Genomic DNA, 144,179 nt, shown 5'->3' on the forward strand with positions numbered 1-144,179 from the left:
GAAAGGTGAGACTTTGTTACACAGTCATGAGACAGCTCAGCGCTGCTCGGTCCAGACATTGCCAAAAGGGGATCACCTCTACCCCTAGGCCATGCTGTGCGATAGAAGAACCCCATTCCCTCAGATCTGTCTCGCCATGACCAGCCCTGCCCCATCAGCACAAGGAGCGAAGGCCCAGGCCTCGGCCGCCCTCCCAAGATGGCGGACAGCGCCCTCGCCTCAGCGCGGCCGCGCGCCCGCCGCCCCTGCCTCAGAGCGCGAGACCCGCGCGCGCACGGGGCACGGCCGAGCGCTCGCAGCGCCCCGGCGGGGGAGGGGAGGGAGCGCGCACGTGAGCGCCCAGACCGCCCGGTGGCTCCCGGCAGTCGCTGTATCCCGCCGTCCCATTGGCCGCCTCGCGAACCTTTCACCTTTTACCCGGCCCCGGCAGCCAATCGCCTGCCTCCTCTCATAGCGTGGTGGATGCGGAGCGTGCGGACTGCGCAGGGCGGCATTCTCGGAGCGGGGTTGCGCCGCGGGCGCTGGGCGGCCCCCGTTGGTACGGGCGGGAGGGGCGGGGGCGGCGCTCCGTTTGCGTAGCGCCGGCCGTAGCGCTGGGGCAAGGGAGGGAGGGGGAGGCCGTCCCGGGCCCAGGTGAATGGAGGGACCTGACAGCTGCGGGGACTGAGGCGGCGGCGGCGGGGAAATGGCGGCGGCGGCGGCGGGAGCACAATGAGACGCGGCCTGTAGTGGGGGGAAGCGCCGGGCTGGGTCCGGTCCGAGCAGGTAGGAGATGGCGCCCCGGGAGCTGCATGGCGGCCGAGCGCGGGTGTGTCGCGCCCGCCGGCCGCAGCTCCCGCGGCTCCGGCGCCGCCGCCAGCGGGCTGGGATGGCGGCAGTCCCTCCCTCCCTCCCTCCCCGGGCCCGGGCAGCGCTGCCCCGCCTCCGGCCCAGCGGCCGCCAGCACGGACTCCCGGGCCCCGGGCTCGGCCTGGGCAGCTCCCCGGCGCCGGCGGGGCCCGTACGGCTGGGCCGCGCTGCGGCCCCGCTCGGCTTTGTCTGTGAGCGGCGCCCCCGGGCAGCCGCGCCGGAGCTCTCGGGGGCTCTGGGCCCTCCCGCCGTGTCCTCACGGGCCCGGGGAAAGCCGTGCGGGGTAGGAAAGGAGTTTCCACTCGGCAGTGCTGATGTTAAAGGCCGTATAAGATTATCTTGGCTCTGCTCTTTGCTTCCTTTCCATCCTGTTCCAGGGTAGATGACGGCAGTGTGATTAAGGCAGACCTTGTGCTGCGTAAACGGGCGTTGAAAAGTGAAAGGTTAAAAAGACATGTTTTGTTGCTGTGCTAGGTAGTGTAGAAAAAGCCCGAACGACTAGAAAATGGGAGGGGGGGGTGTGATACTGATATCTGAAAAAAAATAGGGTAGTTTTTGTGTTTATTATGCTTAATCAAAAATTAGTGTTTTAAAAAAGTGTTTCTCATAGTGAATAGTGAATCTCAGTTAACTGCTAACAGTCCGGAGGACGTTTGGCACTTCAGATCAGTTTTGAGTATTTTTGATGTTAATATTTTGGTCTTCAAATTATGTGGTGGGCTCAAGTGGTGGAAGTGTATAGGTTGGAAAATTGTTTTCCGTTTTCTTTCTCTAAACGTGGCAGTCAAAACAGTTAACTTTGCCGACATCCAGTTTGCCGTGTTTTACGTGTTTTCTTCAAATACGCCACTCTGGGTGCTCTGTTGAAATGCTGGCTGCATGTGTATGTTCAGTAGGTTGGGTGGTGCTTGTTTTAGCAAGTTCATACAGACACTAACTGAAATTAGTTTCATAATTATTCTCCTGAGTTCCTTTCTTAAGAGAATCTTTCCTATTGTCTATTTCCACGTCGTGGTATGTGAGCTTTGAAGATGGTACTAGAAGTTTTCAGCTGGAAGGTGCTTTGTTTATATGTTTAATAATTGGATTGTTACTTTTCAAATCCGTAGGATTAAAAAATATGTATATATTTATTCAGAACTGTTGGCCCTGAATTAGCTGCTGCTGTTCTTCAAAGCATCCTGATGATACAGTTCTGTGGAAGTGGTAGCTCAGTACTTGGCAGCCACTGAGTGATTAATACAAGAATTAACAAAAAATTGAGAAGGAAATGTCATCAATATGCCATTGTATAAATCTGTTCTTTGTCCATAGGTTTGATACTAAATGCAGTTTGGGTATTTTCCCTTTATCTCTCTTCTACATTAGAAAGGTTGTGTTAGGCTAAGAGAAAGGTAGATTGAAGATTAACTGGGGCTTTTCACGTGAGGATGGACATACCAGTGAAGGGATAACAGGCATCACAAAAAGAGTCATGAAGAAAGTAGAACAGGGAAGTGTTGATTGTTCGCTTGTTTCCCTTGTTCTTGAAAGATTGCTGTGTCCTACAGACTCAAAACAAATGTCATACTCCTTTACACTGTAGGTAACTGAAAGACATGGTGCATCAACCTATTGGGAATGCCAGAAGTGTACAACAAAGTTGAAACAATTAATTGTTAGTGAAAATCATCCAAGGCTATAAAAACAAGAGTATCTTTTCAGTCTTGGCAAACATCAAGGTGGCTGGTCCATGGAAGGTACTCTTGCCTGCCCTATGATTATACAGATCCATACATGTTTTCCACTGGTTACCAGTAGCAGGAAGCCAACCAAGCTATTTCATCTCATATATTACACTAATGTTTTTCTAGAAGTCACACTTTTTTTTTTTTCTAGAAATACCTTGATCATCTCTAGTATACAGGAAGGAAAAAACCAAAATCTTCAATTCAAAAAACCAGTGTATTGTCATGGGGTCTTTTGTGTAGTCCATAGATGTTTCTCATTTCCCACTTCAGAAGTGTGTAAAGTACTTTGCCACTTTTTCAGAAAAGTGTATGAGTTTGCTTCAGCACAGCTGCCCGGAGTCCCAGAATCACTGCTTGACCCATGTTGTGCATTGATCTGTACTGAATGCAAATTACTGGCAAAACCAAACGCAAACATGTGCATTCTTAAAAGATCAAGGAGTTATTTAGTAAAATGGATAAGGGAGCTGAAATAATCTGATTTCTCTTTAGATAAGCCCTAGAATATAAGTGAGAGCCAGAGTTCATGAAGATTTTGAAAAGGATTCTAGGGCTTTAGGGATGATGGGTGTTATACTAAGTGCTAAGGCTACGGATAGGATTTTTTATTTTGAGGCATTGGTTAGTCTATCAGGCAGCAGGTAGAACATCAGAGTGTTCTGAGATGCGTTGTTCTGTTGTTCCATAAATTCCTTGTGACTTTTTCCCCCTCTCATGTAGGGAATACAAACTAGGGAGTGTACTGAGCCTGATAGATTATTGGCAGAATAGCAAGATGGTTACACAGGCGTTAGGACTGTGTAACCAGTGGCCCTCTGTATGCCATCACCTTCATGTGTTTCACAGTAGTTTCTTCCATCTGATAGCAGAAGTTTGATTTTATTTATGTATTTTTTTTTTTAGGAAGTGCTACCTTTAAAGAAAGTATAAGTATAATTGTAGCATTATGTAGAACAGGAGCTTCTGTATAAATGTGTGCAATGTGATTTTAGAACACTATATCCTGAAGGCTGAGGATAGTTGGAATAGATCAGAAAGCATGATTGTTCTTTGCATCTTCTGGACTTCTTTTCCTCATCCTTTAGCCTTTTGGGACTACCATATGTATTGTGATAAACTAGAAGAGAGGAAACCTGATATATAGTAAAAAACTAGAAGTTAACTTTTTAGCTGAAGTTACAGTCTTTGTTGGCATTTCAAGTTTTGGTGTTCAAACTGTTGATTGATTGGGGTATGGTGGATTTAGGACTGTTATTAAAAGAAACATTCTAGAAGACTTAATCTAGAGAGCAAAGCAGTGCCCACTTTAATGCATACCATGATACAATATTAGGTGAACTCTTGGTTTTGATAGTTCTTGGATGCCTTATCTAGTAACATGATAATTTTTCAAGTTTGCATGCTGAGCAGTGTATCTGGAACTCCCTTGTTATGTCTGCTCTGTGTAAGAGACTGCATTACGTAAATCAGCTTTCTGTTACATTTGTTGCCTTCAAAATCACACAGTCAAGAAGGAGGGAACTGAAACTCATATCAAGGAATTGACTTGCATTGTTGCACAGCTGCCGGTGTTGAAATGCCCTTCTCTGGTGGGAAAGAGAAGAAAGAGCAATATTGTCTGCCTTCGCCTATCATAAATACTCTTGGATCCAAGAGACTTCAGTACTGCTTGTTGTGGCTCTTCCCTTAAGTGCAATACATTTGTGACTCTATGATCCGTGTTTTGGTTGGCAGAGGTGTTACTACTGAGTCCCTTCTTACCGAGGTGAAAAATCAAAAGTGTTCTCTCTTGGTCTTTGTTAATGATAGTAGAAAGTCTTGGTTTGCTGTACTTTGCTCTCTTTATGTCACTCAGGGCCTCGGAACTTCTGTGATGTAAGCTGGCATGATCAGTTTCTGTGTATGTTTTAAATATTTGGTTACTGTTCATAAAAGCCCAGTTCCTTTGGGTTAATTGAATAAGCGTGAGTGATCTGAGATGCAGCAGGGTGGCTACTGACTTGAAGGATTGGTTGCTGGAAACAGAGGTGGTCAGTTTGGGACTGTTTTATCTAGCCTTGGGATTTTTTTTTTGATATCAATATCCTTGTGTGTTTTCATTTGTACAAATGCACACATGAACACACAAAGCCCCCCTGACCTCAACCACTTTATTGTTGGAACCAACTCCTTATTGTTATTAAAACCTGATTTCTAGTGCCGGTGTCCTCTTTTGGAATCTGATTCTTGATAATTTGTCAAGCCATGTAGCAGCCTTTTCCTCAGCTGAGATCCTAATAAGTAGCTGGGTAGTAGTAAAAAAATTGGTCTTGAAAATAGGAATTTAGGTGGGTTTTTTTAATCTTTTATTTTTGAAAATTGAATTGGAGTTTTAGACCTGCTCACCTACTGATTGCATAAATCTCCTTTCCGTAGGAAATGAGGTAAATACATCTTGCTTTTAAAGTTAATTTGTTTGACTCCATTGAGATGATCTGGCTATGCAAGCATGTCTGGGCTGGCTACCTTTGCAATTCATGTTTCTCTTTTGTTTGCAAAGTCTGCTTTGTTTGTGATTGAGATCAAATTTCTTACAGCTTTCTTTGAACTTACTGGCCTTTTATGCTATTTTTGCTCTATGTTTTTTTGTTCAAGTAGAAATGAAAAAGGCTTACCTATGTAAAGGTGAAGTTGCCTTGTTTGTAGTAAAAACGTCTAGAGGTGATCTGAATTCTAGACAGCATTGAAACCATGGAAGAACTAGCTTCTATCACTGAGTTTTGGCAAGTTAATTCAGATAGTTTTGTTTTCACCCTCTCTTTTGAGTTTAACTTTCAAGTGCATGAATAAAAGACATTTTTCAGATGTTTATATTCTGCCTACATGAAAACATTTAAATGTTTTTAATCTGACTTACTAACGGGAATTCATAATATTCATTGATAGTATTTGTTTTTTTTATTCAGGATATTAGTGTCTGTGATCAATCTCAAGAAAGACTTTCAATTCCTCACTTAAGCTATGTGTTTCTGGGCAGGCAAACCTGTCTGCTTTGCTGTACCTTCATGATCAATGGCTACTGGGCTTTTGTTTTTTGAGGAAAACATAAAATGAGAGTACTTACAGTACAACTAAAAGCTCTGGTTAGTCAGTTTTTTTTCAGTGACCCACAACCTTTGGCCATCTTTCAACTAAAGTTAAATGCCTGTATTGTCAACTTGCTATATGAAGTTGTTAAGAAATGATACAAGCTTGGTTAAAATTTTTTTGGGGAAAAAAAATCAGTGCTCCTCCTTTCCCCTGCCAGCTACTGAAGATGATTTTAAATGGTTCTTGCTGTCTAACATAGTGCTATCCAAGACTGTAGAAACCAAATAACTATTGGAGATGGATCATGGGCATAAAAAAATACACTGCTTCTTGAAACAAAAAAACCCCAAACAAACCCACATTTAAACCTCTGTTTCTGCTGCATGTTCTTTGAGTCCCCAAGAAGATGTGTGTGTTTTTGTCATCTATTCTTCTTGTTACTTATGCTTTCTTGTTTCTGTGAGACAAAATAAGGGAAAATCGGAATATGAATATTTTCTACCAGTGTAATGAACAGAGTCAGAATGAATAGCAGAGACTCTAAGGGGGAAGTGACTGAAGCATGTTACCGAGAGCCATGGGATTATCCTTGTTTCTTTTTCATTATTTCTGCAGTTACTGTCAGCAAGGTCTCATGGACTGCCTTACAATTTCTTACAACTTGTAAAAAAAGCATGTGGGGAAAGTTTTTCTGTTCTCCATTATTCCTAAAGAATATTGAACTCTGTCAGCATTGGCCTCATGAGTTCACTGACACTGAAGAAAGATAGCAAACTGTAAGTGATAGGGCAACAAGGAACTGTTTGTACACTTTCAAGGATTATAAATCAGAAACTAAAGAAATGTATGCCCAGGTATTCCCAGAAATGTATACCCAGTATATCCATAGGTTTATCTGCTGAATAGATCAGTTGATTTGTTTACTGTGTGATCACAAAGGCTATGAGTTAATGAAATCTTCCGCTACAGAAGTGTGGCTATACCACCTGCTGAGCAATTTGAGAGCAGTGAGTGTGAAGCATGATGGGTCATTGATGAAGCTCTGGAGGAGGAAGTGTGTAGGTTTTAAGAAGGTAATGCATTTTCATCTTTGAGTATTTAATTGAAAAAAAGATTGGCGGAATGCCAAAAAGATTTATGAGCTCTCTAGGTCTTTGAAAGACATATGATCAACTTCCAGGAGATGAGCAATTTTCCCTATTGTAATCCTTGCATAGTTAATGCTTTGCTATGCTGAAATTGAGAAGTTAAACCTGCCTTGATTAATAGTAAGTTGTCTGGAAAATGGTCTTCTAAAGACTATGTGTTCCCTAAGCTGAATACAGGATGAGTTTTTAGTGACAAAATTAATGATTTGTTGAAACTGTCTACTGACCAGTTATTATCTCAGCTGATGAGGGTCTCCAAGGAATTATGGGATGATTTTAGGGCATGTGGTGAGTGGCACAATGATGAGGGATGTGCTGATTTCTGGAAAGCATTTTGAGTAGTATGCCACTAATGCTACTAAATGCATACATTGCCAGCTATTAAGAGGTGTTAAAACCTTTCATCGGTTCATCCAGGTACTGCTGTCTGTTGCTTCTAGGTGTTTCCTCTGGTGCCATTCAAATAGTTTTGGAGTACACAGCAAGAAGTTTTGGGTTTGCAGTTTCTAGATTTATTGTTCTTAGTGTAACACAGTTCAGCAGCAGTTGGCAATAGTGATGCTGGTGTCTGATTTTAAATGTCACAGTCAAAAACCTGTTGAATCCGATTTCCTTGTTTTCTGTAATGAAGGTATTCAAGTGGCTGTCAGAATGGATGACAACCATCTCCTCATGTCAGCTCTAATACTCCTCTGATCCATATCAACTATTTAATTCTGCTTGCTGAACCAGTAGAAAACTTGCCCAGGTCAAGGAAAAAAATGTCACTTGGTTATATTGTCATGAACTATTTTTCTCTCAGAGAGCCAGACAAGTTAAGAGAAGGGAAGGAGCAGTGACAATAGGGTTGCTTCACTGGATGCTAGGTTGTCATCAGATTGGATCTACAGTCTCATGAAAACTTACCCCAAAATACTACTTCTCACTTATTAATTGAAATAATTGCATCATGTTTTTCTCAATTTCCTACTTTCTTGCTTATTGTTAATAGCTGCTGTTATAAACAGGTGTGTTATGACAGTAGTTCTGTTGGTTTGTGTATAAAAATCAGCTGTGGTAAATCCAGAATATGAACCAAAGTGAGGGAAAAATTATGCTACAAAAATTGAATAAAAATGCAATTGGATTTAACAACTTCTTTAGTGAGTATTATTCTGAGATAAGAACAACTTTTTAATAAAAGTAACTCCAATCAGTGCAGTAATCAAGATGGAACACTTAGGCTAGCTATTAGCTTGGCAAATTCAGATCTGAAGTTATAAACTATTCATCCTAGTTTAAAACCTCTAATTTTTGTCTAGTGGTAATTTGTAGTTGTGACTCCATAATTAGGAATGTGTACAAGAAACTGCATAAAATTTTAGGACTTATTTTCCACTTTGCCTCAAATGTAGTGATTATATGTTCCAAGACACTAATATAATCAGATACAAATTAATGACTTAATGACTTTGTTATTAAATTTTATTATAAATGAATGTTTTCCTCTATCCAGTTTTCCATTCTCTTGAAAGTGATGGGGTGAGGTTTTTTTAATGATATGTTCAAGTTCTCAAGTATAATTTGATTACCTTCAAAAGCTCTTCAGAGCTCAATGTTTTCATATTAGTGAGGGAAGGGGAAATCATTGAAGTCATTGTCATGATTTAAATAAACAAACCCCCTAAAACCAGCCACCATTGCCCCCAAACAAAACCAACCAACTCTCTAGTTTGTTTGCCATCAACCTGGTAGAGATTTGTAATCACTCATTTGAAATCAGAGCTTTAGGAATTCTCGTTATCCAGATTAGAATTCGCTTTATAATTATGTAGGCAGTTCAAAAGTAACAAGTTGGAGTAGCTCAGAGAGATAGGTCACCTTTGTAAATCAGGAAAACTTTCAGCTTTGTATAGCTTTAGGCTATACAAACTTTCCAAACCATGGTCTTGGTGGTTTTTTGTTTGTTTGTTTTCCACAGGCTAAACTCAATTTTATGGTGAAAATTTACTTCAGTTTTTGTTAAAACATTTTGTCGAGTGGAGATATCATGCAACTGTGGTAGGTGTATCACAGATGGAGATTGGATATTTAAATAAGAATATCCAAAATGTAACAATGTGCTTTTCAATGTTATAAGTTGAGCAGTTTGAGTGTGGGCTAAACTCATGTATCCTGTTGGATTTATAGAGTAAATAATGTTTACAAGTTTCAGTTTACAGGTATACTTTTGAGTGTATTGTTTGATTGTATGTGAAATTTTCATATGAAGTAGTAGCCAATAGTTAAGACAGGAGTATTTTCAATTGATACTATGATAGTGTCAAGAGGGTTAATTAAAAAGACAAAATCAGAAAACTTTAGATTCTTTAAAATTTTGCATTCTGATTAGGGGGTACATGATCACAGAGGTGCTACTCAAAACAGTAATTTTTTTTTTCCTGTTAGGCACCTGAGGAGCATAGGGTGTATCTTGGGCTGTTGTTTGACATGCATTTTAGATGGCATTTCTGCCTAGGAAAAAAAAAATTACTGTTTTCCCCCAGTTCCTGGTATTTGTTGTTAATCTTCGTTGAAGCAAGTATTTCTGAAGTTCTATGGTGAAGTGAATTAATGAGACTAATTAATCTAAAAAACAATTTATGATGAGTGATTTCTTTCATTCTGTTATGGTCTGGCTCTAGATGTGGTCGCAGATTACCTGGAAGCAGTTGTGGAGGCAGCAGGTAGATTGAAGAGTGACTAAGAGTGATCTTCTTGAGTGTATACCCATGCTGTATTAAATGCATGGTAAACTATGATCTGGAAGCCTTTGTTGTACAGCATTTTGTCTTGCTGCTGAGTGAAAATTCAAGAAAAATGATAAAATTAAAATAATCTTTTCTGTGTTTTGTTTACATCAGGAATATATTTCTCTCTGATTGTTTTAGAAAAAAATGACTGTACAATCAGCAACAGATTTTTATAAGAATATTTGAGAAAGCTAAAGTGAAATACTGATCTAGTAAAATGATGGGATGTAAAACCTCTGCATATGCCATGTGCTTAATCCTGCTAGAAGAGGAGTAACAAGGTCACTCTTCTCAGTGACAGCTTGCTCATAAGGGTTTAACACACTTTTCCTTTTGAATGAACTTCATTGCTTTAGGTGACTAGTCTCCTAATGTCTTGTCTGTGCAACAAGGTCAAACTTATATAATTTTTAAGTTAATAATTTATACCTTTGAAATTTCATTTAAAAATAACTTTTCTATTGCAAGTCTTAGAGGGAGGCCTAGGGTTTTTTGGGGGGGAGGTCGCTTTTTTTATTTTTGGGGTATTTTTGGTTTGTTGTTGTTTTTGTTTTGGTTTTTTTAAATTGTTCTTTTAATTGTTCTTTCCCCCCCCCTCACCAGTTTTAGTATGTGTTTGAAGTAGCTTGAATTGCAAATTAGGAAATCATGAAAACAGTAATTTCTTAAAATCATTAGCTGAAGAGAAGTGAGAGATTTCATGTTCAGGGTTGAGAAAGCAGTGCTGAGGAAGAAGAGGGAAATCTCCATTGAAAGTTAGGCATGTAATCTGCTTAAGTCATTCTGGAAGTCATCAATTATCTGACTCTTTAGGCATCTTGATGCATCTGTGTATGCCTACTCAAATAAGCTGCTCATTAGCTGATGAAAGCAAATGATTAGTTAATGAAATTGAAAGTCACTTGTATTAAATATTTAAATAAATATTTAATTCTGAATAATTTAAAGTTTTATTCGTTATAAATGTAATATGTGTTTGCATTAATGAAGTTGTACATTCCTTCCAAATACACCGTAGGATGCAGGGGGAAAGTTATTCTACATAATTCAGTATAACAATAGGTAAATGGTGTGATTATTTGAATTTTAATGGCTGTACTGCTATTCTCCAAATTAGTCAGATGTCTGTGTTGTGAATCAACCTAAATGGTATCACTATGGATGCACTTGTTTCTAAGGAAAACTATAAAAACAATATAAATTCCTAACTAATAGGGTAGTTATGTAAGAACCTTAGATATGAGATTTCCCAATATAACTCTGGTATGTTTACCAGTATAAATCAAAATTAGGGATGCTAATGCTTCTGATTTAATTGGACTTTCTGCATTGGCATGTATTCCCACATTCAGAATGGAGGAGATGTGTTCCAGTGCTTATCTCGTTCTCCTGTCATTTCCAAGCCATTCCTTGTCAGTCACTGGCAATGTACCTGCCAGGCCCTTACTATTTTCCTTTGGTAGGTCTTGATGTATCCAGAGTAGAAGCTGAGCACAGAAGCAGCAGAAAGGGGAGGTAGTCCAGGCTCTGCTGATGCAGCTGCCAGTCAGCTTCACAGAATTTAGCTGTGTTTTTTTTCTGAAAATTGAGAATTATTTTATTAAGAAAACACCTCAGAGTTTTTGCTCATAGTTGCTTGATGTTGGCTAGTTAATACTGCAGCAATCAAGCTATTATACTTATGGTAATTAGATGATTCTAGGCATAATAATTGGTGGTTTGGCAACATCGATGCAAACTACAGCTAACGTGGCAAGAACAGGACAGAATTCTTTCTTTTGCTTTGTATTTTCTATTTTTTGATAACCAGGGTTTGTGGAGCTGGTAATCCCAGATAAAGCAAAATCTGCTATGGTTTTTTTAGACAAGAGTCTCTACTCTAACTTGAGCATTTGTGTTCTGCCCTGAAATGCAGTTCACAACTGACTGAATTACAGGACTGTGTTTTAATATTACAGAAGAAAGAAACTCTTCAACTGATGGCTGTGGACTGGGGTCCTGTACATATGTGTGTCTGTTTTGATGCAATATTGTGTCAGTAATACAAATAGGAATTGAAACAAGTATAGGAATATATTAGTTCTGAGTTGTACTTAGCAGAAGAGTTAATTTACAGGCGTAGGTATATTAACTTAGTTACATTGTTTCCAGAACCCAACACAGTGTCAGAAACCCTCAGCTGCACCATTTACAGGCATTTAACTCCTTTCAAATATTATTTCTCAGGCCTGAGCAGTTTGAGATAATATAAAAAAAGTGGAATTGTTTAACAATAATTTCATTTCTCTTTCCTTCTAACTTGCCTCTATTGTCATTAAATGAGTATTCAGCAAATACTGTATTCAGTTAACCACAACTGCTTTGATGTCTGGAACAATCCTGTCATTTGCATTCCTGGGAATGCTTTTGCATAGATGCAGGAATAGCTCTCACTCCAAACTGAAAAATAAAGGGTAAAAAGTTATCTCCCCCTTCATGCCTCCCCCCTCTTTTTTAATGATGATTGTAGCAAAACAGCTTATTTCAGTTTTTGAAGCTTTTGCTGTCATTCAACAAGGAGGAACAGCTTGGATACTTTTTTTTTTAACCAGCATAGTTAAGAGTATCCATCTCTGTATATGTTATGAGCATATCTAATGTGGAAAATTGGACTAATGCTGCAGTGGATTGAAGGGGTTCTTAACTGTAATCTACATGGTGTTAGGGAAAGATACCTATTAATATACATTTAGAGTACTTTCTCAAGGGTACCTGTTTTATCTCAATTTATTCTTTTTCATCTTGCATTTGTTCTGCTACTGTGGAAGAGTGATAGATGGATCAGGAGTGGGTCTGTTTTCTCATTTCACTACAAGGTTTGGTAGTGCTTAGTTGCAATGGTATTTGAGCTAAGGGACCTGTATGAACCATTTGCTTCACTGCTAACACAGGATGTTTGACCTTGTTCCAGCTTTGATGGTTGATCATAATGTGTGAAGCTTCCAGAGGAGGGAAGAAAACGTAAAGCTTCTCAGTCAGTATTCAGACACTGATGACCCCATATATTGGGGAAAGAATGGCGTCCCCATTGCATTTTGTGGATCTTGAATATTTTTATTTTTCAACTTCAGTCATGATTCCATATTTACTCCTAAACCTAAGAATTCCATTTAAGGCATCTATTAAAAAATAAGCTTTCATTGAAGAGAAAAACCTTTAAGATTATTTGGCACACAAGGAAGTCCTCAAATCCTTGCAAACCACTCAGGTTTTCCTGCCGATAGTTCAGGACTGACAGTATACCAAACAAGCAAGCATGTGTCATCTTGTAGTTATTTTTTACCACTTTACCTTAGGTAAGGACTTCAGCTCTTCCATCACTACCTTTTTACCAAGTGAATTCTTGAACGTGTCTGATCCAGTTTCAGTATTGTGTCAGTTATGTCAGCTGTGTTACAGATAAACTGTGATATGAAAATACTGCATGAAGCTTTATACTGTTAAAATAGAATATTTATAGCTTCTCACCACTTTTGAACCCCAGACTGTGTGCAAATATTTGCTTCATTGGACAATATTAATAATGAAGATTGATGCATTAAAAAAAAATTGTTAATTGATATGACTTGCTGAAGTCTTATATTAGTTTTAACTTTGAAGAAAGTAAAGGAATGCTCATGTTCTAGTCTGAGTGCATGTATTTACATAGAAGGAAATAACTATATCTTTTCCACTTTGGAATTAATTCAGATAATTTTACAACCATGCACATTTTTTCTGCTTTTCATCTTGTGTGAGAGCCCTTGCAACACTTTTGGTATGCCACAGAGCATTTTAATAGAATTGGAGAATTCTATATGTTTTAGGGAAAAGACCCCTAAAATCCAGCTATCAGTGTAAGACTGCCTAGTCCACCCAAAACGATATCCCTAAGTGCCATATGCACACATTTTGTTAAGTACCTCCAGGGGTGTTGACTCAACCTGAGCAGCATCTTCATCCTGAAATATTCTTACATTTTCCAAAAGTAAAGCAAAGACAAACCCAACAGCAAGCAAACAAAAAATCGTACCATAAAAGAACAATCCAGTGGGCCTTTGGAAATGTCTTGGAAGTTATTCACATGTTTTCCTTGAATAAAATTAAATAAACAAGCATGCTTTTTGTTTGTTGCGGATTTTTTTCCTCCCCTCTGGTGTTCTCTCTCTGGAGATTGAATTCTGTGGCAGCTGGGAAGCTTTGAATGGCTTCTGAATTTGTGAGAAAAAAGTTTCTTTGTACTACATATTTTTATGAACTTAATACTGACTTCTTCCCAGCTTCACATAAAAGAAAATTCCAGTAGTGTGCCCACAAGTTCGTTGCAGGGAAAGACCATGTGAAGACAAGTAGTGTAACTTGTGAGAAGTCTTTCTTTTTTAGGGTGATATTAAAAACTACGAAGCATAAAATGTGGAGTAAAATACTTACACATTTTAAGGTTGCACTAGGAAGAGTTGGTTTGATGCACTATTAATGATGAATGCTTTCTGTTTGTTTTGTTTTGTTTGGGGTTTTTTTTGGAACTAAGAGTAGATTTTGTACACTGGTTCTTGGTTGGTACATAACTTGATATGGCCAAATGCAGCAGACTTGAACTCATTTTAGAATTGGTAGAAGTTTTAAGCTTGATTTACAATCCAAATGTCTGCTGGCCCTGCATCATACAATTACTGACTTCAGAGAAAGCCTTTTGTAATGTAGGGCACTTAGTAATTTTGAATGTTGTGGCACAGAGATAACAGAGAACTGTTGAGTACCCATGTTTTGAGGAGCTTGACTTTTTGCCACGTGAAGAGAAAGGGCTTATGTTTATGCAAATAATGGGATTGAAGTCTCCACATGGGGTTATATTCAAGGGGCAGCTGCTGCTTTTACTTATCCAAAGCAAGAATAATTAATGCTTTGGAACTGTACTTGCCTCACAGCTTGCTCCCAAATTGGGCAAGAGAGAAATCCCTGCTCTAATGTCTGCTTAATTGCCTTCCTGTAGGAGACATAAATGCCTGAAAAGCTTGAATATAACCTTTAAATTAACTAAATCATCACAAGTAAAGAATTTGGTACCCAAGTAAATGACTAAATGATAAATAAATTCACAGATACAGTCAGTTGTCCCTACTTGTGATACTGATATGATAGTATAGTTACCCCAAAATTAGAAGCATTGAGCTGTGATTTTTCTGTGCAGCAGCTTGAAAAAAAACTCAGCTATGTGGCATAACTTAATTCTAATTGCAGATAAAACTAATAAATGTGTTTCAGAGTGTTTGTATAGCTCAGATTTGTTTTTATTTAGGGAGGTGTGTGTCCTTAGTGTAATTTTTTTTCCTGACTTCAGTGAAGCAGACCTTGATCCTCGGATGTCAGAGTTTTTAGGTTTAGAATTAATCTGAGGCAGTAGGGAGTTTGTACTGTGGCTTCTGACGTAACTTTGTTTGTATCGTAACAAACCAAAGAAAAATAATTGAAATAGTTGTTGGAATAACAAATGGAAGAGAAGGGGAAGTCCTGTTTTATAGTCACCCCTTCCCCCCTGCCCATAGCATCTGCAACAGCTGTAATTGTGGAGAGACAGGATGCCAGCCCAGATGTACTTTTTCTTCCCAGTCATAATGGCAGTTTTTACCTTACTCCCCCCCACCAAAAGATCATGCACGACTTTGGTTCATGCTGGAATTAAGTTGTATTTGCATAAAGGTTATTCGCTTCATCATAGCTCTCATATGAGTTTGAGTCAAACTGCATAGAACTTCTTGCAAGATCTTTGCAACTTCATTCCCAAGTTGTCAACAGTTTGAATAATGATTTAATTGCTGGAGGGACTTATTGTTTAATTTCAACCTTCGAAGATGTTGAAGAGCAAGAACGTTAATAGTCTTTCAGATTTAGCCTGTTGCTTATAGTGTGAACAGCAGGTCTGTAAATTTCAGTCGTCCTTTTTCTGATGATCCTTTTTTAATAGCAAGTTAGGTATGATAGGAATGTAATTATTTTCAAGGACTGAATTACAAACCCACGAAATTAAAAAAAACCTGTTACAGTCTACATTCTCTGATATATTTGGATACTTGGTTTTTGCGTTAGTAGTGTTTTAGTTGCAAATAGCCAAGATACTTGAAGATCTTGGCTGAGATTTGCAGAAGTAACTCGTGGTTGCTTGCAGTTTTCTAGAGTACTGGAGATTTGCAGAAGTGCCTGCTGTGTCACTTCTTGGATGCTACTCTTTATGTCTTTATAGGAACTGTTTCTCTTTTTTCACGTTGCTGCTCTGAGTATTGTGTTTGTGGTGTGTTTTGGAGTTAGACACTCCAAGTGTCTGATTATCTTAGAACTCTTGCCTTCTACCTTTTGATAAAGTAGGTGAGTGTTGAGCTCTTAAAGGAAAAAGTAACATTAAAGAAAAAGTGGAGCCTTGTTTGATAGAAGACATTGACATTCCTCAAAATCAGGTTTCTAAAATGTCGCTAATTTTTCCTTTTGGTCTCTGTTGCTTGTTTTTAACACGATCCTCAGACATTGTAGAGCAAAATCATTATTATTATTATTATTATTATTATTATTATTTTAATATGTTAGAAAATATTTTGCCAGCTGTGGCTCCAGCGTGGGGAGCGTTCAGCGCTGGGCAGCCCCGGGCAGTGCCGCTGTTCCTGGCTGCAGCAGCAGGTGCCCTGGCCGCAGGGGAAGGATCACACCAGGCTTTGTCTGACTGGGTGCCCCAACGCCATTTAAATGCTAATGCCATATACGCCGCTGTTTTGTACTAGACCTTGACTGCATCGCAGGAATGCAGCCTGTCTGGTTTTAGGTTGGCATTCAAAGGGCCTACTGTAATTCCTGCCTGCCGTCGATTGATTAAAGCTGCGCTCTTCTGGCTTCGATGTGCCGAAGGAAGCGGTTGTGCTGGTGGAGAATTAGAATTACAAACTTTCTCGGCTCTCCAGATCTTACCTGCTGGTCTCTGTGCTTTGTGTTTGCCACCTGCAATTAGGCTGTAAAGTAAATTTGCTCTGTTAAACCACACATGGCATTTGCTTTATTGACAAGGGTTGTACCTTTCTTTCTGTTCATGTTTGTGTTATGCTGTGGTATCCAAATGCTGCATTGTTCCCTTCGTATTTTTTTGCAAATATATATGAAGTATATGTCTGTATTTTTAATGTAGATGTGACAGTTTTCTGTTAGGTTATTTTCTGGTTCAATGGAATATATGTTCTGGTTCATGTTCAGAGGCAGTGAATAAATGAATAACCTAGATACAACAGGAACATGCTATAATAAATCTAAGTTCTACTTACTGCATCTTAGGAGCAATTTGCTGTATTTTGTGCTGGAAACAAAAGATGTATTTATGTATGCTGCAAACACATTTAAAGTGTAGTCCTGGGAATAAATTTTGTGTCGTTCGATTTTGTACGTGAATGCAGTATTATTAATCAGATTTTCTGTGCTGCATTCCTTTTGTATTCTTGTAAAATAAAGCAATAACTGTTTACTGTGTTTTCTGGAAAAATAGACATTCTTTCAGCTCTCTCTCTTAAATGTGTTGAATAATAATTGTCTTCCATATTTCCTTACTGTGTTAGGTGAAACATGCATGGAGAGAGCACAGGGGAGAAAGGCTGTAAATCTAGTTAGCCTCAGCTAGCAATTATTTTCGCAGATAAAACAAAACATGCAAATATATCCTGAGCACTAGAGGCTGATCTTTCAGACACTGACTGTCTGTATCCCTAGCCAAAAAGGGGCATATGATAATTAGGTTTTGAAGGACCATGGGCTCTTGCTACAGAGCTAAATATTAAAATGCAGGAAAGCAGACTACCACATGGCACAGTTGATTTTTATGGCAGTTCATGTTAAAATGCCCTCTCTTTATGTTGCCTTTTAGGTTACCTAGGGTGAAACAAAATTGCAGGCTTGGAGACTCTGGAAAAGCTCAGCATCAGCGTTTGAGGTAAAAATGAACATACTGAACTAATCTTGGGAGTGTCCTCTTTGTTAACTTTATGGAACTGATTGGAGGAGAAATTTTCATCAAGATTCATTTTGTGTTTAAGTTTTCAGTATTGATTTAAAAAAATTGGACTTCACAATCTCTTTTTAGGTCTGGCAAGGCTCACACTTTTAGGCATATATATTCTGCAAATTTTTTCTTTTATAGCTTTAAGAACAGTCTAGATCTGCTTAAATATGGTATTTTTGCCGTAAGTTGTAGTTTTATAATACGTTCAGTGTAAATATGTAATACATATATTTGACTGATATATCTAGAAATTCACTGTCATTAATTACTTCTAAATTTTACTTTTATGGTTAAATCACCATCTTAAGAGTACAGTATTTTTTCTTCTACTAAAAAGACTCGTGTTAATGTACTACGAGAGAAATGGTTGTTGCTTTTTCGTGAGTTGACTGCATTACTTGCAGCTTCAAATTGAAATAGTCTAAAGAAGTTTGAATTCTGATTTTTTTTTTAATGTTTAACTCAAGTGAAATGAAAATACATGTGCATGGAAAAAGCAATGCAGTTCTACAAACCATAATAAAATTATATCAAACATTCTACGCCTGTATTTCTCACATGAACCAATAATTAATGATAGTAACCTGGAAATAGGACTGGGGAAGTATGTGCACATTTAAACTAATTTATCTTCTAAATCACTCTTTTGAATTTTTGTTCCTAATAGTAAACTAAAATAATTAATATTCAGTGAGCTTAAATAGTTTGTTTGTGTCAGCAAATTGCAGTGTGGGCTCTACTCACAAATGTTTATAAGCAACTAAATTACCACAATTAATCTTGCTATTGTAGTTTCCTTTTCAAGTAATTTTTACAGTTTACAGGTTTTTGTTCTTGTTTTTTTTAAGAGCCAAGGCTTGCAAATTATGTGATTAATCTACAAGCTGATATCATGATGTCAAAATGCAGTTTGGGAAGCATAAACACAGAGACTGCGGAAATTAAAACGGTAAGACTTTGCTTTGTAGTATGGGAGAAGCAGGTTTTGGTGTATCACTGCACTGTGTTCCCTTATTTTGTATTTAAAGCTACTTCAGAACCATAGAGTAAAGTAACTTCCACATGTGAGTTTATAGAAATTGACTGTGAATTTCTTTGTAATGAAAAATAAAAGTGGCTACTTCATTTTATTCATAGAAATTTAGATATAGCAAGAGCATAGATAAAGACGTTTGTCGTGAAACACATGCCCTGATATTTCTTATGAAGCTGAATATAATTAGAAATATATTCAGTTTTTTTAAAGGCTATGTGTGTGTGTTTTTCTTGGGGATTTTATATTCAAATGTGGTTGTGTTTTGGTGAAATATGATCAGTTAAAAAAAAATTGAGAGAGTTGACACAGGGGATTAGAATTAGAATTGAATTCATATGTTGTTCCCGATAGGAGATATAAAGTAAATGGTAAGGAAAATAAATGACAGGTAAATTGTTAAAGGTCTTAGTTTCAATAGTGTGCTTCAGTTTGAAATACAAGTTCAGCAGAAATAGGGAAAAAGGCTATCTGATTAAAACTACATAGCAGAAGAATGTAGTTTGATAACATGGGCAAGACAGAAATGTATTCAGTTCTGCTATTCCTCAACTTGCCTTGCATCTTAGATCCATATACTTCATGCTTTATCTTTTGTCCTCTGTGTTGAGGAGGTGAAAGGAGTCTGCATAGCACCAGTTCTACATAGTTAGGGTTGTTGCACAGACCTTATACACAACATTTTAGAAAATGAAAGTTTGTTCCAGAATCTGGCTGTGTGTCTGTATTCTTTAAAGGAGAAACATCCCATTTCTGAACGTTTATTCTGAATGCCTCATGCACTGGTGTCACTGGAGGTGCACTACAAAACTGATCTTTGTTTTCACATTGTGTTGCTTTACTTGTAAATGCCCTACAGCCTATGTGTGTTACGCTGATAAATAGGGACATCATTCTTTTGCATTAGACTGTTACAGTGTGCAGCAGCACAACTCTTGTGTGAGCAGTGTCTTGCTGGCTGTGTTGATCTGTTGATTGCAACAAAAAGTGTTCATTAGGCTCTTTCCCAAGTCCAGGTTTGCTCATATTGAGCATTAGATGAAGGACTTAAGGGGTTTTCTGAGTCTGCCAAGTGTCATGTTGTACTTCATTTCTTTCCTACAAACAGACGTTTAGGAGGATTCTGCCAGGAATTTCAGCTGTTAACTGTTGTACTGCTTGTGGAAGTGCTTCAGAATCAGCTCGTCCAAATGTAACTCAATTTAACTTTCATTTCATAAGCTCTTTAATGAAACTTTTCCTGAACAACAGAAGGCAGCCTTTGTTGTTCTGGTATGTTGTTCTGGTAGGCTATTAAAGACCAATGTTCTGCTTGTGCTGTTAGACTGGTTCTGTATCAGAAAAATAGAACAAAAAAAATTATTGTAGTTCAAAATGAACATTCACAATAAATATTGATGATTGTGCTAGGGAAACCAGGGAAGATGGTCCTCATCGGAATGCTTATATTTGAGTTTTGTAAGCGTCTATGGGTTCCTGTCTTGAAAGGGAACACATCTGAAATCCATTTTTCTTTTTCCTTTAAGAATATTGTAAGACCAAATATAAAAATTGCTGTTAGACAATGCATGTGATAAAGATCTTTGAAGGATGAGAAAGGAAGAATGTCTTGTAAGCTGTGTTCTGTGTTAAAGAAAGCACAATATAAAAGAGGTTTCTGATTCATCTTACTCAATTATATTGTTTGACAGCTGTTTGATGTTTGGGTTTTGGGCTTTTTTTTTTTTTTTGAGATAAGACTGGGGGTGTTTGGTTTGGGATTTTAAAGTTCTCTTAAGAGAACTGAAGTTGCAGGAGTAATATTAACAAATACACTTCTTTATCTGGAAGAAATAGTGTATTCTTTTGGACTATCACAGAAAAAGTCAAATCCTTTGAAAAAGTACACTTCTTTTAAAAGGAGGTTTGGAAACCAGACAACGTAGAAATCTTGCAAGTTCACTGTCACGTGGGCAAAACCAATTCTTGCCACTGAATGCTCACGGTGTAAGTTGGTATGGAACATTCTCAGTGACATTTTACATTTGTATATTTACATTTACATTAATTTTCTACCCAGTATTTCATATTCTTAGTATTTTACATTTTTCTTTTTATTTGTTCCTCCTTTACCCAAGTAAGAATTTTCTATGTTAGATCATTCACCAAGTTAAGGTTTCATGTAGCACTTGAACATAAATTGCTATAAAGAAACTGCATTCCGACTCTTTAAGTGTTCATGTAAGAGAATATTCAAGCAGCCAGGTTCTGTTCATATTTTTTTATAGATTGTGGTTTATTTCCTTTAGAGTAAGTAGATTATTTTTACTTCTTAGGCTAACTTGCTTTGGCTGATGCTGAGAGTGTTCTTAGAGGATAAACCAGACATTCCTGGACAAAGATGAAAACCTAGAGCATTAGAAATAATTTATTATTTCTAATGTACAAATAAGTATAGAAAGCATATAAATGTACAAATCAGTATAGAAAGCAAATTAAATACATTGCATATGGCAGTAAGAACTTTGTGTTGTTAAGAGGAGATGGTTAATAGTTTTGTATTAACTTGTTAATATAACACAAACTATGCTCACAAATGGTGGTAAAAAATTGAAAGATGCTTCCCCATGACTCCAGTCTCTTCTCTGTGTACCTCAGTGCTATTCCATAAATGTTTTAAACTGTCCTCCAAGTAGGACTGCATCCAGGATGTCTTGTTCCAGGTGGATGCTCTGGTTGGTTTGGCTTGTATTCCTTAGCGTAGTAAACCTTGAATTTTTCTGTGTCCCAAGGGATGGCTTCAGATTGGATAGTCATGTGACTGAAAAACCTACACCACCGTTCCAGAATTATTGTAGACTGGAAAAACTTCTATTAAATGTTGTTGACTGTTAATTTCTAACATTGTATATTTTTATGAAAAACAGTTCTTTAAATGATAGAATAAGGGATTAATTTTAGCTTTGCAGTTCACTGTTCACATAATTGTGCATTAAAGTAAGGATACCAGGATGTGAATTCTGCTCTTGAAACTGTCCAGATAGATGGCTGTGAAACTGGACTTTTCACTATTATTTTAGTAGAACAGATAAGCTTGAGCACTATGTTACCTTACCAAGCTTCTGTAACTAGTCCAAAGTCACAGGAAGCAGGAATTGTTTCAGGTGTTTCTTGCTCCAAATTCAGTTTCAACAAGTTCTTACAGTTTCTTATGCTATCAGTTTTCAAAATAAGGCAGTGGACAAAGATGGAACATCTTAACAAGTATCTTTGTTAATCAACACTGGCTGAGCAGGACTAGTTTGGCTTTTTTTCTCTGCTTCACTGTTAGCTAGTTTCAGTTAGCTCATGTTCAGTTTTCTGTCCACAGATTTTGAACATATGTGCTTACATCTCAAATGTTTTCAATTTAAAATCTGTTCTTCAAGTAGATGTGTTCTTTCGCTTTTCATTTCTAGATGATCTTGTACTGCTTTTCTTATTATTGAAGAACTTGATATTTTTCCTTGGTATTGAAATAGAGACTCTAGAATGATACAATTACTGAATTATTCTGGCTTACTCTCATAATAATGTTGACAATTGATCTTGTCGTATCTTACATACTTCCAATACAGATGATAGAAATGAAGGCCAGGACTAGGAAACTTTAGTAAAGCAGAAAGTAACATTGATTAGGGAGGATAACTTTTTACCTGACTTAGCTTAAATTCCCTCCCCCTATATGTTCTGTCAAATTTGTTGTGTCTCATGCAAGCTCAACCCTGGTATGGTTACAGTGGTGCACAGTACTCTTTTGGCTGTGTGTACTTTTCAAGTTACAAATGTGCATGTACTTCTTTCTTTGCACTTCAGAGGTTTTTTGAGAATGCTTTTTGGTCTCAGTGATGTAATTGTGCTTAAGAGCAGGTCTTGCACAAAGGTAAACAGAAACCAGAGCTGTAGTTTAGAGTAAATGTAGTTTCACAGCCTTTCCAGATGAAGCTGGAACCATATATAAGTGTAAATCTCCTTGCTTCTTGTAGCAGAGTAGCTAGACTGGTATCACTGTCGTTAGGTGCATAGCAAAAGAGATGAATTATTTGTAATGTTAGATCCTATGCTTGTTTTCTATTAGCAGCCTTTAAAATAAGGTTGGTTTTCTCTCCTTAATTCCCTCTGGGTGATGCAGTATGGCTATTTTATATGTTCCTAAAGTTGTATTTATCATTTGAAAAAGAAACAAAACACAGATGGAACAGTAAACAAAGAGGAGGTGTTGCTCATCTAAACTGATACAAAACTGAAGTGGCTGGGCTTATGTACAAGAATGACTGAGGAATCAGCTGCAGCTTTTACTATGGAAAATGCCTGGGGTTTTTTTCCCTGGTCCCTTCTAGCAATTATGACAATGAGGTCTCATGTTAAACAAAGTGGACATTAGTTGTTCTTTCACCAGTTGCTATATGTAAGTAGAGAAACTTGACTGAGACCATTTCCATGAAATACTGTAGTCATGAGAAAGACCTTTGTGTTCTTCAAACACAATGGGGTTTGTATTATACAATCTTTAAGATCCATTCCAACCCAAACTATTCTATGATTTCAAGGATTTTTTTGGTATGTGTTACCAACTAGTACTGCACTCACTGGAATACAAAAAGAGACGCTAGATAGATTAGAGGAGAATTTAATCTATAAGTTTGGAGAAGGGGGTGCTGGGGATGACACCTTTCCCTACTTTTTCTCCCTTCTTCCCTGTTCTCCTCCACCTAAGCTGTTGGTTCATACAAAAGCTTCACTAAAGTTAGTAGTGCCCAGAATTTTTCGATGCTTTCTACTGGTGGCTGGGGAAGATAGTGTTATGCTACTGTCCTTGTGATGTGACTGATCTAATCTATCAGTCACATATTGATAAACATCAAGTACATTTGATGTGCGAATGCTTAGTAGATCAGAATGTCAAGGTTGATCAGATTGCTACATGCAGCTGTATAACACATAAATCATTCTATGATTGTGGCTAGCACAGTTTTTCCCATGAGAAGTTTTCTTGTGTTTTGTAAATAAAGATAAAGTTTGGATGTTTTTAGAACAGTGTCCCAGAACTTGGGCAGTGCAGGCCTGGCCAATCAGGCCTGGGGGAAGGCTTCTGACTGACCAATCTGGGTGACTTTTGAGAACTTTATATATGTGATGAAATCAAAATAATAAAGGTCATTCCTTCTTGCTACTGAGAACCGATGCATTCATTACTCTGCTAGCTGCTCAACAGCAACATCTGATGACGTATCTTTCCTGCCAGCTGCCTCCTAGGACCTAAAGCTCTGGAGTCCTAGTGGAGGAACTAGTTCCAAGGAGGGAATGAACCAAAACATCTTCAGTTGTGCCAGATTAGAGCACTGTATAAAGTTACTATAGTTGTGTTGTTAGAACAGAGCCTGCATGTGCTTGTAGACATTCTTTGAAATTTATAGAAATAATTTAGAAATCTACAGGAGTCTTTTTTTGTATTACAGCTGAAATGAATAATGATGTAGTACTGATTTTATGATGTGTGTAGACTGTTCTTTATTTACAGCTAAATAAAGCAATATCAATCCATTTTATCTGTTTAGGTAATCTGAAATACTCAGACTCAAATGGTACCTTACATTACAGGAGTGTCAAGTAAATGAGAAGATTTGCATGAGTTTGGAGATTGTTCTAAAGCAACTAAAAAACCATAAAATGTCAAGAGTGTTCTTTACTATGTCCTGTGAAAATGGACATTCATTCCTTTCAGGTTTTTTAAAGATTTTAATGCATCTTTTCTTTCTGGAGTCTTCTCACTGTGATGGGTTTTGTGAAGCTCAAATAAAAAGACAATATTCCAAGAGTATCAACTCAGTTCTCTTATTAAAGAACTTTTTTGATGGAGGGGGAAGTACATTTATTTCTGAGCCTAAACCCAAGAAGTTACATTAGTCATTCAATAAGTAGCATTTACTACTGAATGTTTGTCTAGAAAAGATAAATAGTTCGTTACAGTGGAACCTCATGTGTAATGTTACTTCAACGTAACTGTGCTGTGCTTCAGGGCTTCCCCTGTCACTTTAAAATGAATTCAGACAAAGCTTTATCTGACCACTTACTGTAAAATGAAATTACTTCTGACTGTGCAAGAGGAGTGATCGTGTAGTTCAGTCTGTTGCCTTCTCTTTATTTTACAATATATACCTCACACAGGAAATGAGAGAATTGGTTTCATCTCTTTTCTTAGAGCTTCCTATAATTATTTAAAAGTAGTGTAATGTCAGTGTTTAGACATGGTCTGGATTATAATATTTAATTTAAAAATGTTAATATATAACAAAGAGCAACAGTGTAATTAGTTATTAGTTGGAGACTATGGAACAAATCTAAATGAATACTTTTTTAAATTACAGAATCACATAATTACTAGGGTTGGAGGAGACTTCTGGAAATCGTCAGTCCCCCATTTTTGATGATTTAATTGTACTGCTTTATTTTTAATCTCTCTGATTATTTCTCATAACCATTACTGGTTTTCTCTTAAATGCTTAAATTTCTCTTAAATGGTTTTCTCTTATATTTTTCTCATTTTTTTTTATTCCTTACTGCACATTTGCAAAATTTAAGCAACTTCCCTGTTATATAGAAAAGCAAGAACATTTCAATGCAATAAAATGATAATTAGATTTTTGTCATGTCTTTTTAATGAATGTTTAAATATGAATGCATCAGCAATTTTATGCATTTGTCATCTTAGATTGATCCTAAAATTAATATAGAGCTTGTAGGAATTTTGAGGAAAACGAATTTTTGAAAGTATTGTCTTTTGAACAGCATGTATATCCAGTTTAAAGAGGGGAGTATTCAAAATTTCTTAGATTTCATGTTGTGTTTCTTTATACTTCAGCAATATTTTTCTATATCATCAGGCCATAATCACTTTCCCAGGCTAAAGGTTTTTTGTGAGGGGTTTATTTTTATTTTTTTTTAGCTGGTAGGTTGTTTTGTTTGATGTGTATTTTTAGCTTGGTCATTCCTCACAAATAGCAAGTGTTTTTAAACACACACATACACAGACACACATGCACACAGAGGAGGTGATGAGGCTTCATAGCCTCAGTAAGAAAGTGCTCTCCAGTGCATAGTTGTCATGAAGTTCTGAAGGCTTTGTTTTGAATTACAGTGTCTTTATGGAAATTGGTGGTTAACCTGATATGGATCCATTCTCCATTAGTCCTTATCAAAGTCATCAGCAATTATCTATAATGCTTCTGCCAGTTCCTTAAAAAGATAATCTTATGAGAATCTTTTGATGTGAAAATACTGAAGTTCTTGTCTAGTTTCTGCTGTTTTCCTGGCGATTAGAATAAAATTCCTGTTTGTGTGTATTTAAAGATATAATTGGTCAAAGGCCTTTTTGGTTGGAAAGAAAAATGGAAAATCTGATACTTATGCCTATGCTGTAGAAAATCTGTGTTTTTCTTTCCTGAAGTAAAGCTAAGACAGCTTTACTTTTTAAAGTTTTTTATAAAGATATTTAAACTGAGATTCTGCCAGACCATACATGGAACTTCATATTATGATATATGTAAATCCAAATACCTAAAATGAGCATTGTCCTGTAAAGTACAGCTCCTTTTGAATTTCTGCAGTACTTTGATAAGCACACATCAAGTGGAGAAGTGCCTGTAAATTTAAAATTAACATTTTCTGCTGAAAATAGTATGAGAACAAGCATTTCTGTAAGATCAAGTAATGTCCTTTTCTTGATATAAATTTTCTCTTCTTGCTTGAGATTGCAATTATATCTAATACTGTTTCATTTTCTTCTCACAGTAGGCTGTGCTGGAACAAAAATGCAATGAAAGAAACACTGGATGAATGAATGAAAAGCCCTGCTTTGCAATCCCTCAGCATGGCGGGACTGCAGCTCATGACCCCTGCTTCCTCCCCAATGGGTCCATTTTTTGGACTACCATGGCAACAAGAAGCAATTCATGATAACATTTACACGCCAAGAAAATATCAGGTACTAGTGATAGTACTAATACAGTAACATAAAAAAAGTACAATTAAATCTATTAATTAATGGAAAAAGAACAAGAGCAGGTGGAGAATGTGCAGTGATGCACACTGTCAGGACATGTGTCTCTCAGCTGCAACTGTTAGGAGTTAATTCTTCAGTTTGTCTTTGTTTTACATTTGGTGTATCCCCCATTCCTCCTCAGTTTGCTCTAACAAGCAGAACAGCTTTTAAGATGACTGTTCTTCTGCTTTTCTCTGCAGAATGCTGCTAGGGACAAATAAACTATGTTTATCTCATATTGTATGCATACATCAATGTCTCCTTCCGCCTCTCACTTTGTCTTCTACATGGTATACTAATTTCGATTTTTGGTTCACAGACTGGTCAAAGCAGCCCTCTAACATCAGAAACCCCGTCAGGGTACTCAGATTTTTCACTTTAAGGAAAACTGTTTGTGAATTCTAGACTATCAGTTCTCTTTGCACTGCAGAGGTGCCCAGAAGCATTTTGATAGTATTATTGAGAAACTTGGATCACCTTGATCTACTTGCTTATTTAGCTGAATTGTCGTGGCAATTCGATGTAAAAGCTGTAGTTTCTTTCTGCACACCATGTATCTAGCAAGAGAATCATCTCTAAAAAAGATATGTTTAGAAAGTTACCTGAGAGAAAATTGTGGTACTAAATGATTTTAGATTTAAAAGATGGACTATATATAGCGTATTAATATTTTTGAAAGATTGTGAGAATACATTGTTGTGTAAGAGACAATTGCATGTTAATTATATAGCACTGGAAAGATCTCAGGCGATACTATTGACTTGTCTAGTTTATTTATCACTTGTGTTATTTTTTGTCAGCTTTTTCACTGCATTGCTGCAATAAGGACATGATTATTTTTTAAACCTAGGTTGAACTGCTTGAAGCAGCTTTGGATCATAATACAATAGTCTGCTTAAACACTGGCTCAGGGAAGACTTTTATTGCAGTACTACTCACTAAAGAGCTGTCCTATCAGATCAGGGGAGATTTCAACAAAAATGGAAAAAGAACTCTGTTTTTGGTCAACTCAGGTAAGAGGAAACTTAAATACACTGCTAATATTTTCATAGATTATTCTGTAACAGAAGTTCTGTGAAAGCAGAGTTGGGAAGAACTTTTGCATAAAGTCTTCAACAGCAAGGATGTGATATCTTTCATCTTCCGTTTCATCATCTGTTTGATATAACCTGTTTATATATATAACATCCTGTTTCCTAGTTTAAAGTTAAGACATTGAATTTAAAGTGCAGTTTAGTTACCAATCTGTTTTCTTGATGTGGTTTTGCATAGAGACATTTGCCATGTACACCTGGTTTAACATTAGTCCAAGCTAAAGATCACATTATAAAATGTAGTGCTAGGTAATATGACACACATAAATTAAAGTACCAGAAAACCTTTATGTAATGAGATTTTCTTGTTTTTTTCTGAAGCAAATCAAGTTGCTCAACAAGTGTCAGCTGTCAGGACACATTCAGACCTTAAAGTGGGAGAGTATTCAAGTTTAGAGATAACTGAATCATGGACAAAAGAGAAGTGGAGTCAGGAATTCTCTAAGCATCAGGTAATGTATTAAGTATAAACTATAAGCAAAACATGCAGTGAGTTAGGTTGGATCAGAAGTGATTTCCAATTACACATTCAGGTTTTTTTCTGAAAGAAATCCAGCATATTGGTAGTATTTGTATGTAAATTTTGGGGCAAATATATATGTATATATATATATAAGCATTTTCAGGTTGTTTTTAAAAAGCCATCCTCTTAGTTCTTTGTTTTCAATCTCCCTGACTTGTTCATGATGTTGATGGCAGAAGAAATTTTGGGTGTGCATACTGTACTTTAAATGCCATTAAAATTTCATTAAATGTTGGGTTTTTGGGATTTTCTTTCCGGTGATTATTATGGTCTATGGAATATGTCTAAGGAACTCTGTCAGGAGAAGGTGTGACTATAGCGAAGTTCAAAGTGTAAAAATAGTACATCATTTTATCAACAAACTCAATTTTTATGTGTCAGTGTATGACAAGTTTTTCTTTAAAAAGAATTCTGATAACACCCTGCTTATGTTACAGCTGCAAGTAGTTAAGAGCTTATGGAGAACTACCTTTCTTGCCAGAGACATGGTGATGAGACACATAAAGGACACTAACTTAACTTATTACGATTTAATGATACTTGTTCTGTGTAGTCTGATTGGTGTTGAGATTGTCGCATTCATTTTTTAAGTAGGCATGTGACTGGAGACATACAGACATTTATATATATACACACATACACCCCTCCAGACAAATGGCTTTCTCCAGTAGTGAATGTTTTATTCTCTTTTGTCCTTACCTGGTGTAGGTAGATGAATGGGAGTTGGTATTTGCTAATGCTGTCTCACAAGACCTGCATAAGGCTTTTCCTCCCTCCCCTTGACCTCAGCCAGCTTGTACTTTTCATGTACTGACATTTGTTTTTTTCCTTTCAATCTAGGTTCTGGTTATGACATGTCATGTTGCTTTGACTGTTCTGAGAAATGAGTATTTATCCCTGTCAAATATTAATCTTCTGGTGTTTGATGAGTGCCATCTTGCAATCCAGGATCATCCATACCGTGAAATTATGAAGGTGCATTCATTGTGTGAATGTTTAATATACTTGGTTGAGGAGGTGAAGTCACTGGGAGGGCTGGAGGATTGGGAACCATTTAAAGCAACTTTTGCTACCAAGGAAAAATATTAGTGGAACCAATATTAGCATGTTTTGGGACTGTGAAATTACTATATTAAGACTTCTGTGATACTATGAGGTCAAAAAATAAATGTATTTACTGTATTTTACAGTGGGAATTCAAGAAAAATCTGTCATTAACAGAGATGCTAAATTTATTGAATTAGGGGAATTTTTAAAATTCGTTAATATAATATTTGTGTTTGGGAACCACTAATCAGTTTTTATTATTTTTAAAATACTGATTTCTAAAGATGTTTCCTGGGCTCTTTCCAGAGTATAAATGGCTCCATGTCATATTTGGCTTACAAGTGAGAGATACCTGCATAATAAATAACTTCCCAAATCTCTTTTCAAGTGCATGTATCTTTTTATATGGCATGGAAATATTATGATATGTATTGTAAGTGTGACAAGAATATTCTGTTTAATGCCAACTGTTTCTGTTTTTCCACGTTGTAAATATTTACCTTTAAATATGATGTCTGTTGAATGTTACTCAATTTTTAGTTTAACTTCCCGTCAGTAGAACAGAAAATATTAAAATAATCATTAATTAATTGGTTACTTTTGCAACACTTGTTATTGAAGTACAAGTTTCCAGCCTAAGCATCATAAGTTTGCAGGTGGATTAACAGGATATCTGTTGCAAAGAATTTAATTTGATTTTATTTCACAGATCTGTGAGGATTATCCATCATGTCCTCGAATTTTGGGATTAACAGCTTCCATTTTAAATGGGAAATGTGATCCTGCTGAGTTAGAGGAGAAGATCCAGAAACTGGAGAAAATTTTAAAGAGTAATGCTGAAACTGCAACTGATTTGGTGGTCTTAGACAGGTGTGTTTTATAATTATTGTCATTAAATTGATGCCTGCATTTCTGTTTTGGATAGAGGAATAAACCAGTAGCAATATTTAGTTTTTTAAATTTTAGAAAAGTTTGTGTGTATGTGATGCTGCCATTCCATTTAGGGTGGGGATGGAATGTTAAGAGGTTTTTGAGTACAAAGGCTGATTGGCCTTGGTATGGAGAGATTTTCTATAGTTAAAAAACAAAACAAAAAAGACACAACAAAACAGAAGAATCCTCAAAAAAAACCAACCCAAAACAACCAAACAAAAAACCTCAACACACCACCAAGCTAAAAAACTGTTTTTTCACAAAATATTTCTGAACATTTAAAATGCACTCTTTTGTTCAGAGTGTAACATTTGTGTCCATTGTATGCCATAATGTCACTATTTAGGAAAAAGCTGCAACATCCACAGTACAATGAGTTCTTAATGCCAGAGAAGTTGCATTTTTTCCCCCAATGTGTAGCCTGGGTTTTAAAGGCTAATGAAAGATAGAGGAGGTAGTAAATATTTAAATAGCAGAGCAAGTGAGTTACAGAGTCTAGAATCCTGTGAATGCTGTTTAAAATAAAGGTGGTGATAATGCAATGACTTCTTGTAGGGGAAAATTACGGTGAAATGATTGCCATGTGGCATATTTTCTTCAACCACCTGTACTGTATTGTTGGGTTTCAGACAAAGGTGTTTTTTCATGTTATGGAACAGGTGTTTATTAGTCTGTGTATAAATGTCTTAAATGCTTTTTTTAAACTTGTCTGAGCCATTTCCTTTTATGAATTTCTCACTGCCATTCAAGTAGAGTAATTATTTACTTGTGTAAAAGGGGTATAAAAGACATAAATTTACATTATGTGGATTGTTTTTCTTTTGTATATCAAGAGAGTACATTATGGACAATCAAGTGAGGATGTTGGTGAAGTAAATTGAATTTGCTTAAATTTTCCAGTATTTTAAATGAAGATAGCAGTATTAACCTCCTTTTTTGGAGTGTTTTAGAACAGTATTTAGAATGAAGTAGTTCAGTGTTTGGAGTGGTGGAGGTTTTTCTAAAGTGTTTAACTGTATAACTTAATTTGTGGTGGGGAAAGCAACATTTTTGAATACACATCATATTGCTGTTGAGTTTGTTGTATAACCTTAAGAGCTGAAATAGCACTTGGCTTTCAGAAGCTGTGTTTAACTTGATCTTTGCCCTCATTAAGATATACTTCTCAGCCGTGTGAGATTGTTGTAGACTGTGGACCATATACTGACAAAAGTGGGTTGTATGGAAGATTATTAAAGGAATTGGATGAAGCACTTGCTTTTCTAAATGACTGCAACATATCTGTACATTCAAAAGAAAGAGATTCTACCTTAATTTCTAAGCAGGTAAGGATATCAAGAAATGTGAGAAACGTGGGGAATAGAAATCTTACTGCTGTTTTTCTCTGCCGTGTATGTTATGTGACTGAAACCGCCTAAGCTAGCCATTCTTGACTATCTGAAACAAAAAGACTTCTGATTTTTGTAATCATTAACATGCAGTTGTTTTCATAAATGAGTGGGGCTTCAATGTCAGCCATTGATTAGAATTTCATTTTGTTTGAGATTCAAATTCGCTTGAAGCGCAGAAACAGTTCTGCACCCTGATGTTGTAGGTCCTTATCTCTGAAGTCAAGAATTTGACATTTTCATAATCTCCTATGACCTTTGAATAATTCAGTACAGGAGAAGAAACAATTCTTCAGGAAGAATTTGGACTGTACCCAGTTGTATTAAAAGTTGATAAAGGAAGAATATAGACAAAAAATCCAGCCAGAGGTGTAGTGTCTGCAGTTTTTCTTAGACAGACTGGTGGACTAGTGCCACACCTTGCTGAATGGAATTTGAATCTTAAGTTTGCCCCTGATTTTCTCTGTGTTTGGCCCTGTGTTGTCATGCCCAATAGCAGAGGATGGTGTTGAAGTGTGGAGTGTTTAGCAGGGACCTCTCACACAGGGTCCAGGCACCTTTTTTAACCCACTTGGGCTTCCTGGTTTGGAATTGCCTCCTAAGTTAAAACTATGTAGGTATGTAAGTCTTTGAACAAGAGGTCAGTAGTGAGTCACATTCCTGTAATAGTCCATGAGAAATTTGGAGAATGTATTTCTTTCTTCAGCCCAAAATATTCCAGTTTCCTTTAGCATTCTCAGAAACTGAGGACTCTGACACCGTCCATAAAATACTGTTTGGGCCAGAGGGAAAGATGACATACAGCAGCTGGTCACAGTGCATGGGTATAGGAAGTCCTGGTTACTTCTGTTCTAAACCCAAACCATACTAGGCTAAAATATATAAGGAATGCTTGCTGGAGGCACTCTTCATGATTTGCAGAGTCCAGAAGAGTGGATTAACTGTTACACATCTAAAGCTTGTAACCCTCTGTGCTTGTTTTGATCCAGTAGCTCTCCAAGAAGATGGGGGCACCCATATTAAGAAAATACATGAATTTCAGCCTGAGGTGCTTTTTGTCTTGGCAATGGAGAGTATCAAGCCTCTATATGCAGTTACAATTAGTGTAGATAATTCTGCCCTTAAGTCTTATAGCTAATAGACTTCCCAGAGGGTAGTGTCAAGAGGATTACAGCCTGTTCTTTATTTCCTCACAGAAGGGAAGAAGGAAGAGAAATTAAAACAGCAGTTGAAAACTAGCATCCTGACTGTTACAGCCCAGTTGTAATTCTTCTGGTACAATGTAGTGCATCCAAATGATAACTGTTTTTAATAGTGTTATGGGTGTACCCCATTTCTGAATTTCTAGTTTATTGTCTGATGACTTTACTCCTCAGGAGGAAACAACCCATCAAATAAGATGATGGGTCTGCTTTCTCTGAATAGAATATAGTTCTCTTTTTACTGTTCCACCCACACATACAAACCACTGTATTCTGTTTTGCCCTTGAAAGGATAGACTTCCTAAGGCTACCTTAAGGCCGCTGTGCAACTTTCTGGTTATATACTTTTAAAACCCTGCAAGCTATCAGTAATAAATAAAGTAAAAATTCTCAGTGAAGTGTTTATTCTATTAGTTCTATGTTATATATTAAATATAAGAATTCTTGCTTTGTTTATCTAGCTGCCTCAAAAAGTATTCTCATTTTTAGTACAAATTTTAAATTACAATTCTACAAAACGGCAAAATTTTGATTAGGCTTGGGTTTTTTCAGAGATTCAGAAATGTGCAGTTTGAAGTTGATTGGTAGTAATTTAAGGGGGAGGGGGGAACTTGCTCCATTAGAAACACCAAATTTACCAAGGTCATCTGAGTAACAAAAGCAGATTTCTGCATATTTTTCAAAATACAAAAAATTGTCATAACCCTTACAAAGACTGTGCTATAAGAGAAAAAAGCCCCTAGTCTTAAATGAATAGTTCATGAATGTACTCTTTGAACTGATACTTGAATTCATCTGTTGTAGATATTGTCAGACTGTCGAGCTGTGTTGGTTGTTCTGGGACCGTGGTGTGCAGATAAGGTAGCTGGGATGATGGTGAGAGAGCTGCAGAAGTATATCAAACATGAACAAGAGGAGCTGCACAGAAAATTTTTATTGTTTACAGACACTTTCCTAAGGAAAATACATGCACTCTGTGAAGAGCACTTCTCGCCTGCCTCACTTGACCTGAAATTTGTGACCCCAAAAGTAATAAAGCTGCTTGAAATCTTGCGCAAATACAAACCATATGAACGGCAGCAGTTTGAAAGTGTTGAATGGTATAACAATAGAAATCAGGATAATTACGTATCTTGGAGTGATTCTGAAGATGATGATGAGGATGAAGAAATTGAGGAGAAAGAGAAGCCAGAGACTAATTTCCCATCTCCCTTTACTAATATTTTATGTGGAATTATTTTTGTGGAAAGAAGATACACAGCAGTTGTTCTAAATAGGTAAAGCTTTTTATTTGAAAAAAAATATTTTGAAGAAAAAAGGCAGACTCAGCTGCCAGAATGTTAGTATCATGAATATATAGGGGATTGCCTTGTATTTTCAGAACTCTATTTATAAAGCTGATTTAGATCATACAGAATATTTTTAAAGCATATAGGAAGAGCATATGTCTTTGAAAGTTGTACTCAAGGACTTGTTCTGACCTGAGTTTTTAATTTGATTCTTTCAGAAGGGAAAATGTGAAATACTGTACTGAACGGGTGAAATAAGCATATACTGATATATTTGCAATGGATGTTGGAAACGTCTTTAGCCTACTGAGTGCAATACTTCTGGAAATCTTAACCATTACCCAGCTAAATCACAGTATTATATGATCCAAGTGTAGAAAAAATCAAATTTACCCTTGCACAAATTTCTCTCAAGGTTTATCAGGACTACTTTCGCAGTTGGTATTCATAAAATACCTATTTAGTCAAACGCTAAATGCTTTCTTAAAGTCTCCACCAAGAAAAATATGAACCTGGGAGTATTTGCCAACTGGCAATATTCTAGTTCCAAATCAGTTCATATTTTTGAATGTGATCCATGTTAGTTATTATAGCACTCAATTGTTAAAAGCTATTTGCCACAACCTGTGAATGATATGATTGGTTTACTTATCCTGGTTTTGGTTTTTTGATAGGTTTCTCTGATAGTGTAGCAGATGTCCTGTGCAAGGTGTTCATTGTGTTCTGGATATCTCTAAATCAGACCCCTCTGTTGGTACATTTTTGCTCAAGTCAATAAGCACATAACATATCCTTTGATATGCAGACTTGCCTATGTGTTTTTTGTCAACTTCTATCTTTTCTCCTTCTTTTCATTTTAAATATGTTCACATAAATGTGCAGTATGAGGCAAACCAAGCTGTTCAGTGAAATGAACATATTTTGTTAATAACTCGTGAAGAAATAACATTAACAGAATCTTTTGCTGAGCTGAAAAGAGTATTTCATTACCCTCCAGGGAATGAACAGAATTGTGAAATTTTTTTTCTTTTATGTTCAGTTACAACTGTGATTTAAATCCATACTGGTTTTCTTGTATTCTGTGATTTATACACTATACAGTGTCCTAACTGCTGTTGAACCTGACAGAATATGGTCTCTAGATGAAATAGTTGATAAAATTCTGCCATCTTTGAGCTTTAGGCACTTTGAATAGAGGTTATTTGTGGCAAAATACAGAACTATATGTAACTTTTCATCCCCTTCTGAAAGCTAGCTACCAGACTCTCAAAATGCTCCTTTACCTCATGTAGCACCTGATTTCAGAATACCTGGTTGACCATCAGACTTGAGCTGTTGGAATTGAGACTGGAAGCCTTTAGTGAAGAAGCTCACTGTAGGCCCCTTCATTGGAGTTGATTTAGTTCAAGGGCCTCAGCTGAGGATAGCTATGCTGTATATATAGGGGAAAGACTCTATCCTCAATGAGAAAGTCATGAGTGTTTGAATTAGTATATCACAGCTACTTGAGCTTCCAGCAATCCAGTATGGATCATTAAATGGAACTTAATTAAAACAGAAGTATAATATTTCTTAAACTATATTTATTACAATAGTATTTAGAATACCATTTTATGAAATCCAGGATGACTGAAGAAGGACAAAACTCATGGCATGACCTGTACTTTCTGGGTTTTTAATTATTATTGCACTCAATTGATGGAGTGACTTGCTCGCTGTTTACTTTGGTGTATACGGTTGAGTTCTGGTGCCTGTAAGCTCTCTTTTAGAATAAGCCCAGTTTCCTTCCATTTGCATTGCAGTGCCTCTCAGCTCCCTTAAGAGAAGGGTTTGAAAGCAGAAGTTCTTGTATGTGTTTGAAAAACACCACCTGTTACCTACCACAAATACTTTTTTTAAGTCACAAGGTTGAAGTCCTGAATGTTTCTCGGGAACTTGCCAATGATTTGCACAATGAAGTGTTTATTCAGATGCTTTTAATTGTCAATTTCTATAACAAGTGAGCTAAAGTAAAAATGTTTGAGATGTTTAGTAGGTACTCAGTCTATATGACCTCATAGAAATGCCATCTGGAAAAAAAAATACTAAAAAAAATTAGATTTCTGTCCAGTTACTACTGGACAGACTTTCTTAGCGTGTCTGTCGCAAGAGCCTAGACTGCATACAGAAATGTAACTCCATTTGGCCTTGAACTAACAAACCACATTGGCATTTTAGCACAGGAGGATCCTTCTAGTCTATTTACATAAGCAAGCTGTATGGCTCTTTACCATCCTCTTGCCTATCTCCCTGTTCATTCCAGTTTTAACATATTGCAAAGGAGGAAAGCCTTCAAGGTGTTTTATGTTCCCAAAAATTTTGTTTAAAACGGGGACCAGGAAAGGGAGCAAGGCTTCAGTAGTTTTCCAGTGGTAGAAAGGGCAGGGAGAGCTTTGCCATTTTCCATCTGGTTTGGCAGCAGCTCACTGGGCAGATGGTAGGCTTGTGGCTGGGGACTGGCACAGCACCCATCTACTTATATGTGAGGCAAAAGTGCTAGAGATTTATTTGGGGAAGGCTGGAGTTACTGCTGGAGGTGTGGAGAGGCAGGCTGTTCTTTGGCTGTGAGGAGCACCTGGTAGTGGACATGATGGATATGCTTTGAGCAGAGAAGCACTAGGATGGCTATGGTGACACATGAAAGGGGTTATTTGTTTTATATAAACCCTTTATTTCTATTGGCTCTGCTGCTCAAGAGCCTGTTACAGTTGAGAAATTCCAAATTGTGTTCATCCTGAAAACTGGTCAACTAATGATGCTCCAGCATACTTATTTTAATGGGACACTGTAATTGTGGTTTTAAATCCATAAATGCCCCATTCTAGATTTAGTGCATTATTTGGGTGAGCAGTCTTCTGCCTTATCTGTGAAATCACAGCACTGCAGAAACCAGCCTTTTCTGCTTCTGCAACAACTGAGTGGAAATAAAGTGAGAGCATGGATGCTCTTCACATCCCTGTTAAGTATTCCTTTTGAAGGATTGCATTATATCCTCTATTTGGGTTAATTTCACAAGCAGTGAGCATCTCACTGGATGGGCTGAGCATCACTCTTTATAAAAACAGGTCAACATTTTGTCACCAGTATACTTGAACAGAATGTATTTTCTAATATTCAGTAGAATAACAATCTTTCATTTTAACCTAAAAGTTAACATTTTATACTGAGGAAACATACTTTTGTTGAGGAAGCAGTTACAGGTCTTTCTTCTAAAATCAGCTATAGCTTACAGAAAAAGAGATAAAGTAATTGTGAGTAGAGTTCTTTAACAGCAGGGAGCCTTAGAGTAATAGATTGCTTTAAAAATATCTAGTTTTACCATGATAGGTCTGAAATATGTGTGATGTATGAGCACTCCTTCTGCTTGTGTATGCAGTCTGTCTTGTGGCAACCTTACAGAGGTTTTCAAGAAGGCTGCAGTCAGTTTATGTGTTAGCATGACTTAATTGTCTCATGCTTCCACTTTTTCTTCTTATATAGCTCTTACAAACAAAAGATCTTCTTACATTTTGTGGGTTGTGTAACTTCTAAAAACACGTGTAATATTTTTAGGTTGATAAAGGAAGCTGGCAAGCAAGATCCAGAACTGGCTTACATCAGTAGCAATTTTATAACTGGACATGGCATTGGCAAGAACCAGCCTCGTAACAAGCAGATGGAAGTAGAATTTAGAAAACAGGAAGAGGTAACTTCAAGAAAAAAAATGCAAACGGGCAGTATCTTCAGAACCTTTTTTTTTTTTTTTTGTGTGTGCGTGCGTGTGTGTCTTTGACAACAAAACAAACCAACAGGCAAAGTCTGCAGCACCATCATTGGAAGTTCAGGGAATACCTATATTTTTACAAATATGCATACTTACTGGTGATATAGGTGTTGTTTGTAAAACAATAAAAGCATGTTTGGAGACATTGCTATGTCACATTACACAAATAGAAATTAAAACTTCATGTAAAATCATATTTATATCTAGTCAGATAATCTAATTTTTCTGCATTGTGTTAGTGGTAATGTAATACTGTGAAGAATATCAAACGTGCTGGCATTTTCAGTAGTTAAGCCGATTTTAATATTTATCTTTTCTAAATGTGAATTTGGTTAATCATTAAATGTTATAAGTGTTAAAAAAAACCAGCCCTGATTTTGCATCATTTTTAAAGCTCATCCTGGCTGGGTTGTGCTCCTGACACACCACCTTTCCTTAGTATTGATTCTTATATAGTATGAATATGAGAAGTGCCAGCTCTAGAATGTATTTTACTACATGAGGAGGCTTCAACCTCAGAAATGTTTGGGAAAAGCTGGTGTCCTGAAAGCATCATTTGTTTTTTTCATTAATACCACAACTGAAAACTTGTAAGTAAATAGGGGGGATCCGCTCCCTTGGTAGGGGCTACAGTAGCTTCTTAGCCTCATGCGATTCCACATATCAGATTTTATTCGTAGAAATCTGCTTATGTTTCTGGAAAGATTTTTTGTAATAGTTTTGTATTTTTATGTTTAGACATGTTGTGAGGGTGTCTGAGCCACTCATCTTGGTTTTACTGTCTTTTGTTAAATCTTGTGATGGAAACAGATCTTGGACTAATATGTCAAATTTCTCTTTATTACTTTTGCAGGTTCTTAGAAAATTTCGAGCACATGAGACCAATCTACTTATTGCTACTAGTATTGTAGAGGAGGGTGTTGACATACCAAAATGCAACTTGGTGGTGCGTTTTGATTTGCCCACGGAGTACCGTTCCTATGTTCAGTCAAAAGGAAGAGCTAGAGCACCAATTTCCAATTACATTATGTTAGCAGATACAGACAAAATCAAAAGTTTTGAAGAAGATCTAAAGACATACAAAGCAATTGAGAAGGTATGAGGTCAAAGGAATGGTCCTGCTTTTTTTTTAAATGTATCATAGTATTTTTTCAGGGAAAAATCTCTCATCATGTTCTGTTCTTGAAATGTTAAGATCCTCAGAAACAAATGCTCAAAATCTGTTGATGCCAGTGAAACTGAAACTGAACCCATTGTTGATGATGACGATATATTTCCACCGTATGTGTTGAGGCCAGATGAGGGCAGTCCAAGGGTTACTATTAACACTGCTATTGGACACATAAATAGGTAAGAGGCATATTCACTTCCTACTTCATGTCATTGAGTAAAAAGTTTCTTAGTCCTTCTGGAAACATGGAAGCATCAGCTAGGGCATTTTACACATTTCCTCTTAGGCATCATGACAAAATCTTCTAAAGAAAGTGGTCACAGAGGTTTGAAGGGATTATTCGCTTTCTTTATCTTTATCCTATCAGAGGTTCTAGCTCTGATAATAAATGTAATGATGTTGATTCCTGTTTCATTAAAAGCTTCCCTGAAAACATTCAGCTTCAAAAGTTTGCATTTTTGCTCATCAAGCTGGTTTAAAAAAATAAATAAAAGAACTGTCAAAACTCTAGTTAAGTCTTCCAGTTCTAATATTCACATTTGTAATAATGATCTGTTGTCATCTTTCAAAGTAAACCCACAGTAGTTGAAGTCCACAAGACAGGATGGTATGCTTCCAATGGAGCTAGTAAAATATCAGCTCTGTAAGGTCATGTCAATTAGAGAAGGTTCGCAGTGATAGAAGCAAGAAAGAAGATCCAGGGTGCTATGGACCAGTCAATTTAACTATAGTCATATGGAATCTTATGGACAAGTCCTCACAGCACCAGTTTTTAGGCCCATAAAGAAAAGGGGGTTGGCAGAAACCAACGTTTTACAAGCTTTACTGAGGTCAGTTTATCTCTGGTGTCATGAAGTGGTTGACCCTATGAAAAGCAGTCATTTACTTAAGCAGAGCTTTTGATGCAATTGCCAAAGTACCTTATAGCTAAATTTTTGAGATGCAGATCATTTTGATGGACTGCCTGGTAAATAAGGCCTCTCAAAACAGTGATATTTGAAGGATGAGTGGCAGGTGGTAAATGTTTCAAAGGCTGTCTGGCAGCTGGTTATATGTGGCATTACTCCTGGACTGTTAATAGGTCCAGTAAAGTTTAACATCAGCACATTTGCATTTAATACCAAGCTTGGAGAGAGGGAAGTCAGTGCAAGGGAGGAAAGGCAGGAGAGGGAAGCCATGATAAACAGGAGGAATAAGACCGCAGTAGACTCAGGAGACACAATGCAAACCCTGAGACCTGACAGGAAATAGTCCTGTGCATCATTACAACCCTGGAGTGACCTTGCTGGAGACCAGGTTTGTAATAAAGGACTTGGAGGTCTTCTGCTCAGAAGTTAGTTGAATATGAGTCAGCAGTGTACCTTTACAGTGCTCAGAATGCCTGAAATCATCCTCTCTAGCATTCATCCCAGTAAGGCAGGGTTCCACTGAAATGGAAATGGCTTAGGTTTCAATTTGCAGGTTTTGATGGTGTGTACAATGTTTTGTCAACGTAGGTACTGCGCTAGATTACCAAGTGATCCATTTACACACCTGGCTCCCAAGTGTAAAACCCGGGAACTACCTGACCATACCTTTTACTCTACTCTCTACCTGCCAATCAACTCACCTCTTCGAGCTTCAATTGTTGTAGGTATTTGGGGAAGGAAAAGTGTGGAAATATGTGAATGTGTTGGGCTAAGAATTCGTCTGTGCCATTTCTAGAACTAGTTTCATTGTTAACGAAAATTAGTTTTTTCTGTATTGTACTCTCTGTTTTTTGATCACTGTTTCTGTTATAATCTATTTTCCGTCAGTTACCATTTATGCCAAAGGCAAAAATACTTAGATATTCTTCCCTACACGTTGTTGTTTCGTGCACTTGTCCTTTATTGGTTTTGATCAATAGTATACTTGAGTTCCTGTAATTTTGGTTTCCATGGAAACCAAATCAAGCCTGAATATGTTCACAAAACAGTCATCAATGTGTTTTTTACAAGAGCTTTGCTTGCCTCAAATGCTTGTGTTAAAGTAAACATGTATACTAAGTAACTTGCTAATTAACCAAAGTTTTTACGAAGTATTTAAATGTTTATAGGGCCCTCCAATGAGTTGTGCAAGACTGGCTGAGAGAGTTGTAGCTCTTATTTGCTGTGAAAAACTGCACAAAATTGGTAAGAACTGGAAAACAACCTATTTGTTAAAGTATGTTTTATAGTTGAGAAATTGCGTATGGTATGGATGTTACATATGTACATGCCCTTCTGCTATAGGCATCTATTGCAACTTTCATTCACTTGCCTTGTTTGTGATGCAATCGTGTACTTACTGATTTAGCTTGCACCTTGTAAGCTAAAGTTAAATTTTTCAGGGAAATGTCATTATTTAACATATTTTTTCCGAAACAGCAAAAGCAACAGTAGTACAAGAGACAAAGATTTTGATATTGAATATACTTAATGGGGGAGAAGAGTCTTGTTCTCTAGAAGATACTGGTTATAGGTCCGGGACTACATCCTACAGCCAAAAGAGCCTGTTTTTTAAAGTGAATTGAGACAAATTGAAATATGTAATCCACAACCCTAAATTTATTGCATTTTGTACTGTATGAGAAGTTATGTTCCAAAAATAGGACATTGCAATACTGCTTCAGCTCTTGTTTCTAGTAACTATAATGGAGCATGTTCTTCACTGTGGAACATTTTAAAGGTAATTCCATATTACAGGTTTTTTCATGAAGTACCGAAGTATTTATGTCTTTTTAAAACAAAAAAAAACATTATAGGTCTGGGGTTTGTGTCTTTTTTTCTGAGTTAAACCTTTTGAATACTGAATTGATACCAACAAATGTATCCAAGAATGTCACCCTGATGGTGGCGCAACCCAGTGTTGAAAGTGCACATTCAACAGCAGTAATTTGTTTTATAGAATGATAGAGAAATAGAAATGTTCCCTCTTCTTTGGTATAATTCCATGTGAGCGATTTTGAAATAATTGTTTCAGTCAAAGATTTTTTTTTATGGACAAAAAGACTTCTTGGTTTTTTTGTTATAGAATTCAATTTCTTAATTAAAGAGGGTTTTTACTACAAATAAGCATTTTTCCCAAAATTCAGTCTTTATCACTCTTTCCCCAAGGCTGCACTTTTGGAGCCTTGCAGTAGTCCATGTATTTTAAAAACTTAGATGTGATGTGTTTTCACGAGCAATCTCATCTACTGTATAGGATATGAGGGAACCAAGATTTGATTGTTCATAATGTTATTTCTTTGTACTCTTTCATAATATTCAGGTGAACTGGATGATCATTTGATGCCAGTTGGTAAAGAAACGGTTAAATATGAGGAGGAACTTGATTTACATGACGAAGAAGAAACCAGTGTTCCAGGAAGGCCAGGCTCTACAAAACGAAGACAGTGCTATCCTAAAGCTGTTAGTATCACTTACTGCTGTCCAGATCTCTGATCAAATGCTTTATGTACTGATACAGCAAAATTGCCAGCTCTTAATCTCAGCTGATAAGAATTTTTTAGAAGTCTTGTATTTACAGTGGAAATACTTTGCAGTTCTAGTTCTGTGGAAGCCTGCTGTGTTACTGGAGTTTATGGTAGCACATGCTTTGGAACTGTGCTTGTAAGCTCAAAAACATGCACTTTCTGTAGGGTGTTTTGGCTATATTTGCCTAGTATGAAAATAACAGTGAGGAAAATTGTCCTGCATTCATAATCTGTAAAATCTTTCCCTTATTACCGGTTCTCTGGACAAATAATTGAACACTAAAGGATGTGCCCCAGGCTAAACACAGAAATATATTGGTTGGGAGGTTTTTTTTTGAGATGTTTGGTTTAGTTTGGCATGTTTACTGGTTGGACACAGAATTTCATTATTCCTGGTTTAAATTTTAGAGTATTGAATAAGTGTACTTTAATTTTTTTTTTTGCTTTTAAAGTAGTTTGAAATATTATACTCAATACTATACTTGATACATTAAAAGAGTCACATGAGATACTTACTACAGCTCTATGTTAACATGTATTCACAGTCTGTTACAACAGGTTTCAACCACATCAGCTTGTAAAATTGGACTTCTTAAATGGTATTTGTGGGGGAATTGCAAACACTTTAAGAGAAAATGGAGAAAAGAAGCCTTGTGTCAGAGTATTTTGCAGCTACTCTCGAACCTTCCTTTTTCCTCTGCAGTTGTTACAGGTTCTGTCTAAGGTCCTTTGAATAGGACAGGTAACTCATTCAGCATCTGATGAACTTTGCATTTCACAGAGAAACTGATAGCATTTGGTCACATATAGGAATGTCAGCATGTACACTCACAGTGGTAGGCTATACTGCTCTTGTTCTACATTCATGTGCAGCCTCAGTTATGGTGGTAGCCTGTCAAAAATTCTACTCTTGCCATCCTCCATGTGCCTCAATTTTATTAGTATTTCAAAATATTGGTTATTGGGAAAGTCTTGGGAATACCATGGCATCACAGAGGGAATGACAGATGGGAAAACCTTTTTTTTGCAAGACTTCTCAAACAGTTTGCATCTTTGCACCGTGTTTCTTGATGCCTGTTACAAGTGCTTTTCTTTGTCCTTTTACCTCACTAGTAATTGTTGGAATAGGGATGACTCATAAAATGCAAGATTATGGTATCTCATTCAGAGGAGTTGATTTGTCAAGCGATGCATTATTGTTTCTCATTTTTTTTTTTTAAATAGGGAATCTAAGAATACTTTCCCTTGCCTTTGTCCCAACTTTTCACATCTGGAAAAGAAGCTTTGGCAAATGTTTAAGGTCTGCAAATCCTCTTGGGTTTAATGTAGTTATTAAATTTATGAGTAATTTTCCATTAAGCCAAGGCCATAGTTTTACTACAGTGTAACTTTAAAATCCAGGACTACATGTATTGCAATTTAGTTTTAGATAAACAGGAGGATCATTTTTGAGACCTGCAAAATAATGAACTTCTACCAAACATAAAGCATGGTTTCTTAATGTGTATGACAAATACGAGTAGCAGAATTAAAAGTGCTTGTGACTGTTGTGAGTATTCATGTCTGCAAGCTAGAATTGTAATGAGAAAATTCATATAGTGTAGTGTCTGGGCAAAGGGATAGTATATTGAATTTTGTTTGTGTGTTTGTCCCAAGTGTATAAAGATTTTTTGATACATTTAAACAGTTCTGTTGGAAAAAGAATCAGTGTTAATGAAGCTGTAAGTTCAGCTTTTTTTTTTTTTTCTGAGTACCCACACTTTCCTTTTTACCTTTTTTCCCCCTGTTGTACTGTTAAGTTCCAAAGAGCTTGGACATAAAATGTGCTCTGGAGTTACTGGTTGAATGCAGACATTTGCATCAAAGCTTGTTTCGATCCCCTTAAAGTGAGGAGAGGCATGTTTTGCCTCCATCCACTAGAGCATAAAAGGAAGGTTCTAAGCATACTCGAAAGCAAGGTTAAACCACAAACAAGGTTAAGTGTTGAGATCCCAAGCGATAATACAACTTCATGTTTTATAAAAGAGGAAGGAAAGAAAGAAAATAGGAGCATAGGAAAATGCCCAAAATAATTACAAGCAGCACAGTAGAGGGGCTACCACACCATGTGTCTAATGCTGGCTTATAGTGTGATGGGGGAGATCTGCATTGGGTGTGATGGATCATTCTCCAGTGAAGTCCCTCCCAGAGCAGTCAAGCTGCCAGTGAGGGAGCAGAGCCATGGCAGCAGGACCAGCATGGGGACAGGAGAGGGCATGAGCAGCCTTGCAGGACAGTGTAGGACAGTGCAGACAGCAAAGATTCCAGCACTACGTAGATTTGGCTGCACCTGTGGCAGGTTGGACACTTGCTTAATAGAGGGTTTTGAGAGTGGCAATGGCTTGTCCACCTCATTGAGTTCACTGGCTGGCTCTCATGATATAGCAGAAGTCTGCTGCTTGCTTGCTTGCTTGCTTGCTTGCTTGCTTGATGTATTTACTACAAGCTCTTAATAATTTTCAAACAGTGGGCCTCATTTTCTAAAACAAAGCAGTTTCTAAAGCTTTTCTTAGAGGCAATATAAAACTTGAATTTTCAAACTGTAATCTTTGAAGAGGCAATGGAGAAACATTCCTTACTTTTTACTCATTCACTACATTCCACCCCGTGGTTCTACATTACCTTGAGGAACATCAATGTAGTTTTCTTCCATGGTGGTGATACAAATATAGCAAACGGGGGGAAAGCAAGATGAATAAGTGTGTTACTTTGCACTTAACTAGGCTAATGCCAACAATTAAAAATATAAACCCGGTGACAATTGCAACTCTTAATTTGTGCTAACCATCTTCCCCATCCTGTAATCTCTAAAGACTTTAGGAAGGTAATAACCCATGACCTAGGTTCTACTCCATCAAACCAATATCGTGATTGCATAGATTGAAATAGTCCTCCTTGTTCACTTACTTCCTTTCATCTTGGCTCATGCCTCCTCAGTGGAGGATGAGGAATTATGGGAGGTAATGCAATGCACAGTTTCAGATAAATTCAACATTCGGCATAGCCCTTTTTCTTTCAACAATAACATGTCTAGAGCTGATCTATTTCATAAAGCCATTTTGGAAGCCTGCTGGACTTGTGTCCAATTACTCAATAAATTAAATTGCCAAGTGATATTTTCCAATACAAACTGATACTTTTTTAAGGTAACATAAGGGGTAAAGATATTTTCAAGCATCAATGATATTGTTTGTCTGGTGCTATAATAATGTGGAACTTCAATCTCACTAATTTGCCATTGCGGTCTTTGTGTTGCTTTGGAGATGAGGATGCTATGCTATTGGTGTCTTTTGGACATTTTAGTAACACTGAAGATGGGCTTGGGGCAAAGGGAAGGGATTCTGACTCCACGCCTTAGTTCAGCATGCTGTTCCAGTGACAGGTGTGATTAAAACTTCCTGTTGGAGCAGCCTCAGGCCATTCCTAGGGGGCCTAAATGCTTGGTGTTTTTACAATTGGTTTTGTCTCTAAAATCAAGAGTGGTGATTTTTGGCTTAGTATCAAATGGGAAACCATGGATTGGGAAATGGGTAATGGGATCCCACATCAGTTAGCAAGGCATGAGCTACTAGTATTACAGTGCTCATCTTGGTTTTTCCAGCCTTTTGAGAGATACCCCTCACAAATATGTAAGTCCCTTAAAGCTTCAGGAGTAAAATCCAATGGGCTGGGGAAGATCATCTGACCCTTGCTGTCAGTAATGTATGGACATTCCTGAAATGGCAAATCCCCACTCAGTTTGTAGGGAATCAGTAGATCCTAGTGACTGATGGGTGTTGGCTTCAAAAATTTAGAGTTGTAAGGCCTCATCGTGAAGGGAAGTCCAATTCCACTTCACTCTTTTACGTAGAGGATCATACAGAGGTCTTGCAATTATTGAGCCAGGGATTCTACGTGTTCAGTAATGGCTTTTTGTGTCATTTTTATTGGTTCAGTTTCATTTTCTGCCAGCAGTATATTGTCAATATGTTTATATACTTTTACATACTATGTATTTATCTACTATTTATATACCCCTGGTGCAGAAGGAGTAAATGACAGTTCTTGTGCCAAAGTGTGGTGTGCCATCATGGGGGGGGGATGTTTGAATCCTTGTGGGAGACAGGTATACTGTGGGAGACAGTATACTGCTGGCTTTCCCATGTAAATGCAAAATGCTTCTGGTCTGATTCCTGTAGGGGAACCATGAAAAACATATCTTTGGTAACAGGGGTGGCCATAATTTTGTGTGCATGTTCTTGTGTGGTGGCTGTTAGTTCAGCTGTGTTTGGGACTGCGTCACCCAGGGATGCTCTATTTGCAATAAGGCCTTGGTAGTCCACAGTCAGACTCCAGTTGCCATTTGGTTGGTGAACTGGCTACACTGGGGCATTATAGGGAGAATGTGCTGGAATCACCACCCCTTGGTTTTTCAGATAGTTGGGAACTGGGGTGATTTGTACTTTTACCCAAGAGTAAGGGGTAAGGCTTGACATTGGGTTACAAGGGAGGGAGGAAGAGTTGGGGCAGTGCCTAGTGGCATAGATGGTGAGTTTCTTTCCTAAAAGCCTATATTTTACCTTCTCCATCAGTCCATGACTTTCCCTTTAGGAAGTCCAGTCCTAATAAATTTCTAGGGAAGTGTCCCAAATTAGTTTCCATCGCTTTCTCCTTCCCTAGCACCCAGCACCTTACCTTAGCAATTTTTGAGGCTGGGCATATCCAGAAGCACCCACCACAAATATGCCTTTATTTGAGGGAATGATTCCACATGAAGAGGCATCTTCAACTTTGAGGGCAGACATTTGAGCTCCAGTATCTACTAGTAAAGTTACAGAAATTTTATGGGGGGCACCGAAAGGACAGATTATTAGTAAGTCTCCTTTAGAATTTTGGTAAGTCTTAAGAAAAGCCACTCTCTGTCTCCTGACTTACCTACTCTGAGGACAAAGGAAATCTCATGGCTGCCACGCCAGCCACCTGCTGGCCAAACATTTTTGCTTAAGAAAGAAAACACTGCTTCAGCCCAGATTAGGTTTTTTTTTGGTTCCTTATTTTTAGCAATATGTTTCCAAATAAACATAAGAGGATTTTTTCAAAGAATAGTAATGAGTTGAACTTTGCTGGTGTTTATCATGTTAATGTTTTTTTCTTTTTTTGATTTTTTTTTTTTCAGATTCCAGAGTGTTTGAGGAATAGTTATCCCAAACCTGATCAGCCCTGTTACTTGTATGTAATAGGAATGGTGTTAACAACTCCTCTACCTGATGAGCTCAATTTCAGGAGACGAAAGCTGTATCCTCCTGAGGATACAACAAGATGTTTTGGCATATTGACAGCCAAACCTATACCTCAAGTAAGGAATCTTATTTCCTTTCCTTATTCTGCATGCCTTACAATCTGTTTTATTTTCTGCTTACTCCCCACCCCCAGACTAAAGAGTTAGAAATGACCATAAATGACCTTCAGAAAATAGGCAACAGTGTCTGTCCAGTCAAGTCACCACTTCATTTTCTGTCTTTAGGGATGGAACAATCTGTTCTATTTTTGCTGGACTTTTGGTTTAGAAATTTTTTTCTTAGTGTTTTGCACTGGCAAATTCAAGATGTCCCTACCTTTTTGTATGAGTTATGATAAGAGTTGACATATCAGCTACAGAGGTGGCCTACTCTTTTCTGACTTGTTCTATACAAAAGCTATGGTAACAAGTCCTGTCAGCATTCCAAGTCTGCAGCAGCAGCAGCAAAAGTAGGCCACATTAATGGAAATTCGCACCTCTTGCTTTGGGATATTTTTAATAGGCATTTTTGATTGGTGAGACTCAGCTGAGGAAGATTTTTTCAAGTTGTATTTTCTGTTGTCCACATAAGAAAACATTTCAGGAGCAGAGCTGGTTTTCACATTTCTCCCTTCATAATAGAAAATACTTCCTTTTCTACTTAGCTTTTATAAAGAGAAGAGCTGTAAAACAGAAGAACTATTAAAAAACCAAATCAGTCATTCTTTAACTTTCAAAGTCTCATCTGTAATTGAAGGTCATCACAGTTCAAAATTCTGATCCTATTTGATCCAATTTGCTGTAGGGTCAAGCAATCATTACCTCAGAATCTGAACTAAACAGCCAGTACTCTGTAGAGGAATCCCACTTTGGATTTTCTTCTGTGATTTCTTTTGGTTTTGTTCTTGTTTAGATTCCTCACTTTCCTGTGTATACTCGCTCTGGAGAGGTTACAATATCCATTGAGCTTAAGAAATCTGGTTTTACTCTGTCTCTGCAAATGCTTGAGCTGATAACACGACTCCACCAGTACATTTTTTCACATATTCTTCGTCTTGAGAAACCTGCACTAGAGTTCAAACCCACAGAAGCTGATTCAGCCTATTGTGTTCTACCTCTTAACGTTGGTAAGAACAAAAATTTTGTCATTTGCAACTTCTCAGAAAAGTTCAGCCGAGAAAACTGAGTTATGCATTTTCCTTTTTAAGTTGATGACTCCAGCACTTTGGACATTGACTTTAAGTTCATGGAAGACATTGAGAAATCTGAGGCACGTACAGGCATTCCCAGTACACAGTATACAAAAGAAATGCCTTTTATTTTCAAGTTAGAAGATTACCAGGATGCAGTTATCATTCCACGGTGAGTACTCTGCATAGTTTAGGTGTGTACCTATTGTATTTATACAAACACTTGTAATAAGGGCATGTTAGTATCTGCAACAGAATTGCTTTTTAAGAACTGTATGCTATGAGTCTGAAGGTATCTGGTTGTGTTTCAAATAATTCAAAGATATTTTTAACCAATAGTTAGTCTTACATTAGTAGGGTTTGAGTGTTTACACATCCTGGGATTCATTACCTTTTAATTAGGAATAGTAGACCTCACCACAAAACTTATGTAGTATTCTGATAAAACACTGCAACTTGATCAAGCAGTGGCCCACTGAAACCAGTTTTAGTTTGGAAGATATTCCAAACTAAAGGAACGTATTCCTGTTCTCTGGTTACTGCTTATGCACACCATAGGCCTGCTAAAGGAAGGTGTCATGTTGGTAGATGAAAAAGTTACAAGTGACAAAGATCATTTAATAGAATCTTTATATTGAGTGATATTCATTTGATATACTGGATATGCAAAGGTTCTCCAGAATTGGTCAGCTAATTATTTCCTGTGGACTATCTGTCTTGTGTTATACATAGTATATTGTAAACAGTGGCACTTGCTGAATATATAGAGGGGATAAGTGTAAGTTTAAACAGGTTTTTTTGCCTAATCTGTCTCACATTCTTTAAAAAAAAAACTGAAAAAGTCTCATTAATAGAGTGTAAATTTTGTTTAGAGATACTGTTTATTTAGAGTTTCTATTTAGATATTTCAGTAGAACTTAAAATGATAGATGCAGCAGGTCAAAGTATGAAATAACTTTATATGCAAATCTAATTGTTGAATGTTGAGTTAATTATTTTTTTATAATTATTATTATTATTTTTTGGGCATGTTTATCACCATAGTTTTCACTGAGCCTGAGTAGCCACAATAAAGATGTTGCAGCAGTCTGGCTTTAATTTTCATATTCTGCCAGTAATACAAGAACTTTGCTGTCCTTGAAAGTCTTGCGAATTTACCTTGCTGTGTATTTGAGGTTTTGTATTTTAACTTTATTTGGAGGATGACTTGGTTAAAATGCCAGTTTAGACATGAGACAGTACAGTATTTGTATGCAGAGGAACTCAGTTTCTACTGATGTGGGAGACATAATACCACAGAGGAGACTCAGATGTTAAAAAGCTAAATTATCAAACTTAATTGTTAGGTGTTTTGATATAAGAAATTATCATTTGTAGCATTACTGTTGTCCAGAGCTTGATTTTGTGTTACATATTGAAGACCTAAATCCTCCATTTAATTTAAATATTTATCTGTAGAGGGAATTTCACAGATTATAGACTGTCTTTATTCATCCTTGTCTTAAAGCACATTTCTCATTTGGCATTTGAGTTAGCTAGATAAATGATTACTACAACAAAAAAAAACATCATCAACCACAAATCTCAAGTGCAGTGTTTAACTGTTTATCTTCTGACCATGTAAGAACTGAACAAAAGCTTTACTGTAATGCCAAAATATTATTTCTTTTTAGATATCGAAATTTTGATCAGCCTCATCGATTCTACGTAGCTGATGTATACACTGATCTTACTCCACTCAGTAAATTCCCTTCCCCTGAATATGAAACTTTTGCTGAATACTACAAAACAAAGTATAATCTTGACCTTACCAATCTTAACCAGCCACTGCTGGATGTGGACCACACATCTTCAAGGTAACAACAGTCATATTTGTGTCTGATGTTTGTAGATTGACAGGAAAGTGATTTTCTTTTTCTAAGTATGGGGTAAAGCTGAGGTCTTGTGTCTTCCAAAATAATTACTATTTTTTTTCTCTTGAGAGGTATTTGTGTAACAAGAACTATAAAGTGAGTCCATTTTTTCCCAGAGGTAGTTGTGCTGTCACTTCTTAGTGCATTGAAGTTGAATACATAGAAACTTTAAAAAGTTTAGGCTAGTAAGTTCAATTCATTAATTATGTACTTACATCACAGTATTTTCCCATGGTTTTTAGACTTAATCTTTTGACTCCTCGTCATTTGAATCAGAAGGGAAAAGCACTTCCACTAAGCAGTGCTGAGAAGAGGAAAGCAAAGTGGGAAAGTTTGCAGAATAAACAGGTAAAAAACAGAAACTTCTAATTCAAGTGGACTCTCTATACTGATCTTGTGGTTACCTTTACAAGAAAAATTCTTTTCTTCTGCCCTCTTCTCCCAGATACTGGTTCCTGAGCTCTGTGCTATACATCCTATTCCAGCATCATTGTGGAGAAAAGCAGTTTGCCTCCCCAGCATACTTTACCGCCTTCACTGCCTTTTGACAGCAGAGGAACTCAGAGCTCAGACAGCCACTGATGCTGGTGTAGGGGTTAAATCACTTCCTGCAGATTTCAGGCATGTGTTTTTTCAATTGGTATTTTTTAATATGATTTTAATATAATATGACTTAAAAGGTGGAAATTTAAATATTGCTGCATGAATTATAAAACTGTTGACTCTTGTTTAACTCATGTCACTTCTCAGTGAAACAAAGTTTGAAAATACTTGTTTGTGAGTGGTGAAGTTACATGTTGTAGTCGCTGTTCTTTTCAGAAGGCTGTGGGTCTTTTTAAACATATATGTGTATGTAGGGTCTTCTTGTCTTGTTCTAATATTTTTTGTTAACAAACCTCATGTGTACCTTTACAGATATCCTAACTTGGACTTTGGATGGAAAAAGTCTATTGACAGCAAGTCCTTCATCTCTCTTCCTAACTCCTCTGTAGTAGAGAATGAAAATTACTGTAAGCACAGCACAATTGTAGTCCCTGAAAATGCTGCACATCAAGGTGCTAATAGAACCTCTTCTGTAGAAAACCATGACCAAATGTCTGTGAGTTACAGAACATTGCTCAATGAGTCACCCAGTAAACTCCAAATTGATGTCTCGGTAGAACTTGCAGCAATTAATGGTGTTTCTTACAATAAAAATCTTGCCAATGGCAATTGTGATTTAGTTAACAGAGACTTTTGCCAAGGAAATCAGCTGAATTACTGCAGGCAGGAAATACCTGTACAACCAACTACCTCATATCCCATTCAGAATTTATACAACAGTGAGAACCAGCCCAAGCCCAGCAATGAATGTACTCTACCGAGTAATAAATACCTTGATGGAAATGCTAACAGATCTACCTCAGATGGATGCCCCAAAATGGCAGTGACCACCAGTACTTCAAAAGCTATTAATCTTTCAAAAGACGGAGCAGATTCTGAAAAGAGCCCTTGCAGTGGATACTCCTCAAAAACTCTCGGTCCTAATCCTGGTCTCATTCTTCAAGCTTTGACTCTTTCAAATGCTAGTGATGGATTTAACCTGGAGCGGCTAGAAATGCTTGGTGATTCATTTTTAAAGCATGCCATCACTACATACTTGTTTTGCACTTACCCTGATGCTCACGAGGGACGGCTGTCATATATGAGAAGCAAAAAAGTGAGTAGTAACAATCCAGTCATCCTATGTAAAAGGCATGCTGTAACAAGCCATATATATGAAATTTTTGCCAGTAGGTTGAATGGGAGCAGGTTGATTTAATTCCACAGCTTTGTTCATTCTACGTTGAGTATCGTGCATATTAGAAATAAAAATACAGGGCTGGGGGCTTAACAGTGCCTTAACTGTGACAGATTGAAACTGTTTTCTGCAGTTCAATTTGAAATCTAAACCAGGTGATTATGCACCTAAGAAAGGACAGGATTGAATAGAACTAAAAGTTCTGGGTTAGTGAGAACATTTGGTGCACTGAACACTGGAGCTGTATTGAGTAGAAGCTCTTTGAGTTAGCAGCACAGAGCCTTAGGTTGCACCTTTACTTGACCATTCCTTTGTTTTCTCAAGAAGATATTTCCCTTGAAATTTTTAGCATCTTACTTAAAAGGAAAACAACAAAAAATCTTATAGAACTGTTGCAACAAAACTTGTGAAAATATGTTAGAGTAGATGTAAACAGTAGGGAGCAGAGTCTTCAGTTCTGCTGCTGCTAGAATAATCAATCATGTGAAAACTTCTGGTTTTGTTTTTTCTTCCACATGATGTGGTAACTTCACTTCAGTGCCAAGGCACTGATTGTCTACCTCTCATAAAATGCATCACTCTGAAAATGAAATGATTGTATAGTTTAATCTTGGAAAATGGGGAAGGCTATATAAATTGCACTGTTGAAATAAAATAAGTAATTGAATATTCAAGTTCAGATTTCAAGACTTTAAAACTTGTGAAGTGCATTTAAAAAGAAAAAAAAAGATCAGTAGTTGATAATTTAAAAGGAAAAGGAAGTACATTTGTATCTGAGAATGCTTTTTTCCCTTTCCTTTAAAATACTTTAAATCATTTTAGAGTCTATCAAAATAACATCTGGATTATGACTTAATAAGTGTTATACGGAACTGTTTTAACACTTTCTACTGCCAAGGTTTAGGTCAGCCTACCTATAAATAAGAATTTTTCATTCCAAATGTAGTCTGAACGATGATTATTTATACTGGTAATAAATGACACTTGCACAGGTTCAATTTACTATTATTTTAAAAGTAGCAATCAGTTTGTTTTGTGAGGAGAATGTAATATATTAGATTTCATTAACTGAAACAGTCACATCTAATATGCTTGGCCTCAAAAAAAAAGGGAAGATGTGTATCTTGCTTTGAGTTGGTTCTACGGTATTATGAAAGCTGAACTCGCTTTGGAGAACTAGAGAAAATGCATAATAGTACAAGATCCAGCTTGACATGTACCATTTTTTTGCTCCTTTTGCATTTTAGCCTATTTTTATGTAAATGTATGTCCAGAGGTTTATCAGAATGTTCTTCTTAAAGGTCAGCAACTGTAACTTGTATCGCCTTGGAAAGAAGAAAGGACTGCCAAGTCGCATGGTGGTGTCGATTTTTGATCCCCCAGTCAATTGGCTTCCTCCTGGTTACATAGTAAATCAGGACAAGAGCAACACTGACAAGTGGGAGAAAGATGAAATGGTATGAATTTATTTCACTGTGTTGACGAGTAGTTATTTGTGTGTCTGTATTCTTTCACCCCTACCTCATCTCACCACCCCCAGTTACTTTGCTGTTTTCAGCAAATAAAAGGTAAATCTGTATCTTCCTTTCCTTTCTAAAACTTCGCTGTAAGAAAATGAGAGGAAAACTGAATCTAACCAGAACTGGAAGGAAATTTATTGCACATCACCCAGTAATGAGTGTAGATATTAATGGAGAAGCAGAGAAGAAAAACTTTTCTGCTTGTAGTTAGCCTACTCCCTGGAGTTTTCAGAAGTTTCTGTTGGAAATTTTAAATGGTATTATTATCACTGCTTTAGCTGTAATATGATCCAGCAAAACACTGTCTACTTTTTAATAAATAATGAGTTCACCTTTATAAAATATATGAGAAGGAGTGGGTGTTTTTCATAGTGCTGAGGCAAATTGAAGAGCAGAACTGGCTTGAGAAAATGTTCGATATTAATGGCTGTTAGCTCCACTGTGGGTATGACTGAGAGCTGCTTCTCATGTAAAATACAGTGTTGGCTTAGGCGCTCTCCCTGTCTGACACCCTCACTGTCTTACCACTAAACGCTTCACAATGACAAATCTTGATGAAGAAAGGTTCACACTATTTACTGGCATGCTGGGAGTAGAAGGGCATGTTCAGAAATACCAGCAAACACAGCAGTCAATAACATGACCTTGAAGTGTTTGAGACTCGTTTGGAGTTCTGGGGAAAGAGGTGGAGTGGCATCTTCCTTTCCCCCCATTCTGAAGACCACACTCAGACTGTAGAACCACCAGAGGGCACATGAGAGGACTGTTAGGTGGACGTACTGTGCAAATAAATGTTTATTGCAGAATAAAACAACCTGATTATTGTGGTTCTGTACTGTGCCAAGATTTCATTTCAGAGAGACTTCCTGCTATACCTTTCTGGCAAATGAGATAGTACGTTTGGGACTGGAGCTAATTGTTGGTTTTTAAAAGGTTTCAGTTTACCACAACTTTTCAGTGGCCTCTTCCTCTGTGACAGTCACTATTTATTTGCAAATAAAACACATGGTTTCAGACCAAAATGCAGAGTGATGCAACTAAATAGTGGGGGTATTTTGTGCCAAATAGTAGATATTTTGCTTTCTTGGGTGTAAATTTAATTCTCCAACCATGGGCTGATGGCCTGTAACTGAAAATAAAGATCTCATTATGCCAAATCACTAAAGCATCATAGTCAAATGTTAGTATTTACTAAGCTTTATTAAGGGGAAAGATCTTTCTTCCTTCATTTTGTCAAATGGCTTATTTCCAAAAGAAAATGAACAAAGTACTTAACGTGCATTTTTCTTCACCTTTTAATTGGCAATAACTTCTTTAAAATTAGTCAGGTATTATTTAAGAAAACGTTCTTTCTTTTGGGGTTCACTGTTGATTTATTTTTTAAATGCTAATGACAGAAAAATCAACTATCAGTATGGCTTTCTGTCTTCCTTTAGCCACTGCTCATCCTCATCAATTGATCCTCATCAATCCTTGTAGACTTTTTTTCATATATACAAGAAGTAATGAACAGACAATGTTAGAAAAGCTCATGTAGCTGTCCTGCTAATTACAATTTTATTTTAAGAAACTTGTGAATGAAATTACAGTAAAAATTTAAATTTATAATTTGTTACATCTTTGCATAAACAGATGCCAAAGTCTGTTTTGGAGCATTCTCATAGATATGTCTTATTCAGAGAGTTTTTTTTATTTCGGTAGTAAATGTGATGGGTGGTGTGTAACAAGAAAAAAGGAACACTTGCCCGTGTTGGGACTGGTTAAATTATTCTTATTTTAAGTATTATATTACTACAAGTATCCAAAATAACTATCTTAAATCCAGTTTTGGTATCTCTTTCTGATCAGTTTAAATTACAGGAGTCCCTTCTGTGTGTATGTGAGATGGATAATTACAGCAGCAGAAACTTTCAGCAGAATGTCTTAAACTGAGAACTTCCATAGCCACTTTTTTTTTTCCCCCTCCTCTCATTACTAAACTTGACTGAGCCTGATTCTTCCCAGTGAAGAACACTGTGACCTGTTTGATCCTTAGACAGTTTTAAGTGCTGCCTGGTGCCCTGCACAGCTGCCACCCGTCCACACCTCGGGATGGTGTGCATTTTACCCAAAGGGAAGCATTCCCCGTGGTAGCATCTGGTTCACAGATTTGCAGGATTCAGTGACTGAGTCCTACAATATGACATGCATAGGTTCAGGGCAGATAAAGGCTGTTTCACTTCATTCAAAATGTTGTTGGCATTCAGGACCCAGTACAGGAAAGTGCTTTGAATCTGATCTTGCTCCTATCAAATTCAGTGGCAGAATTCCTGCTGACATCAGTGGTTGCTGTGTTGAGCCTGTTAATAGTCCTTTTGATGTTAGGAAGACTAGCAGTGCATTTAGCTAATATGTTTAAATACTTTTCTGGATAGGGGCCATGGCAAATTGTAAAGCATTATATAGTTGGGAATATTTGTGTTCAGTTTGTAATTTACGTGAGTCCATACGATTTTGTTCAATATGGGCAGGGAAAAGACATGAGACGTCATTAATTTTGCTGTTGCGGGTGTGTATGTATTAGAAAATGGGTGACAATTTTGCTTTCTCTTTTATTAGTTAGGGCTAGAAGTATAGCTTGCAAAAAAAAAAAACAACCCCAAACTGATAAAACCACCACTGAATTAGTTTTCCATGTAGAAAGAATCTTCAAAATTGCATCAATTCAACATTTGTAATAGCCTTACTTAGCAGCTTAGAGAGAAGGATGCACCCAGAGCTTTCTTATAATTCTCTAAAGTTTGTTAATTTAGAATTTTCTTTTGTTTACTTTGGTGTGCAAGTATATAATGTTTAGTGGTTATAAAGTTCATTGTGTGTGCATCACATTCAAGTACAAGCACAGGTTCTGTGAAATACAGCAGGTGTTATGTGTAGAACACACATTATTGTAGGTTAGTAACAAAAAGTTTGTGTTCCAGGACAATTATTCTAGTCTTGGAATGCTAGTGTAAGTTGAGATTGTATTGTGCATCTGATCAATGTAATTAGGAATATAAAAAAAATCAGTCTTATTATTAGCAGACACTTCTCAAATCCTGCCTTTCTGATCTTTCTGAAGTAAAAGTGTCTCATACCCCTCTTCAGCACCATTTTTTTTTTGTGTTCTTTCATAGACAAAGGAAAATATGTTGGCTAATGGTAAACTTGATGATTATAATGATGATGAAGAGAATGAAGACCTAATGTGGAGGTTGCCCAAGGAAGAAACAGACTTTGAAGATGATTTTTTGGAGTATGATCAGGAGCATATCAAATTCATTGATAATATGTTAATGGGATCAGGGGCTTTTGTGAAGAAAATTTCACTCTCACACTTTGCAACCACTGATTCAAACTATGAATGGAAAGCACCCAAAAAGTCATCCATGGGTAATGTTCAGTGTTCATCAGATTTTGATGATTTTGACTATAGCTCTTGGGATGCTATGTGCTATCTGGATCCTAGCAAGGCTGTTGAAGAGGATGATTTTGTGGTGGGCTTCTGGAATCCATCGGAAGAAAACTGTGGTGTTGATGCAGGAAAACAGTCAATCTCATATGACTTGCATACGGAGCAGTGTATTGCTGACAAGAGCATTGCAGACTGTGTGGAAGCCCTGCTGGGCTGCTATCTGACCAGCTGTGGTGAAAGAGCTGCTCAGCTTTTCCTGTGTTCATTGGGGCTGAAGGTGCTCCCTGTAATTAAAAAGACTGATTGGGAAGGCACTCTTTGTGTTACTGGAGAGAACTGTAACAGTGAGCAGAAAAATCTTTCACCAAACTCTGTTTCTGCTTCTGTAGCTAATTCAGAGCCTTCTCTGTGTAAAGACCTGGAGTATGGCTGTTTGAAGATTCCACCAAGGTGTATGTTTGATCACCCAGATGCTGAAAAAACCCTAAATCACCTTATTTCTGGTTTTGAAAACTTTGAGAAGAAAATCAATTACAGTTTTAAGAACAAGGCTTATCTTCTTCAGGCATTTACTCATGCCTCGTACCATTATAATACCATTACTGGTAAGTTGTTTTCAAAAAGCTCCATCGTTTTTTCCCCATATTTTAAAAGCAAGAGAAGTAGTACTTTGTGTTCTCATATTTAGTGTTTTTTTAGTCATCGCATGTTACAATTGTCTTGGAATACAATACCTTAAAAAATAGTATTTTGCTCAGTATTTAGAGGGGGATCACTTGCTCAATTTGTGTCTCAGTGATTATTCATATTTTGAATTGATGCAGATAGAATATATTTACTGAGGCCTCCCCAAGTTTTGAGAAACATCATCGGTGATAAATGCTCTATCACTAGTTGTGTATGACTGACATTAGATCCTCATTTAATGGAAATAAGTTCTTGTAGAACTCTGGAAAATTGCCATGTACTTCAGGAAATAGCAGTCATATTTTGCAAATACATTTAGCAAATTTGTTCTGTAATTGAATCCCAAGAATGTTATGCTTTGTACTTCTCAAGATGAGCTGTAGACTACAGCTTTTATTAGCTGAATAATCTACAGGATTGCAGAATGTGGAGACTTCCCTTTGAAGCTGTGAATTCAAAGTCTTAATTTAAGTCTAGGCATTTTATTGAGTAAATATCTAAAGTCAAAGTTTGAAGTAATTGACTAAATCAGACTAAATACTAGTTTCAGATTAATGTTTAATGTTTCTGTACATGATTTCATAACAGATTTTACAGCGGTAGAAATTTGTATTTCTGTGATCTTTAATTGCTCTTGCTTATACTAATTAATGTAATATTTGTTCATTCTAAAACTTGGCATATTTTCCTACAATAATATGCAATCAAAAGCAAACCATGGAAAAATTCCAGCCCTGTTTGTAGTGACTGGCAAATCTCTGCAGTCAGCAGTCTGAATTCTTCCCCATAGTGAATTGGTCCCTTATTCCAAAGGGTGAGAAATCTCTGCTTTCATTAAAGAATAATTTTGAAATGCTACTACATTGACAAACAGTTCTGACAAAACACAGAAGCACTCCTTTGGTTTTTCATTGTAGGTGATATTACGCTATATTCCATATGTATTTACTTTTTACAAATATTTAACAAAGCATATTGAAGGTAGATGACTCCTTTATTTTTGTACATACATATACACTACCAGAATATATATACACTACCACATATATATACACATATACACTACCAGAAACCTTGGAGCATAGTGTCTAGTTGAAATTACATTGTTGAAACTGTAGGAAAACTTCTTATTTCATTTCTATTTACTAAGTAAGACAAGTGTGAATAGCTGTTACATATAACTTTTCCTCTTTAAGGAGTAGCTAGCAGTTGAGATCTGACAGTGTCTTAGATTCAGCTGATATAAAAGCAACTTAATGTGAGTCATTTCACTCTCATGGTAACTTCTGTAGTAGTTTGTCTTCCTTCTCAACATACCTACCCCTGTTTGCATTCAAGACGGTTTTTGCTTTTGTTTGCATTCTAAAAATAGATATTCTTAGCTCTCTGTTCCCATGGCCTCTGTCGAAAAAGCAAAGGTTTGACAATTTTAATTTCCAGTTTAAAAGACATATTCTAAATAGGGATCTTTGTTGAGGGTGTCTAACGTGTGGCAAATCAGACAAAAAACTCAGATTTTGTGTTCCCCTGCTCTTAATACATTGATTTTTGCATTAATTGTTTTTACTTTTTAATTTTTTTTTTTTGTGGTTTTAACTGTTACAGTTTTCAGATCAGCCTGCTGGCAGAATCTCGTAATTTTACTTTTTGATGTTTCTCGGCACAATGTGAAGATCTGGGCCAAAAAGATTAATTGATTATAAACACGGCTGTTTTTCTAGCCTGGCAAATCAAAATTCTGTTGAAAATTGGCTTTATTATTTGATACAGCTCCTGATTTTTCTGATTTCTGTTTTTTTAGTGAGTCATTAGCAATTAACTCAAAGATACTTCTGAAAAACAGATTGTCTTCTCTGAGCATTGGTTAGTTTGTGGAATTTACATGGCAGTGTACCAAACTTCTTATCCAGAAAGCCTGGAAAGAATGTGTGTGTTAAACTTAATTGTGGTGTTGTACATTCTTTTATTTCCAATGCTTTAAGATTGTTACCAGCGCTTAGAATTCCTGGGAGATGCAATTTTGGACTACCTCATAACCAAGCACCTTTATGAAGACCCACGGCAACACTCTCCAGGAGTTCTTACTGACCTACGATCTGCTCTAGTCAATAATACCATTTTTGCATCATTAGCTGTAAAGTATGACTACCACAAGTACTTCAAAGCTGTCTCTCCTGAACTGTTTCATGTTATTGATGACTTTGTGCAGTTTCAAATGGAAAAGAATGAAATGCAAGGAATGGATTCTGAGGTTAGTGGAAGTAGAAGAAATATGTTCAGTATCTGATTTGAAGCATGTCACTGGATTTCTTAGCAGTTTTGTAATGTTTTATGCACACAGCAGCCAAAGAAGCAGGCTCCCAGTAACAGAGGATGCAATATGCAAAGTAAAATACAGCCTTCAGAGAGTAGAAAATCAATTAGAACTTTCAGAAGTTAAATAATTTGAAAGCCATTTGCCTCTAGGTTTTTCTGTGGTGCTTGATTTTAGTCATTGTTTGCTCTTGTGTTAGAACAGTGTGGGACACACACACACACACTTAGCTTGCTGCTTTCACCAGCTGATTGGAAGGACTGCTACAGCATAAAATTGTGATGAGTTGCCAAGTCACATAGCACTGATTCAGGTAGGGTATCCCTTCAACACCATGGGCAATGCTACCTTGGCACAACACTGGGATTATTAAATGTAGTATACTGACAAGAGATTTCTGCTTTTTTTCTTACTACTTCTGCTGGAGGAGGTGTTACTGCACTATACTCAAGTATGTCTGACATACTCTTAGAGGCTTTCTGTCTTCTATCCAGGGAAACATTATATGTATCTTTCAAGTAAGTCACTGGAAGGATAGTTTCACTGAAGACCTGCAAACACAGGTCATATCTTGTTCTGTGCAGGAAAACTGATGACAATGAACCTCTGTTTTCTTGAGAACGTAGTAAAAGTAATTCATTTACATAAGCTGTTTAGGAAATTTATGAGGGCAAGGGCTGTGTGAGTCAAATTCTAATCAGGATCTGGAAGAGATGGACTTCTCATTATCCTTCTTTAAAAATGTTACCCAAAAGATATCCATAATAGTTTGTCTTCTGAAAAACTGACCAGTCTCTTAAAAAATACTCTGTCTGACAATATGTCAGCACCAAATAAGTGTATTATTTTTGTATTTAGAAATTGTTTTTCTGCTAGGCAATTTAAAACTTTAGGAATCAAATACTTTAGTCACGTATATGTGTTCACAGCCCTTGCACTCTGTTGCAGAGTGAAAACCATGTTTTATGGGAAAGATTCATTAAACATTGAATAAGAATTTGTCACTGAACTTTAGGTAATATAAATTACTTTACATTAGAAGATCAAACTATTATCTCTCTTGTTTTCTTCACAATATGAGTGAAAAGGCTAGGAACTTACTTTAAGACCATTTAGTAGTGAATTTTGCTTTGTTCAGTTTTTGCTAGTATGCAAAAAGAAACTTTCACCAAAGTTGCAACCAAATTGTGTGATAGCTGTTTCAAATAAAATCCTTGTTTCACTCTCCCTACGCCTGCTCCCTATCTTGGTCTGGCACTGAATTACTGAAACTCTTATTTCATCACTTAATGTAAGAGTCTTTGTTTCTGCAGTTCATGCCAGCTAGACTGGTTTCCATGTGTGTCTCCACATCATCTGCTTTTCTGTTTTTTCAAATCTCACTTGTGAAACATCTGTCCCTTGCCTTATAGCTCTTAGTTTCTCTCTTCTTCTGTTATTTCAGTATAATGCTAAAGTGCTTTAGTTAACACTTGGTATGAAGTGCACTACTCAAAACAGTTGAACTTGGATTTTAACATCAAAATTCCTATTTGGATTGCTGTATATGTCAGTTCTGACTCACTTGTTTGATTTATTTTAGGTAGAAATACTGGGTGGAACATGTTGATGAGGTATTTTGGTCACTCTTAAGAGGACTGAATCGGATTTTAAATCCCAAATGGAGTGAGAGGCTGGTAGAGAAGACTGACAGAAATTTCCTTCTCTTTAGGCAGAGTAGCATAATGGTCAAAAACTTTGTTTTCAAGTTACTTTGTTTGGAGTTAGGCAAGTGTATATTACATATGTTCGAGCTATTTTAGAAAAGGATTAGATTAGCTCAAGACCTTTAAGGTGTACACTGAAAGTTTATTTTTCGTGATGAGAATTGTCTGTTGTCTTAAATTGGTAGCACAGAAGAAAGCACTGCCTGCTACATTTAAATATCTATGTGTGCCTGTTAGCTCAGTCTGATGGTGTTGTTTTTCAGTTATTAATGGCTTACTTTACTAGTGCTTGTTTCATGCTTGTCTTCAGGGGTAAATAAGGTAAGGAAAGGTATATGCAACTTTCCTCCAGAGACTGGACTTGGAGATTTTAAAAGTCTCTTTCTAGGAGATATATAATGTGTGAACTCTTCCTTTGTTATGGGTAGTTTTCTGGTATTAACTGATAGAGAAGAGTGTGGTTCTAATTGGAAGAAACAGACCCATGGTGAAATCCTACAGAATTATCACAGAAGGAATTCACAAAGCATAAAACTTCGCTATATGCAGTTGTGTTTGGGGTTTTTTTTTTTCACATTTGAAAAATGATATAACCAGCAGTTTGGTTTCACTGGGGAATAAAGGAACAATTTTGCTGTGGAAAGTTGTCAATTAAAAGCTTAAAGGGAGCAGTACAGAGTATAGGATGTAAGAGATTACATTTCTGAAGATCTTTGTTTAAGTGAAGCAAACATTTCTCTCTTTTCCCCTCCCCTTCTCTCTCCCTCCCACTCTTTGTCTTTTTTTAATTGCAAACAGCTCAGAAGATCTGAAGAAGATGAAGAAAAAGAGGAAGACATTGAAGTACCAAAGGCCATGGGGGATATATTTGAGTCCCTTGCTGGTGCCATTTATATGGATAGTGGAATGTCTTTGGAAATGGTTTGGCAAGTGTACTATCCAATGATGAGGCCACTAATAGGTATTGCCAGCTTTCAGAGAATTATTAATAATTAAGTACCATCTGCTGTGAAAAGAGCAAAGCTAATTTTTGTTTCTCCTTTTTTTTCCAAATAGAAAAATTTTCTGCTAATGTGCCCCGTTCTCCAGTGCGAGAGCTGCTGGAGATGGAGCCAGAGACAGCCAAATTTAGGTAAGAATATACTCTCTTTGATACACTCTGACAGAAAATGTTTCTAAGCTGTGCTTCACAAACTACTGAGAAATTTTAAATGTCACAAAGTACTTGTAATTTCTTTTGCACTAAGCAGCTAACATCATGATGTCCACTGTTCTTTCTCTTTTTTTCCTTGGATAACTTTCTGAGGAATGTAATGATTTCTGTTTAACTTTACTGCTTTAACTTCTGTAGAAAAAAGAATGTAGGTCTCTTATTTCACATTAACTTGCCTAGGCAGTAAGTAATTCTTGTGTATATTTTTGCAGTCCTGCAGAAAGAACTTACGATGGAAAGGTCAGAGTTACAGTGGAAGTTGTAGGAAAGGGAAAGTTTAAAGGTGTTGGCAGAAGCTACAGGATTGCCAAATCTGCAGCTGCGAGAAGAGCACTACGAAGCCTCAAAGCAAATCAACCTCAGGTCCCAAACAGCTGAGACTCCTCTTAAAAATAAATGAAATGGGGAAAAAATAACATACAAATAAAGCAAATTTTAAAAAAAGTTGATGTTGAGAGGAACAAATTGGAAGACAGAATTTAAAGTTTGTTTGATAACAGAATAGATAACAAAACATTTAACATGTATAAAATTTTGGAACTAATTGTAGTTATAGTTTTTTGCGCAAACACAATCTTGTCTTCTTTCCTCACTTCTGCTTTGTTTAATCACGAGAGTGCTTTAATGATGACATTTAGCAAGTGTTCAGAATAATTGTTGTCAGGTCTTTTTTGGTTTACTTTTCTTGTCAGTACAGCTTTGCTTAGTATTAGAAGGCCAGGGAGCTTATGCCTAATGCAGTTGCTAGATTTATATATAGTAATCTTGAAATTCTTCAATCTGTGCACTAGTGCCAGTCATAAAGCAGTTGATAAACTGTGCTGGATGATTGGGTATAAGAAAGATTAAGTGTGCCAGTATTCTCCTTTTTATTTTCCTTTTTTTTATTCTCTCCATGTCATCTTTTTACATTAAGATGGCATTCCCAATCATTATTGCACTTATTTGTTAGGGACAGATTTTAATTGAAATGGCTGGCATACTGGTTGAGTGAAACTTAGGTTTCCTTATGCCACACAGTCTTGCATAAAAAAAGGTTCTTGCCTTAAAAATAAATAAACCCTCATTAATAATCTTTAATTTCTGATCTTTTTTGGAACAAACTGTTTTACATTCCCTTCATTTTGTTATGCATTTTACAATGATACAGCTCTATATTTACAGTACAACTCATTACTATAGCTGTGACTTATTACAGGATTATAATAGAAATTATATTCATATATATGTAATTAGGTTATTTTTAACAATTCTGAGGAAGTGGTTAGTCTACAGTTTTTTTTATACCATAAATAAAATATGGTCTTTGGCTAAAATTCCAATTTTACACAAACCTGCAAGCTAGATAGTTCCAATACTGGAAACAGCAACAAATAATTGCACAGTGCAAACTGTCACTAACAAAATAACCTTAGACATATCACACCTAAGATATGCTGCAGATTTTATAGTCAATTGGTTACTTATTTAACAAACAGAGCACCTTTACACTTAGAGATATTTCCACGTAAATTTCTTACTGTACTTTTCAGAGTTGCATGCATATTTCATCTACCAAAGCTGTGCTGTTAAATAACATGAAAGTTGATGTTTGAGATATAACTGCCGTACTTTTGATACATCTGTGATTTAGGTCCTTAATTTAGAGAAACTAGCTCATTGGTGTTTTGGTCTACTGGGAGCGTGGGGGGAAATCATACTTTTATTTTTTAGGCTTTGCCTATACTTCTTTAATTAGATTTTTGTAGGCACTCTTCACTTAAATACCTCAGTTCTTTTTTTCTTTTCTTTTCCTTTTTGTTTTTGCATGCATTGGGTTTTTTTCTGTTTTGGTGCTATGTTTATATATTATGCTTGAAATTTTAATTTTTTGCACTGTAACTATAATACCTCTTAATTTACCTTTTAAAAAAGCTGTGGGTCTCGTATTCCCACCAGTATCAGTAGAGGTTTGCTGCAATTTTGTCCTGTTAATTATGCTTGAAGTTTGAGAAAGCAGAGCAAGGTGTTTTAACATTTTCCAGCACAATAGTTTGAACTTGATGCTGTGTCTTATGAATTAAATTACAAACAAATACTGTATTTCCTGCTTTTAAACCCTATTCCTTTCCTCAGAAATGCACACTAAAACAAAACAAAAACTGTCAGCTCTTGCTTTCTTAACAAAAAATAAAGTAAATGCCTTAGTGACAAGGGGCAGACATTAAGCTTTTCTGAAATACAGTTTTCAAAAGTTCATATATTTGCTGTCTCAGTCACTTTTCATTTGGTGAAAAGGACCATTCTTGTATTTGAAAGCTGCTTGTTATAGGAGTCAGACCAAGAATTAAAATACTAGCTTATGAAAAAATCTAGTATTTGTTTGGTACTTCAATCATGAAAATATAACAAGGAGATATAAGAGCTGCAGGTGTAAATGATTGGGTGATATGGAACAATAAAAACATGCAGTCCAAATTTTCACATGTAAATTGCTTTGCATTAGCTGTTCAAAAAAACAACAAAAAAAAGTCATTGATTTAAGCTATAGCTCTTTATTTGTAGGACTGAAGTTTCTTAATGAAAGTACCTGATTACTGATGTCAACAATTCTGTGTTTCTGGCCAGACATCAATCAGCAGATTAAATCAGACCATCTAGAAAGTCTTAAGTAGTTTTAATGGCAGCATGAAAAACTAAAATTTCAGTTCTTCTTTGAAAACCTAAAATTCTTACTGATTGTTACAAGGTTATAGATTCTCAGGGGTTTCAGGTAATTGTTAGCAGTGAAGTGGTTACGAAGTGTTTGGATGCAGAGAAAATCAGCTGAACTTGCTCTGTGTTTCAGAACAGTTTAATGATCACTTTGTTACTAGTTAAAGCGTACGAATTGGACATCCGAAATGTGTAGTGGCTGACTATAAATTAGTTTCTGCTGCTGATGCATTTTTAAATGCGTTTTAAATGCCGCGATTTTTTCCAGTGTGACCTCATTGAAGTACTTTCTATCCTTTGAGACAGAAAATCCATATTAGTTTCCATGTTATACCATCTGTGTGTTTTACCCTACAGTTGATATGATTTTGATACTGGACAGTGTATGCTATTAAAGACCTAAATCTGATCATTTGAAGGTTGGGATAGAAATCACTTGACATGCTATAAGCACAAGTGTAAGCGGACTGTTGCAGCCCATCTTCAAAAGTAACCACACAAGCTCATCATAAATAGTGTGGGGGTTAATTGGCATGAACCTTGGGGTTTTTTATCTAAGTCCTGTTATACTGTACTTTAAACAGTCCTCCTAACTATGCTGCGTTTTTATTTTTATGGCTTTTTTTTTTGCGCTGTTCTGTTCATGTAGCACAAATAAGCATTGCACTTGGTACCATGCTTTACCTCATTTCAAGGAAAAAATGCTTAACAGAGAGGAAAAATGTGGTTTGGCCTTGCTGCTGTTCTGATTTAATGACTTTGAAAAAGATAGTTTTTAATGCCTGCAATGTGTCATTTACTTGCACAACTTAAATAGGTCATTTGTAACGTCTGTGGCATTTTTACTGTATGTGGAAAAATACAACAAAGATGTGTAACAACTCTTGATTGTATTTTAAAGCTATTATTTTTCTACTACATCATTTTACTGTTATGTGAAGTAATTAAAATTAGAATGACCTCTGACTGACACTCCAGTAATTATCTCTGAACAAACCAACATTTTACACGTATAATGTAGTTTTTGGGAGAAGAGAGTCCACAGTAATTTGGTCAACCTCAACCAAATCTCTATTCAGTGTGAATATTGAGTGCCCAGTAGTGACTTCTGAAGTGTTTGTTCAGCTTGATGCTGCTAAGGTCCATACAAAAAAAAAAGCCTACTATTTTTAAGTCTCATTACACAACAGTATGTTGCAACTGCCGAGTACAGAACTTGAACCAGTTTTGGTGCTGGGGAGGAATGCAGTGATGGCCCAGGAATGAGGTGCCAGATCCTCAGCTAGTGCAAATTGATGTAGTATCATTTTAAGTCAATGGAACTGCATTCATTTACTTACCTGAAGATCTTGTGCTTGTATGTATGTTGCAGAGTTTTACAGTTTTCCTCCTTGTGAGCAAATACAGAACCATCAACTGGAAAATGTGGGGGGTTTATGTTACTGCATATGACATATCATATGCTACATATTCTATGCATTTATCTGTACAGAAAATGAATTCTTTGTATCCCAGTCACAGCAGTACATGCAATATGAAAATGACAAATAGCATCGTGGTCTGCTGTGATGCTGCACTTGACTCTGACAGTATTCTGGGTTTGTTTTGGATGGGGTTCCCCATGAAAACATTCTCATGGAAATCTCTGTATTTATTACATGATTGAAGCAAGAAGCATTTTGGTTTTTGGTACTTAATTACTGACATTGATCCTTTTTCAATTGTTGTAATATTCAAGAAGTTAATTTCTTCATTTTCATATTAGATTTTAAACTTAAAACACTACAGTTCGTGACCATCAAATGTAATCTAAATATCAGCTGTAACTCAATATGAATTATGTTAGCAAATATCTAGAGGTCATTGTAGTATACTCCACTAGCAGTTAAAATTAACTTCAATCAAAGCTAACTACATTTCTTAAAAATAAATTTTATCCAATAAAGTCCTTGGGGTTTTCCCTGTTTTATTTGAATGGCAACCACAGACTACTTTAATTGCTTTGTAGATGCACTCAGAATTTACTGCAGCAGCAAGTTGGGGAGAAAAATGTTCGTGAACAATAATTGGAAATTGCAGGCATTTTTATTGTAAATAGTGTGACTGAAAAGATGGTTAAAATCAAGTAGAATGAATAACAAATATAATTTGATGGACAATAAAATATTTACCATCACATGCTGCAGCTGTCTTTAAGGGACATAAAATGTAATTCATTCATACTGTAATCATGCTGCAGAAGTTTGCAATCTGCACCTTATGGATCACAATTACCTTTAATAGTTTTTTGTAATAATTGTAGCTGAGTATATCTCCAATAAAGTTATGGTCTGTTCACCTTGTATTGTTGTTTTGCTTTTTTTTAAAATTCCTGTTAATCTCTCCATAAATCTTCTAGAGTTTACAAAAAAGTTGCTGTTCAGTCTAAATAAAAAAAAATTGTGAAAACATTTGTGGAAACAATATTTCTTGACCTTGTTTAAAAGCAGGTCTGCTTGTCTCCTTCCTCTGATGAATGAACTGTCTTCATAGCTATGTGAAGACTCTTAAGGGACACTCAGGTTAAAAATGATGGTGTATGTGGTACGATTTGATCTCTGTGTTGACCATTATACCTGCAAAATGTCTGTTGGAGCTGAGAGGCCCCAGAGCACAAGGGTTCTTTGCATGACAAGCACATGTTTTAAGAATAATATGTTAATATGAGCTAATATTCTCAGCATTAATAACATCAGTTTCCTTATTTTTCTGTTTGTATTTTGCTTAACCTGAGTATTGAAAGTGTGTCTATAGTGTTCTGACTGGCACAGGGATGTCATGTATCTTTTATGGAGATGAGTCTGACCTGCCAGGCAAAGATCAGGAGTCTTCCTTTCTGAAATCTTCACAATGCAGCAGTCACTTCTTTGGCAGCCGCAGTGGGCAACTTTTACTACACATTTTGCCTTAAGTTATAGAGAAAAGCCAGCTGGGCTGCTGGTAGGCATGATGATTTTTTTCTGGGATTTGGAGGAGGGCCCTTTAAGCTCCGCTGTGTAGGCTAGTAAGGATGACAAAATAGCCCCTACCTCCCCAGTTCTAGCGAGTGAATCAAATCAGAAAACTTCTTTTCCACAAATTTTCTGCAGGAAAATTGTTCTGAAAATAATAATAATAAACATTAGTTGAAGATGCCATTATATCCTGTTAAATTGTGGCAAAATGAGGTGAGGTATGGCTGCCTAAAATTGAGTGTGTGAGAAAGCAGTTCATCCCTTGCTGGGTAGCACTGGGAAGCAGCCAGAGTTCTCCAGAAAGTCAAAGTGTAAAATCAGTAGAGGTTCTGCCTCAAAAGTAGGAGGCCACATTTTTTGTCTGCAGACTTGCTTAGAATCCCTTCCAGTCCTGCATCCAAGACATGCAGATATTGAAGGGCACAGGGCCAAATATGGAGCCCTGTGGAATTCCACTAGTGACAGGTCACCAGTCTGATGTCACCCCATTCACTGTAACCCTTTGTGCCCAAACTGTGAGCCAGTTGCTCACCCATTACAGGACGTGTTTATCCAGCTGTGGGATGGACATTTTGCCCAGAAGGATCCTGTGAGAGACAGTATTGGAAACTTTACTGAAATCCAAAAAGATTGTATCTACTGCATTTCTTGTATCAACTAGGTGGGTTACCTTGTCATAAGGGAAATCAGGTTTGATAAGCAAGATTTTCCCCTCAAGAAGCTGTGCTGCCTCTGCCCAATGACTGTGTTGTACTTCAGGTGGTTTTTAATACCTCCCAGAATAATCTTCACAGCTTTACCAGGCACTGAAGTGAGACTGATAGACCTGTAGTTTCCAGAGTCCTCCTTCTTGCCCTTCTTGAAAATCAGGACAATGTTCACCAGCGTCCAGTCAGGTGGGACTTCTCCAGGTTCCCATGACTGCTCAAAAATCATCAAAGAGGTTTTGCGATGACATCAGCCAGCTCTTTGAGGATTCTTGGATGAATCCCATCAGGCCCCATAGATTAATAGGGATCCAGCTGGAGCAGCAGATCCCACACAATTTCAGGGTCAACTGGGAGTTGATCGCTCTGAGTCATGGTCCTCCAGCTCAGGGCAGTGAGACCCCTTTAGTCCATCACTGGTGCTGAAGAGAGAGTAAAGAATATTTAAACACCTCTGCCTTTCCCATGTCCCTGTTTGTGAGGTGACCAGCCTTATCCTGGAATAGGCTGATGTTTTTACACTGCCTATAGCCATTAATGTATTTCTAAAAACTCTTAAAAATTGTCCCCCACATTTCTGGCAGCTTCAACTCTAGTTGAGCTTTGGCCACATGACAAATGTCTTGGCAATCTTCAGTGCTCACCCTAGAGGAACTGAAGAGAGAATACCCGTGTCTACCTGAGGAAGAGTCTACAGGTGCTGGTTTCTCATCTCCTTACTACAAGAATGAATGTTTTGTAATTGCATCAGTAGAGCTAAGATGAATTTGGTTAGCTGTTATTACTCTTAAGTAAAAGCATGTAGAAACAGGAGTTTGAAAATTGAGGGGAATAAGTTTTGGACAATGCTTGTCCTGAAAAGAGGTAGTAACAAAGCTAATCATAACATCAGAAAGAGAGGAGCAGGTTTGGTGTTTCTATGGGCTTCCCTTAACGCTGCTGCTAGAGTCCAGGTGCAGGATCTGTTCCATAGAGGAAATCTCCATGTGAGTGGACACAGGCATTAGTGACATGTAAGCAGGTTTTATTTTCCTCATAACTATGATTAGGTCTTTCCTTATTGTAGAATGGGAACAATACTTTCATTTTGGTGAGCAAAATAACCAAGAACCTTCCCAGTTTTATGGAAACAGTATCACTTTGCTGCTTATCCATCTCCACTTACCTGGCTTATATGGTATTTTTAACATTACTTTTTATGTATATTTTATTGGAAGTCTCATGCTAGCTTTTAAATTGAAGTAATTTTCTTCTGTTAGCTTGAAAATTTCCTGTAGCTCTGAGTTCCTGTCTGACTTTCACTGAAGTCACCGGGAAGACATTCACTTGGGCTCTGTAACTTGTGTGCATTTGAACTTAACACAAAAGTCCTTCAGACATGATAAGTGTAAATTCCAGATGTCAAGCAAAAGGTGAGAAATACAGCGATGTGCAAAGGCAGCCTTTGCTGTTTCTCTTCTATTTGTTCAGGCTTGTAAATATAATGTGGCACATTCACCAGCTGCCTACTGCTGAGATAACCTCATCTCCTTTCTCAAGTAACACGTGACAGGACTAGAGGAAATGGCCTTGAGTTTTGCAAGAGGAGGTTTAGATTGGATATTAGGAAAAATTTCTTTACTGGAAGAGTGGTCAGGTGCTGGAACAGGCTGCTCAGGGAAGTGGTGGAATCACCAGCCCTGGAAGTGTTCAAAAGGCATGCAGATGTAGCACTTGGGGCTATGGTTTTGTGGTGAACACAGTGAATCTGGGTTAATGTTTGGGCTCGATGATCTTGGAGGTCTTTTCTACCCTAAACAACTCAGTGGTTCTATGACAATTCTGCTCCAGGCGTGCCCTCTGCAGAAAGCAGCATTGGGGTTACCTCCCACCCATTTCTCTATGGTCAGGGAAGCTGCAGTGCATCATTTGGTTTTCCTGCCCTGAGATGACCCTTTCAAAAGGAGGTGAGCTGAATGAGAAAGAGGCCCCTTCTTCCCTAACCTTGGGATAGCACTCAGCTGATGACATGGATCCCACACAGTAGCCTGAGGCTGGAAATGTTCTTCCAGGGAAAGTGAGGGAACAAGGAGAAAAGATTTTATCAGGCTGCAGTGTGGCCAGGGAATCATTCGTTTTTCCAGGGTCACTTTCATATCTTCCCAAGGTGAGAATGATCCTCTCTTCTTTGCTGGCGCTTGGCCTGAAGTGGGGGAGATGGACTGCTGCAGCTGTTCCAGCATTTGTAATAAACTGGTGCTAAGTTACAGATTTCACTTACCTAACTGAAACACTGAGTTCCATGAGGAGACTGCAGGATCACCAGTCCAGTCCTCAACTATGTATTCCTTTAAAAAATTACTTATTACAGAAGTACTTCAGTGGAACTTTCGCATCACTTCTAGGATAAGGTTTTTAACTTAGTTTCTCTATACAGCAACACACAACTACTATCATTAGTAAAAAACAGCAGTCAACACATCTTGCTAAACACAGACATCTGCTTCCATGTTCTTATACTGCAGCCACTGAAATCCGTTTTGCTTTTTTCCTATTCATTCTCCAGTCACCAGCTGACTTTAGACAAGACCCAGGTGTCTGAAAGAAACCCTCCCTGCATTCAGTAGAGCCTCAGTGGCTTCTTGTTAAGATTAGAGAGTCATAGAGTGGTTTGGAATGAAAGGGATCTTAAAGTTCCACCCTACCCCACGATGGTCAGGGACGCCTTTCACTAGACCAGGTTGCTCAAAGTCCCGTCCAGGCTGGCCTTCAACACTTCCAGGGACTGGGCATCCACAGCTTCTCTGCCTATTCTGATATCTGCCCTATTCTCACACAACTATAGCAATTAATACTCTTTTGCAGCACCAGTTTCAAGTTAAGAAATGATCGCTTTCAGGGTGATTCTAGCTGGAATAGCAGCGCATTATGTTCCTGCCAGCAGCACTCAGCACCTTTTTCCCAGCTTTATAGTACGTGTGCTCTAGGCGAAAGAGATCTCATTATACAAACAAGCATGGCACAGGTGGCTGTACTCCCTGTCTGGCCAAGTGGCTGCTGTGCAGGGCTGTGCCAGCAAAAACCTCTCATAGAACAAGGGCAAAAGTTCCTGGGACTCTGCCTCAGAAATGGTGCTGAAATTGCTGGCAGTAGAGATGGGAAGGGATCTATGGAAGATTTAGTGACCATTTTTTGCTCAACCAAATGCCTCTATTGGGCTTTAAAAGTTGCCTTTTGCGGTATCTGTCAGCTAGAAGGGTTCCTGCATGGAGCACTGAGCATTACTTGCCATGGGGGGCTGAATTCCCAAAGAATGCCACTCTTCTCAGCAGGTACAGCAAGGCAGAGGAGGGCCTGTGAGATGTTCCTCATCCACTTATTTAATTGCAAGTCATTGAATTTAGTGTAAAATAACCATACAGTAACCCCTGTGTAAGGTTTCTTGTAAAGCAATGTTGGTTTATTGGCAGGTTAGCTAAGGTGAAGAGTTACTTGAAGCAGCAGCTAAATAAATTGTGGCAGAGTCTTAGGGCACATAGGCTGTAGGAACTAAACTAGACATGAGTACGTAGTCTGTGCTAGATATAAAGCAGCTGCTTTTTCTGTAGGATATGGTGTGTTGATGAGTGTCAGGAAATCCTAGAAACTACAGTGACTGAGCCAAGGAGTGATGGGGGACCTGCATAAACACCTGAAATGTATCAACAAATAGAGAAAGTTGTAGACTGGAAATATTTTGGAAGAAATACCAAGATTCACTTCAATGCGAAGAGACACTTCAAATATACAGAGAAAAGGAAACAGACCTGGGCAACCCAGTGCATAAATCAGCCCCCCAGAAAAGGGGAAGAGCTGAGCAGATCATGGGGAAGAGCTGAGCAGAAATAGGTGGAAATAGGCAGAACCAGAGTAGTCTAGTGGGCAAGAGTAAATCTGTTGGTAATAGTTTTCAGGGACCAGTTTTAAGGGTCTGATTTAGTTTCCTTATAAAGTTAAATCTTATCTAATTCAGAAGCTGGTTCCTTGCCTTGATAAAAGAGGGTCAGAGAAAGTCCTGAATGAGACCAGGCTGGAGAGTTTTGGGGCTCACATGAAAGCACAGGAGACTACTTTGGTGATTATGGCAAGTATGAAAGAGATGAAGCTGCAGTTGGAGCCATCTGAGGAGCACAAACATTTTTCATTTCACGACCATTAGCTGGTGGAGGTAACAGCAGTCTTTGACAGCCAAGTTCTAAGTGGGTAAACAGCCTAGTAAAAATCCATTCATCTGCCCGATCTGTTCTAATATTGCACTATTTTTGTCCAGTTTCACCCAGGTGCTGTGTATCAGTGGGCTCCCACTTTCCTGTGGTTTCCTGGAAACACAGCTGGGGTTATCTCTAGGGAATCTGGACAATGCAGTGATGATACCAGAGATGGACCCTTCAAGCCTTCAGCTCAACTCCCTCACCAGCCAGAGCCATACCATAGGGAGGCTCATCCCTTTCCATGACCCACTGCCTGAGGGTTGGAGCTGAAGGCTGCTGGCTGGCCCTACAGTGATGGTAGGACTGCTGACCAGCGATGGATAAGGGCAAGAATGCCCCAAATTGTGCTAAGTTCTGCCACAGCTGCCTGTGCACCTCCCTCACCTGCAACTGTGATTATGCTTTTTATACGATGCTCCCGAGACTTGGGTATAATTTTCTCTGCTCCCCATCCCCAAGCATCTCTCTCAACTGTCAGAGTTTATAATGGCTGTGCACAATTTCTCCACTCCCCTGACCCCTTCTCCGCTGCAGAGGCAGCTGTATTTCCACAGTGAATGAAGCAATTCCTGTACGTATGATTTTAAAGTGCTTTGGGACCCTTTGGGAGAGAAGGTGCAATTGTACAAGAACAAGATATTATTAAAACAGGAATCCGTGTAATAGGTGATAAATTTTGATACTGTATGTTTAATATAATATGACGGTTGTAAATCCAGTGAATTACCATAGGTATTTGCTGTGCAGTGTGTTTATGAATTGTTTGGGCAGGTGTTTTTCAAGTCCCAGTTTTTCACACAAAATGTGAGTTATAGGACAGTTTAATAATATTCCTTACTAGACTCCAACATGCCACAATTAGCTGCAGAAATGTTATCACTTGATGGCTGAGCTTGGTTGCTGATTAAATTCACGTATAAGAAGGTAAATGAAAAAAGCAGCAGAGAGGAAAAAGAGACCTGCACAAGTAAACTTTTAGATCTGCCTTTGATGTCTTACAAGCACATATCTTTTAAAGCTGCAGAAATCAATATTTTCAGTATTGTTCAACCTGTATTTTACATGTGCTTCCACATAAGTTAGAAGCAGACTATTTTGATTGCAATAATGAAATAGTTCTCTAAAAGTTTATATTCAATAGTTAAACTATTTATATTTATTGATGTGAAGGGATATCTGTACTGCACATGTTATTTGAATCAAATCTTGTTGTATAGTTTTTAAATCAGATCCAAAATAATGTAATTCAGGATTACATAGGGTCAGAATTTCTTATTTTTATTTTTTACTGACTTCCACATAAAAAGACTTATAAGGCCTTGAAAAAATTTTCCCCATCTCTGAAGAAGAGAGAAGTGCTCTATTTCACTCTTCCATCTGCTTTTGTACCGTGAGCTAAATCTCGTCCTGAGCCAATGTTATGCCAAGCAGCACAGTAGTAAACTATTGAGTGGTAGGGTTGAGGAGAGCTTTAAACTTAGGGACTGAAGAGTGTCATCTCCACCACTACAGGATTTTGTAAGTGTAAACCAGGCTGTCATTAGTTTTATGAAAGCCTTTTGCTGGTGTTCTTTGGAGTGTGGAGTCCTTTGCTTGCTAAGTACATGTTTTCAGCTCTAGGGAGGTTGACATGACTTACACATCTCTGTAGCCATTGCTGGCACCTTACAGATGAGTGAAGCTCAAGGCTGGGTTTTGAAGATTCTTTGGTCCCATGGCTCCAGCTGATATCCAGGGTGGCTGAAAGTCCTGGTCACCACTGTCCAGCTCCCCAAGTCCCATCCCACCATGGCTCATGCCCTCCTGAGCACCCGTGAGCTGAGCACCGCTGGGATCAGACCCATCGTGACTGTCACTGGGTCTCACTAGCATGATGCTACAAGCTGGTAGCTCAGATGGAGTCTCACTTAAACATTTTCTTTCCCCTTGACTGGCGTAAGGAAGGCGCCTGCAGCCCACCCCCTCCCACACCGTGCCTTGTGTATGTGTAAAAGCTGCCCTTGGCCCCAGATGATATGTTTGCATTTCATAATTGATGCTGAACTCGACTTGAGGCAGATACGAAAGGACAATTTTTTAAACAGATGTTGCAGGTCACTTGTAAGTTATTTGTCAAATAAGTTTCAGAGCGCAAGCCGCTGCTTTTGCCATTGTAACCAAAGGCGTCTGCTGTTCAGCAGCAGTAATTACAAAGCCAGGGCAACGCAGGGAAAATTCATCTTATTTAAAAGTGTTTTAGTGTCACCAAACAGCTTGCTATGCCATTAGGCAAGTTTTGCTAGACACATTCAAGTTGAGGATTTTAATTTGTTTGAAGTATTCTCTAAAACAGAATTATGTTGGAGTTTACATAAAATGAGAGAATGACATGAAAAGTTTTAACTTAAGCAGCAAAATATAAAGGCTAATCTTATTTAAAAGTAATATGTGTGTCTTGATTGAGTGCCCAGATACACTCAACTGGGACATTTTAGTGGAATCGGTTCTAAGCTGTTACACTGAGTTATACAGAGTAGGTTTTCCTGAGCTCACATTGCCAGACCTGAAATACTCTTGTGGCTGCATTTAATAAAGAAACGAAAGTCTTGGGTAAGGGGATATGATTTTTTATGACAGAAGGAATGCAAATAACTTTTAGTCTCATTGCCTAGACCGGGTTTGGTCTGATTTGATGGAGTTTAATAATGACTTATAACCTGTGCTGACAATGTGCAGACCCGCACAACGTCATTTAACTCATTTATTCTGCTTGCTGTAAAAACAAAGAGATGGCAAATAAATATATGGAAAGTTCATTGTTTGTCAGAGGGCCCAAGCCAAAAGTTTTCAGTGACCTTTTAAAATATGGTCCCAGGCTAGTACTAAAATGTCTGTCACTCAGCGCACACACTTGCACAATTTGGCCTTTTAACCCGTGCATCTTGTTTTTCTCTCTTTCAACTGGTTGTATGAATTTCAAATCAGCTGCAGCTATTTAAGTTTTTGCATTGGAGGATTACTGTAAATTGCAGTCTGACAATTACAATGTACAGCGCACAGGAGAGTTATTAATGGATAGGCCTACTGATGGCCTTTCAGCGCTGACGAGGGCCTGGTGTTCCTCACCCATAATTAGATCCAGTGGTCGGGGTCTGCGTGGATGAGGCAGAGAAGGGGGTCGGTCGGGGAGCGCCGCTTTATCAGAGGAAGATATCAATTGATCAGAGATAGTTACTATCGGCAACGTCTAAATCTCTAATTCACCTTCTTCTTAATGACTTGTATTGGCTTAAGAAGCTAAGTCATTTGACAGCACGGAGCTCGGCTGACAAAGCTGTGCAGGTGGTTTTAATAGAGGATTTCTGTTGCTTGAGATTTCACTAAAGACGGAGCAACAGTTCAACAGACACAACAGAGGCCAGTAAAAACCCCGGTCTGCTGCTCTGCTCTCTGAGGGTACCAGTGGGGCTCAGGCTGTGCTGAACCGCCACTCCCATTTGCACGGCACTTTTTCCCTTTGCAGACCCAAACAAGGGCTTTCTCTGAGGTTTCAGTATTTGTTTTAAGGAATGAATCTTATGTGGGCATAAATTAGATGTGACAAATGAAAACCCTTTGGAGGGGGATTTCTTTATTTATTTATTATTGCCCTATGGAAAATGTTTTCAAGGACATAATGTTCCTGAAAAATGAAATATGCTTTTAGGACAAAGAGAGAGTCCAATACCCAGGAAGAACCAGTAGGCTTTGTAAAAGCTGAATACAACACTTGTTTACCATTGATAAACCAAATGCAGGCCAAATGCTTAGATTAGACATTGCTTCATGAACCAAAATGTCAGATTTGTAATGAAATAACCTGAGAAGCAATGGTTTTGTGCTTAGATTATCACAGTGTAAATCCAATAAGAGACGGGCACCTAACACCCCAAGGCGCTGCTGATCCAGCCCTGTTCCTTTCTAGAAGGATTACAACCACCTGCTGGGAAGTTTTCCATGCAGTAAAGCTGGTAGCCAAACTGATACTCACAGTATGTCCCAGAGACTTTTTATTATTATTATTATTCAGATGATGTATACACATGGGAAATATAGGTTTGACTCTGTTAAGGCTCTTTTTGGGGGTAAACATTTGTTTAAAATCTTGTTCCAATCTCTTAACACATATTGAAGTAAAATCTAATTGAGTAGATCACTGGCGTAGGCAGAACTTTCTGTTGTTGTTCTTGAGGGAGAGCTCAACAGAAAAGCACATCTGTGAGACTGCACTGTAGGCTTGAGTGGAAACACACTTATCAGCACAAAGCCTGCTATTTTAAGCTCTTCTGGAACTAGAAAAACTGATGGACCTTTCTTCTGGTTTCACCACCAGGTTCATGACCTCACTCCTTCTTCTAGGGTCATGTCTCGGTTTCTACTTGTGAGCCATTTGTACTTCCAATGAACTTGCAACCCAATTCTATAAGCTATGGCTTTGCAGCTCCTATGTTGAGGACCACTGGCCTGAAGTGTTAAGAATAAATACACTGGGCACCTGTAGCATGCTGTTATCTCATGCTCCCTCAGCTTCCCCACACAAGACTTGTTCTCCACAGCCCCATTGCCCTTCTCTGGATACATTCCAGCCTCTCAATGTCTTTCTTGCCATGAGGGGCCCAGAACTGAACACAGGATTAAACGTGTGGCCTCACCAGTGCTGAGTACAGGGGGACAATCCCTGCCCTGGTCCTGCTGGCCACACTATTGCTGATCCAGGCCAGGATGCCATTGGCCTTCTTGGCCACGTGGGCACAGCTGGCTCATGTTCAGCTGCTGTCAAATGGCACCCCCAGGTCCTCTTCTGCTGAGCAGCTTTCCAGCCACTCTGTCCCCAGCCTGCAGTGTTTACTTGGGGCTGTTGTGACCAAATGCAGCAGTTGGCCTTGAACCTCATGCTGTTGGCCTCAGTCCATCAATCCATCAGACCCTTTGGCTTCAGTGTACTCAGGAGCTCACCAGCATTTTCTTTTGCTTTACGTGAGGATTATACCAAGAAGCCCAAGTCATAGGTAATTATCACATAATTATAAACTTTTGTCATTAAAATGAGAACTGTAATTTTGGAGCTGACTGACCGCAATAGCTGGGGCGTCAGTGTCATCCTGAATTTAATGTGGATCTACCAGAAGAAAGCTAACTGGAGAATGGTGCTGAGGTGGAGAGCTGCTTTTCTGTATAATGAAGCGAAACAAAAGCATGGTGACAGCAATTGTCCTCAACCCAAAATGTGTCTATTCTGCCACGGGCAATGAGGGATGCCCAGCAAATGCTTTTTGGGACAGGTGTGTAAGTCAGCTGTTTGATATAAAATTGTTTTATTTTAGAGTTACCTGTGCTTATGCCCTTAAACTTTTACTTTTTGTATTTGAAGTTACTTGGTGAAGGGAAGGTTTCTTCACTCATTTTTAGTAACCTCCACAGTCGAAAACTATTATTGACATCTTTGAATGCTGTTATTTAGTTGCAAACTACTGGTGGTGGGGAGGGCAATAAGCCATGTCGTTCTTCAAGATCCCAGCACGTCACAGAAAGGTGTTTTCCTCCTGTCATGTGTCTTGTGTCATCTGCCAGGTACTGGTGCTGGAGCAGGCCTGTGTCTCCACCAGGTTTTCTGCAACTACCTGCCAAATAAACAAAAGTCAAACTTCTCTCACAGGAAGAATTTTGTACCAAGAATCAAGCACAAACTGTTCTCTTGCTGTAAGTATGTCTCTTTTATTTAATTTTCTTTCAAGTATGGGTTGGAATATTTCAATTTATTTTGCTTTACCTATGTTGAGGGACTTGGTGAAAGAATTGTTTTGGAGGCAAAGACCAAATCTTGATCACTCAGACTTTAAAGGTGAGAATTTTGGCACATTTTGAGGGCTTGAAGCAGGGGGGCCACATTCTTTGCTCATGTTGAAAAGGGAACCTCTGCTGAGTCAGTCAAGCTCTGTTCATTTCTGCAGAGAAGATAGGGCCCAGCGGTTTGCTATGTAATGGTTTCCATAAGAGACATCTCGCTCAATCCTTGTAATAGTCTGTGTGGTGTGAATAATGGCCAATCTGTTAGCAATTTCAAGCAAGCCTGTTAGCACCCTGGGCTGATCAGCTGAGTTTTGCAGAGACATCACTGAGCTGTTCTGCATCTCACAGTAACATTGCTCTGGCAGTTCATCTCTTCCTACAGGACAGTGTAGTGTGGGAGCTGCTGCTATTAGGTAACACTTCCCCCTTTTGCTTGCCAGTCATGATTGTGCCCCACCATGTAATATTTCAATTCAAACATGCCTGTTCAATGGCTTTGAAGGTAGTTGCTCTCTTGCCTCATGCCCATTAGCTATTGACATTGGGGTAAGCTGGTCACAAGAGGGAACATTATTGGTGTTATGTTCTACCAGGGTACCCACGAACCACGATCAAAACATGATTTTGTCTGTACATTGGAACTTGTGCCTGTACCTCATGCTTCTTCCCCAAGTAGAAAAGTTTACTAATTCAATCTTGAGTACATATATAACTGTATTTATACACATATATACACACATACTATATATGTGTGTGTACATGACTTCATCTATGACTTGCATGTCAAATGTCTGATGACAAAGCAAAGCAAACCACCAGCTCTCCAGCTTCTGAAGTGAAGCACTGCTGCAAAAAGTATTATAATGAATAACTGACTTCTGTCTTAGTGGTGCCTTCATCTTTTTATTCCTTTTTAAAATAAAGTCTGTTTTGACTGTTTTGCTATACTGTTAACAGACGGATACACTCAAAATGTTGGCAGTTATGTTCAAGACTGGATTAATATAGGTTTGTTATTTTACTAGCATATCCAAAGACAAATATTCCTACTGGACTCCACCCTTCAGCTGTGAAGCAGGTTGTAAATCAGTGCCTTTTTTGTTGTTTTTAGAGTAGTTTAGGGGCTTTAAAATGGTATTTAACATTATTACAGTCTGCTTGAATATTGTAGAATTTCTGGCTATTTCTTCTTTTTTATATCCACTTTTCTGCCACTCAGAAGCTTCTAAAGAAAACAGTGCAGTCACTGCTAATGCCAAGGTGCAGCAGAATTGCTTATACTGTTCTTGATGACTGTTCTCTCCCAAGTATTTAGGTGCTATGATTTTTGGCTTGCTAGGAAAACCCAACATTTACAGAGGGAAGGAATGAAGGCTGGGTTTTCAGATTCCATCTTTAAGGCTGGAATGGGTAAATTTGTCATTGAGTCTTTCCCTAGGAAATCTCCAGTAGATGCAGAGCCAACAGTCCTTGTCCCTTTGCTGCCATCCTTAATGCATCACTAAGACTATGGAAAAAAATATTCTGCACCTGGAAATATGGAAGGAAATGGCTACTGGATCAGGAGCCAGCAGTTCTGATCATGAACTAGCACACATTCAGGGACATCCATCAAGCACTCTGTGACCTGTGAAAATTATATCCTGAAAGATCCTTGTTTGTGTGTTTCTATTTTGAAATTTTGGTCTCTGGGTTTATTCCCTTTCCTCAAAGTCAGAGCAATGTAACCTGAATGCTGGAGGAAATGTTTTTTTGAGCTGATCTTAGATTCTTGGCTGATTCTAAAAATAGGGCCTTCTTATCCATTAAGATAAGACTGAGACTTGGGTAACATTAGGCACAGCTATAATATCTTTGGTGTTCTGGTCTGCAAAAAAATGTCCATCCTGTCTAGCAGGGCCATTGTGTTGGTCTTGTCTCTCAGACCTTGGAAAGAGGCTCCAGTCAATCAGATGTCACTTCCCACCATGTCCAAGTAGCTACTGTCCCCAGAGGGAGAGAACAAGTGAAATATGATGTTTCAGAGCTCTTGTGATAAAGTCTGAGTACCCTGCAAAGCAAATCTGCTTCTCGCTCTCCTCGTTCTCTTCTAATTTCATGTCCCTGGACTCTCTTGTGCTGCTTGTTTTCATTTTCTTTGCAAGGCTTCCCTTATCTGAGCTCCTGCTGGATCTCATGTTCCCGTTCACATCCTGCCCCTGTCCCAGGGAGGGCACATGGGATCAGTGCAGTCTGTACTGGGAGCACTCAGCCTCACTGAAGGGCCAGCATCTGTGCACAACATGCTGTGCAAACCCAAGGCTGCTGGCTGTGCCGGTAGCATGTTTAGAGTTTCCCAAATGTAAGGACTAAAAGGTGAAAAATATTACCATTTTTCAATCCCTGTAATCTAATCACTGTGTAGATTGACATCCAACCTTGCTTTCCTGCCCTCCCAGCACTGTGTTTCTGCCCCTGCTACCCCAGCAGCAGTGTCTGCAGCCTGCACACTGAGCTGGGCAAGGCAACTATTCCCATCACAGCCTGTCTTTAGGTATTTTTCTGTTTTAAGGTCATGTTAGCTTTAAACTGGATCAGACTCTTCATCTGACCTATAGTGTAATTTCAGAAGCACTGGCACCAACAGGAGGGAGAAGGCAGGGCTGCTGGAGGCAGGGGAAGCATGAGCTGACCCTGGTTGTGAACTCCTGTGAGACCTCTGGCCGTGTGCTCCCAGCCTGTGTCTCTGTCACACCAGCCCTGGTAGCTGCTGACCTGGTGCTCAGGTTACCCAGTGAGCTGATGTGTCTCTACAGAGCCCTGTGCTCCCAGCACGGAAAACTTCATTGGAAATGGTTGACAGTGGACAGGCGAGGGAGAGCTGGGCTGTTTCTCTCAGGTTGACGGTGGGTCAGAATAGATGTGGTGTGAAACTGGGCCTGCATGAAGGCACAAATCAAAGCACCAGCTCAGCGTCCTCACATCAGACTCAAGCAAGCGTTTAACAATTTACCTTGGGGGTGACACAGGAGCAGTTTACTTAATACTTCTGCAAGGATCAGTCTGTGCTGTGGCTCATTCCCTGCTCCCCGTCCACTTTGCACGCGCACAAACACACACACAATGGCTTCTTTGTTGGCGTGGAAAAATGCTCCATGGGGAGCTGCACATCCCAGAATGCAGCTCTGTTTGCGTCTAGAGCCGTGATGGATCACTGTGGGGAACCTTAAATCTCTGCAGCGCTCAGATCTCTATCAAAAATGAGGGCAGCTGGAGTACGCTCCATTTAATGTAAACTGCATGTATAGCTGGATTCCTTACCACCTTGTCAGTGCCACCCCCAGCTGCCAAGGCCTGAGAGCCCCTGAGTCTACTGAAACCAAAGGGAGGTGAGCATTTTCTTTGACTTGGATGCAGGTATTTTAAAGGGAACAGGGGAAATAATTAACACATAATTAACCTGTGGAACTCTCTGCCAGGAAGTATTACTGAGGCCAACCGCTCTGCAGGGTTAGGAATTTATATGAATAATAAGAGGTCCAAAGTGGAAAAGGTATCAGCCTTCAAAGTAGGGAGGACATCATTAACCAAAGTGAGTTAAGGAGATGGTTTTCTTCAGAATAAATTATTTCTCAGTGATATATTGTGGGATGTGTCTCACATTCCTGTGAAATCTCTGGGAACAGCTACTGGTGAAGACAGCAGAGCACTGGTCTGATCCACTCTGTCAAGCACATTTCCTATTAAATATACAATATTGTGGTTGTACTCTAGAGATATTAGAGCAGCACTCACCCTGGTTCTTATTGTACTCTGGAAAATAACTTCTTGTTCAAACAGTGTAAAAAAACACATCTTATTGTATCCTAGAGCTGTCGCTCTTGTAGATTGCCATTATTTGAATGGCTCATTGTCACTTTATCTCACTGGCAAGTTGTTAATTAGAAATGAAAACATATACATGGAGGAAGCCAGTGTGTTTAGGGAGTGAACTACATGGTAGTGTCAGAACAAATCAGACTGAAAGGCTGCCCTGCCCAGGGTGGACCTTTGCAGTGGTCTGTAGGAGTCTGAGGAAAGAACATAAGCAATGGAGTAAGTGAAGAATTATCCTTCCTGGTAAACCATGGCGCTTCATATCTTCTGGATTCCTGGAGCTTGAGGTTATGTCCCCACCACAGGACTTAATAGACAAATTATTATTTCTTCTTGAATCCTTTTTATGTTTTGGCCTTCACTACAAGTTGTAGCAGTGTCATGCCATGTAGTCTCACCTTCTGGGTGAGAAGGTGCCTCTATTTGGTTGTTCTGAGCTTGCTTGGCCCAGTCCCATAGGATGGACAAGAGTGAGTAGTCATTCCCACAAGCTATTATGGCCCCGGGGGCATTACTTGAACCTTCTTCTTCTTGCCTTCTCACAGCTTTTCACCCAGCAGATTCTGAGATACCTCAGAGCCTCTGTTGCTCCCTTACTCTCCTCTTCCAAAGAAGAGCCGAAGCACCTCTACTCAGATGGGCTCATCATGAGATACAGAATCACAGAATGGGTCAGGCTGGGAGGGACCACATTGGGACATCTGGTCCAACCTCCCTGCTCATGCAGGAACATCCTAGAGCATGTGGCTCAGGATTGAATCCAGACAGCTCTTGAATACATCTCCAGTGAGGGAGACTCCATAGCCTCTCTGGACAATCTGTTACAGGGTGCAGTAAAGAAGTTCTTCCTCATATTCAGATAGAACCTATGTATCAGTTTCTGCTCATTGCCCCTTGTTCTGTTGCTCAGAAATAGAAGTGGGACAATGAGCACTGTGGTTGTGTTCTGACCCCAAGTTCACAATTGCTGTTTAGACCACTGTGAAACCCAGAGCTGATACTTTCAGAGGACAAACCACGATGAGTTCTACTTCCTAAGTAGTTTTTGAGCCTGTTTAAGGAGCACAACTCCTTGAGACAACTCCTTGTGGGTATTTTCGCTCCACTGCACAAATGAAAAATGGTTCTTCTAAATTTTTTGTAAGAATGAAAATATGGCCATATTGAGTCAGACTAGAAATGCAACTTGGCAAAAGCCCTGTCTCTCTGATAGTGGCTCATGGAGGCTTAGGGAAAGAACCAGGTGTTATACTGTGATATTTTCTGTGCATATTTTCCATGTCTGTGGCTTGGGAACTTCTTGGCTAGGAGGTTGCATTTGTTTTTGTTCTCACAGTTCTTGTGGGACCTTTCCTCTGTTCACATTCACGTGCATTTTTTAATACCTTTTATTCCAGCCATTTATTAATATGTGAGAGGAACTCATCCTTATCCTTGAGGACCCTTGGTGTAAGGAAAAGTGGATAAGAATTCTTGGTTTCTGACCTTTTTTCAAAACTCCAGACTCATTCCTCTGACAGCCATAATAGCCATTGGCTATTACAAAACTTATCTTTTCATTTAGTTTGAAAAGTATCTTTTTCTAATGTAGTCTCCTTTTCCTTTTGCCTGTCCATGTGTAGAAACCCAAGGGGATTGCAGCTCATGAAAATTCTCCAACCCAGCTTGAAACCAGCAGCCTCAGAGCCCTCGGAAATGCTGGGAAGGTGCACAGATCTCCATGGGTTACTCAGCCTTCTGCTGCCATGGCTGCAGTGCTATCAGTACCCAGCAAGCCAGATGAAAGCTACTTCTGCTGTCTGCTCAAGTCGCAGTCACACCTCCAGGCTGCAGTATAGACACACCCTCTGTCTCAGAGTGTTACACTACATGAGTTCTTCCAGTTTTAATAAATTTGCAGTGAAATATTAAACACTGGCATATACATTTTTTTTGGCAAAAAGAAGCAAAAGTTGGAATCTGAATTTAGAACTGTAATGCAACAAATGGACATGCAGATTTATGGACTTAACAAACACATACAACTTTTGAGACATGCCTAGCAGACATCATGCTTTTAAAATGTCACAGCTCATGTAGTTGTCACTTCAAACACTAAAGAAACTGGCACTCCCAAAGTGCTAGCAAGTTCTGACTGGACAGTAATAAGACTCAGAGGTCTAAAATTAAAAACTGTCCAAGAAAATATATAACTTCTTAAAGACCTCATTCTGCGTGTTTTATACCACAATTCACTTTGCAAATAAATAGTTGTCTGATCAGTTAAATAAAAATGAGATGTTTCCACTATACCTTCAGCAGAGGAAACAGAGCTGTTTGTAATGGAGCAGCTTCCATGGGGAGTGTTATGAGCCCTACTGATTGAAAAATGTCTTTTCATATGAGGTTTGCTTGCCTTACTCTGGCAGATGTCTAATCAGTGATGCTGAAATGTGTTTTACACTGTGACCCATCTGAACATCACCGATGAGGAGGATGTATTTTAGTTCTGCAATTATCAAAAGCCTCATTTCAGTTCACAAGTCAGATAGGTTTTTTTTCTGTATCAGCATTTTGGTAATGTCAGCTTCAAAATCTCATTGCAGCCTGTATGGGCAAACAAGGTACACTGACCTATTTGAGACCTCTGGTATAAACAGGCAAAGCTTTTGAAACCTGCTGCCTTTCTCCTCCTAACAGAGCAGGCAGACACCCCTATGGAAGCAGCTTTCTCCTGCTGAAATGCACCGAATAATTTGATAAATGAACTTTTTTTCTGGTTCTTCAGAAAGTTAAAATAAATATTAAAACCCATAATACAAGAACACTTTTTATGAATTCCAAGCAGACTTCACTCTTCAAAGAAACATGTTTGTGTTTGAGTTTGAGAACTTAAACATACAAATTTTCTGGTGAGCTGAGACAGGAGAATTCTGGAGTGAATTTATTCTATGCTAACAGGATATTCTGCTGATGCACAGCATTAAATAATCATATATCAGATGTTTTAAACGTTATTTTCCATATACCTAGGTGTAGTGTTACAGCCAGCTGCCCTCTCCTCATCATCTTAGGGCCATACTGGTTGCATTGGATTTTCCTGTCCTTTTCCTTAGGGTTTCCTTAGGTCAGTCAGATCAGTTCCTTCATCCAGTGGCCTCACCCTTCAAGTCCTGCTGTGAACACAGCAAGGGACAGATACATGTGGCTGAGTGCAAAGGAAAGAACAATTCATGCCCTTTCAGACACAGGCTCAAAACCACATTTTTCAGACTTGTGATGCAGCCGTTGGACACTAATTAGTGCACTGACTACCTTGTTCCACTGAATTCCTTGTTTCCCTCGATGGCTCCAGTCACACTTCCAAGCCAAAGGTTTCTGTTGGGTATGGTGGGATTTTGCTCTTTGACTTATTTAAATCACATAACAGAAGCACAGCTAAGTCTCATCTATAAATGTGGAATCATGCTAGGAACACATTAGGATGAACAGTTCTGTTGTAGTTTCCTCTTTTTTTCTGTGAAGAGTTCCTTTGGTGAGGCAAATGGAAATAAAATGGAAAGGAAAAGAAATATTCTTCCCTATGGAGATGAAGAAGAAAAATAAGAAAGCCCATTAAAATCCTAGTACTAAATAAAAAAGACAAGAAACAATTCTTGCACTGCCACCAGGGGACACAGCAAAAATGAATGTTGTCTGTCAATGTTGGTCAAAGTCCTTTTCTTGTCTCCCCTTCAAGAACTGAAGATGCAGCAAGAACCACAATGCCAATGCACTTCTCATGTTTATTCATCTTCATTCTTTCCTCTGCCAAACTGCCAGGCTCCTTGAAAAAGACTTTTGGTTCACGGAAAGTTCAAGGATTACTAGCTTGTACATAGAAGGACTGAAATAAGAGATCTTAATTAAATTCCAGACTTGTTATTGAGTTAGAGAATTGTCACAACAGACTATTTTGTTTGGGAGAATTTGGGGTTTTTTAACATGCAGCACAAATCTAAACAGGGCAAAAAGAAAATCCAAGAAAATGAGGAAAAGAGGAATCTCCAGTCTTTGGGTTATCAGATCCTTTTTGCTCAGAGTTTGTAACAGGCATGTGGTGGGATACAATGAGGTACAGTACTTTTGGAACAATACCATACAAATACTTGCCCAAAAGAAGTTTCATGGATAACTGTCTTCTTGTTTGGGTGGGAAAGACTCCTTGTTTGTGACTGCAGCTGGAGCTTTACTGCCCAAAAGCAGGATAGCAATTTTATAAACTGAGGACACAATCTATACAATCACAGCTGAACTCACAGGTTTGCCTTTCCTGAAGGAGTTACCAGGGGAGTTCGTCACAGGCCTTTAAACAGCTCTCCAGTATTTAGAGTCACTTTTATCAGACTGAGTCCCACTGTTGGATCCTTGAGAACACAGGTGCCAAAACCATGAATTCTCCATGTATGACTACATGTGCTGCATGTCCTTCCCCTTCCAGTGCATGTGTATCACAAGTCTCCTGCTTCCAGCCTGGCTGATTAGGTGTGTGGCTGGAGCTGACCAGCTAGTTGGGATGATTTCTTTAATTACTCCACTGGGAAGACTAAACTATTTCCCTAGCTTTGTCCAATGAGCTGGCCATGTATTTGACACCCTCTATTTACAAGGAGATGACAAGGCAAGGTATTTGGTATAGGGTGTATTGGATGGATGGATTATGCAGAAATTTGGAGGTGGAATAAGTGACATATTTAAGAGAGGTACAAATGTGTAGGTTGAAACACTTAGATTAAAGGTTTATGAAAGACTGAGTAATTTTATTCTTGTACTAACTGCCCTAGATACCAACACAAAAGTGAAAGGAAACAATATTTCATCGAGAGTGCTTTGGGTTCCCACAGAGCAAAAGGATTTTGAAGCTGACCTGAGGTGAGAAGGGAGACTTTTGAGGGGCACAAGGTCCCTTGCATCCCAGTGAGCCTTGTGGTGTCTTGAGAAGTTTCTGGAGGATCTGAAGTCTCTTCTGACAGCCCATGGGGATCTGTGCTGGCTGGGATGCTGGATAGGTCACAGAGAATGTTTGCCCTGGCATCTCCCAGCACTGAGCTCTGTGCTCACATCAACCCCCACAAAGAGACTACAAAACAATTCTCACCACAGCTTTGCTCTTTGGCTATGGGAATTAATAAGAAACACACAGAGAAGGCAGACCAAATGGTCAGTGTGGTGTGGGCAGGCTGCATGGTGACAGCCTCTCCCCTGGGATGCCACACGTGTGCCTGGACAGATCTGGCAGGGGACTTGGCCCCTGTTACCCTCTGTCCAGCAGCGTACATTTGTCACCACAAGGCACTGCATATTTAATATCTCACAAGACTTGTATGACTTCCAAGGCCCATATGTCACAAATGAGATTAAGTACTTTTCAAAGTATAAAAAACCTCTTCAGTCCCAGGGACAGCAGCCCCCAGTTTTCACCTTGCTGCTATCTCATGCTTCTCTTGAGCCCAGAAAAAGTCTGTGATTTCTCTGGTTTGTCCATTAAGCTCTTCCATGACCCCTTTAGTGGCCCACAGGCTGTCTGGCTGTTCTTGGTCCTGCTTCACCAGGTGGAGAGGCTGTAGGTATTGCTGAACATGCCTACTGAAATTAATGCAGAAAGTCACCCACACTGTATCAAGTTGTGAAGCTCTACCATAAAAAAAAAAAAAAAGAGATTTATGGACAGGACATGCTTGTATGGTGCATTGGTAATAGCTTTCTCCTTGTAGAAATATATATTAAAAAATATAAAAATGGTTGAACTGTCAAAAAAGTGATTGAAGCAGCAGCTAACTATTATTTTTCAGGGGAAAAAGGTGCTCATTTGTCACTGACCATCTTCTCTTGATGTAGTTATCCCCAATTAGGCTAAAAGTGCACGAATTACAATATAGTGTCTGCCAATTCAGCTTTACAATGGCTAGATAATTATAGAGCAAGAAAATAGTATGTCTGGAAGGGTGTTAACTGAAGAGCAAAGGGCCATGTAAATAAACTTGACAATGATGTTGAAAGGCAAGAAAAAGACACTACTGGATAATTGCATTATTGTGTGCAGGAGTTATTTACATGCAACCAGAGCTTGTCACAAGTAATGAGAATTAGAGGAAAGCCCCTGCCCTTGGATGCCAGGCACACCATGGAACCTCTTTACCTCAAGAACACCAACACAGAAGTTTAATTTTCTTTCTGTGCTGCACAACACAGAAAATTGGAAACTGCGTCTTCAGACTGGGCCTAAAACATGGTGACAGTGTCAGCCTCCAAATGCCAGCTCTCAGGCAGGTTCCTCTTTGGAGGTCAGTCAGCTCCAGAGTAAAGTGGGAAGGGGAAGATGGGGCATGAGGAAGTGTAGGGGTTTTTGTGGAAATCGTGTTTTGGGTGGTGAGGGAACTCCAAAGAGCCAACCACAAGAGTTAGTGACAGCAGATGCTACTCTGGCCTTGCCTTCATCATCCAATAGTGCTGACAGGAAGGTTAGACAAAACTGCATTGATTAATGTGGATTTCACCAGAGACATTTATGGATTCAGAAGGTTTGAGGGTTTCAGCCTCTTTTGTGTGTTAAAAATATTAAATTGCAGCACAAAATCCTGTATCTTTCACCAACTTAAACTATCAGCTTCTGAAAGCCACTTGTAGAGCTTATCTATATCTGAGCCTGCTCTTCCCATTTTCTGAAGAGGTTTAACCTCTCTCTGAACAAACACAAGCTTTCTCTGCCATGGCCTGTCTTGACCTGAAGTTATGAATAACTTCAAATAATGAAGTTATTTGAAATGGAGATTAGCACAGATACCACACTGTGCTAACACAACCCCATTGCTTTTAGCCTGTTCTGAACATGGGTGGAGCAAGGCAATGTTTGCCTGGACAACACTGTGTAAATGTTCTTTTCCTAAAACTTGAAGGAAGGCTTGTACAGCATCCAGCAGAAGGTCCTGCCCTAAGACAAGTTCTTTTATATGCACTGAAAAATAAACAAGAATCTTATCCATAGCTAATAAATATCTTCAGGATTTGGACCATAGAAATGATAAATGGGAGAGGTCTGTCAGATTATGAAGTGCACATAAGATTTCTCAATTTTTTTCTAACTGTGGTTGTACATTAATGGAGACACTACGTCAGAAACTACTTCATATAATGATATCCAGTATATTGCATAATGCCCCACTTTGTTAGTAGGGGGAAAAAAAAGAAAGCCTAAACAATCAATATTTCTTAAACTCTGAATGAAGAAATGTAAATTTTTAGATGTGCCATGGTGACACAGAAAGCTTAAGAACTGGAAGCAAGGTCGCTATTCAGGGTTGAAGAGCAGGAGAGCAGGCAGCAGTTGCCCTGCATTTTTAAGCAAATCAAGCACACAATTTTTAAGTCACCGTCCTGATTTTGTGAGGATTCATTGCTGTTCCTGCACAGGAGGGATGCATCCCACTGCCTATTCCCCTCATCCCAGTCACCCAGCTCAATGAGTTCAGGTTGGAATCTCACCTACAGATGCGCCAATAGCATCCCATGGAGCACCTTGCTGTGTTCAATGTCCTGTGTGAGAAAAGCTCTGCTGCTCTCTTTAAGAGTCATTTCCCTGCTGAATAAGTCTCATACTTTTGAGGAAAATTGCAGTTATCCAATTCATCCCATTGAGAGCTGTTTCCCATCAAAGCAGTTACTGCTCAGCTGTAGCAAGGCTGCTGTTTGCATTGCTGGTGGAACACTGCCTGTAAGTGTAGGCAGTGAAAGCCTGACTGGATCACCTCGTTCAGCCTATGGGTACTTTCAGCACCCTTCCTGCTGTCCTAGTCATCTCCCTACTTCTCCCCACAGTCCTCCACATTCTCCTCACAGTTCCTGCCCTCCCCTGTGGTGCCAAGGATGCCCGTATGGGTTCTTTGAGCTTGAACAGAGTTAATTGTTGCAGAAAACTGAAAGGGAAGAGATTTAAATCAGATATTAGGAAGAAATTCTTCACTATGAGGGTGGTGAGACACTGGCACAGGTTGCCCAGAGAAGCTGTGGATGCCCCATTTCTGGAAGTGTCCAAGGCCAGACTGGACAGGGCTTGGAACAACCTGGGATAGTGGTAAAAGTCCCTGCCCATGGCAGGGAGGTTGGAACCAGATGATCTCAAAGGTATCTTCCAACCCAAACTAATACATGCTTCCATGATAAAAGCAAAGTTTGAACACAAGTTTCCATCTGGGAGTGTACAAACACAGCCTACCACAGCTGTGCTGCACTGAGTGCCTTCCAACTTTTCCCTCTAATCAGGTTTCAGATCTCCACCTAGGGATAAGTAAATACTTCTGAATCTGGTTTTAAGTGATGAAAGTGCCTCAAACCCATATATTTCCTCTGAAACAGGTTATATTCTTCTTTACTCCCTCATGCTGAGGTAACACAGCTGAGTATCCTGGTCCCATGCTGTCCCATTAAGGTGCTCTTCAGTATTTCCTGAGTCCTTCCCAGCTGTACTCTCTCCCTCTGTCCCTGTGTTGCTCTGTGCATCAACCCAGCAGCAAGGACAAGCAGCAATGCAGGGCACTGTACCCTCCAGCCCCACACAGAGCATCTCTCTGGATGGTTGCCAAAATCTCAAGTAAATCAGGACCATTCTGCCATGTGGGTCATCTCATCTCCTCTCCTCCCACTTTGCTGTTGCCTCTTCGTCTCTTGCCTGCCCATGGCTGGGGCTGGAGCTTCCTCCCAGTCTCCTGAGCAGTCTTACATTGGTGGAGCACCTCCCTCAGTGTGGTTTTTGGTAGGAGACCTTGAACACTGAACAGCAGTGTGTGTCATTCTTGATAGTTCTTGCAGCTGTGAGCTCTGTAAGAATGGAGGGGTGTCCAGAGCTCAAAAACATCATTCAAGGTACCTGCAGGGCTGGGATGAGCCAAGGTCTCATAGGCTTCATTGATTCCTCCTGAATGGTGATGCACCCAGCAACTAAGTCCTGTCCTTCAAGAAACTTGTACTGCTTTATACCCTTCAAAACTGACTATATTATGCATCAAAATGGAAAAACACTTATCTGGATCTCGGCTGCTAAATCTTCTGTCCTGGCATCTTACTCAGATGTTTGAGCTCTTCCTTCCGTTCTCAATCACCCTCACGTGACCTGAGGGAGTCAGGCACGGGCACTATAAAGCAATCCCCTTGGGAGTCTGTCTGCTTTTCCAAGCACTTAAATACTTATGAGACTCAGGCTGGTTGGCACCTAAACAAGCTATATCTCTTCACATTTCATCTATTTCCAGGGGCACTCAGAGTTGGTGGAGCACTGAAGTTGGTGTCTCTGCAAATTCTCTAACCAAACCAGCTGGTTACCAAACATACTGAATAACTATGAGAAAATTAACAACCTAATAGTACAGGCCTTTTATGGCCTTTTAATGAGTCCTTTCATTTCCATTCACTGGGAAAGAACCTGACTAAATGGCAAAAATAAGTACCTGTGGAGTCACCAGGCCAAACACATTCCTGATGTAAGACCAATGGAGTTACTTGTGGGACAAGTTTAGCTCAGTGGATTTAGGGATAACTCTGTTTTCCATGTCAAAGAACTCTCAGCTGATAGAAAACACATCTCAGTACATTCACACCATCCATGAAATGAACTCATGTTTCATGTTGTTTAAATCTGAAGACATACTCTATGTTTCATATTTCTTGTCAAATGGCGCCCAGAATGCTGGATCGACCTTCATGGTTAACTCACCCATGAAAGTTGAGGTAGCTGGCCTTTTAGGATTTCTGCCTCTTCAGGCATGCCCCAGTGGATGGAACAGATTCAGGGCAGGGGGATAAATGCACCTTCCATCCCAGAGGGGTATAGCACAGAGAGTTGTGAAAAAGGATTCAAGACCTTCTAAGCATCTGAGCCTCCACCCCTTGCTTCCCTTTTGAAAGGGGCACAGGGGCCAAAGAGAATGGGGAATGCACTGGAGCAGGACTGATGTTTGCCTTTGGGCCAAGCTCATGACTCAAAAGCAGATTGCAGTTACCCTTCTGTCCCCTCCTTATCATACCACCCCTCTGTTGTGAGCCCAGTGTGTTTAATCCCAAGGATCTATCCCAAAATATTTAGCTCATTTTGTACATATTACCTTCAAGTAATCATACACCACTGAGTCATACATCATGGGATTAACAATCCTACACATGGTATAAACAGAACCTAAATAAAATCCCAGAAAAAGGATATTGCCTTTTAAATAAGTCCTGACAGCTGTGGAAAATATTATGCCCCAATACAACCCTCCCATACGACGTACATTAATATGAAGAGAACCCCAAACTGTTCCTCTGGATATTTTGTAAGGTTTTATTTTATTGTGGATTGGACATATTGAAGTAAGACTATAATCTTATTGTGCTCTGACCTGTGCTTTTACTGCACTGTATAAACAGCAGTTACTATGTTAGATGGAGAAATGTTTACAGAAAGAAGAAATAAAAACAAACGGATTTATTGTGTTGCAGAAATTTGAAACAGGGCTGAAAGGCTGCCCATGTGTTTTGTGCTTGTAAGAGCTTTCCCTGATGGAAACAGACAGCTTAAACATGACAGAAGCACGGCGAGGTCCTGTGCTATCAAGAATAAAATGCAATATCCGCACAGCACCAACTCTTTCCAGCCAGCCTTGCCTGCAATCAAAGCCCTTGATATGGCTCTTGCTGTTGTCTGTTCACATACAGCAGGTTTGGGATCTCATTTTTTTAATAGATTTTGAAATTGTTTTTAAGTGCTAGTGAAAAGTGCCAGATTGACAGCTCTGGAGTCTGGAGCCTCTTTTTAACCACAGAAAGAGTACAGCATGGGAAATGGCAAAACAAACTTCCTTCCCCAGCCCGATCCACAGCCCCATCCGTGCCAGACAGGAGGGAAGCACAGTGGGCTATCCTTCTCCACAGCCTTGCAAACATGTTAAAGCACCCAGGGGAACATCCCCTTCATGGGCTGCAGGTTGGAAAATCACCCAAGGCACCCATAAAATCAGTCCACATGCACAAACCACCAGGGAAAGTGAGTCTGCATTTTGGGAAAACCATTCTCTCCTCTCTTTCAAAAGCTGACTTTTTCTCAAGACAAAGATCATTAGAGAAAAGTGGACTTTTTCACATCATGATTTGGCTTCTTTTTACTGTTGACATTTTTACTGACAAGCATATAAAGACAAATGCCAGCATGATCATTCAGATTTTTCATTTTTCCAAATTCTGTGTTCCTGGCAGAAAAGAATGCTAATAAACATGTCAGTGATATCCTTGATAAGAAGATTGATTAAAAACACCACATGCAAAATCTTCAGCTATAAAACACAGAAGTGAAATACTGGCCTGTTTTCAGCCCTACAAAATGGAAACAATTTTGAAATTTTTTAGGATTTTTCTGTTTCACATTTCAACCAGTCTTGTGATCTTCCAAGTCAAGTCTCCACAGGCTCCTCAAAAAGGAAAAAAAAAAGTTTCCTAAAATGAAATCCTGGCCCCGTTGAAGTAATCTGCAAAGCTCTAGTTGAATTCAACCCAGCTAGAATTTCACCCCTTATTTGTACACTGAGCAAATCTGATCTGGACTTGGTAACACATAATAAACATGGGACCCTAGGATGCCATTTTTAGTCACTTTTTCAGGGGAGAGCTGTGCTTTAATTTATTTTGTCAAGTGTTTCCACTTAGGTTTTTCCTATTAATGCTTCTGTTACCCGCTGCACAGTAAGGTTATACCTCATATAAGTTCTTCTCCCTTAATAGTTGCGGTACTTTTGCAAATGTTACTCTCTTTAGTATGTGATTTCAGAATAATGAATGCTTGTCAAACTGCTTTCTTGCTGTCTTAAAAGAGTTGGATGTGTTAAGCAATTTGCACAAGCAAACAGGCATGATATGACTTAAAATGGCAGTTGCCCCATAGAACAGGCTGAATTATCCAGAGCTCCTTCCCAATAATCAGATGTCAGCTATTTGGCCGTTAAAAAGGTGCTTCAGAATTTGTGATACTCCAGTTGAATTCTGTCTTTTTTAGACCCCATTACAAAATGTCTGTGTATACATGAAAAAATGAATTTCTGAGATTAGCTGTACATCAGATAAAACGCTGAAAGATTCCTTCAATCACCAAGTATGACAAGAAGGGTGACACACATCCTTTCACCTCCACAGGACAGGAAATCATAGTCCAGGTGCCTTTCCTGGTAAATTCAAGAATAGTTTATAACATTAAATAAGCAAGGCATGTAAAGGGATTATCAAGAAAAAGAAGTGATAAAGTTTCCTGATTTTTTTTCTCTTTCAGCAATGAGCAGCACAAATCTTCCCCTTAGAAAGACCTTCTTGAGAAGCTAAAGACTAGATGTTCTGAAAAAAGCCCACTGACAAATACCACTTTTTGGGTGGAAAATTTTACTAGGTAACAAGTAACGGTTTTATAAAAAATAGTTTTTCTAAAGCTAAAACCATTCAGATCTCTATGTCTAAGGTTAGTCCAGGGCTGGGGCAAGTACTGGCTGACCCTGCCATGCTCCAGCTCCATTCAGCCTCCCAGCAGTGCAAGGCTCCAACATCTCACTTTTCAGGCTCTGAGTTGTCAGCCCCTCAGCTTATGGTAGTTTAGCTTATGGAAATGGTGTCACTATATCACATTAAATGTTGAAAGGAGGGGATATCAAGAAATTATCATATTGGTATAGAATCCCAGGTTTTGGAGGAAAGAAAAGATTTTTCAAGTATATTTATATATGTATTTAAAATGGCTGTTTGAATTTGCCTGGGGGAGCCTTAGGGAGATGCTTAACTCACTGAATGAAGGTGATGGTAGGAAAATAAACATTAATTACACAGCCTTGTGAATGAGACATATTTTAGACTCATGGGAAACAGGGCTTGGAACAAATTAAAAAAACTAGCTACTCAAACTTTCTCTGCTGAGGTGGGATCAACTTTATGCATTATTTGGAGTCTAATCTGCATCTTCCTATGTAGGTGAAGGGTTTGAAGTGACCAGAAGTGTGACCTGAGCTCATGGTCATCTGTCCTTGCTTTCAGGCAGCAGAGCTCGTGTGTTGCTGTGATACAGGTAGGAATCAAGTGATTCACCTTGACTCTCACCAGCAATGAGAGCACTTTGCAACACCACTCCTTGCAGGGCTGTCACAGGACTATGACTGAGAAATGTCCAGAAATGTATGAGCTGATAAGGTCTTCAAAACCTGCTTTACAGCAAAACCTGAAAGCAATGTAGCCTATTTATTGTCAGACAGCAACTGGGCGTGGTGGCAGATGAAAGATGAACAACTCCAACAACTCACTGCTGCTCAGAAGGATAGCCTGGGTGCCTGCCCTCCCTTTGGGGGCCACCAACACACCCAGAATCAGTTATGGGGAGAAGATTTTGGATATCAGATAGGTCTTGATTTTAGCAGGGCAAAGGGAATACAAATCAGTGTCTGCAAAGGGAAACTTTAGAAGGCAGTGATGTTTTCTTCACAAAACCAGGCCAGCTACCTCTGACTGCTGGAACAACAAAGCTGTAGTGGATTACCCAAACTGGAGTCTCTCTTAACATTTTCCAGCTCATCCAAAGGCTTTTGGTTTTGTTGAGGAATAGCTTCTTGGTCTTTGTTGTTGTATGGCCTTTGTTATATCAAAAGTCAGACTAGATAATCATAACAGCCTCTTTCAGCCACCAGAACTTTGGATCTATTGTACAATTTTAGGAAATCCCAGCCCTGGCTCCCAAGAGGTACACGTGGTCCTGGTGAAAGTCAGTGGAGAATATTGCCTGCTGAGGTATGTGCACTCCCAGTGTATTCCTGTACAAATGGGTACTGTGCACAAACAGGAAGATAAGAGAGCAGTTGTGTATGTGAATGAAACAAGATGATGCACTACAGAGAGAACGATAAAATGAATCTCTGTGTAAAACCAGCCATCTAATGGAAAAAGCAAGAACAGATGGTGAAATAACTCCTAAACAAGCTGTTGCTTCAGACTCTGGCCATCCACAAACAAGTTGCAAGAATTTCTGATCCATGGTCCAGTGATTAAAGAGATGAAATTCAAAGGAAAAAGTGGGGGAACAAAAGAGGGGGGGAAAAGAATGCATAAAACCCCAGCCCAGTTTAAGTTTCATAGTGAAATATCAAAGCAATATTGAAACATAGGAATACCGAATACCAATACTTTATTTTTATGTTTTGCATTTACTGAATCAGTTTCAATTGTATGAAGCTCTCTGCCCTTAAGCCCTATGATATAAATTTTATTGGATTTAAAGGAAACAGATTGGGAATCTGGGACAGAAATATATATATTTTTTACCAGTGCAGATTTTATGGTTTTGCCAGAGGAAGCTTCAAAACCATTTGGTGTGCTGCTTATTTAGTACTACTAACATATTCAGGAATTGGGGATGGGAATAAAGAGAGAGGTAGGGGAAGGCAGAGAGATCTGTGCAAAGAGCAAGTAATGTTCTTCCCCTGGAATCAATAAAGCAATCAGAGGCTGCAAGTGTGCCTGAGGACATGTGAGTGAGAGGGTGAGGGAGGTGGAGGTGGTGAAGGAGTTCTAGCTGCCTGCAAGGCCAAGAAATGTTTCCATCACTTGTTTTCTGTGTCAGAGTGTGAATGCTCTAACCTCATCACCGGACAGTCAGCTGAGGTGACTATGGCCATTAGCACCCAGTTGCCAAAAGCCTGCTCACAGAAGGGCAGCCAAATGCCCCTTTGTGGGTGCTGCCCAGGAGGTTTTATCCCTCATGCTCAGGAGAGACTGTCTAGCACCTTCCCTGCAAGCAGCACCTTCCAAACCCCTGGGGACAGAGTGGCACTCCAGGGTGTGTTAGCCAACGTTTGAGCTGCTTATTCCTGCCTCACAGCTGATTATCAAGAGGGAGGAGAAGCAGTACAACTCTGCATCTCTGGCTCAAGCTTTGCTCTCCACTGGATGTTGCATGGAGAAGATGCTTGCGTGGAAATTGGCCTTCAAGCCACCCTGGAGCAAGTCCAGGAGAAGTCCTGGGCACTAAAAGGGGACTGGGCTCTCTTTTTGCCTCTGAAATATTTCCTGCACCTCTGAAGGAGTCTGAGGCACCTCTCCAGTTTTCAGGAAAAATGTGAGAATTAAATTGAAGTCTGCTATCATTTGTGATGCTGACAATGATCTGGTCCTCTGCTAACAAACAGTCTTTTTCACTGGGGTGGGGAGTGTGTGTGTGAGATACACTCACATTTTCCAAAGTGTGTTTGTCTGCCACCTTCATTTCTGCTTCCTACCAAGACCTTCCAGCCTGAATGAAGGCTGTACCACTGGAGGACTTAGCTTGTAGCATCCTCAATTTAAAAAGAGTAAAATCCTAATCCCTGCAGAAATCTGCTTTACTGAGAAGATGAGCAGTTCATTGGCCATAATTCCTCATTCTGCCTACTTCAGCTGTGTGTTCCTTGAGCTGGCTGCTAGCAGAGCCAGCTGATGGTGCTGACCCAGATGCCTAAGACACCCCACAGCAGGAGTCATCATTTGGGAGGTTAAGAAGGACAAGGAATTAGTCCCTGCTTTACTCTCTCAACTTTTGTATTTGAGAAGGTAGAGGAGAGCAAATTTCTTCCTGGAGAATATAAGGAAATACAAAAGGATGTGTAGAAGTTAGGATAAGAGCTAATATTTCCTGATGGTTTGGACTATGTTGGTGTTTCCTGGCCATGGGAGAGCTGAGGATATCACAAGCTCCTGGACTCGCCTAGGTAGGGTATGCATGGGCAAGAAGATGAAGTCTGTAGTCATGGTGGTATCAGCTGTTGAGCTTGGACACAAATGAATTCAGATGTCTCCATCATCACTGGCTAAGTAAGGGACCACAAATCGACCATCCTACCGTAGGACAGGAGAAATGGAGTTGTTCCAGAGGGAGAGGAAGCTACAAGAAGTAGATGAAACTGAGTGCGAAATGGGTGTCAGACTTCCTCTCTTGAAACAGCTAGGGCTGGAAACCTAGTTCTGGTGGTCAGTGACAGGTTTTCTTCAACCATGAGTAGTTCTGTGTTTCCTGAGTATCCCCAGAGCTGCTCCAGTCACAGGGGAGAAACAGGAAGGTAAAATAGCTTCTTCATTGGAAAATGAAGACTATGGTGTTATGTTTGTGGTTACCCAAAAATATTCCAAAAACTGTGCCAGAAGAGGTAGGACCAAGCAGTTAAATTCTCTGACATCAGTGGGCAGTCACACAGCTCTGAAATGTAAGGTTAATGTCTGAAGCGCCTTAAATTCACCAAAATTACTATTTCTATAAACATATATACTGCAGAGTAATTTGATTTATTTGGGCATTGGTCATGGCAAGTGTTTACTAATATCTGTCTATGCTGCCATCACTAAGTACTGTTTTAAGTCACTCTGCCCTCAGAGTTTACACTCACCCTTCACCAATGTGTCATCTCTTACCTGTCACTAAATTGTATGTATGTAATATCTTTAATAAGAGATAGTCCCAGCAAAGAATTTCTAGAAAAATATTTTCCTTAAAACAAGTCCTGAGTTCACTTCAGCTGTGCTTGTCTTCTGTGACTATTGTAGAAACAAACTCTGCTAACAATGATGTTTTTAGGAAAAAAAGAGTGGTGAGCTGTGTTAGTTTGAAAACAAACCAGTGGGAGATCACAAGTCAGGATTATAAATTTAATAAGAAAATTAAAAATAAGTGCAATAATACAAGGAAAAACACTGACAAAGTCAGATACAACCTGACACCCTGTTAGGGTGGTGGTAGCAGTCCAAGTGAAGTAGTTCTGCTGAAGCAGTGATCCTGTGGAAGGTCTGGTCTGCTCCTGAAGGTCCAGTGGTAGCTCTTTTCCTCTGGGAACCCAGTAGACAGGGCTAGCTCAGGCAGTTCCAAGGCCAGGTTATATCCAGGTGGGAATGCTTGGCTCCTCCCTCCTGGGTGGAGCATCTCACAATAGGATGAGATAATTCCATGAGTCATGCAGTGATTTCTTGATGGCCCATTGATTGTTATCAGGGGTGAGTTATAGGAGGCGATAACAGCTAATGGCCCACAGCTGGTGGTAATAGAATAGTAAATACATCTAGATTGTAACCTAGGGCATGAGCAGACACTAGAAAATATCAACAGAAAGCAAACTACACCTACGTAGAAGGGCTCATTAACAGCTATCCTGTGGCAAGCCAAACAGAGGGAATAAAATAAATGTGTTCAAGAAATTTAATGTTGGTTATTTTTAATAGCTTACTAGAAATATTTTTGACGTGTTTATCTTTTTTTGAGGAAAAAAAGTATTTAAAAAAATCCTTTATCTTTCGTCTGAAGAAGCCTGTATTAATAAAAAAATGGTTCTCTGAGCTTTCTTTCTGGGTTTTCTTTCCTCATTCAACAACTAAACAACATTCAACAACTAAACAATTAATTTTTAAAAACCTGAAGGGATCCTCATGAGATCCTGTTTAGAACCTGAAAATCCAGTGACCAAGAGTTAGAATAATTTGTCTAAATAAGCATATTAAGTAAAAAAGTTACATTTGTTAGATATCTAATTTGAGAACTAAATGTATTTTGAGAATAATCTGGAACAAAAATAAAAGGGTATAAACTTCTGCTCAGTTATTAGTGGGATTTCTCAAAATCACACTGAACATACCCCACAGGTATCATGAGAATATGAAGCCAGAATAAAATATTAATGTTTTCCAGTGATAAAATGTTTTACTTCCTTTAATTTAATTCACTGGGCTATAGTACCTAGGCTCTGAAAAGAAGGTCATTCCCACCCAGTATGGAAAATGTCATCCTGTGGTAAAGGAGGGCTAACCATAATGCCAGTAATACTGGACAGAAAAAACAATTATGCATGTGGCTGCTGAAAGAAAATAACTGTAGCATTGAAAAATAAAAAAATCTTTACTATTAAATTACAATGTGTACTAAAACTTACACTCTGAAACAGACTTTCTTGTGCATAATCCCGATTAATAAAATGGTTGAAGGGTTTGAATATTTTTTAACTGATGGGTCTGACAAGTTAAGGCTAAATATACATTGCAGCAACCACTGTTGCATATACGTTTCATGCATAAATGGAGAAAATAACATGTTGACTGTAATTTCGTAAGACCAGAGGGATCAGTCTCAGATTCATATCTTAAGATAAAATGGTGCAATTACCATTGCAGTCCATCTTTCTGGAATATCTTCAATCAAAGAAAAGTCAACCATAATTGTGGATTTCAATGGAATATAGATGTAGCAAAAATGTTTCAGACCACTGTGATTACATCATCTGCATCTTGAAGATCCCGTGCCATTCACTCCCAAGCTCAGCACAGCCACAGCTTGCTCAGTGCATTGTAAAGAGCAGTGATACTGTACAGATGAAGAGAAAACAAACAAAACCCAGCCAGGGTTTATGGGGATTAGTGTGCCAACATATGCAGATTTTCTAACATTCTCAGGGAATGCCTGCGAGGCTCAGGGGTCTTGACTGTGGTCCCACCCAGGAAGCTTTGCCCATGGTGGGTGGTGGGGGAAGCAGGACTGATGCAATTGCCCATCAGTGGGTCACTCCAGTGAGAGTGACCAGAGAGTGACCATCAGGCCAGAGGAGACTGCCTCTTCCCATGGTCAGTGAGTGACCTCTCTTTGTGACTTCTTATCCTTGGGGAGCAGAGCAAAAGAAAACAGACCTAATAAATGAATCCCCGTGCTAGTAGGGCAGGGCTAAGACACTCTTTCCCTCTTTCCCACTCCTGCCATGTGGATGGACCTCACTGGGATGCTCTTGTTCTGGCACCTCCTGCCAGAAACTTCTGCCTGCTTTGAGGCACAGACAGCTGGACCTGTTCAGTGAAGGACTATCAGGTTCATGATGGATGGGAGGGAAATGAGAGGCAAGGAGATGGTCAGGAGCAAAGAATAGGACAAGAAGGATCCCCTAACACATTACTACCCTGAGTTTTTGGGGTTTTTCCACCGCTCAAGGTGCTATGTATACATTGTGTATCCTGCTTCCCAGCCATAATAGACCAATGTGACATGCCACATATGGTGCCATGGACCCCTTTTATTTAATCCACCTTGAAAAAAAATGCAGCGCCACAGCCATCTCACAGACTTATGCAAGTTATAATAATCACCATTTTAATTTTTCCCACAACTTTGAGGCTTAATAGCTTTAAAATCTTACAAGTTGTAAAAACAATTAAAGCAATAATTTTAAAAATAAGCAGAATGGGACCTTCAAAAGAATGTGAACCTTTAACACTTCACGGTTAAATAAGGGCCTTGTAACACAGTCACTTGAAGGCCAGCCCTGAGAAAACGCAGAAGCATCCTGTGAATTTGTTGATGCTAGTTCAGACAGACTGTTTATTTTCATGATTTCATGGAAGAATTTTAATTTAATGAGTGTTTTATACACTAATGTAAAGCATAGTTTCAACCCTATAATTATAGTGTCAAAATATTTCTGCTTAAACAGCAGCAGCTGACTACAGAAATGTGATTTACATCTGAATTGTATCAGGGGGACACTGCTAAAAATAATCAGCATGTGCCTTTTAATTGAATAAAAAAATTAACAAAGAATATCAATGTATCTCTCAGCCTAAATCTTTCTGCCTTTCATATAAAAGCTTTGCTTATTTGCTTATTGACTTTTCGGGGCTAGGGTTTCCTGAAAAAGCTGAGGAACAGAATGGCTGTGTGTCATTTTGCCCACCCGTTTCTCCCTACTGCACACACAGCGATGGGAAATTGCATGAGCAAATTGTCAGTTCCTGTCATTGAGAGCCTACATTTTTTGAAAATCTCACCATTAATCTTTCAGCTCAGTTTTAAAATAACCAACAGCCATCATGAAACAGGTTTCTCATGCTGCTTAAGGCTGTCAGCAGGTTTTGACCAGTTCAGGCCACATTTTGCTCTCAGAGTGGGGTTAGAAATCTTTTTGGTTTTGCTGCTGCTGGAGAATTCAATTTTTGAGGTAATGGGTAGGACAGCTTCAGATGGGAGAAAGCTTGGTTGTGTGCTCCCAATCTGTTTGCACCATCTTTGCAGCAGGGATGGGAACAGAACCCTGCAGCAGTGCCCTGGTCTTTGTCTGGCCCTAATCTGCTGTAAGGCAGGATTATTCTCTGTTTGTCTTACAGTACCTTCTAGAGGCCCCGAGTGAAACAACACACTCTTGTGCTGGTGCTCCTTGCACTTCCCAGGGACGGTCTCTTCCCCAGGGAACCTACAGTCTACAGGCCAAGGCACACAGAGGAAGGACCCTTATCCTTATTTTGGAAACAAAAGACTGATGTTGAGTCTACATCCACATCCACTGTGGGTGGAAGGACATGAGGTCCTTCAGAATTTATGCCTCTGCCATGTGCTGGCTCTCTACTTTGGAGCCATACTGGATTCCCATACTGGGAAATGCCATCAAACCCCTTCTGAAATGTTCTGTGTCCCTGCTGTAAGAGAGGAAGCAGTGAGAGCACCACGGGCTGTGTCTGCAGTCAGGGCAGCAAATGCAAACCTTGGAGCACATCATAGTGTAGACCTGCCTCCCAGTCTGGAAAATTTCCAGAATTATGTAACTTTCAAATTCAACCAGGAAATCCATGATGAAGCAACAGATATTTTCTCAAGATGTTTTTTTTCATTCCTGCAGGAGTCTGTGGAAGAGAAGCTGATAATATTAGCTCACATACACAAGCAAGACTGTGGTTGTCTTGTCTTCCACAGATGCAAGCCTGGTTCTCTCCTTCTGTGCTGCCTGAGTTTTTCTGTGTTTAGGTTAAGCAAATCTGTGCTCAAAAAGGGTTTGAGGCAGTCAGCTAGGCTGCAGGAAGTCCTCACTGTTTTCTCTCAGCCTTCAGCTTTAGGCCATCTCCTTTGCCCATTGCAGTGCTTCCAAACAGCACTTTCTTTCCCAGCCACGTCAGCCTCAGCAGAGCACTCCAGCAATCACACAGCCACTGCCAGCAGCCCAGTTTAATAAGCAGCAGCACAGTGCCAGCCCTGTGAGCTACTGACATCTCCATGGCACAGACTCAGTTTCAAACACTGTCAAAATCAGCTTTGTGCTCTTTGGTTGCTGTTTTCTAGCCTAAGAATATATGATTACAGCCTTGTACAACCAGTATGTGATCATGAATGCATCTGCAAGTTAGAAGGATGTTTCTATTAAGTTTCTATTAAATTGTATAAACATTGCATGCGTTCATTGCATAGGGCATGTGGGCATTGAGGTATATGCTTTCACACACACGTCTATTTGTATAAATATCGTGCTTCCCCTATTTGATGAAGCATGAATTTGGAGTCCTCTAGAATTCAAGGCTTGATCCTGATTCTGATCGATGTGCTAGCTTTAGTTCATTTTCTTCCTGAAGCACCAGATGGTCTCAAATGCCAGCAATGTAATATGAAATATTTTTCACAGGTTAAGATCCTAAAGTTCTGCTATGGCCCTTTCTGACACCAGGATCAATGTATGGATGAATCTGCTATTTGTATAAATTTCAATGTCTCTGCGGGAACTGCATATGCTCTTTTTATTTTATACTAAGATTCCACTAAATTGTCCTTTGGATTTATTTCAAAGAAGGAAAAAGGGGGGAAAGGCAGTAAAGATTTCTCTTCTTATGCTTTAGTTGTTTTTTTAACTCAATTATATTTTGACAATTCTGTATGAAACTTTGGAGTATGTCTTTGTTTAAGCAGTATATCTTCCATAGGAATAGTCAGTTAAATGTATATGGCTAGTTTCAGGCATAACAAGCTTTGACAAGGGCATTTAGCGGTTGTAATTCAAATCTAATTCAGAACATCTTAGCGCTGGACCTGTCAAGCACTTGAAATGCACTGTAGCTGCAAAACCAAAGGATATGGTCCCAGTCGTGCTCTGTGTGGCATCAAGCTGATGTGTCAACAAGAGCAGTTACAATTACAGGTTCTTTCAAGCATACTAAACTAATTTACAGTACTCTGAAAATGTGGGAAAAGGCCTTGCTAGCATGAAGGTATATGTGACTTTTAGACTGCAAAGGCAAGACAAGTGGCATGGTCGTTTCATTCAGGAGTTTAAATATTATGTAGTTTCAGTACCACCTTTGGGGGGTTACATTTGTAACTAGATATTCTGTAGATAATAATAGATTTGCCTTGCAGCCATCAAATACCCTTGTCAAATCCCATTAGAATCACATTGCACATTTATTTGAAACCTCAGTCTAAAATGCATGCATTTGCTAAGTGAGGATGGGGCCCTATTTGCCCTGGCACTGACTGGTCCTTTTTGTTTGTCTCCCTTGTTTACCTGATAAACACCATTTACGCTGGCTGCAAAATGCTTAGGCTTCTGCTTACAGGGATTAAAAAACTTAGTGCAATGGGAGAGGTTTTCCCAGAAGCAGATCTGATCCAAGGATGTCCCACAAAAAACAAGACAGAATTACAGTAACCAACATGTAATTTTAACATCACGATATAAAAAGACTTGATTTTAAAGTGCACCAGTGATTTAAAGCAGCTGCACACATTTAGAGGGCATCGCTTTAATGTGCACACAAAGGCTAATGGAAGCTTTTACAAATGAAAAAAAAAATCAGGTTTTATGATTTATCTACTTTTTATGCACAACATTATAGGGCTTCCCCCCAGGGACTCATAAATGTGATTTTTACTTCCCAAATTACAAAGCTAGTCAATTATTTGGGAATGAGTCATTCATTCAAAAGTGTCTGTAACGGGATGTGTTAACCATCAGGAAATTTTACACCAATTGGAATTATAAACACCATGGTAAAAAAATCTCTTGGCCAACCAGCTATGTCTATTTGTGAAACCTTGAGCAAGGAGCCCAGTGTAACTTATGTGGGAGAACTTCTGTGGAGCTGACTTGGAGGGGAGAAAATCGTGGTGCATTTTTTTCACTTTTCCTTTTGATTGTATAAAATGTGTTTATTTTATTTTGAAATAATGTAGTTAGCAAGTCTGCAGCAACTTGCAGTCAAGGCTCCTAAAGCACCTTATAAACCTGAGTTGATTAAGCCTTGCAGCCATGTACAGGGTAAGGAACTATGAGCCCATTTTATGGAATGAGAAGCTGAGGGCCAGAGGTGCTGCTGGAGGCAGACAGACATGCATTTCCTTTGGTGACCAAAACTGCTCCTTCCCTGCTGCAACTCCATCAAGGCCAACAAGAACCAAAGGAGCTGGCTTTAATTTGCATCTGCTTCCCTCTACATCTGCTTTGCCCCCAAAGACTTGCACTGACCCATCCAGAAGTCATCCCTGGGGTTAGCAGCAAGCCCCAAGCAAGGATGTGACTGATGACTCCTGCCTAAACTGATTATCACAGAATCACAGAATCATAGAATATGCCGAGTTGGAAGGAACCCATCAGGATCATCAGGTCCAACTCCTGACACAGGACAGCTCAAGAATCCCACCACGTGCCTGAGAACTTTGTCCAAATGCTTCTTGAATTCAGTGTTGTCAAAGGCTGTATCATTGAAACATCAAATTGTTCTTTTGGCCGCTGTAAACTCCTACTGCATCCTAGTCCAAAATTAGGACACCTGTATTAGGACATCTTCATTAGCCAGTACATCTCCAAAGAGAGCAGCAGTCAGGGTGGGAAGAGAAGCACCTATGAATGGATTGGTATGTCTCTGCTGACATTTCCTCTGCTGCTGCAGGTTGCAGAGGAAATCTGTTAATTCCCTCCTCATCAGTGCTGCATCTCTTTTCTGGGGAAGGCATTCAGTTTTTGTTTTTGAAAAAAGAAATTTGTACATGCACTTGCAAGTAGGTGAATGAAAAGTGAAGGGTGAAAAATTAGGGATAATATATCTATAGTGCTACAGTTTTTAAAGTTTCCTTAGAACCTAAGTCATTATTTCTATTTTTTTTCTAAAGGAATCTGAACGTTGTAAATAACTTCAGTGAGGGAAATTTTCACCCTGTTTCAGCACAGAAAGCTGCCCTACCTTTGTGTCATCCTGGCTTTTTAACAACAACTTCTGAAAATATATTTTAGTATAAAGCAGATTCATAATTCCTATATGTAGTCAGGTGATACAACATCTGAAATTTAAATCTCAGCTCCTAGTACCAGGTGGGGCCACTGATTCTGCATGCAGAATACCCAAATGACAATGTAAGGACAGAAGTAGTGCCATGGAAATCTCGGTAAGGACTCATCCCATAGCAACATCCTGATGAAGTCATGCTACATTGGGCATAAGCCATACAAAGAGTAATTCAGAGTTGAAGAAATGCCTTCTAGAGCCTTGGCTAAATAGTGTCAAGGATGGGTAGAGCTTCAAACACAGGAGCCACTGCCACAGACCTCATGTTCAGGCAGATGCAGAACAGTAAGAGGTGTCCTGGGACCTAAGGCAGGAAGGTGTGCAGAAGGCCTGAGCTGCCTGACACATCATGAGCCAAGCCAAAGACAGACCTCAAATTTTACTCCTGCTCCCACCCCCTTCATGAGGTTCATTTTCTGAGGCTTTGCACAATGCTTTGTCTCCTTTCCTTGCACTTAAATCTTGGCCATTGGAGTGCAGAACCAAGTCCTTTGCATCAGGTGTTTCCTCACAGCATTATTTCTGCTGGCTGGTTTGCAATACTGTGAACACATGGCTGGCACATTGAGCTCTAGTTTCTCTGGAAATGTAAGAAAAACAAAACATCACCTCATGAATCCTCAAAAATAACTGCGTGTTCAGAATCTGTGTCCAGACTGGAATTATGTGATGTAAGTCCATCAAAAAGACAGAAGAATGTATGCTATTCTAAGATAGCATAAAGCCAAAGCATGCTTCTAAATAATCAAGTTCCTTCCATATCCTGTTTACAAGTAATGCCATTATTCAAGGGAAGGCTGGATCCTACAGAGACTTAAGAATGTCATTACCATTAAGTGAGTGAGCAGATACATTGCCTTCACAAAACACAACATAAAATGAAATATAAATTTAGGTGTTCACAGAACTAATTTATAATAAATCCAGTTATGGGTTGCTGAATCAGGCCCTGAATAGTTTGGCAGTGCATGGTGAAAACTCCCTGTCTGTAAATTACTTTCTGTGAAACACTTTAACCGAATTCCAGACAAGTCAGAAGATTAAAAAAAAAGGTGGAAAACTTCAGAGAAAAATAGATTTCCCTAGGTCTTAGTTAATACTTCAAGAACTTATCTGCCACATAAAGCTAATAAGCCAGTTGCTGAATTTTTAAGTGTTTTCCTGACATGTATTTTTCCAGAGAAATCTAGAAAATGTGAAGTAGTTGGGTTCAGGTATTATTTACAGCATAAATCAAGAATTCTTCTTTTTTCACAAAACTCACATGCCAGGAATCTGACATAGGATCTGAACCACAGCGATTGAAAATTAAGGCAAGTAGAGGCTATTCTCTTTGTCATCACACTTCCACCTATAGTGATATGCTCTTTTGTTATTAAGCAGGCCCAATCAAAACAAAAGGGATACTGTTTCTTTTATGAGTAATGCCCTTACCCACCAGCAGAAAAAAGTTCACATAAAACCTATGGGTTCAGACAGCATAAGATTTATTACGATGGCTACAAAAATTATTCCTTCTTAACAGCACTTAAATTGTCTAATTATTCACAGCTGTTTTCAATTTGTTTCAGGTTCTTAATTAGGGGGTAGGGTCCTCTGCCCAGTGCCTGAACCAGCACTGTCAAAAAGGGCTAAGAGTTGTTTCACACAAAACCTGACCAGCCCTGCGGCTGATTAGTGGAATCCACTGCAAGGTAATTTGTTACTCATACTTATCCATCTGCCTCCTGCCGGGCTGAGATAAAGAGATACACAATTTCCTTCTTGTTTGCATCATTATTTTTTTCCATCACGGCAATCAAGGCGAGCCTGGATGGAAAGGAAAATAAAAAAAAGTAGTCTTGGCTGTTCTTTTAGAGGAGCGTTGTCGGGCAAACAGGTATGTTTGGGAACCAGCACCTGATAATCTAAATTGACCTCTGGATTTGAGGTTGGGAGATCCTTGTTCAAATGTAGCATAACAGCAGGAAGCTGTGTGCCCGAGGGGTTCTCGGGGAGCAAACAGATGTGCAACCCACAGGTAGGAGTCACTCCGGGGGGTTGAGACTTCCGTCAAACTCTCCTGAAGGATGTTACAGCTGATCCCTGCCGATCTTGGATAGGGAGCTACAGGGCATTGCTGAGAAAAACATCCCAGTTCTATTATATGGACACTAAAAGCAGGTGATCATGTCATGCTTAGAAAGATCAGAAAAAATATTTCTTTCAGGTTGCCTTGAATCTGTCCGAGACATTTTCTTTCCTTTGAATACTTCAAGCATTACAGTTTTAAGAAGTCGAAAGCCTGTGAAACTTCATGCTCTACCTGTGAGGCTGTGTGTTTTGCATCAGCAGAAACGTGGAGGTGCAAGTTCCTGCCTTTGCATGCATGAGTCTGTGCTTGGGTTGGATGGATGGCTGGGCACATACAGTAAAGGGAGCTCGAGCCCATTCCAAAGGAAGTCTTACTGGTTTAAATGGGAGTAATAAATCTTTCAGGTCACCAGCTGCACTTAGCTGGCCTCATTAAAATTCAGGTCCTTAATATCTGTGGGCAAGTGTATGAAAAAGGGTTATGGGGTGAATTGGTCAACAGATTTTAGGTTTGTTTGTGTTCCCTGTGGACCCCCCTACTGAAAAAGTCCTGAAGAGTTTAATAGGAAAAAAAGAACCTATGTTATTTTTTTAAAGTATCCTATAGGATTTAATAGGGAATTATATCCTGACTATGGACATTTTTTTATGGTTCAGATAACTGTAGGCAAGACTGATTTGTGCATTAATGCATTTTTCTAGTGTGTCTCAGTTATGGAAACATCTGCGCTAAGTGAACTTGAAACCTCTTTGATTCCCTGTGCAAATTCTCACTATTCAAAAGTCCTCATGTTTTCCTATTTCTTGCCTTTAGCTTAATAGTTTCTGAGTGGGTTACAATAGTATGTAACTGTGTAGCTTACAAAGGAAAGTGGGATTTTTAAGATATAATTGCTTAAATCCTTCAAATCCTGCTTTCAAACAACATAGCTTGCTCAGCACCGATTGATCTCCTGGATGTTATCAGAAGCATCTGTTATCTCTAGTAGAGACAAAGACTTTCAGCCTAAACAACAGTACTTGTTCCATGCAGCACTTTATTGGGCTGGAGAGGTTATTGAATCCTAACAGTCATGGCTGTTTAATGGAAGGATAGAGGTTTTTCTGTTTTCAGCCTGGTACAGAGTGATTTTTATTTTTTTTTAAAAAGTTTATATATTTTATTACTCTCTGCTGTTATTTACACGAGTGCAAAATTAGCATGAGCCTTTAAGGTAGGCTATTTCACAAGGTGTGGGACAGCAGAGAATTTTTCTTCGGCTAATTGGAAAATGAAATACTACTATCTTAAAACACATTGTTAAGTTTGTTAAGTCCTTTTCCAGGTTCATATAACAAGTTTATAGCAAGCTGTTCCTATTCTGGGTATGTTGGCAGCACAGGAATATTTCTGCAGGTCTGTGCAGTGGTGAATGGTTTTGATTCACCATTCACTGTGTGGCACCCCCAGAGTACAGCTGATACATCTCCAGGTACCAGCACTGTCCTCACTTGGGTGTGAGGACATGAGACCTCTTCTCACTGATTGTGGGTGGAGCTCAGGGGCAGCGTCTGCTTTCCAGCCACCTTTCCACACTCAAAATGCTTTCACTGGTATTTTCTCTCTACTTTTTTCCCTCCACAGGAGTTGTGGATCCCCTTGCTGCCAGCTGGAAGTGAGCTGCAAGCAAGGGGTCTTTGCTGTCATCTCACTTGGTAAAAAAGCAGTCCACTTCCTGGAAAGTTTTGTGTCCAAACAAAAAACAAAAAACCAAAAACAAACAAAAAAAACAACAACAAAAAAAAAGCTGACAAATTATTGCAGAAACAAAGTTGCTGAAATCAATTACTGTTATTACCACAATCAAGAAACTCACAGCAAGAAAAGGCTGGGTCCTATGGCTTTCTTCTTAGGAAAATGTGAGAAAGAATTCCATTTTGATGGAGAATCCAGGGACAGACTAAGCAGGTTGCTCAGTATCATCAAGGAGTCTGTGGTAGACTTCAGAATTGAAGTTGAGGTTCATATCTCATGTAAAACTTTTCTGTACTTCTTAAACTCTCTGAAATAGCTCTGCTGAAGCCTTTCTACCTACATTACACATGTTGGCACAACTTTCTTACAGAGGCACCCATCTCTGCTGGGTCAATGCATGTTAGGTATCACAGTTAAAGAGACATCTGCTGATATAAACTCTTCTTGTCTGTATATATAAGGGAAAATTCTCACTGAAATCAGTTGAAAGTCCATTATTAATATCACTGACCTGGAGTAAAAGTTCACTCAGATTTGAAAACTGAGGTTGTACTGTGATCATTGCTGTTGTTCATCCTCTGTCGAAGCTTGGCATTTCTCTTGATTGGAGAAATGACACTGGCAGCTTTGATATCTGAGAAGGTTCAGTCTGGTTTTGTACTTTTGTGATGGCAACCTGAAATCTGTCCAGTAAACTCAAAGAATTCTGGAGAGAGTTCAGAAAAATTTGGACCAATATAATTTTATGCTTGTATGAATCGTCCTGGTGTTTTGTTAAGTCTTAACTTAGTTTACATTTTAGTCATTCACTGGGACACCAATAAAAAAGAAATAACCTTAAAGAAAAAACAGCTGGTGACTCAAAATCAAATCCTGCTAATATTTGTCTCCCAATAAAATTGGTATCACAGATATGAAGGCAAATTCTTCACATTATATATTATATGATATACTATAATACATAATAGAATATATACACATACATAAACCCCTAATGCTTTAAGAGCTAGGATTTAGAAAATATATAGGGAAGCAAAATTACATTCAGTGCTGGGCACCCTATTACCAAAAATATCCAGAAAAACTGGAAGGACTTCAAAGAAGACATGTTGAAGTGACTGGGAATCTGGGTGAATTGGATTTTGAGGAAAGCTTTAAAGCACCTAAACCCTGTATCTAGAAATTAATGAGGCAGTGACTCAGAACTCTGACTCGCATCAGAACTGGCACCATTTTTGGCTGGCACATGAAGGTAAGTTGAAGACAGGGCTGGTTTCCATTAGGCTGTAAAATGACATGGTTTTGATACAGCTTCACAGGCAGCTGAGTCATCTCTTCAGTGGGACAAGAAACCTTGAAATGTGGGGCTGGGAGGGGCAGCAGGGAGCCAAAATTCCAGGGTATTGCCCGAGGAGGCTCCTGTACCATGGGGATGCCCTCAATATTCTCAAGCAAAGCACTGGCATCTGCCTTAGGAAACTGCACCCACCCCCTCAGCAGCAAGAACTTTGCTTTTTGGGGGTACCAGAGTCTGCAAGGCTGGAACCTGAAGGCTACTGTGCCTTCAACTGCTGACAAGGTCCAACCCCATTTTATAGATGCTTTTTCCTCAGATGTGGCAGTGGTGTTACACCAAGGGCAGTAGCAGGAAAATCCAAGCATCTTGCAAATGACTGACTAAGACATGTGAGGGATGGACTCATATGCTCATGGACACACAGACAATTTCCAGCAGAGGAGGTCATCCAGCCGAGGTCCTGTGTTGGGTTTTGGTGTTGGGTTTTGGTTTTGGGTTGGTGTGTTTGTGGGGTGGTTGGGGGTGGTGTTGGTTGTTGTTGGGTGTGGGGGGGGGGTTTGGTTGTGTTGGGTGTTTTTGTGGTGGGGGGTGGGGGTGTGGGGGGGTTGGTGTGGGTTGGTGGGTGGGGGGGTGGGGTTTTTGGGGGGGGGGGGTGTTGGGGGGGGGTGGGGGGGTTGGGTGGGGGGGGGGTGGGGGGTGGGGTTGGGTGGTGGGTGGGGGGTGGTGGTTGTGGGTGGGGGGGATAGGTGACAAGTACAGTCGTTAAGAAAGGGGTGTGGGGAACTTGCAGCTATTACCACAATAGTCCTGAAGTCCAGGTATGTAACCAAAGCAAAAAAGCTCCCTTTACTGGTAGCACATCCAGGTTAGAGGAAATATCAGAGACACGTATACACATGAAATCAGAAAAATACGAATTTCATCAAGAAAATTTGTTAATGGTAAGATATTACACTGTGTGGGGACTGCTTGCTCTTTTCCCCCTTGCTGAATTTTATTTTTCATTTTTAAACATAAATTTTTTGAGAGAACACATTTGTAAACTTTCTCTCTGGCCCCTTGGGAAGGTTCTTGTGGGACCCAAAGGGCATGGTTCCTGTTATGTGAGATTTTTATATTTAGATGTAGTGAAATCATGTTACAGGAAATCACACTGCTTACTATGTTTATCTTTGTCCTCTCAGACAGGTTGGTTGATTTAATGCACCTTTTTCACTCCAGACAAAACTTACTTCCTTTCAGGTATTATCTAAAAAATTAGGGTATAGTTTCATAATGAAATATTACCCTTTATTTTAATCAGTCACAAAATTAAGTCTGCTCCTGAAAAAACATTAAAAACTTCTTAGAAGTTAAGATACTGATATTGCCATTTTAGGTGTGAGAAGATCCATTTCATGACTGGAACTTTATTAATAAGGAACTCTGCCTGGCATGTTCAGGCACATGAGACACAGCACATCAGATGCTGACACCACTTCACTCCAGTGTCAAAGACTGACTGATAAACTTTCCAAAAACTAATGGAGTCTGTGTGTAAATTCTTACTGAATCAGATCACCAATTGCTTCTGTTTCCTCCATATTTGGAACTTCCTCTTCTTATTTTGTTTAGAAAAAAGTGTACTTATCCCACTTAAAACCATTTCCTATTTCCTCTTTGCAAAGTGAAAAAGCAGAGATGTGAATTAGTAAACATAAAAGAGATATACTTCTGCTGCAACAGGTTATTGTTGGAAATCTTGAATCCCAATTAAGGGAAAGAAGAGAAGCTGACCTTTGGAAAGCGATAGTCTTGTAATATTTTATGTATATGATCGTTTGGAGAACTGCAACAACTTTTGTGTTTGAATTTATAAGTGAAAGGTAAAATATTATTAATGTAAGTGAAACATGCTTCAAGCAAAGAATAAAGCAATGAATCACATTAAGTGAGTTTTTGATGGACGTGGGAAGGATGTGCTCCTGTTCCTGGATGGTTAGTTTCTTGCAAACAGGCTGTTATGTTGAAACTCTATCTGTGGTTTGTTGTTTAATGAAAGGGCAAGATAAACTGGGGAGACTACAACAATAATGAAAAAACAGAGATCCAGGAGACAGGTTCTATGAGCACTTCCTCAGGGAGAGGAAAGGCAGGAGGGATGGATTGCTAATGACTAGAATGTTTGATGGCATTACCAGGCAATGTAAATACAGGCTAATGGCCTCATCCTGCAGCACCTCTAGTCAGGTGCTGAGTGAACAGCCTCAAAACAGACCACAGCCAGCAGCAGCCTGGACTGGTTCAGGATAACACCTGAAGATATAGGGAGTACAGAGCAGGATTTTAGTCCCTGCCAGCACTTGTGGTGGGAAAGTGAGACCTGGTCTTCAGAACACACAAAACCCAGGAAGTCATTGTCCCATTCACATTTGTCTGTAGTTGCCTGAATTTCATTCTGTACTAATGTATTAGATTCTGTATTAATTTCTGCTTTAAAAACTCCTGTTCTTAGTTGTTTAGGGAGACATTCAGGTCCCTAAATATAGGTGGCTTCCTAGCACCACTCCATAAGGGCATGGGTCTCTTGCAGGAGCCCTCTGTCATTGCTGCTGGCCTTGTGCTAATGTCCTGGGTACCCTCAGGACTCCAGGATGGCACTCAGTACCTTCAGCTAGGCACCAGGACTGCTCCCTTAGTTCCAACAGGAATTTCTTGCTGTAAGAGCTTGGTTTCAATCATCAAAATATAAATTTCTTTTGATATTTTCTCTCCAGTGTCCCCACTGCATTTGTGCAAGTGAAATATTCCTGGCTTAGTCTTCTGGAGGCTGGAATCCTCCCTGGATAAGAATTGGTTTGGATGTAGCAATTTTTCACACAAATATAGTGATGTTAGACATTGCAAGTCTGTGAAGAGTACCCATGGTTACTGTTGTCTAAGAAAGCAAAACTGCCAATGTGCCTCAGAACAGAAAAGCAGTAGTTCTGGCACAAAAATGATATTATATAAAAGCCTTCTTCATGGGTCTTGAGGCTAATTCAGCTATTGTTTGTAGGCATGTGCTCCTTGTGAGTGCCTGGTGCTCTTCCCGTGGACATTAGAGCACATTCCGTCTTGCCATTTTCCCTTCAGCTGCACAGCTCCTTCTTCATGTATGGCAGCTTTAAAACAACAAAAAAAGTACTCTTTAACCCTACTGACCTTTAAGCACATGACCTGTGAAAACATCGTCTTCTTTCTATCTACCGTACTCTGTATATTCGAGCACACATTTGACATTTATGTTTTCCTGTGGCAGTAAATTTTCCTTCTGCTGACATAGAAGTAAATGCTTTAATCAGAATAAATCTGACTCTTTAAATCAGCTAGCTACCTCTATAGCAAATTAATTACTGAAAAGGGCTGTGCTTAAGGGGTCTGGATGTTTCTAGCATTTGTTAAGAGCGTGACTATTTTTTCTACAGCTCCTCAAGAGATTTAATCTCTGCACAAGTGAATAATTTCAGTTCACTTCAATGGAAGTAGTATGTGGGTTAGACACTACTAGTCTGGGTTCCAAAATTAATGTGAAAGCTACTGCTTTTGCTCCCAAGGGAAAACCAGGACTGAACAAGGATGAAGGGAGTCATCTTTAACTCATGTTTTCTACAAAATGAATATTTCTGGGAGCAAGTGCTGTTTGAGACTTTGCAGAAAGGGCCCTGGGTTTTGTGGTCAGCCTGGGGCTAGAGGTTGGGATATCCCTGTGCCAAGCATGGAGCTTTAGGCATGGGCTGTGTCCCAACACCTCTTTGCTACCAGCCCCACACCAGCCTTGGCTCCAGGCAGTCACTGGGTTTAGCCAGCTCCAATCTACTTATAAGATACTCTGCAGATACACTCACTGAGTCCAAACTGAAACCTATAAAATACTTTCCTGCAATTTTTAACAGGAAACACATCCGGCCTCCATAATAACAACTGTCATAATTAAAGACACTCTTTGAAACTTCATTTGATTGAGAAAGGAAGCTATTTGAAGGAAATGTCAATCCAAACCCCTTTTTGTGAAAGGAGCCTTTAATGACTTTCAAAACCTGCTGTAACTGTCTAGGATAACTTAGAGATACAAATGTCAGAAGATTTCTTGATCAAGGCAAACTTCTGTTCTTACTGTTTTTCATGTCTTTCACAAATTTCTCTCAATTTTATTGAGACCCAGGCAAGCCCTTACTTCAGGCTTTATTATGAAATAATGTATTTTTCAATTTTTACAGTTTTCACATTATCTTTTCCCTAGATATGACTGCTGCTCCTCAGAAAGTAATGAGTTTGGCCAACCCTCTTTCACAGATGAAAGCTGTAATGGGAAATAAGAGCTTTCTCCACCCTGACAGACTACCATTTAGCCCTTTGTTTTTGTCCTCAAACACTTCAAGAGGAAAACAGGCTGTATTCAAACCTTCAGCCCCAGCCCTGGCTGTAACTTGATGTCAGGCTCTTTCCCAAGACACCACTGAACATCCAGTTTACAGTGGAAGCATCTTCCCCTCAAATTGCTTGTTCCTTTGGTTAAACCAATGACCCTTAGCAGCTGGGGGTGTGAGGACTTCTATCCATGATGCTCTGCAGCCCTGCAAAGGTGTGAGTGACTGATGTGGTATAGCAGAGCTGGCTGTGGGGCACAGTGCTGTCCCTGTCCACACAGGAGGGACAGTGCTGTCCCACTGCCACAACATCACACAGCTGCACAAGACTTTCCTTATTTTCCCAACTGGCTTGCCTGTGAGAGGTAATACCAACCAAAATTTTAGGCTATTCACTGGAAAGCTGCCATTTACCATATGGAAAAACATCAGTTTTTCTAAGCTGCTGCTTATATGGTGCAAAGGTGGAAAGACAACACCACGAGACCTTTCTCTTTACCAGGTTTTATACGGGAAAAGTGAGGTGTGTCTGAACCTGTGCCAGGGTGTCCTACACTTGCTCCTCATTAGGTCTGAAAGCTTTGGAAAGCCCAGCATCACTGGGGGAGCAATGTGTGCAGTAAGTCTGGAGGCTCTGTTGTAACCTGTGCACATCTGTCACTGCTAAAGCCAGTGACAGGACTGATGGACAAAGGACAGCTTTGAAGGGACATCATTCAGCTAAAAGTGCTGGCCCTGGGGATTTCAGCTGTAGTGAAACCTGGCCAGGAGTCTGTCTCTGGGGTAAAAGTACCATTGTCTTTTTTATTCATGGGGACCCTAAGCAATTCCTCACTCAACTCACAGCAAAAAGACACACACATAACCTCTCCCCCCCTCAAAAAAACCCAAACAACACACCAAAAAAAGCCCAAAGAGAAAAAGAACCAGAAACAGACTAGGCAAAGAACAGACCTTGACTGGATAACAAAAACCCAGCAGTTTTAGTCTCTTTGTAAGTCTGATGAATGAGTGATTAGACAGTTTCTTGCGAAATAATTGAGGGTTCCCCCTCACTTTTACAAAGAAAAGCAAGTCAAAGATTAGGCCACTGATCCACCAAAGAGTTCAAAGTCTGCTGAAAGGTGGAAGCTGCCAAATTCATGAGGTCATGTTCAGAGTGAGATAACTGTCCAGATCTCATTCTGAAAATGAGTTTCCTTTCTGGTATGCATGTGAAACCTTTCAGTTTCTCCATTGACTTTAATGTTCAGTCATTCTAAGCTTGCTAGACTGCTACCTTAGACAAAGATGATAAATAAAAGAAGTTGTTCACTGAATAGGTAGTTTTCTGACTTTCTCTGATCAGAAAAAATCTCCTTAAAATTAGCAATACTGAGGCAGCTGGTGCTGCAATGTGATTTAAAAAAATGTAATCAAATTAATATTCTGGATTTAACATCTGTGGGTACAGAAGGGTCCATGAGATGCTGTGAATAGAATCACTAGCTTTCTTCTTTTTTTTAAGAGTTTCATCCACACTCTCAAATAAAAGCAAATTTTGGGCAATTTTGGTTCTAACTCTTTAAAATTATATTTAGCCTATCAACTAATACACAAAGTAAAACAAGAAAGTGGGAAAATGAATGAATGGATGAATGAATGAATACTGTGAATTCCGGAGGACATCAGAAATGGAGCAAATAGTAATTATAGCTACTGATGTAATGATAATCAATAAATTCACAGATTTTCCCATGGTGTGCCACTGCAGTGACTCCAGCTAGTTTTTTCACCTGTGGATCTCACACTATACAATGAAATGCCTCCATTTCATCATTACCTTTCAATAGATAATGAGGTTGAGGCACTGAAAGAGTCTCATGCCAGTGAGATCACTTAAAAATTGGAGCCATTTACATTCTCCAACAGGTTGTAAATAGGACAGGTCTGGCAGCTGACTTTGCAAGTGACCCCTGCTAAGGCAGGGTATGCTGCAAGTCACTGCTGCTAGTTTAAATCAGGCTGAAAGTGGTGCAGCTGTAGCTCTATTTAGGCTGTGCTACTCTGAAGCATTTACAACTCAAAAACTCACTGAATAACTCTGAGGGCATCTCTTGACATATTTAATCCTAAAAGATACTGAGATACTGCAACACACTAATGTAGTTTTCATGTACCAGTAAGGCCCAGACCTGAGTATTCAAGTACCAAATATCTGCTGAAAACATGTAAATCTATCATTTAAGTGTCTCAGAAGATCTTAACTTGAATCCAGAAGTCTTAATTTATGAAAGACCTTCACTAACTGCAAGAGGAGTTTTGTCAGAGTAAGGACCAAACAATTTAGTCTTAATTTAGAAGGCAAGTAGTTTTAAAACCATTGATAACTGCATTAAATTGCTTGTTTGGAAAACTCAGCGCCAAATTTAAATAGCAGTGGCAGAAATGCTAATGCCATTTTTCCTTGCAGGTCAGTGACAGAAACACAAGCATTAAGAAAACAGTTTTTGAATGTTATCTACAACTTTAATATCTCTGCGTAGATTTGTGAGCCTTCTGAATTTGCCTGTCTGTAATCATTATTAGATAAAAAAAAAGACTTAAAGGTAACTATTTAGGTTAAAACTTATAACTTTCAAGTGATCATCTGCACCCTGTCATTTTGACTTCTTAAGCCTGAAGTTTGCAGTGCCTCAGGCAAAAACATTACTGTTAGCGTACGTCAGATAAGATGCGGCCTGGCTTTTTTTATATATAATATTTATTGGATATTGGGCATTGCTAAAGGGGATCTTATTTTAACTGAAGCCAGATTTTCTGTAGTTAATAGAGTTAGGAATGGTGTATTATTTTCCAACTTGGACGGGTTATTAATACTTATAAGTTGTGAACACGGAAAGAATTCCCATAAATCTGCGTAGTGCACTGCATCTTACAGCAGAAGAGATAAAGATGTATGAAAAGCTGCTGAATGCCTGCACGTCCCTGTTCCAGGACCTGATTCTGCTCTGGAGAGCCCTGGAGGAAAGGATGCCTGAGTGGGGCTGTCAGCAGCTCCAAGGGCTGCTGGTCCTGGGGTCAGCTCTCCTCATCCCCAAATGCTGCTCTCCAGCTCTACATGTTTTCTACATGTGTCACGATAGTCCTCTGCCTCCCAAAAGGGGGTGGTTTAGCCAAAAGTGGATCAAAGCATTGATGACTGATTATTTTCCTCCCTCTATTTTAAGAGAGTGGGCAGTGTATTCCTTCTGTGTTGCTGAAAGGGACAAGGACCATTCTCATCTCATCTGGAAGGTCTCACTCCAGTTAACCAGAGAGACCATATTCAGACCTCAGTGTCCTATACCAGATTTTGTACTTAAAGAAAGTCATATACACCTGTCTGTGTAGAGCTGGTCCTTTTCCCCCTGCTGAGCCATATGAAATTAGGGGTCATTTTTATTCTGGCTTCTCTTTTCAGTTGTGCACATGCCTCCCTCGCATGCACAAGCCTGGCATTCATGCAAACCAGGTGCATGCAGAAAAGAATTTTGCTCTGAATACGTATTTAGCCAGCAGTAACTAAGCTCTCCAAATTCTTCTCTGGAGTGCACAGGGCTTTGTGTAAAACCTGGGACAGACTCTCATTCTTACTTTTAATTTCTCAGTTGTGTTCTTCAGGAAGCCAGAGAAGATATTCCCACAACGTGACCACTTTGCTGCTGCTTCACTGCATAGCTTCAGGCAGCACAGGGAGTGCATAACCCTGCTGGGTGCTGAAGGCTCTCGGCTCCCTTCTGACAAAACACTTAAGCATGTTATTGAAATCAAGAGGACTCACTGCCTGTGAGCCTGTGTGATCAGTGGTTTTGCTTTCCTTGAACAGCATTGGAGCATTCAGTTCCTTATTGGATCCAGTCCTTGATATTTTTTTTTTCCAGCTCTCTCTTTCCCTTACTGTCTGTGAACATTCAGGTAATGGTACACAGCCCATAAGGATTTGGCCTTATGCAAGAGAAAAATTCAGGAAAGTGAATTAAAAATATCAATGTCTTATTTTGAGAAGTGTTAGTAGGAAAATAAATGTGATATATCCAGTCTACTTGCACAATAGCTGTTACCATCATTCTTTTACATCCTCTGTGCAATTATTCTCACAGTGCTGTGCAAGGTCACACTGGTAACCCCAGCTTTATGGATGTACAGCAGAGGAAAGCCAAGTGACTTCCACAGGTCACAAAAAATTCAACACTCTTGTGAAGACCCAGCTGTCCTGCTCAGGCTGTAACTTCTGAATTGCCTTAACTCGGTGCTGTAAAAAGCCTGGGTCCCAATTCTGCTTCTATCTACATTCCTGTGTCTCCATCCCCTTTACATGTCACTGTTCCACGTCTCTTGTAGGAACACTTACAGTTCAGCTTCAGGCTCTATGCTGCTGTGTCTCATGTTTGGTGAGCAGATGCTAGCTTAGCTACATGACACTGAGGCTGGGTAACCAAAGCAAGGCTTACAGCATCCCTAAGTACCCAAATGAACAGCCCTCTCAGAGAGTTATGGTTGTGTTCTACATAAATTTGGAGGTGGTGTCACATGTGTCTGCACATGCACTAAGCGCTGATCACATCTGACAAAAAGGCAAAACTGGAAGCCTCCCCTAAGGCAAGATCTCCAAATGCACAATTAGGGCACAGAATGCGTGGATGGTTGCATGGCTTACACTGGGCACTGTGGGACACACATCACCAGCTTTCTGCTTCTCAGCACTGGCAGCTTCCAATGCCAGTGGTGTAGAGGGCAGGTTGTACCTTGTGCTTTCTTAGTGTACTACACACAGAACTGAAAAATCAGCTTTCAATTAAAAAGTGACTTTGTAACCTTTTTGGTTATGAAAATTGTAACTGGTTGGTGCTAAAGACATGGGTCTGCCTGGACCTTTGGACCTGGTACAGATACTGTTATGATCTGATGACTTTGTCACATACAACATTCTGTGGTGAGGAACTGTAAAACCCATCTGACAGTGAAATTTCCCTTCGTAAAACCTCTTTTTAGCAGGGTGCCAGAGTAGTTTGAAAAATAAAATGTGTTTCCAGTTTGTGCCACACCAGATATAAACACTGACCTTTCATTTTGTCTTCTGATGAGCTGAAAATACAATAGCTGTCTGGGAAATGTTATTGAAATATTTGCTCTTAACCAAGACGGGGCATCTGCACAGCTGTATAATTCAGATCACCAGGGATTCTCTATGTGACATCAGCTATACTGATGCTTTCCTTTCAGGGAAGTCTTAAAAGACAAAAAACCCTTCCAGTGCTCACAAGCACTGTCACAAGTGCTGTCAGGTTAGGCTGTGGTGACTGAGGAAGTCAGTTGAAAGGTGCCTTCACCAGCCAGAGCAGCTACACCTGATGGGACTTTTGAGACAGTTCCTAGACCAGACCAGAAATATAAATTGAAATATATGTTGATATTTTCGTTTGTATACTAGGCTGTGAATATTGAAGGCTTCTGAACAGGAAAGATGCTTGATACTCCCATCTTCTCGTGGGTACCATAACTTGGGTAGATAGCTTGGCCAGGTATGGAGCAGAAGCTTTTATTTGCCACCATTTGATTTGGCAGAACTTTACCACAGGCTGCTCCTATTCTTGTTGAACCACATCACATCCACATTCAGATATTGGAGGGAGAAACAGCCTCTGCAACCCCAGAAGAAAGCAGCATTGTGAACTGAGTGTGTTTTGATTGAAGCAAGTCCTTATGGGGAGTTTTCAAAGCACCTGGATGGTGCTTTAGTGACAAACTGGACTACTCCAAAGGGCTGTCCATGTCTAGGTCTTTGGAAGCTTATTTTCAAGCAGCATTTTTGATGGAGAGGATTTGCCTTCGTTGCTGGATGTGTTTTGCTCCTGGTGAATGCTCAGCTCTGTGCTCTGAGTTTGGGTCTAACAAGCTTGACCAGACAGGTGTTTGAGGAGGGAGGGCAGCTGGGAGGGTACCTGTCAGCGTGCAGCAGGCTTGATTAGCTGCTGAGGCATGCCTTGAACTATGGGCAGTGAAAGGTATAATCCCAGCTTGACAAGACAGCTTTAATAACTCCCCAGCAGGAGCAAAACAAACTCTGAGAGTATCTTTATGTGGATGGGTTGCTTATTGCAAGCCCTGGGATGGCAGGTTAGCAGGACCACCTGGATAGCTGCAGAGCTCATAGTGTGTCCGACATCTGCAATTGCTGTTGTTAACAGTAATTAACTCTTCTGCAGCTGCACTTAATTTTTAAAGGTGCTGATCACCTAACTATACAAGAAAACCTTGGGACTCTACCTTATATGTTGTAGCAGCTTAAAATTAGTCCTCTGCAAGGGATTTGATGCCACCAGCATGTACTGTGCAGCACTAAAGGAAGCTGCTGTGTTTACATGAAGGGAAGATAGAAAGCTTGTGAAGAGGTTTGTCAATAGTCTTGCATTGTTGTTGTTTTGGTTTTTTTTCTGGCATGCTATGATGTATCTTGAAATAAGGTAGGTTTAGAGTAGATATTAGGAAGAAATTCCTCACTGTGTGGGTGGTGAGGCACTGGAAGAGGTTGCCCAGAGAAGTGTGGATGCCTCATCCCTGGCAGGGTTCAAGACCAGGCTGGATGGGGCTTTGAGAAACCTGGGCTAGTGAAAGACCCCATGGCATAATCTTTAAGGTGCCTTCTAATACAAACTAATCTATGATTTTATGTGCTACCATCCTTTTAAATGAAAAATGGAAGGACATCCATTCTGCACCTGAAGAGGTATTATCTACCCAATGCAAGGGACTTAGTAGAAAAGTTAAATAAGAAACTGGGCTGGCTTTGTGGAGATGACTCAAGAACAGGAGCCTGGTTTTGGGAAGCTGTATGTGAGGCAGGAGGTGGGAAGGCAGAGGGGAAAGCCAGAAGGAAGAGAGGGAAGAGGTTGTTGTTGAGCCCCTGATGGGGAAGCGACACTGAACTGACTCCAAGGCAAGTTTGTAAATTATGGGCAAAGATAGCACATGCTGTTTGCCTCTCTGTTTGCATTGTTCAGAGAGATGGAAATTTATGTACAGTCACGTAAATGAACTAGAGTGCAGCAAGAAATATCCCTGAATTTATCTCCCATTTTTTCCTCTAATAATTGCTTCAGGATCTCAAATCCCGGAGGATAAATATATGGTTACCCTTCTGTTCCTAGTGGTTAGACAGTTTTTAAAGAAGGATACTAAATACTGAAAGACAGTTGTGTACATATGTGCACGCTGTCTTGGAGGTCTTGTATGCATGTGTGTTTTCCAAGCCCATTCCCAGATAGAATGCCATTACTCCACAAGCTGTACAATGATTTCGTTATTGAGAAAGGCAATCCCATTGTGATTTGAGTTGCGCCTGGAGTTATTAAAAAAAATATCAAACATGGTTTTAATTGCTATGAAGGTTTTAGTTGCTTATTGCCAGGAATTTAGCTCAAAATGTCTGCACTCCTGAGTTTAATTTGTGCAAAGTTTAATATCTTCATGCAATAAACCACTGAGGTATTTCTGTTTTTAGAACAATATACTAAACCATTCTGACTTCTCCAGGCAGGATCAGTTTAAGGCTTTGATTACCTAAGCTTTAAATCCTTAATCTGTGCTTGGAAAAGTCAGGGGGGTGGGGAGAGAAGGGCAGTTAGTGGAGAGGGGCAGCATTTTCTGAATGTCCAGACAAGTATCTACTAAAAAAATGAAATAGATTTTCTATGGCACAGATACATACAAATTTGCCTGATAAAATCACACCAGTGTGCTCAGTTTCGGGGGGATAGGGGGGCCATGCACATGTGGCCCATGCATGGGCTCTGAAGCTGGGGACAAGTGCCTGAGCTCTGCAGTCCTTGCCCCTTTTACCCCTCACAGCCATGTGTGAGTAAATCACAGCTGTCAGTATGGTAGCAGCTTGATTAAAGTTCAGGGGTTTAATAGATCATTTTAAAAACCCCAAATTACTCCCACTCCCCAGTCGATCCACCTGGACCCTTGCCCTAGGTGCATGGCAGTTTTCAACCAGCACTGGAGAAGCCAAGTCTGGGCCTGAGGTTCCTGCTTATTCCCCGAGGATCCTCACTGCAGACCTAGACCAACATTCTCAGCTGTATTTAATCTGCTCTGAGACAAGCTGGCTATGAGAAAATGCAAAGGAAAAGGCACATAAGCAAAGACATGGAAAAACTTGGACAGTTGGCCTGCTTTGTTCACTTGGTAAACTGGAGGCTGGCCAGTAACAGCGGAGCTCCCTTGGCAATACAAGTCTGTTCCAATTAATCGTGTTTAACCATTCTAATCACACTTTAGCACATTAATCCTATTTTCAATCCAAAACACATCTGAAAGAGCGGCATGTGGGCCTTTTTATAGCAACCGCAAATCAGATGTAACTGAGAGACATAGGGCCCTAGTTTACTCTGCACTTTCACTGAACTTAAACTTAATAAAATATGTGACTGAGTTGTGGTTGGATTTACTGCATGATGTTGATGCTTCCACATATAAATAGATCCCTTAAGTAACTTAAAAACCTGTCAGAAAGGGCAGTGAAAATTTGATTATAAGGTAACCAGTGCGTGTGTTTTCTAACAATGACATTGTTCCTCTGGTCAGTGGTACTGAGAGAACTTTTAAAATTTAATCTGCTTATGGATATAAATGATGCTGCACTTGGAATCATGGGGCTGTGTTTTTTGCCTCAACTGTGCTCAGTAACAAAGAATTTTATGGCTTGCTCTAACCGTGAAAACAAGATAAAGCTGTTATCTTCTCCCAGGCATACTTTCTTCTGGCATTTACAATAAATTTTAAAACAGCAAAATTTTTAACTTAGTTGTATTCACCATGCACCAAGTGAAATAATATTTTTGGTTTGTACTCCTGATAAAATGTAGTTGCTTTACATTGCTTCTGTGTTAAAAACTTTGCTTTCAATGAGAGATAGTCTTGTTAAGGTATAGATCTGTGATGCTGGATTTAATTTTCTGCTCTGTGGGTTTGCTTTAAACTGAACAACAGCAACAAGAAAAAAAAAATCACATCCAAGTATGTCCATCCTCCATCCTCTTGATGTCTTTAATGCCCAAATCCATGTTTATAGGCAGACTTGATGGAGGTGCATTGAACTGTAAATTATGCAGAAGGGTTTGTGTTTGAGCCTTGAATCTAGCTGTGAAGTGGGAATGAAGTTATCAATTCATGCTACATGAATTTAGCAATTCAGAATATAGCAAGAAAAGGTATAAAATAAAATTCCATCTTAGAAAGGAAAATCTTGGACAATTATCAGGATTACACTCAATGTTTGGTTTTCTAAGTAAACACTTCTGGCTTTCTCTGTTACAAACACTAATCTAGTAAGATGTATTAGGGGAACCTCAACGCAAACTAGAAATGAGTTTATCCAGGTAAGTAAGGTTTTATTAAACAATTTAATTCATTCCAGTTCTTTTGGAAGAAATTGCAGGTTATGGTTAATGTAGTGTATCAGACAGGAATAGCATTCACAGAGCCACCTGCATTTAATATAGAACTGTCAGAGATCTCTACTCACTACCACTTACCCAGAAAGAAATATGCAACAATTTGATCAACTCAGGAGTTTTTAATATTGAAAAAAAAGATTTCTTTTTCTGAATACAATGAAAATACAGACTCTGTTTATGGAATTTTGCTCTTCAGTAGAATCTATACAGGGTTTTTTGAGCTTATTGAATTAAAAGTAATTTTGGCCCCTTCTGTATGCTTTAGTAGGCACTGGAAAATACTATCCACCGGGACTGTACTCAAATACAGAATTAAGACAATACATTCAAGGCAAGTCTTATAAAAAGGCTTTTCCAAATATCATGAAAGAAAGTCTGAAAAAATAACTTAGTGCTTGTGATGCCAAAGTCTGAAAATCTTTGGGTTAAGGATACCAACTGATGCATGGAATATTACAAAATTCCATGACCTGCTAACAAAACAGCTTATCTAGCAGGTATTTCTAATATTCTTCAAAAAGGAGTCTATTGCTGGTGAAAAGAGCAGTTGAGTGACTTGGTATCTGTGGTCATAGAGCACAAAATGGGGAGCAGGCAGTGTTGGCTTTTCCCTCACTGCTGATGAGCATCATGACTGGAAAAAGTATGAACCTCTTTTGCTTGCTGCTTGCCCTGTAAAATGGGGACAAAGAAGGGAGGCTGAAAAGGTAGGTTTTACCAACACAGGAGCTTTGAAACACCTACTAGACCAGGCTGCCTTCACAGGGATACAGAGGGGGAAAACTGCTCAAACAGGGAGTTAGGAACAGTGTGCATTATTTATTTTTCACTATCTGCACTACGGCCTTCAAAAGCTTGGCACAGAGGAGTGAGTGAGTTCATGGTAGAATTTAAGGAGGAGCTCAGAGGCAAATGGCAGAGCTGGAAGTCCTTCTACCTACCCTAGAAAATGAACTGCAGTCAGCAAGAGTTTGCTCGCCTGTGAGTCAGGCAAGTGCTGATACTTTGTTTTCTGCAAAGCAGAACCACTAGGGGACAAGGGGTTTAATGTATTAATCTTTCCCCTCCTCAGGTTCAGTGAGTTTTTTGCCATCTATTTCAGCAGAGCCAAGATTAAATCAAAACCTACCTACAGTCCCATTTCAGCCACAAACTTTAACAAGTGTCATGAGACTCTGCTGAACCAGACAGAATAGAGGTTGATGGATTTATTTCCTTTCCTTTATTAGGAAACCTTTCCGTGATTTGTAATAATTCATCTTCTGAAGGGAAGCTCTGCAGCAGATGAGTTGTCCAGAGAGTTCTGGCCAGGCAGCAGTGGGGAAGCTCTGTGGCTCTGCACCCCACAGCCCAGGTTTGGCAGCCCCTTCACCACCCACCTGCCTACACACAACATCCTTCCACAGCAGTCTTGGAAACCTCTGAGGCCAAGAAAACTACATATGCATCTGCAGTGGGTACCTGCTGATGGGCAGCAATGCCACATTGCCATGTTAGCTCTGTGCCAATGCCTTCTTCTCACTGCCTTCCAAAAATAAATCCTCCATGAACTGATAATTGTCGCCTTTAGCAGATCTTAAACAACACATTGAATTTCAGTCCAAAAATATTTCCTTCCTTTAGGCTAGAAATTGCCATTGTATTATTATTGCCATATAGTACCTCAACTGCTCATGTGTTCCTCAGGACTTCATGTGTCCAACAGGGAAAGCCGACAGTACAAGTAAAGTTTTGGGAACTGATATGTGCTTAAGTATTTTGACATTACAGCAAAAATATTTCCCAGAGCAACAGGTTAAGGAATTACAATTTGGCTAGCTTTTCAAAGAGTACATTCCTGTTGCTTTAAAAAGTGTTTATTTTTATCTATCATTTCAGAGATGGAAAGGGTCAGAATACAAACTGACAATGAGGATAGAAGTGATAAATTAAGAAATAAAGGTGTAAGTATAGTTACTTGGCCACCTCCTGGAATATTCATTGCAGTGGATTTCTTAGGTTCAGCATTACACTCCTGTCTCCCTGGGAGATTTGGATAGGAAGGCCTGGATTGTTTGCTTAGTTTCTCTGGTATGAAACTGGAGTAATTTCAGTAATTCAGATTTGGGTCCCAATTACAGCAGTTTAAATCCTGTAATATTATTATCGTCTAGGCAGCCTCTGGAGCTTATCCTTATTAAAAAACATGTAAATAAGATCCCAGCCTAACTCCCAGAATCAGTTTGGGAAATTTTTATAATGTTAATTTTAATTAAAATTTAGTTGGTTTCTAATCTCATCCTACCTCTTATTTTAGCAGTAGGTGCAGATGCAGTGGAAGAGCTGCTGTGGAAGCTCTGTAGTTCCCCTTCAGGTATAGCACTATTCCTTTGTTTCAGGATCTTCAAAACAAAACTCCTTTTAAAAGAGGTGCTTTTATCTTGGCGTTGGAATAAGATTTTTGTACCCAAACCAGTTGTAGTCTCTGGAACAGAAAAACCCCAAAACTTCAGTGCATATCTAACCTCTCGGAGTGGCTTGGAAACTTGTGTTTTAGATGCACACATGTATTCCAGAGATGAATGAAGGGCTACCATGTCATGGTCCTGCTGACCACTTGGTAAAGGTTTATATATAGATTTAGAGCTGAATGCACTCACCTGGCTCAGCTTCCTGCTATTCCTGATCATTTGGGCTGCAGAAGCTGCCAGCACCCAGCTCTGTGGTGTTGGGCACAAGGTGGCACCAGTCCCTGCAGAGGCTACAGCTCAAGCTCAAGGTACAATTGCTCTTTACATGACGTGGGCTTTAGCCCAAATTCTTTCCAAAACTTCTGGGTCACCATCATCAAAACTTCTGGACCACTGTCAATTCTCAACACGTCTCACACCCCATATACAGAGTAAAGCTTTTAACTGAAATATGATTAAATCCACTGCTTCATGCATCCAAGCCCTGGATCAATTCCCATGGCCTCATAATATCCTCTAGCAAAACAAGGAAAAGTGGCATTTATGACTCGTTCTTCAATAGGTGTGACAGAGATGGAGATCCTATTAAAGCTGCTGACTGTATTCCTACTATTTCCTTAAAAGAAAATCTTATATATACCTTTTCTTTTTGACTAAGAGTTTTAAGTTCTAGATGATCTACAGGTTAGCAGGCACCTTAGGCTGAGATGAGTGTGTAGTGTGTGTCACACGCAAGCAGAAGTGCCCAGAGCACCTAGAAACTTTAAAGGAAGCAGCACACAGTCTGTATGTATGGAAGTACATACAGGTACTGCCTGGTGCCAAGAAATGCCATCTAAAGACACAAGACTGAATTTCCCCAGCGTGGAAGCTCTTGAGACCTCAGTCTAGGAGGTTTCTCAGTTGGTCTAGAAAATAATAAACTGGGCTTTCTTATTCTCTGTGTGACAACTGAACACCCAGCAACTGAAGAGGACAAAGCATGTAAGTTTTGGGCCTGAGAACTAGAAAGCAGTGGCTGAAGAGAGAGGTCAGTGTTGTACTAAAGGAAACTTAAGACAGTTTCAGAATTTTACTTGCATCAATGTTTTTACATGTGAGGAAAATAATGTATTTTAGTTGCAGTAGAGTCACGGTTTTTCAGGATAGGTGGTACTAATACATATTTTTCAAACTAGGTAAATATCTGTGTTTCTATTACTCCATAACAATATTGTAGTTCAATGTTGTGCAGTAATAATACTGACGTTTTATAGGGGCAAACAGAACCCACAAGGTGCTGAAAAAATTCAGAGCAAAGAGGTGGCCCTGCCCTAAATCCATGGTCGAAGATAAGAGATGTGAGAAAATTTAGGAGATCAACCAGGCCATATTGAGTGGTTATTGGACAGTACATCAGTAAATTCATTTTATATTTACTGTATATCTATACTGTATTTACTGAGCTGTGTAGTAATGGCTCATATTTCTTATTCAGGACTGGGGGTTCTATTTACAAATATTTTAGTTCACTTTATAAATTGCTGGGAAGTGTCCTAGCAAAGTGTCTGTAACACTTTGCACAGGACAATAAGAAGAATATAAAGTTCTTTGTAGTTTCCTGTGCATACTGGATGTGTCTAGTGCACTTTGCACAGGACAATAAGAAGAATATAAAGTTCTTTGTAGTTTCCTGTGCATACTGGATGTGTCTAGTGCATGTGCCTGCATTAAAAGAGGAAAATACTTTAAGTAATTTTTACCTCAGATTTCTAATTAGACTGAACACAACAGAGACGTTTTACAGTCAGACAATCATTATAGGTGCAATCTTGAAGGCCTAGGGGATTTGGCTAGGGGGAACTATCACAATCCCATTCCCAGAAGGGATGTTCCCTCATGCTTGTTTGTTTAATGGTGTTGCATGTTGTTCACTCATATTTTCTAGTTCCCTTAAGGTGCTGCTGCTGCCCTGGGTGCTCTTCTCTGATCAAACTTTGGCAGAATGACAGCCTAAAGAGAAATGCAACAGGCTGTTGGACTAAAAGTCCTGTGTTAGGGTCACTTTGTCACTGAAAAGTCACTCCCCTCACATCAGGCGAGAGTTTCAGCAGCTGCGTTTGGCCTTTTCACCCTTATGTGCAGAGACATAAATACCTTGGTGTGCTTTCACATTAACTCAGACATGTCAGAGGCTGTCTGTGGAGCTGAGAGCCCTACTATTTTAAAAAAGGGAAAGCAAACCCTAAATGTTGTAATGGATATAGTTAAAATTAGAAATAGATCCAAGTGGAAATGTGGGGAATGAGTCCAAGTTGAAATAGAGGCTGAACCCATATTCTCACCCTGCTTGCATCTGCAGCTCTGAAAAGAGAGCCTGGGGTGTGTTTGAAATGCAGGCAGCAGGTTTGGGGCAGGTCCATCCCTAACTGCAGTTAGTAATGGTCCCCACGGGGCAAAATGCAGACTCACAATTCAGATCTATGTTTTCAGCCTTCTGGAGTGCAAGTAGTTTGTTTTAAGAAAAAGAGGGGTGCAGTGCATTTGATGTCAGGGCCATCAGTTTGAGATTATAAAAAGAGGACTGCATGCCCTCCTGTGTGGGTATAAAGATGAGGCCTCCAACTCCATACCTCAGTCCTTGTTCTCACCTGGCTGTGACCCAGCAGGGTGTTTGCAGCAGATTTAGAGCTGTGCAGACTTCATCCAACATCACTGCACTTCCCACAAGCACAGCATCCCTAGGGGGCTGTAAGGGCAGCCACATGCCCTTTCCTAAACTGCCTCCAAAGTACATTTTTAACAAAGCTGCAGCAAGTTCTTTTTGTTTCCCTTCTCTTCAGTTCAGCTACGCCTGATGAATAAGACTGAGAAATCTGTTAACTTACAGAGTTCAAGAGAGTGAAAATACCTCTTGTCTATTCTACAACCTGTGGCCTTCAGGGAGAAGTTCAGCAGCTGAGCTCCCTGTGAAGCTCTCTGAGCAGAGGATGCTCACTGCCAGTGCCTGAGCAAGCTGAGGTGATCTGCAGTGCATCCTCCACCTGCCACTGCTGCCTGGGCAGTGCTGGTCTCCAGAAGGCAAAACGACACCCACAATCAATTCTTTCCATCCTGTCTAGTCTCCATGCAAGAAAGCACTTGGATAACAGGACCACTCTGTTTTCAGAGGGACGTGAGGAATGCGAGGCCTCAAAAGGCAGAGGATGGGCTCAGAGCTCTCTGCTGAGGTGTTGTTTGTTTGGGTTTGACAAATTTAGGTTTTCCTTTGCAAGCCTGAACCTTCCTTTTGAAAGTCTTTGAATTCCAGCTTTGAATTCCAGCTGCCTCAATTTCAGGCAGGGAGATTTTGAATCAGATCCCTGTGGTTTTGGTTTAGGGTTATATCCACAACTGAAAGGGGCCTTAATTTAGCCAGTTCCTCTTGGGAAGAGGGCCAAAAGATTGAGGTTTCTGCCATCTTGAGCACAACCTTCATAAGAAATGCTCCTGAAGTTTCTTTGCTGTCAAATTCAAGCCCTTCATGCTGCTTCAGCATGCCACCGCAGCTTAAAATCTCAGTAGAACAGGTCACGGCTTGAATCCTTGAACTTTTGTGGGTGTTGGGCAGGTGTGGATTATAGCAAACAGCACTCACCCTGCACTTTGCTTCCTCATCACTAGTCGAGATTTGAAACTGCCACAGTTCTCACTTCTTCCTGCTGTTCCAGCCTCGGAGATTTTGATTAGGGAAAGAAATAGGAATGCCAGAAAAATGAGTGGAGAGAAGAGGAAACTGCCAAAAGCAAGATGCCTTGGGACATATTCTAGCTGAAGTGGTACAAGAGAAGAAAAGCTGTGGCCCTGTTGTGTTCATATTTCGGTTTCACACATGCCCAGTAGAAATGAAGATGTGCCACAGGCTTTCATCTCACACATCATTTGTCCTGATAAAGGAGCAAACTGCCCCATGCAAGGTTGTGAAGTCCTGCTTTGTGTCCATGTGATGGCATAGTGTCCACAGTGTCCACTGTCTCAGTGACCACAGTGGGAACTGACTGAGGGACTCCAGAGCTACAAGATGTGTGCTTCCACAACTGCCATGTGGCTCTGGGGCACTTGGTAGAAATCAAGATCTTGCCAGAGAGTACCACAGAAAGGTGCTGGATGAAGGTTATGAGCCCCTCAGGACTGTCACAGGACAGGGGTGGGAAAGTGCCACTGGTGATGTATGACAGTAAAATCTTTGTAACTCTCCGCATCCAAAACTTTGGAGCTGTTTCTTCAGGCTGTGTTGCTTAGAGGAAGCTTTTAAAAAAATTTGACAAGTCATTTGGGGTTCATCACTTAGTGTATTATTCCACAGCAGCAGCCCTTTAGCTTGAAATGGATTCCCAAGCCCTCCTTCCTCTGATGAACAGTGACATCCCCCAGTGCAGGAGAGCCTTGGCGAGAGGAATATTTTCCAAAAAGGCTGTTCTGGCCATTGGCTCTTTAAATATAGCAAAGAGTAGCTGCAGCAGCCCAGAAGCAACTGCAACCCATTTTAGGTCCTGTCATCACTCATTCTGTCTCCTCTTCCAGCTGGTAGCTCTTGTCACATCTTTCCTTCTTCCAGAGGAGTCTCCTAGTGTTGATAACTGTTCCTTATTGCTTCTAATTACTGAATCAGTCCAAACATTTTCTACCCTTTCTCCTGTGTGTGACACGGGTGGGTTGCTTCTTTTTCTCTAGGCTCAAGAGGGGCACTCCTCAGGAGGGCAAACGGAAGAAATACCTATTTTTAGCTGTGTTGATGCTGACCACAAAATCCCTGCTGTGCTTGTTTTGGGAAACCTGCACTGAGATGCATTTTGGTGTTAACCCTGGGATGGCTTTCTCTCCCACGTTTCACAGCTTTACCTGCCTGCAGGGCACAAGCCTCTTCGTGGTGTTTGAATTGGCTGCAGGCTGAGAGAGGGAAGAGGGGAGGAAAGGGGATTGCCTCGCCTTTGGACTGCACATTTGTTATTGTTTCATTTTAATTGTTCCTGGTAATTCTAAACTGCAAGCTGCACTATGCATCTGGGGAAGTATGACTGTACAAAAGCGCTTTTTTCTATTTGATTTATATTTTCTTTCATTCATTCTTCAACTTTTTTTCTCTTTCCTGAATCTTCACTGTTCTTTTAATCTTGGCAAAGAAACACTAACTTTCTGTTTCTTCTAAGTTATAATTTATTTGTTATTTAATTGAGGAGCACAGGAAAAGGTAATTATTACTACATTTCACATTATATAGGGAGCCTGCTCTGTCACAGCTGCTGGCCGCATGACCAGCCTTTCTTTGGGGAAACCCAAAGTGCTTGGTTTCACTGTACAATTCTGTACTCATCCAAAACCTGCTTGTGCAGTTATGGAGTCTTGTGAAAAGGTCATTTAATTATTAATTAGATGCAGGTGAATGAAGGTCCTGATGCTGAGGTATAGAAATAAGCAGGGATCTTTTTATGAGAGGATTTCAGATGTAATGATTTTAATGGGTTGTAAATTTCAATGTTTTAAGAGTTTGAACAAAGCAGAAAAACAGCATTAAGTTTTTAACCCCTCTTTAAATATAAACGTTGTCATTTTAGTTTAAGGAGGGATATAGTCTTTGAGTTGTTGTCAGCCTGTTTCTAAAAACCTGCTAAAGGACTGTTGCACAGAGAATGTTACTGCAGTATGAGGGTTATGGAGATTTGGAGAATATGGACATATATGGATTTCTACGTCTTCACACACCCCTCTGATATCTTCTGAAGCTCCGAGAGAAGTGAGTGGAGTTTCACATTCACATCACTTACAGCAGTGTTGCAGAAGTATTTGCCACATGGAGGGGATATTTTGGGGAGCAGGGAAGCTGTGTGTGGTGCCCAGCAAAGTGTCCCCAGCACAGGCAGCCATGCCAGTCCCCAGGACAAGCAAGAAACACAGGTGGGAGGACAATCAGCACTGGGGAGGAGGGAACCCCCAGCAGTTCTGGAGCTCTGCGTCTCCTGTTCTGCTTGTATAGCTTTTACAATGTATTTTCAAATGAATACGTATGCAGGCAGGGACCAGAAGCTTTGGTTTCCTGAAGATTGTGGTTAAAATGAAGGTTTCTTCAAGTCTCAAGGCACCCAAGCAGCTGGACAGGCTTTCTGAGCTCATTTAGTTGGGTTGCCAAAGGAATGCAAGCCTTCAGGTGTTGGCTTTGCACGCTTTCTCCTCCAACCTTGTTCTTGCCCCTCTGTTTTGACATGACACTTGGAAAACCCAAGTGAATCCCCTCTGAGGCTGAGGGCTGTCCAGCACAGTCCTCCCAGGACACAATGGGCAGCATGGCCATGCATTCATCAGCTGCACAGGAGCAGGAGCACCGTGCGAGGCTGCGGCAGGCAGGAGGTTCTTCAACTGCCATAGACAAAATATTTGCCAAGGCTGGATGAATCAGCCTTGATGTCTGTCAGAGTGCACTGTCTATTTGCCAGTGGGCAGTTGTTTCTCCTTGGCTGATGGACAGGCAAATGCCTGTGGGTAGGCAGACATGTGACATCCTGGATACCAGAGTAATTTTTTTCCCTTTTCCAAGAAATGAGGGAATCAATTCTCTTTGACTGGGAGCAATAAACCACTTGTTGAATGCAGGTCTTCAGTCCCAAATTACAAATGGCTCTGCTGCCTTTGTCAAACTTGCTTTATTTTCTTTCTTCAGGGCAAAACTCTAAGAATATACAAGAAAATGTAGAATGAGAGTAAAATCATAGTAGTATTTTTTTTCTCATTGGATGCAGAGCTCTTGCTAACTTACATTATAGATCAAAATTGATTTTGGGATCACTCTGAGGTGTTGAGGGGTGGTATGGAAGGTATACCAAGGTGGAAGAGGGGGAGAAATGAGTGGGTTTACTTTAAACGTAAAATTTGCTGTTAGACTAATAAAATAATATGATACATCTGGGTTGATTTTCTCCTTGGTGATAGAGGGCTGGTCTAACAGTTCAACCTTGGTCATGGCTGACTTAGACATTCTTTAAACTCTGTGATAGGGTTCTCATATCTCTTTCTCTTTTTCTAAAATCATTACAAGAGGAAGGCATTTATTACCAGGGAGGCTGCACCCCTAGGCAAGAAGTAGTCATCTTTGATTTAGCTTTACAGTGAAGTTGCTGAATTAAATGTAGTTTTGTTTTTATCTGTTTGCATGGAAGGCTTCCAGATAAAACAACTGTTTTAGTGACCTGTGCACTTGTATCATGTTAATTAGGTTTGAAAACTCATATATTGTTTTCATAAGGCTATTACATTTTCTGTAATTAAATTAAGCAAAAAATAAGGATGCATAGAATAATATTTATTATTAATACCAGACTCGAAGGGCTTACAACATGTGAATTGAAGGTAAGGGTCTTGAAGACAGCCTGAACTTCAAAACAATGTCAAATAGTCTAGTTTTTCAGCAAGTCTTTACTACACATATTTAAAGAAAACGTCGATAGAGTGAGAACTAGCCCGTTGAACACCCAGGCTTCTGGACCCATTTGAAACTGTGCAGTTTCTGGGATCTTTACTGCCTGAATGGGAATGAATCTTTAAGCCCAGTTAAATGGATAGGGATGTGATTTTGTGCTGTGTTTGATCATGGGATAAGGTCTGGGAGGCTGCCTGCATAGTCACCTTTCCTGGGAGATGGAGAGGAAAGTGGATGGCATGGGAGGACATGAAAGGGCTCTTCAGTGGTAGGAGCAATTCAGCTCTCCTGTCTGTATGAATCCTGTGTGTTGGCTCAGTTTAGGCACAACTACACTGTGCCAGGCCAATCACAGGTACCTATCCTCTTTAGTATCCTATCTGTGTGGTAGCCAGCCACAGATGTCTAGGAAAGAGAACATGAATACAAACGAGGCAAAAATATTTCACAGAATACTGTCTCATGCTCCAGTGATATTTGGATCAGGGAATTTGTGAGACAGAAATTGTCTCTTATGGTCTCTGTGAATATTTTTTCTCTTTTATCCTGTTGCTGCCTGAACTTGGGCTAACTTTTGGCACTTACTTACCTGCCTACTTATTTACAAAGTACAATTTCCTTTGGGTTTGTCTGAATCTGGAACCTGCTTGTTTCTTCTCTTGGCCTGCATCTCTGGGCAATGCATGCTGCTCCTGGTGAAAAGCTTCTTAGTGTGTGTCCTGTCCTGCATAGGCAGGCTGGCAAGAGATTAGGCAGGCTGGCAAGAGATGAGCCAGTGTCAGTCCCTTTCCTAGCCTCTGCCAAGTGGTGAGGGCAAAATTTTGCCTTCAAAATATGCTTAAAGTAAGTAGACATTAAAATAGTCCCCTGCTGTGGCTCTGACCACAGAGATGAGAGCCAGCCTCGTTAACATTCTGTCTGGAGCAGATGTCCTCTATTGGTCTTGGTGTGCTGGGAAGCCACCAGACTCCAGCTGCAGCACAGCACAGCTGGACTATCCCACACCACCAGGCTCTGACACCAGCAGCAGGGTGGCCAGTGGCTTGTATTTCATAAAGTTCCTGGCATTTCAGCCAAGGGCAAAGACAAGGCACTGCCCCAGGGAAGGCAGACCCCTGGCAGCAATCCAGGCTGGCACTGCCTGGCTGAGCAGCTTTGTGGGAAAGGACCTGTTGGGATGGTGGGCAGTGAGCTGGGCACAGACCCACTGAGGAGAGGCTGTGGGACCAGGGTTTGGGCACAGACCCACTGAGGAGAGGCTGTGGGACCAGGATTTGGGCACAGACCCACTGAGGAGAGGCTGTGGGACCAGGGTTTGGGCACAGACCCACTGAGGAGAGGCTGTGGGACCAGGATTTGGGCACAGACCCACTGAGGAGAGGCTGTGGGACCAGGATTTGTTCAGCCAGAGAACAGCTTCAGGGGGAGCACACAGCAACCCCTGGTACCAGCAGGGAGATTATGGAGAAGATGAAGGCAGGCTGTGCTCAGCCCTGCAGGGTGGGAGGACAAGAGGACAGTGTACACTGAAACCAGAGGGTTTCAGACTGGGTACAGGGAAGCATTGTCTCCCTGTGAGGACAGTAAGTGGTAGGACAGGCTTTTTGGTGGGTCTGTGCATCCTTCATCCTCGGACATTCTCCAGACCTGTCTGGACAAAGCCCTGAGCAATCTGTGCTGGTTCATGATTTTGCCCAGAGTCTTGTAGCTGACCTCTTCTGGGAGCACTGCCAGCCTGAAATACCCTATGTTCCTGTGAAATATTTCTTGTGACTGAGGATGTTTATATTATCTTTCATATGTAGATTTTCTGGTGTCTATTAAGGCAACTTTTCTTGCAGTGAGGAATATACTAGAGTTTGTGTTCTACAGGTTGCCTGTTTGCAGGAAACACAAAAAAGTATTGTTTTAGAGGCCTCTAACCTCTGTCAAGTGCTAAGAGGATCAAAAGCTCCAAGGCAGGGACACGCAAACAGACATAAACACAGAAACACCATGACTGCACGAGTCTCATTTTCTAAGGCTAATTTTGAATTTTTTTAAAATCTAAATATAGACAAAGGTTTAAGTGGAATGTAATAATTGCTAAACAAGTTCACCTGGCATTATAAAGTTAAGATAATTAAAATAGGTAGTCCTTCCATGAAAAGAAATTCATGGCAGCTAATTGTAGCTAAGGTATGCTACAGTACAAGCAGACTTTGCATGCCTTGTAAGCAGCATATTCTGAACTGGTTTGAATACATGCACATCAATCAACCAGAATTAATCTCATGGTAAACATATACTGTGCAACAGCAAAACCTATCATTTGGATCCTCTAAAGTTTAATTAAAAACCTATGAGAGATCTTTAAACATGAAATGAGATTGATTTTTCAGTGTTGTCATAGCTATAGCAATGATACTTCTAATCTTGTTCTGTATCCCTTAAATGCTGTGTATCTTGTAAGAGTGTAAGTCTGAAGGCTCCTGCATTTTAGATATTTTTAACTGGTTCTTGCATCAGTGCCTTTACTGCTTGAGCCCAGGCTCTCTGTGGGAGTATATTGGCTGAAGTATATTACTTTGCATGCGTACACAGAATTTGTACAGATATGCTGAGCAGCTGCATTTTAAAGCCTCTCAAAACAATAGCTGTCTCATAATGTTAGTTTAAGGCAGATTTGTGTACCAGGAACAGAGGTTTCTCATAAAGAGAGGTGTCTCTTACCTTAACTGTGAGAGCCTTTGCTATGTCAACCAAACTCTTCTCTCCAGTGGTCCTGTAAAATCCCTTCCTTCTGCCTGAGCTGCCAGTCCCTGGCCCTACAGGCTCCTCAAAATCCTCCTGCAGGTGTTTCTGTGCCCTGTGGCCCTAGGTGCCACACAGCAGGACCACCTGCCCTGTCCCAGAACATCTCCCTGGCCATCATCCCTTAGCTGAGTGTCCCAAGCTCTTTCACTGGTGTCCCCCACGCCCTGCTCAGATTCCTGCTCTAAGGAAATTGCTGTCCCCTCTCCTGTTGCCTTCAGGTAAGGATGAGACACCATCAAGAGAAGGAACGAAGGTTCAGCCCCACTTCACTCCCATCTCACATCATGAATGAGCTGTAGCTACAAGACAGCAGTAGACACAAGATGGGTGCCTGTGGGTTTGTATCTCTGTCCATAGAAAGAACAAAGCTATTTCAATAAAATTCTTTAAATTCATTTCCTCACACTGTTGAAGTTGTGCTTTGAAAGGCTGCTGAATAAAACAATCAGCAGCCTGACTTGGGACACATGATGGTTCTTTGGAAATTGTTTTGGTGTAAGGATGGCACATAAACAAAGCTTGCTTTTTTTTCTTCTGGGCATCAGCTGCTGGCAGAAGTAGATGAAAACAGCTTCTCACATCACACCGCCCATTTACATTTTCCATATGCTGGATTTTAAGATTATAGGGTTTTAGATTCTGAGTTTGCATGTTGTATTTTACATAATAATGAGTTTCTGTCTGAGGCTGAGTTGATACATGAGAAAGCAGAACCACCACCACCCAGAAAGCGAGGAAGAACAACACACTTTTTGGAAAGGATCTCTCTCTCACTGAGCTCTTCACATTTTTTCCAGGAAGCATATTCAATTTCTGTTTTCTGCCATGAAAATGGTATCTGCTTTTGAGCTCCTTGAAAGGAATTTGTCTTCCTACTTGGTGGGTCTGTTTCCAGTAGCTTCCTAGTAAAGATTTTTTGAAATTATATCAGTCAGATTTTTCTTCATAAATTAATTACTCGGTTGCAAACCATTCACCCCAATAAACTTTCATTACAGCCCTTGACTTTGACAATTTTGCACTTCCTTGCCATCACAGAGTGGCCTTTTACTGCCTGTTTTAATTGTAGAAACATCACTCCAGGAAAAGGTAATTCTTGGGTAATGCTATGCTTTTAACTATTTGTTTCCCTGCTACAAGGGGTATCTCTCTGTAAAAGGGGATACACATGTCTGTGCAGTAGGGATGTTACGGGGAGGTTGGATTAGATGACTTCCTGAAGCCTCTTCCAAAGCAAATTATCTTGTGATCCTACATGCATTTTCAAAAAATCTCCCTGATCTCCTTCTGAAAATGAACTCAAGATTAGAATTTCTTCTGGTTCTTCCTATTCTACTTTTTTTTGTCACTAAGCACTTGCAGATGAGATGTCTACCAAGGTTTCACATAGCAGAGGGCCACACTGGACATTGCAATACCTGGGGAAGTGATCCTTCAGCATCTGCGCAGCATGGCAACATCCTGCAACCTTTTGTTTCCTCTTATAGTAAAAATGAAGTAACTGCTCTTTGCTAGAATTGAGAGCCTGTTTGTAGGTAGATTGAGAAGCTGGAGTCCTTTCCTCAAAAGTCACTTAATGACTTCAGAGATACTTCCAGGTCTCTGAGACACTTCCATTTCTGCAGTCACAATGCAGCCAGCATTAAACACTTCCTTGAACATAGTTTTGTTTAGATCCATCACACCCTGCTTGGTCCTAACCTCCTCTTATCACAGCACTTCTCCTTTGCCTTGTGTAGTAGAGGCCTTCAAAGATCACTGGGCAGAAAAAGTGAATCTCATGAGGAAGAACCCCCATTTTACACTTCAGACTCAGTGGTCAGTTGTGCTCAAGCTGGATTCATGCATTTTTGCTGCTTGCATGTAGACTTTGTTAGTTCACCTGCAAGTAAGACTTATTTCAATGTATGGTCTCAAAGCAAAGAGAATTGCAAGCATTTGCCATGCTTTTCATGCTAGAAATCACCTAAGATTTATATCTGTGGTGAGTTAATGAAGACAGAACATCTCTATATAGCAATCTCTGAGATGAGTTTAGAATAGGTAGTTGTAGATGCAGCTTGCACAGTTTCCTGATCTCTTGTAGTGACTGCAAAAGTCCAAACACCTTCAGTAAAACCCATTCCACCAATTTCTGCCATTAGAAAAAGTGGTTTATAAGGGTACAGAATACCACAGAACATCTTATTGCTACACTGACTGAGAATGAGCACAGATCTGCTGCTACAAAGAGCTACAGTAAAACTTTGGAGACATGAAATATGTCTGAATTCTTCAGCTTGAGGACAGCTGTAATTATAATGAGCTTGCAGAAATCAAGCTGCAAGAGTAGCCTGTTCTCTCCCCCTGCCTGGGATTAACCATAAATGACTCATAGTGAGGCGTAACACTACCTTTCCATTGAGAGGAATGTCAGTTCTCCAGCTATATGATAAATCATTACATCTTTATTAGGGAATGGAGAATGAAAGAACTGCTCTCCCATTATATGTTTACCCAATTTGTGTCCAGCTGCTTTAGGAACACCCTACTCCTATTTAGTATCTTAGCAAGCTTTGCTAAATCCATCTGTTCTAAAGCAGTATTGTGTTAAGCACAAAATAAAGAACCCAAAGCAGGCACCAGCTGCAGTCCCCAACAAGCAGGCTATTGAAATCCACTTACTCTAGCTTACAAGACACTTATGAGAAAGAAAGACCATTCTAATATATTTAAGGCTAGAACAAGCTTGTGTCTCCTTGGCTAAGACAAGCAGTTCTGATGATCATAGCTGGTGGTCTAGATGGCAAGAAAAGGCAGGACGGGCTAGTAAAAGCTCCTTTGACTTCAATGGCAATATGGATTTGGCCTCATGCAAACAATGAGAGTATGTGAAACTAATTATCCACCCATTGAGGTTTTCTCTCCACCTTCCCCCTTTCTAATTTCTAATGAATGTAGATAATTGCTGTGTTCCCACTAACACGCAGATTAGGCCTCTGGGATTAGGCTGTGTGATTAGGCTGTGTGATTGAGCAGCTAATACTAAGGGTAAACGCCTCTGGTGTTCTTGCTAAATGCATTCTTGCTAGTAAGTTAAATAATCATTCTACCAAAGCATTATCAAAAGATTTAAATACTTGTTTTGCAGACTACTAGTCAATTTCTATAGTTTCTGATGTACTGTGACATGCTTCAGAATGTTTGTTTATATACAGTTTGATTTCTTTTGATGATTGTCAACTTAAGTTACTAAAAAAGGAGAGCATTTTGTACACAAAAAGGAAAGGGATGGAGGGAAAACAGTATATTAGAAACATGAGTAGGTGCCCTGGCTTGTCCATCAGTCTTGGCATCATTTTATTTATACATTTTCTAAAGGATTAGAAGTAATCAGTTCCAGAGGATGTGCTCTGGAATATTGGCAGCGACTGCTTTCTTGGCAATCATTGCAAATATTTTATGCAGTTTCATATTGTCTTGTGCAGTACCAAGCGCTGGCAGTTTGACGTAAACAGTGTTAATGTTTTAACTTCTATGGCAGCGACGCTTCTCCCCCTGCAGAGCCCTGTGCTTTCCAAAGGCTTGGAGTTGGCAGGGACTGTTTGGCATGATGGGAACACTCACCTGGGGGGAGTACAGGACCCCATTTTTGGGGACAGGTTCTGCATGGCTCTGCCTCTGCAGCAGCACACCAGAGCCCTCAGAGCCTGTTGTCTGACCCCCCGGTAGGGTGAGGGGCTGGTGTGCAGGCAGGGACAGAGGCAGTCCTCATGCAGGATGTGCTCATTACACTCATTTTTACAGCTCTGCCTCCCTCACCAGTGAGAAATAGCAGAGTCCCACTTTCCAACTCATTTGTTTCAATGTTTGCAGGTAAATAGTTTCTAAGGTAGAGACCTTGCCATGCCAGTATGGATGCTCCAGATAGATCTCACCTCCTCTGGTCCTTCAAAGCTATGACTGGAAGCAAGTTTGGGGATCACACTTGACTGATTCTCCCTAAGTATGCCCTGCACCTGTCCCCACCTGCTGAGGTGAGAGGGACTGGGTTTTCCTGATGTCACTCTGTCAACTTCAATGAGATGTTAGGAGAAATGTGGTAAAGCAGGGTGTTAATCCAACAACTAGAGCGCAGAAGCAGTAGAGAAGGTGGTAGAGGAATATGAGTTAGAGTCCCTCAGATCAAAAGTATAATATTAATAAAAGAAAGCTCTGTATTCCTGAAGAGTTAACTCTGTCCTATTGGCCAAAAGAACAAGGACATGTTGGAATATCAGCAAATGGTTTTCAGAAAAGACTAGCAAAGTTCTGGCATTTCATTAAATCTAGGTAACATTGTGAAAAGAAACACAAGAAATAATTGTTTCTTAATATGGCATTTGCCTAAAGTAACATCAATGTTGATTGAAGTAATGTAATTTTCATATCTTAAATGTTGCAGAGGAGAGTATGTCTATTTCATTTATGTTTGCAGAAACTT

General features: G+C 39.5%; 1 protein-coding gene and 1 long non-coding RNA gene across 7 annotated transcripts; both read left to right on the forward strand.

Moving 5' to 3' along the window:
* Positions 1 to 416: 416 nt before the first annotated feature.
* Positions 417 to 68,718, forward strand: DICER1 (dicer 1, ribonuclease III). 6 transcript variants are annotated; one of them, XM_085061473.1, is made up of 30 exons: positions 588 to 765; positions 17,480 to 17,545; positions 18,465 to 18,563; positions 19,756 to 19,839; positions 26,457 to 26,649; positions 27,557 to 27,719; positions 28,122 to 28,252; positions 29,164 to 29,298; positions 30,080 to 30,240; positions 31,460 to 31,628; positions 33,698 to 34,170; positions 37,774 to 37,906; positions 38,838 to 39,080; positions 39,180 to 39,334; positions 40,652 to 40,784; positions 41,233 to 41,308; positions 42,426 to 42,565; positions 47,825 to 48,004; positions 48,840 to 49,053; positions 49,135 to 49,288; positions 50,790 to 50,972; positions 51,272 to 51,377; positions 51,475 to 51,650; positions 51,945 to 52,728; positions 54,111 to 54,266; positions 57,485 to 58,367; positions 60,432 to 60,700; positions 63,268 to 63,430; positions 63,526 to 63,601; positions 63,895 to 68,718. In XM_085061473.1, the coding sequence occupies exons 5-30, from the start codon at positions 26,506 to 26,508 to the stop codon at positions 64,058 to 64,060; spliced, it is 5,766 nt and encodes a 1,921-aa protein (XP_084917599.1). In that variant the 5' UTR covers positions 588 to 765; positions 17,480 to 17,545; positions 18,465 to 18,563; positions 19,756 to 19,839; positions 26,457 to 26,505; the 3' UTR covers positions 64,061 to 68,718. The 6 variants fall into 6 exon arrangements, with proteins under 6 accessions (XP_084917596.1, XP_084917601.1, XP_084917599.1 ...); XM_085061470.1 differs by lacking the exons at positions 588 to 765; positions 19,756 to 19,839 and adding an exon at positions 417 to 538 and having other exon boundaries at positions 18,463 to 18,563; XM_085061471.1 differs by lacking the exon at positions 19,756 to 19,839 and having other exon boundaries at positions 18,439 to 18,563.
* Positions 68,719 to 109,672: 40,954 nt separating this feature from the next.
* LOC146435997 (uncharacterized) lies at positions 109,673 to 115,052 on the forward strand. The gene is made up of 4 exons (XR_014852872.1): positions 109,673 to 109,761; positions 113,489 to 113,647; positions 114,361 to 114,414; positions 114,551 to 115,052. It is a non-coding gene; the product is annotated as an uncharacterized LOC146435997 (long non-coding RNA).
* Positions 115,053 to 144,179: the final 29,127 nt, after the last annotated feature.

The sequence above is a fragment of the Lichenostomus cassidix genome, chromosome 5, assembly GCF_008360975.1.
Source record: "Lichenostomus cassidix isolate B80296 chromosome 5, HeHo_3.0, whole genome shotgun sequence".
In the NCBI taxonomy this organism is placed as follows: domain Eukaryota; kingdom Metazoa; phylum Chordata; class Aves; order Passeriformes; family Meliphagidae; genus Lichenostomus; species Lichenostomus cassidix.

Coding starts and splice junctions, on each gene's coding strand:
- DICER1 (XM_085061470.1), top strand. CDS start 26,506: ATGAAAAGCCCTGCTTTGCAATCCCTCAGCATGGCGGGACTGCAGCTC. Junction 26,650..27,556: donor ACACGCCAAGAAAATATCAG/GTACTAGTGATA, acceptor TTTTAAACCTAG/GTTGAACTGCTTGAAGCAGC. Junction 29,299..30,079: donor CATACCGTGAAATTATGAAG/GTGCATTCATTG, acceptor TTTATTTCACAG/ATCTGTGAGGATTATCCATC.